Source organism: Oreochromis aureus, linkage group 17 (assembly GCF_013358895.1).
Source record: "Oreochromis aureus strain Israel breed Guangdong linkage group 17, ZZ_aureus, whole genome shotgun sequence".
In the NCBI taxonomy this organism is placed as follows: Eukaryota; Metazoa; Chordata; class Actinopteri; order Cichliformes; family Cichlidae; genus Oreochromis; species Oreochromis aureus.
The window spans coordinates 35,621,728-35,734,016 of NC_052958.1; the positions used below are offsets into that span (position 1 = coordinate 35,621,728).

At 39.2% G+C, this 112,289-nt stretch overlaps 2 protein-coding genes and 1 long non-coding RNA gene across 8 annotated transcripts; 2 read left to right on the forward strand and 1 right to left on the reverse strand.

Moving 5' to 3' along the window:
• Positions 1-3,034: 3,034 nt before the first annotated feature.
• Positions 3,035-66,807, forward strand: ano2b (anoctamin 2b). 6 transcript variants are annotated; one of them, XM_039601615.1, is made up of 25 exons: positions 3,035-3,163; positions 8,289-8,699; positions 20,289-20,387; positions 20,758-20,909; positions 21,327-21,381; positions 21,474-21,525; positions 25,212-25,267; positions 27,011-27,058; positions 27,659-27,723; positions 29,608-29,742; positions 30,368-30,528; positions 33,955-34,037; positions 34,359-34,448; positions 35,877-35,960; positions 43,075-43,149; positions 44,751-44,952; positions 46,223-46,334; positions 46,468-46,525; positions 46,636-46,736; positions 48,580-48,722; positions 53,989-54,141; positions 54,769-54,821; positions 56,226-56,404; positions 63,717-63,822; positions 65,801-66,807. In XM_039601615.1, the coding sequence occupies exons 1-25, from the start codon at positions 3,065-3,067 to the stop codon at positions 66,173-66,175; spliced, it is 3,147 nt and encodes a 1,048-aa protein (XP_039457549.1). In that variant the 5' UTR covers positions 3,035-3,064; the 3' UTR covers positions 66,176-66,807. The 6 variants fall into 6 exon arrangements, with proteins under 6 accessions (XP_039457549.1, XP_031609269.1, XP_039457551.1 ...); XM_031753409.2 differs by lacking the exon at positions 3,035-3,163 and adding an exon at positions 4,431-4,739; XM_039601617.1 differs by lacking the exon at positions 3,035-3,163 and adding an exon at positions 5,263-5,342.
• LOC120434098 lies at positions 40,054-41,447 on the forward strand. Its single transcript, XR_005608949.1, has 3 exons — positions 40,054-40,499; positions 40,888-41,000; positions 41,329-41,447. It is a non-coding gene; the product is annotated as an uncharacterized LOC120434098 (long non-coding RNA).
• Positions 66,808-87,286: 20,479 nt separating the features above from the next.
• Positions 87,287-97,899, reverse strand: LOC120433837 (eukaryotic translation initiation factor 3 subunit A). Its single transcript, XM_039600785.1, has 6 exons — positions 97,745-97,899; positions 97,546-97,601; positions 96,605-96,715; positions 96,414-96,482; positions 88,175-88,270; positions 87,287-87,635 (listed from the first exon to the last, which is right to left on the reverse strand). The coding sequence occupies exons 2-6, from the start codon at positions 97,585-97,587 to the stop codon at positions 87,546-87,548; spliced, it is 408 nt and encodes a 135-aa protein (XP_039456719.1). The 5' UTR covers positions 97,588-97,601; positions 97,745-97,899; the 3' UTR covers positions 87,287-87,545.
• Positions 97,900-112,289: the final 14,390 nt, after the last annotated feature.

A 112,289-nucleotide genomic window follows, 5' to 3' on the forward strand; every position in this document is an offset into this window, starting at 1 on the left:
CCCTTAGTGCAGGATAAAAATGAAGTCTACACATTTACAGTATTTTTTTTGTTTCTTGTAATTTTTTTTGTTTTCTTTGTGTTACAATGTGTCCTTTGTGCTCTGAGGCAAATTGAGAAGTTGGCACTTTGTAGGCTTGTCCTTTGTAAAGTGCTTTGAGATGAAGTTTGTGATTGACTGACACATGCATCAATTTGCACAGTGGGAAACAAAGCTCCACCGGGCCACTTTGCATATTTGTAGCTCCAAATACAGAGAAAACTGACTGCAAATGTTGAACGCAAGACTGCCAAACCTGTGTAACACACTGACCTGTCCATTTTCAAAAGGACAGATGGCAGCACGTTTGTTGGTGGGTCACCTTACTTTTTAAAGCTGGGTATATATTATGTTGCATTATGGAGAAGAAATGCAGTAAACAAAAGCTTAAGATAGTGAAGAATGGCGGAACAAAACTGTTCTGGGATATAAATGACCTTACTGAGAGTTAGAGATGATTCCATCCATTCTCTTCTGCTTACCCAATTCAGTGTCACGGGAGTGCTGGAGCCTATCCCAGCTGTCACAGGGTGAGAAGGCAGGGTACAACTTGGACAGGATGCTAGTATTTCACAGGAAAAAATACTAGATTTATTCATGTATTTATTATACACCAAGCAAATGTTTAGAATGTTTTAAACTTTTTAAACAGATACAGTCCATCCAGAAAGTATTCACAGCACTTCACTTGTTCCACATTTTGTCATGTTCCAGCCTCATTCCAAAATGAATTAATTCATTTTCTAGACACAGTACCCCAAAATGACAAAATGAAATAAGTTTGCTTGGAATTCTTGCAAATTTATCAAAAACAAAAAACAGAAATATAACATGTAAGTATTCACATCCTTTGCTCAGCACCTTGTTGAAGCACCTCTGGCAGTAACTACAGAGTCTTTTTCATTATGATGCTACAAGCTTGGCACACCTATTTTAGGAATTCTCTCCCATTCTTTTTTTGCAGAACCTCTCAAGCTCATCAGGTAGGATGGGAAGTGTCCGTGCCATTTCTCAAAGAGAGTTTCAAGTCTCAGCTCTGGCTTGACTGGTCAAGGACATTCACAGAATGATTTTAAAGTCACTCCTTTATCTTGGCTGTCCAGAGTGCTCAGGAGAGGGTTATCATCTCTGTACATTGCTGCATTCATCTTTGCCCAACTCTAACCAGCCTCCCAGCTGCTGAAAAACATCCCCACAGCAATATACTGCCACCACCATGCTTCACTCTAGGGATAATATCGGCTGGGTGATGAGTGGTGCTGGTTTCCTCCTGACATGATGCTTGGTATTCTTTCGTTTTTTTTTTTTTTTTTTTTATCAGATCAGAGAATTTTGTTTCCCATGGTCTAAGAGTCCTTCGGGTGCCTTTGGCAAACTCCTGGCATACTGTCATTTACCTTTATCAAAGAAGTGGCTTTCTTCTGGCCACTCTACCATACAGGTCTGATTGGTGGAGTGCTGGAGAAATGATTGTCCTTTCGGGAGATTCTCCTTTCTCCACAGAGTAAAACTAGAACTCTGGATCACTCACTTCTTCCCTTTATGGATGTTGGAGCCCACTGTACTCATTGGGACCTTAAATACTGGAGAATTTTTCTTCACCCTTGCCCTGATCTGTGCCTCGATACAATCCTATCTAGAGGTCTACAGACAATTTCTTGGATTTTATGGCTTTGTTTGTGCTTTAACATGAACTGTACATGATGGAATCTTGTATAGACAGGTGTGTGCCTTTCCAAGCCATGTCCAATCAACTTAACACAAGTGGACTCAAGTTGTAGAAACATCAGAGAGATGATCAGTGGAAACAGGATGCACCTATGCTCAGTTTTGAGTGTACATGTTATATTTTTGTATTTGCTTTTTTAATACATTTTCAAGAATTTCTCTTTGTCATTATGGGGGATTTTGTGTAGAATTTTGAGGTGAAAAATGAATGAAATCCATACGAGAATAAGGCTGTAACATGACAAAATGTTGAAGAAAAGAAGCGCTGTGAATACTGTATCTGTATGTAAATGTGGAAAATATGTAGACAAAGGAAAAGCTTTCAGGCACTGGAAACTTTCTAGTTTCTGTTTGTAGTACACCTGTAGTCCCAGTTTTAATGACCGGGCTTGTTTGAGCAGTCTTTGGTTACATGCAGGTAAACAGTCCAGGTGGAGAGTAAAAGAGCGATTCCATTTCAAAAACATCTGCTGTCATGTGATGCTAGACACTAACTTTAAAAACTGTACAAACAATTAGTCTTGAACTGGATAGCCATTATCTGCTATCCACAGATCCTGGCTAAGTGAACAGACCAGCAGATGTGTCCCACAATAGTCTGCAGCTTAGCATTAAAACACAAGTCCGACAGAAACAATTGGACAATGGTTACACAGCCTGACTGGCGACCTGTCCAGGTTGTACCCCGCCTCTCACCCTAAGACAGCTAGAATTGGCTCCACCCCCTGCGACCCTGAAAAGGATAAGTAGAAGAGAATGGATGGATGGAAACAATTGGTCTAGTTTGCTTCAAATGTAACTAAATTTGTTGTTAAGTTCTTAGGAAGTTTGCCGGTTAACATATTTAATCTTAATTGTGGTCAGTTTGGGGTTTTACGGAGAAATTATGTGTTGAACTATGTCTTGAAGGGGAAATAGAAATTTCCTGAGACCTGGAAGCCAGTAACTTCAGAAACTCACTGCACCCGGTTACTCAAGTCACACCGTGAGTGTGACTTCACATGAAATCACACCAAATGAGACTTGTGTTTCGTTATAGACAGATTTTTCTACATATACATATACATATACATTGCTGTTTCTTCAGTAATTGTATTAAATAAAGCTAACTGATATGTGAACAATATCAGTTCACACACTGTTAGAATTAATTGAATAATCTGCAGCTGTGTTTAATTTCCAAAATGAATGTTTTGCAGAGTCATGGCCTAATGGTGCAGGCTTCAAGCGAGTGGCCACAGTACTCAGCGAATCTTCTTCAATCCATAGTGATGCGCTGTGGTACCTGAACAAGGACATGTCCGGGATTGGACTGGAACCCATGTCCTACAGCACCCTGGAGCCTGGACCTTATAAAGAAGAACCATGGGCTGAGGAATCGCAAAGTCTGCTACAGGTGACTACAGGACCAGAGAAAATGTGCATGTGTGGGGAACTATAATAATATTTAATATACATATCACATAATATTTCCTGTGAGCTAATGTGTTTCATTGCATTGCATCATTGTATGATTTATCATGTCTCATTAAAATGACCCCAGATAAGACTGTGATAATAATCACAGTCTTATCTGAGGCCAGTCTCTGAGGTTTAATGATGTTTGTTCCTGTACTCTTTCAAAATAAAAGTTGCACCTGAGATATTTGAACAGCCTAGAATCCTAGAATCACCTCGGACTGACTTTGAGAAGAAGTTTAAAATGAATGTAAGATTAAGGAAAAGACTTGAGCTGAATAAGAAGGCTGACAGTGGAAATTGGTTAATGGCAAAAGCTGGGGTTATGTGCCATCTGTGTGTGTGTGTGTGTGTGTGTGTGTGTGTGTGTGTGTGTGTGTGTGTGTGTGTGGTGTTCTACAATACACCCTTTATAATGCTTCAAAACACAGTGCACAGAACATGTATATACTGCTGCAACACAAAAATGTGCTCACTTCTCTTTCTTTTTTTTGCATACCATTTCCTTACACTTGTACGTTAGTCCGTCCATCACATGAACACAAACGCACAAAAAGAAAGAAAAATCTTTCAAATTTAAAATAGAAAAACTGACATGCTGTGAAAAGCACAGATATGCTGCTGGGGCACAAAAGCACTGTTTCAAAAACATTTTGCTGCTTTAATGATGTGAAAACACAGGTCTCCCTGCAAGTTACATCACCGAAGTGTGGAAGCAGCCAATGCTGCTCCCTCTCTCCACGCTGCAAAAAGTGTCCATCCTAACCACCTTACCTAAAACTAAAAATGAAAAATAACAAACACTTTGGGGAGTCCTATGTTTTACTGTAAATAAATTTGGTCTTTTTTTTCCGGTGATTGAATGTCATATACAAAAAAAAAAGAAAAAAAAGAAAAAAATCTACCCAAAATGATGATTTTAGCTAATAATGTAAAATGTCCACGTAATTTTGTTACATAAATACAATGTAAAATGTAATTTTACAATTTACATCTTTGAATATAGCGACATGTATATTCAAAATAGAAAAAAAAATCAAATTCAAAATTTTAAATTAACTGAGGGTGATTTTTTTTCCCTTTTTTAAGTATACAAGTCGCTATGAGCAGTAAGACCAAAACAACATATTGGAGATGGGCATTTTTTACAGCGTGGGACGCTCCGTGCCAAAAGCGCAGGCAGCGCGCAGGCAGCCTCCAGATCACACAGTTGGCTAGATGGGTATCACCAGCATGTGATCAGGCTGCCGATTGCATACGCACTGCCTCATACATCTGACAGACAAAGAAAATAATGAAACCTGAGACACGCGATCCGTCGCTCCACCTGGACTGTCTAACTGGAGTGACTTCATGAATCTGATGGGAGGGATGGGAGGGATGATGAATCCGGAGGTATTTTTCTGCCTAAACCGCCAACTTTCACTCCTGCTCTTCTTCTTCTCCCACTACTCCTCTGTGTGTCTTTAAAGCGCAACAGCATGCAGGTCTCCCCGAGTGAAGACAAGATCCCAGTAAGTACAACGGCAGCCTCTCCGCACGCCGCCTCTCTTGGTCTTCTGGTCGTAGTCTGGAGTTAGTTTTTACTACACCTCAGTGTTCGTGACATATTTAGGACTCTCTGTGGTAGTTTTCATATTCGTTTTACATTTGGTGACATTGCCGGAAACTCGGCTTTAATTTTTGATTTGAAGTGTTCCTCCAACTACTATATCTACTTGGAACCTATAATTAGTTAATTTGTCCTGGGGGCTGCAAGAAACGTAAGACGACGCTTTCGATTATACATGTGAGAACATCATAATTGGCTATCTTATTCCACTTTATGATAAGCAGACAGGTGAGGCTCAGTAAAAGGTTTGGCAACCTCCAGGGAAGGTCTTCCCAGGAGTTTTCATTAAGCTCTTAACAGAACAACAACTACCGGGGGATTCTGGGTACTGGTTAAACTAAAGCAACTAAAAATCCCTGCACACCTGTCTCTCTCGCTCTCTGTTATGTGTGAGCAAACATAAGCACTATAGTGAAGCTCCAGGAGCGTGACTGTAGCAGCGTTTGTGTGTCCTGTAGAGCAGTACAGACAGTATTGTTATGCAGTCAAAATAATTAGAAATTTCGTAAGTAATTTGAGTAATAGTCTATAGACTTTGTACACATGCAGCAAACAGTTTTTGTAATAGCAAGTGTAGCTGAAGCACAAGAACACCCGAGACATTAGGAACAATGCGCTGGAGTAATTTACACCTTTACACAGGTGTCTGTTGATTAGACCCAAGTCGGTCGGCGCTATACTAACTCCGCTTTTCTTGGGAGTCCGCTCAGCAGCGACTTTTAAAGTTCACACGGAGTTTTGTGAACGAAGGTGGTGGAATCTGAGAGTGAAGATACGGCTCAAAGGGGAAATAGGGTCTTTCATCCAACAGGTGCAGCTAATTAGCTTGATAGAAAGAAACACCTTGAATAAACTACACCGATGAGCTAATCTGGTGAGACTTGGCAAAACATGCTTCAGGAACATCTAAACTTGTTTTGACTTGCCTGAGCCATGAAATAAGTCGGTAATGCACACCTTCCTGAATTTACACTCATTGGGTTTGTTCTACCGGGGTTTAAATTTATTCAGTACTTGGCGAGATAGACAGGAATTTAAATGTCTAAAAAAAAGGCCTAGCTGTTTGGTGTGGTGTCTGTTTGGTTAACAATGGGCAAGCTGAAGGTAGCTAAGGGAATTATTATTATTAATTATTGTTTTGGTCATTTTTTGTTAGAATTGCTTCAGTCATTTGCTGCAATGTGTTTGCCAGGGGCATGGGGTGGCACTGCTTCTCCCAAAAAAGAAATATTTCTGTCATGCTTGTTTCTTTGCTTCTACTCTACTATATATTGCATTAAAACATTATTTTTTATTTAGCTTCTAATCACATTGTTTTAAATCATGCTACTCAGGAATATATAGGAAATTAAGACCATCAGCTGCATCATTAAAGTGATATAGAGTACACATTAGTGAACTGGTAATCATGACATCCTGTTCTTAAGTAGAAGCACAGATACTAGTGTTTAAAAAATGCACCAGTAAAAGTTCAAGAACTGGTTCATCTTATTTACTCCAGTAAACGTGGAAAAAGTGCAGGTTCTGAAATGTACTGTAAAAAAAGTAAAAAGTAGCTCTTTGGAGGATGTTTCTACTACCTATTTAATGCTAGTATCTATTTTTATGAAAAGGAAACTGAATTTTGTGCTATATTAATGTCACATAAAAATATTAGTAGACAGGAGTACAAACTTGATTTCTGTCTAAATTTTAATTCTAATGAAGGTACTCAACTTGAATCAGGTAGACAAAAGGAATTTTTTTTTTTTTTTTTTTTTTTTTTTTTTAAAGAGCTCCATTTTCTGTCGCCTGCATTGTAGAGGGTGACTTTCCCTCTAAAGAAGAAAATGAGTAGGGTAGAGGTTAAAGTGGGATTCAGCAGGTGGGGGAACCCTAAAATCAGTTGAAATGGCCCAAAGTAGGAGCAAGAATCACAACTCACAATTATTTTTATTGAGAGATCAAGTAAATTTTCTTAATATACCTGCTGTGATCAGTTGATTGGGGATACTGCTGCTCTGAGGTATAGTGATCTTTGTGGATTTACACTGCATTTGACAAGATGTCAGTAGGTGTTTCATGAGTTGTCCTGACTAATCTCCATCCTCTACACTGACAGTATGCTGTTTATGCTGTCTTTATACTCTGGGGTATAAAGTTGGCATGAAAGGTGGAATTAAGTGAATGAATCTAAGCATCATCATCATTTAACTAAATTAAGCTCTGGTACCCTTTAAATCATGCCTCATTTTGTTTTGCTGCATGTTTCACAATATGAAAAAACCCATAATGCCACAAAAACATGAGGACTTGCATGCAAGCTTTAAATTTCCATTCATCAAACACCACTGAGCAGTTCTTACCTTTAAATCTAACTTCTCTTCTTCCTCTTCTGTCCTGTCTGTCTTATCTTTCTCCATTTCTGAGTGAAGTTCGCTCTTTCTTTTCTCTCCCTGTGGAAAAAAAAAAAAAAAAAAGGATTAGGCCTATACTGTTGTCTTAAAGTTGCTCTTGTAATGTAGTTTTCAATCAGCTTTAGTGATATTAAGTATTGGCAAATTCAACAAAATGACTTTTAATAGTGATGCTAACTTTTTCAGCTATATCATATCAGATATTTCTAAAACCAAGCTGTTAAACTTAGCACGTTTTTCTTTCTTTTCTTTTTTTAGCGTATTAGTCTATTTCATGTGCAAATAGTTTAAAGCACTATGTAAGCACTTTGTGATTGTTCATGTGGTACATCTCTCTCCCTTGGTCTCTGTTTTGTCCTGTTTTTGGTCACAGCAGATGGTTGACCCCTCCCTGAGCCTGAATCTACTGGAGGTTTCTTCCTGTTAAAAGCAGTTTTTCCTTCCCACTCTCACCAAGTTTTTGCTCATGAGGGATTGTTTGACTGTTGGGGTTTTCTCCAGAATACTCTGGTCTTTACCTTACAGTATAAAGATGACACTCGCTTTGATTTGGCGTTATGTGAAAAAACCTGATGTGTATTCAACCGAAACACAGTGTGTGTTTAGGTTAAAGCGTAACAGAGTAATACAACAACATACATTGCATTGCTATACTGCTGTCTGGTAAGAAATCTCCCATCATGCTCAGTCTATAGAGCTTTGCCTCTTGTGTCATCCATGTTTAGTCTCGCTCTCTGCTTTCCCTCTGTCTAAATAAAGAATAAAACAGCCAAAGGTGAGCTGACTGCCCACTCTGCTGCTGAAGGTTCTCACTTCAGTGTTTTTGAGAACCTGCCAAAAGCCACTTGTGCTTGTGTGCACTAACACTGCAGTAATGTTTAAGTTCATTCAAACACTTATTACATAACTCCACTGCTGCTTAAAGGTGTTGTATGCTCTCTATAACCAGTTTGTATTTGACTGGGATACACTACTATAATTATTCTAAATCTTTTAGTTTTTTTTAATATATAGTGCACCAGTATTGATGTTTGCTTGATATTTATGTTTTACAGGTCATGGGATCAACTTCAGGTCCTCATGCCATCGGAGAAGGCCTTTACTTCAGTGACGGCCGACGGAAAGTCGACTATGTTCTGGTCTTTCATCAGCGACGGCACACCTCCATACGATCTCCTGCTAGTGCCTCCGTTTCACAAGACCGGTTATCTATTGTTTCTAATGGCAACTTTCCTTCAATGGCGGCCTCAGATGTGGCACCTGGTGGAGGTGGTGGTGGTGGAGGCGGTGGCGGTGGCGGCATTCCAGGAGGGGAGGGTGCAGGCGCCAGTGAGGTGTTCATGGAGCTTGGAGGAGCAGGAGATGGCGAGCCAATGGAGCCCGGTGACCATGAGATGCGTCTAATCAGGCAGGAGTTTGAGGCTAACCTAATAGAGGCTGGTTTGGAGATTGAGAGAGACAGAGAGGTGAGTGTGTGTATGGCCATGTTAAGCTTCTGCTTTTATTCTCATCTGCACAACACTGACTAGATTTAATGCAGCTGACAGGTAGCCTTTAACAGACACTTTCCCCTCTATGTACTCTCTGTGTACACAGGAACAAGTAGTAAAGCATGTAACATAAGGATTTTATGAATGTATGTTCTAGTGCAGTACGGCTTCGATATCAGTTTCAGAATTTTTGTGTGGGTTCTCTCCAGGCACTGCGGCTTCCGCCCACAGGCCAAAGACATGTAATTAGTGGGATCAGGTTAATTGGTCATTCTAAATAGTGTCAGTTGGTGACCTGTCCAGGGGGTACCCCACCTCTCGTCCTATGGTAGTTGGGATAGGCCCCAGCCCCCCTGCGACTCTGATGAGGATAAGGGGAAGTGGAACTGAAAGTGGTATTTTAACAAAGTGGAAGGAAGCAATTGGGAACAACAGCAACTAAGGCATTAAGTGGTAGAACACGTAAAATCGCAGAGCTAGGTCATCCAATGCTGAGGTGAATAATGCACAGAGGTTGCCACTTTGTGCCAGAAACCTCCAAACTTCATGTAGCCTTCAAATTAGCTGAAGAACAGTAGGCATAGAGCTTCATGGAAGGGGTTTCCATGACCGATCAGCTGCATCCAAGCCTTACATCATCAAATGGAATAAACACAAAGCAAAGGTCCATAATGACATGGATCAGCGAATTTGATGTGGAAAACGTAACTGGCATACACAGTTTCCTGACCTCATCCCAATAGAACACCTTTGGGATGAGTTGGAGCAGAGACTGTGAGCAAGGCCTACTCGTCAGACATCGGTGTTTGACCGTTCTACCAAAGCTGCAAAGGGTGGGTCAACATCAAATTAAATACCATGGATTAAGAATCTGTGTCACTCGTGATTGATTTAAAATCATACAATCAAGATGTGATTGAAGTACAGACTCTCAGCTGTAGTTCAAGGGTTAAGAAAAGTATTTCTTTATCCGTTTGGGAATTAGAGCAATTTTTATATGTAGTCCTCATTTTCAGAGATACAAAATGCTGTGAGCATGAATATGATACAAATCCTATACCAACCACCAGTCCTCAGACCAGATAAACACCTTATCAAATCACCAAATGAGGGAAGATCTTTTACAACTATGTACCAGAGAAAATCCATGAATCCAAGCTAGAAGCTTTTATGGTTGCACAAGGTTGTAGATGCTTTTTAAACATGTGTAATCCATCTGGTGGTAGGAGTGAAAAATGTGCTACTTACTACCAGTGGGTTCTTTAGTAGTCCAGACGTAGATCTAGTGTTCAGGTATATGTAAACACCATTAGCTTTTATTAAGGCTTGGAAAAAAAAACAAAAGCTTTGTGTTTTTTATCCCAAATCCTTGAGAAATAAACGGGATTATAATTTGACACACTAAACTCTAATGTGTTTTTGAACACAGGCTAAATTCTATAGCTTCACTGACTTCACAGGCTTTTTGAAGATGAACCTCTACACAGGATCTGACGTAACACTATCTTGAGCTATTTAAGGTGAGCGCCTACATAGGAGCCTGGCTCAGATAGTAGAAGGAGGTGGGAGAGACTGTGTGTAACAATAGCAGTTGTACTTTGCTCCAGCAAAATGCTTGTCTTGAGGTTTCTGCTGATTGTACCAAAGTGTTCAACCTTCTTTAATCATCTTGCTGCTGTGGAACAAAATCACAGGAAAAACTACATGAGTAGGTCCCAATTTAGGGCAGCTGCAAAGTAGGTTTATCTTTAGGGGCTTTAAGTTGGTGATTATATTTTAGTCAAAACAATATTACGATATCGCCAGTTTCTGTCTACTTATGTGAAATTCTGAAACTTTATTCCTCTACATAAAATAAATATTTTCATAGGTACTGGTTTAGACACCCCATGACTCTATGGGCTCCTGAGGTGTGGGGAGGGTAAAAAAAAAAAGGGAGGGGGGGATACAAGGAATTTGCCACTTGAATAAACACGCATCAAAATGGAGATGCTTTACAAATTGGAAAGTCAAGATAAATGTCAGCATTGTGGGGAACATGGACAAAATTCATCACTGAAGTTCACCAATAAAAGCAAACAAAAACCTCTACAACTAATAACAGTTTCACGGAAACTTCAGTAACATTGTGGTTGTAGAGAATGGCAGCTTTCTGTGTCAGAAATGGCTTGTATCCAAGGGCAACCCACTGATGCATAACTTGGTGCAAGCTGCACCGAACCTGCAAACCTGAGTGATGGGAGAAAAAAGTCAAGCCTGAGTCATTCAGCCTTCTGCCTTCATCCGTAAATGCCTGCAGAAAGGAAACCTTTAACTGTCAGTGTTTTCTACCATTATGGATGGATCTGTGTCTACTAAAAACACAGAGATTGCTCACTGTTGAATATAGCTAAATTATCAGCTCAACAAGTTGAATTTAGTGTGTGCACATTCTACAGCGTCCCCGTACACTGGGCTATGTCTATTTACCACAAGTGATTTCATCACGTCAGATGTTTTGCGACGCACCTTTTGCCGCAAGACTTTTGCAAAAGTCTTACCTTGTGGCTTACCTTTGCTGCTGTTTTCTGGTTACTGGCAGTCTAAATTTTAATTTATTGTAGTTTAACATATCAGCAACTTGATGCACAAAGGCAGGTCGAGATGACCTGTAGAAGTTCAAACTGAGCATGGGGAAGAAGTGACTTTGAGCATGGCATGGTTGTTGGAAATGGTTGTTCGTGTTGTTGGACCTCTTGCTAAAACCCAGGTATGCAGAATCTGTGAATGCACAACATGTCAAACTTTGGAAACTGATGGGCTGAAGGAGTAGAAAGCAGCATTGGCTGCCACTTCTGTCTAAGAACAGGAAACGGTACCTGTTCTACAACCTGGTGTGATGAGTTTCAATTACTCCTGTGACATTTTGATCTGAATTTGGCACAAATAAAATGAGGTGTGGATCCATCCTGGCTTGTATGAACTGTTTGGGCTAACGGTGGTGGTGTTTTGATATTGGGGGGGGGGGGGTTGTAGTTTCTTGGCAGACCTTTAGTACCAGCTGAGCATCAAAGCTCAAATAATCTCAAACTAGTTTCTTGAACATGACAATGAATTCATTGTACTTAAATGGCTTCCAGAGTCACAGCTCTCAATCCCACGGAGCACCTTTAGGAAATGGTGGATTATGGATATGCAGCGGACAAATCTGCAGCAACTGTGTGATTCCTATATGTCACTATGAAGCAAAAGGAATATTTAAAGCACCTTGTTGAACCATGAAAATGAAGAAAGTTCTGATGGCAAAAGGGTGTCCAAGCTAGGTAAAAGCAAGGTGTACCTAATAAAATGTCCAGTTAGTGCAGATCCTGTTTATTTTGGAGTCAGCATCCACAGTCGCCTTGATGTTTCATTGGTGCTAACAGCCTTTAATTCTGGTCACTTTAGCTGACACAGCTGCTGCTCTGACCTTTGCATCGATTTCCTATTTTGGCCTAAAATGGCTAATTTTGTTTTGACACGTACAAATCACTTTCGCTGTCATTGTGTGTTACTGGTGCTAGCTTGTGTGGCTCTGTCCTGCTTTTGTTATTTGTGCGAGTATGTGTGTGCGCATGCATGCGTGTGCGTGGCACTTGGCACAACACATGGCCTATGTGCTCTGCCTGCTTGTGGTAATGATGCTCCAAGCCCACTGCCACAAAGTTGTACAAATGTAGTTATTGCTAAACTTCCGTTTGTCAGTTAATGAGCTTCTGCTGCACTTTGGATTCAACAAGAGAATTCAGTTGGTAAATTTAAGGGATGCTTACTTGTTTCGCTCGTAAAGTAAAAAAAAAAAATAGAATTTTTTTTTTTTTTTTTTTTTTTTACACAGTACAAGGCAAAAACAGAATAAATGTCTCATGTACTCTAAAATGTTTGAGACATAATAGTGTACTGTAGTGTCTAACTTACCAATGCAGGGCTTGTCGTGTGTATGATACCCATTTTTGTGTGTGTGTGTGTGTGTGTGTGTGTGTGTGTGTGTGTGTGTGTGTGTGTGTGTGTGTGTGTGTGTTGGCTGGCAGCCAGCCAGTTGGCAGTGTGTGGAGTCTGCAGGCTAGTATTAATCAGATTGTTGACAGTGTGGCAATGGGCCTAAGCCAGGATGAGATTAGCTGACTGACTAATAGCTCTTTATCTCGTCTCACGGATCTAGGGGTAAAATCTGCCACTGAGAGAAAGAAACATCCCAATATCCTTAATTTGAACAAAGTGGCAAGCACTCTGACAAACATAACTGCTCTCCTTCCATCATTTTATAGGCCTCACTGGGTGAGAAGCAGCCTTACAGATACATGTATTATAAGTAATGTACCAAAAATCAATTTTCCACTGTAGTCTGTGTGCACATAATAAAATTGGGTGAAGCTGTTCAACATTAATCATAGTAATCAAGTGCATACAACAGAAGCACAAAAGTACATACTGGACCTCTAACTTAAAATAAAGCAGGTAATTAACAGATGGCCTACGTTGGTAGTTAAATGTGTTCCAAAGGCTTTGGAAGACACTTTTACACTAACCCTAATCCCTCAAAATAAGTGTCTCACTCGAGACTGCTTGGGTCATGATAAATATCAAATGTCATTTTGCTTGAAATGTTTTAGCATTTTGAAGTTGGTAACATTAGTCTTTTTCCCCCAGTCAGAATCGTATGTGTTTTAAAATGTTCCTTCCCATATGGAAAAGAAATAGTAAAAACTTATAAAAGACTTGCATAAGATGTGGCCTACTTCATATAGTGAATCATATAAGGCTTATATGATTTACTCATGAAAGTGGCCACTTTCTCATTACTGTCATATATTGTTTTAGTAAGTATCCAAAACATACAAGTTTCATTTATATAATTTTTTCAAGGGATTTTATCGGTTTTCACTCTTGTATGCTTTTCATACACGTTTCACACAAGACGGATACAAACTTTATATATATCTATCTATCTCTTTTCCATATGGGTTTATTTACATCTAAAAGCTTTCGATCAAACATTTGAACACATTCACACTCTGATTAACGCATCGGGAGCAACTCACGGCTTAGTATCTTACCCAAGGGTACTTTGGCATGCAGACTGGAGCAATCAGGGATTGAACCACCAACTCTGAGATGGTAGATGGCCTACGTACCTGAGCTACAGCTATTCTTGGGTGAGTTAGTAGGAATAGTTTTTGCTGTTCTGTTTTAAAGTTATTATATATACATTGAGCATCACCAGTGGCAAAGTATACTTATATAAAATTAAAAAGATGACCCTAATTGTGCCCAACCTGTTTGACTTCAGATTAATTGGATGCTGGTAAAGAAGAATGACTAAAATGTCAAACTTGTTGATTGTGTCTCAGGATTATTGCGCTGACTTAGGGACATCCTCTTAGAGAACACACTTAATTAAATCAGAGCGAGATTTTAATTGAAGAAGTAGAGCTGGGACTTGTGAAGATTTCAGTCCATGGGGTTTTTAGAAACAGACTAGGGTTAAGTTTTCTTTTTAAACATTTTAAACACTTAAATGTAATGTTAGTATTTGAGATGAAGGCATGGGAACATTAATAATTGGAAAAAATAAGTATGTTCCATTCATCTTATAAAGCATATTTGTGTTGCAGTGGACTCCATGCTAGGATTCATCCGGCATCTTGCCTTAGTTTTAATTAACCAAATGAATAACAGCTCTATACTTGTGCTATACATGCAAACTGCAACCCATACAGTATTTTTATACATGAAACTATTTTTCTGCCATTTTACACCAATACAGTGACTGTGTATTTGGCAGTAAGTGCTGCGAGAATGCAGCACTATGTAGATAAAAATGCAGAGCCGAAACTGGTGCTCTGCTAATATTTTTGTGCTGTTCTGCCCACGTAGACACTTTTTCAGCAAAGTAATTGCTGCTTCAGTCCATCACCTGTCTGTAACAGAGTATATGCATGCACAGTATCAAGTGTAGGTTACCTGCATTTTGACTGCACTCTCCATCTAATACACAAGCACTTTTTTTTTTTTTTTTTTTTTTTTTTTTTAAATTAAATTAAATAAAAATAGTTTTCAGTATAAAATGGAATAGGGTCAAAAATCCAACAACACTTGTGTGTGTAGAACACCTTGCTAGTCTAGACCAGTGTGTTTCAGAAGTAGGCTAAGGTGTATGAAAACCTCCTACTCTGCTGTATATTTGACTGGGTGAATTGCCATGAAAAACATGCTGCACATTACAAAATCCATAATAAATCAGTCTACCTGGAAATATAACAATACATATTTTACTAAGATGTGGAGTATTTTACTGCTATTGTATGATTTTCAATACCACAAAGAAAAAACAAACAAGGTCTCTGGCTTGTGTGACGTAATACTGTGCTTGTGGTTACTTGGTATCATATTTCATGAGTGATTAGAGCTGGTAAAATGGCTTTGCTACTGTTTCTGCCTAGTTATTGGTAGGCTTTTCTATATTTTAAAATCTGGGACTTAACATTTTCTGAACCAAAATAACTGTTAAATCAACTCTGTTAATATTACAGATGGGCCACACTGATGACCGTTAAAGCTTAGCCTCGACTTTAACAGTTATGTTATTGTTAGCCTTATCAGCTAGCCAAAACCGTCATGATAATAGACCGCTAATGTGGCTAACGGGTAACTGCTAATAGTTATATGGGTAACATGAAAGTGTATGACGGGCAGGTTAATATTACTGAAAAGTGTTTAATACTTAACTGTTCTCAAATGGGACCTTTACTCACCTCTCAAAATTTCTCAGTGTTATTTAGTGTTGTCAGCTACGGTTAGTGGGAAGTGAGTTGTGTGTAGGGCTGCCAAATGTCCCGTTTTAGCCGGGACATCCTGTATAATGAGCGAAATTTGTTCGTCCCTTATTCCAACTTAAATGTCTCATACATTGACCGTTACTTGGAATGTCACTTTCTGACCAACAGATTTGCACTCTTACAAATACCAAATCTGATTTGACCACAATTATATCAGGCGATTGCTTGTGTCCAGGACGTGAGTGACTCGAAAAATACGGTGCTGTTTGGTCTGCGCAGCATATTAACCTGGGCAGTTGAAGCCTGTATTTACAGTATTTATTTGAATTTTTTTCTTTTTTGCTTATTTTTCAGGATTTCTGTCATCATTTAATTTATTTTTCTTTATTGTTTTAGATGAGGTATTGATTAAACTGAATACTAATATTTTACTGGATTTTTATTGTAAGAATATGAACATACATATTTACACTATACACATCTGTCTGTGCATTGTGCTTCTGGCACACCAGAGTATCGCTTATTTGATAAGAGGTGCATTGCATTTAGTTTGAATGCAATGCACCTCCTGCGTTTAGTTTATTTATTTTTGATGCTTGGAATGACTTCTTGCTGGGGGCTTCGTGATAGGCAAGGTACACCCTGAACAGGTCTCCAGTCCATCACAGTGCTAACACAGTTGAGTTTTTTGCTAATTGATTTTAACAACAAAGAGAAATTCTAGCTACTTACAGGTATCATCCGACCACCTAGAGATCTGTAGAAAGTTACAGATGATGTCAGCTATAGATGCTGTAAAAGATTGATGTACCTTGTGGATTGGAAAATGAAAGTGCCTCAAACATGCATCTATCTTAAGGCCACCAGATAGCGATAGCTGTGGTTGTAAAAGGACTTCTGGTCCTATAGAAATCTGACTTGACCTCTGTAGACACTTTCTTTGTCTTCTTTTGGCTGCTCCCTGTAGGGGTTACCACAGCAGATCATTTGCCCACGTCTCACCCTCTACTATCCTCCTCTGTCACACCAACCCTCTGCATGCCCTGCTTCATGACATCCATTAACCTCCTCTGAAGTCTTACTCTTTTCCTCCTCTCTGGCAGCTCCATATTCAACATCCTTTGTTCAGGGTATCCACTATATCCCTCCTCTACACCTGTCCAACTATCTCAGCTTTGCCTCTCTAACATTTTCTCTCAAACACTCAACCTGAGTTCTCCCTTTGAAATACTAATTTTTAATCTTGTCCATACTGTCACTCCTGATGAAAATGTTAACATCTTTAACTCTGGGATTTGGAGGCGATGCTGGAGGTGGCAATCTTGGAATTTTGCCTATGCCCATGTTTCCCATTTTTCAGTTTGTTGCTTTCTTTTTTATAATCTTCGTTTATCTCACTCACCCAGTCCCCCTCATCTCTCTTGATTTCTCTCCACTTCCTGCTATACTTTTCTGCCCAGCCATCCCATCACCCACCTGATCACCCTCTCATAACCCACCACCCTCCTACCCAAAGACGCCCCCGGCTGCGGCCTAGTTACGCCCCCAACAGAGATAAAGAGCTAATTGGAAATCCCTTTACTAATTAACCTTCTCCAGGCTAAAAGGTATTTATATCCTCTGCTTTTTGATGGAGCGATAGCGATGGGAAGAGAGGTTGAGGAAGAGGGAGGAAAGGATAGAGAAAAAGATGATAAACATTGATTAAGCAGGTGAAACAGAATATTGGTGCAAGGGGCTACAAAAAAGGCAAAGGAGCAAGTCGAGATGGAGTGCATCGGCAATTCATTGCTTATTTCTCAGTTTTGTGGCAGATGGTCAGTCCATTGTAAGGTTGCAAAATTTTCAGCCATCAGTTTACTGCTTGACAAACACAGAAAAACCAGGTCAGTGCGGAGTGACACCTGCTGGATTGTTTTGTCCTAAATTGACTGAAGTGTCTGCGTTTTTGATGATGGCAGATGGGGAAAGGGGTGAGGGTAAACCCTTGGGGGTGTGGAGGGACCTCGGGGGGGAAATGTAGTCTCTGGATACGTGTACTCAAATTTTGTAAAAACTTTATCTAACAATAACACAGGAAGTAAAGTTCAACAGTTCTATTAACGGTACTTATGACAAGGAATACAGTTGATAATGAATTGTGGGAGTATCAAAGGAGGTTGAAAAGGAACTGAAATATAAATCAATAAATGCCCACAAATATAGGCCAGGCACTGCAGATTGTATAACATGTGTCTCTTGGGATATTAACCTAATATTCAGGGGTTTCTTGAAAATCTGTGAGGTCTATAGTATTTTCAGTGTTGCACGGATGTGGTCTACACACACGCAGAGTATCTGATTAAAGAAAGGAGACAAAAAATCCAAGTATGATATGACTTTGTGGTTTTGTTTTTGAGGAAAAGGATCTAATATCTGCTAGAAGAAAAAACTGTCTGGTGTCAAATATTTTTAGTTGCTGTTTCCCCCTCAACTAAAGATTTCTGGGAATTGCTAAATGCTAATATTTCAAATATCTATTTCATTATATAACTTATACAAAAGAGCTGAAAACCATGAGACCATGTTTGACAGGTGTGATAACACTGTTGTCCTGCAGTGGAGTAGCTCCCTTTATCTGAACATAAAACTTATCAGTAAAACAAAAACTTCTATTTTGGTCTTATTCATCCCAATAACAGTCATTGTTTAAGCAACCATCTGGCTCATCCATGTGATCTTTAGCAAACTGCAGATGGGCAGCAATGTCCTTTTTTTGTTTTAATCCTGCCATGCACACCACACATTCAGCGATCTCCTGGTGGTGGACTCATAAACCTAAGACAGTAGACCAGTTTTAGTTGCAGACTTTTGCTTGATTTGACGATGCTCTGGGTTAAACCCTTAGACTTTAACACCTCTTACTCGTGGAATGATCTTTGTTGATCGACCACTCGTGAGGAGAGTGGTAGTGGTCTTCAATTTCCTTGATTTTTACAGTATCTGTCTGTTTGGGATGAATTATGTAACCCTTTTATAGCCTGATGAGCATAAACAACCTCTCAAGTCCTCAGAAAGATAAGCTTTTTTCCATGACACATAAACATACTGTGATGTGACAGATCATGGTGATTGTTTAACAGGACAACAACAAGGTGAAAGCACTTCAATTTCACATTCAACTCAGTCTCCTCTTACTTTAGTGAGATAATTTACTTGAGTGTTTCTTTTAGTTATTTTTCTTGTATTTTTGGTCATCTGTAAAGGGTAAAAGTGTGTGTGTGTGTGTGTGTGTGTGTGTGTGTGTGTGTGTGTGTGTGTGTGTGTGTGTGTGTGTGTGTGTGTGTGTGTGTGTGTGTGTGTGTGTGTGTGTGTGTGTGTGTGTGTGTGTGTGTGTGTACACGTACATATGGATTATTTATAACAAATACATCTTATTAAAGTGAGGTGAATCTCAGGTGCCTTCACATTCAGCTGTATGCGATGTGTGGGACTAAAGTCTGTGTGGATGTGACAGAGGGAGAGAGATGATAATGAAATAAGAGCAGTAAGAGTGACAGTGAGGCAGTCAATCAGTCAGTGAAACAGTGTCTAGCGGGCAGCACAAGCTACAGTAATATATGTGAGGAGGGGAGGGTGGTGAGGGGGGAGTGAAAGATCTCAGGAGAGTAGGAGTCGAGAGGAGAAAGGGAATAGTTTCAGGTTTCTGTCATTTGCCATACCACCTTTCTCTTTTCACTCCCCCCCTCTTACAGAACCTAATGGTGGGGTCTAAGGAGGGTAAGGTTACCTGGCTGTCATCCCCCACTGGCTCCGCTTTCATTTCATTTACACTCTCACTCACACTAAAAACCAGCTCCATCAGGCCTGCTGCAAACTTTTTTTTTTTTTTTGGCAAAGTTCTTGGAAATGTGTTGCTTCACTTATACTTTCTATTTATATTGAGCCACAGGAATCCAGAAGAAGTTTTGTCATTGTGCTCATATTTAGGAATTCAATCATGGATCTCTTGGTGCTATTTGAAGCAACCAATTATCAAATTTTGCTAATGCATATTAATATTAATATACTAATTACCGTGTGGGCACTGGAACATGATTCATTAGCAGCCAGATGAGTCAGAATTTCATCTTGCATACAATTAATGCGTTACATTTGAAGTTGGGGGTAAAAACACAAAAAACAAAACCTCCAATGTGTTAGGAACATTCTGCACCAACAAACGGCAAACGACTCCAGGCTTTGCTGTAGGAGCAAAGGACACATCTATTTTTTATAGATATCAGAGGAATGCTGCTGGCTAAACAGGCTAGCCAAAGCTTTTCAGTAGGTCAGAATGATGGCAAGGATTGGTTGCACCTGGCTTGATTTCAAAGAAAATTCAGTGTTGAACCAAAATGTTGAGTTGGCCCTTGCAGATGTCAACTGTAAGGCCTCGAGGGGAAAAAGCACTGAGAAGCAAAAATATCAAGTGAAGAGCAGCATGTATTTAGGTGTCTCCTGCTAAAACAAAGTCTGCTGTATTGGATTGCAAAGCAGTATTGGCAGATGGTCTGGTAAGCCATTTTTAAACAGCAGGTACTGTCAGCCAAGCAGTCTGCCAATACATTTCCCCAAGCATAAAAAGTTGAGGGCAATACAGCATTATTGGTAGAAAACAAGCTCAGTCATGGTAAGTGCTTGTAAACACTGAATCATGGGCAATCAAAACTGTGTTTGGATCTGATTAGCATGTTTAATTTCCCATACTGCTTACATAAACATACCTTAATTCTTTTTGTTTTTTCAGTTAAAGAGCCATGGCCCCAGCTTTACCAGAGTCCACGCACCATGGCCAGTATTATGTCGAGAGGCCGAGTTTCTCAAGATTAGAGTCCCCACCAAGACGGTAAGATCAGAGTACTTCACTGTAGCAGTTTTTTGTTAGGTTAGAAAACAGTTGAAGTTGATACTGTGTCTCTGTAACTCTTTTTTTCCCCACCAAGTATAATGGCTAAAAGAGAATAATGTGGAACCAGTACAATAAACTTAAGGGTTTTGGAAATTTAAGAAATTAAATCTAAGACTTTGGTGTGCCAGTTTTTTCAAATTCAGTTAAAAGTACAGAGACAGTCATTCCCATAATTATATTTACACATGGGATTATTACTGCAGTACCACTCAGTGCTCGTTCGTTGATTCTCAGACATTAAGTTCTTTGGATGTGTGTATCTAACAGGTAGTAACATGGTTAACTCTGTATGTTTTGGTTACCCCAGAGTTATGAGCTCAAAGAGGAAACTGGTTTCGGCTCCAGTATGAGCACAGTGTGGAGAACGCTGACCAAGCCTTTCCAGCCTAAAGTACCACATCAAGATCATGGACGCACCAAATTTCTTTCACACTGCTTCTCCAGGGACAAGCTACACTTGTGAGATGAATACGAACACAGATTTTTTTTTTTTCTATAGAGCCTTATTTTATGGTTTCTAAGAGCATGAGCTTATGTTCAATATAAAATAAGACTAAGTAATGATAAGAAAAAGTCAGTTGGTCTGATCCTTAGTTTGATCTGACTATAGATGCTATAGTCACAGCCTTTCATTAACCTAAACAACAAATGATGTCAAATCATTTATTGTAAGGAAAAAAAAGAAAAGTCACTACACCTTTTGTGGGGGTTTTTTTTAACTAACAAAAAAAAAAAAAAACATTGGAACACACAGCCACCTGTTTGGTGTTGTTCCAAGTGTATTTTGTGTTTAAAGTTGAAAAGACTATGTTTTGCAAAAACCTTAGCAGCCCTGCCATAGTATACCATAGTGTTCACTGGTTGTGTTTCCTTCAGGTACAACATCACATCTAAAGACACTTTCTTTGACAATGCTACAAGGGGCAGAATAGTAAGTCTCTATGTTTACATCGCTCCCTCATGTATCATATTTTTCCAAGATTAGTCCATGTTTCCAGTCTAAAAAGCTGAAATGTTCCACAGGTTTATGAGATCCTGAGACGGACGGTGTGTGCACGAACCTGTCAAACCATAGGTGAGGATACAAAGCATTTAATTAGAAGTTTGCTGTGCCTCTGCTTTATCAGTGTTTAAATGTACATTCAATAGCAGATCTAATGTGGCTTGCTGAAGGCATTGGTGCCTAATAGAAGTCACTAAGTTATTCACTCATCTTTTAAATTTTTTTATTGTCATGTTGCTAGTCTAAAATGGTTTGCAGTATAACTGATCTCATTCACCTCTGCTGGAGAGCAGCAACACTCCTCCAAGCATATCCTTCCCAGCCTCCTGAAATTTGGTCAGTCATTGGTTACTCCCAGAACACACTCATTTTAGGTTATTTCTACACCAGTGCTTCTTCCCAGATAGTGTGGAGAGACACTTGAGGAAAGTTCATGTGTGCCTTGTGATTTTTGACAACCAAACATTGCTATTATAGCTGCATAAAAATTATCAATAAAATTAAAATATACAATATCAGTATAAATCTGAGGCCCCGATTGAAAGTGTGGAGTAAAAAAACTGACCTTGCTGTGTGGAGAAAACCACCTAAAGGGGAAAAAAAGGCTGCAAAAGCTACCTGTCTTTTTTTTTTTTTCTCTTCAGCTGCTGTGGAGATGTCCACAGCCTTCAGCCTGAATTTATCATTTGTTTGGAGGAGTTGAGTAATGCTAGCATAGTGCCAAGTGAGCTAAAGATGCACTTGGAAAGCAAATATTTTATTTTTTTGTGCCAAAGGATCTGGTGTTCCAGATGACATAAAGGCTATCTTCTGCACATATATAAATATGGGTGTCACTTAAAATTTTGCTTTGCTCTTTGGTGTGCCATAAAAACTTTTAAACCACTGGTCTACATCAGAGCCTATGACAGTAAAACCCTGCTTCAAAATCGGTTTGCATACAATATGGATGTGTAGGTTCTCAGTAATCCAGGTCATGGTAATCTAAGGGACTCGGAAAGAAAAGTGACTGGACTTTCAGTAGGCTTCCACTGCTGCAGATATGTGGATGATACCTGGGTCAAAATCAAAACTCAAGATATAGAAGCCTTCACTGTTCACCTCAACTCAGTGGATAAAAACATAAAGTTCACCAGGGAAGACACAAAGGATAATAGTTTGTTATTTCTGGACTGTGCTGTGCACATTGAGGAGAAAGGAAACCTCAACATTGGAAGTTTACCAGAAGCCCACACACACATGGATCAGTACCTACTCTTTGACTCCACCGCCACCCTCTGGAACATAAACTTGGAGTAATCAGGATCCTACAACACCGGGCAGAAAACATTCCCTCTAAGCCAGAAAGGAAAGAAAAGGAACACACATGTGTAAAGAACGCTCTTTAAACAGGTGGTTATCCTAATTGGGCTTTCATCAAATCAGCAAAGATGCACAGGAAAAAAGGTCAGACTTGAACTAGGAAGAAACAGAATGACAAATGGAACAACATTGTCTTGTCATTGTCCACTTTGGGTTGGCTTACCACAGCAACCGTATGCTAACTACGAGCCAGTTTTCAGATGCCTTCCCAGATGCCTCGACGCCCACTCACATCTTGAGCTCTGAGACTTGATCTCAATAGGTCACATGATAGGGTGAGGCAAGGTCTCACAATGGTTTCACCCGAAACCTCTGCTGATAATGACCCACACCCTTTTTAATACCTTGGCTCATGCGATGAGGCACATAATCGATCGTGGGTCAACAGCCTTCTTAAGGGACACTCCCACTAGGGATTAAATACCTGGGTCTCTCCACCATTTGGTCTTAGAAATGAAGAGGCTTCTCTGATGAAGGTGAAACGTCTTCAAGAAACTTAAAGAAATCTGGTGACTTTTCTTTTCCAGCTACTTACATCTGTATACAATACTGAGCATTTTATGACCTTTGGTATAACAGCAGATTGACTACAACCACTGGTTTATAGCACCCTTCAAACAGGGTGAAGCAATCAGGCAGCATTTATTTGAATCGATGATGATAAACTAAATAACACCCCAGCATCTCATATTGTCTTATGCTCTGTTGTAAAGCAGTAAAGGTAAAACTATACATTTGTAGTTAAATTTTACACAGCAATAATTTTTAATTTAGGAAGAAGTTGTTTCTAGAAGGTTGCGGAGCCATGCAAGCTGTTTGTGCTCTAGAGAGATAAAGTGACGTTCAACTGGTTGTCTAAACAATGAGTGCTGTGCTGCATAGTTGGATGACACAGAGATCGTTTTCCCAACAACCTATTCCCACCAGGCCGTTCCTAGAAAGGCTGCTCAATAACATTTCCTTTAACCATAGACACCCATAGGGACATTCAGCAGTAAAGTCAATATGTAAGTTCAGCCGCACTCTTTGTTTGTGCAATTGTGCGTGACCCATAATTTGTTGAGGTAATCTAGAAAATAAACATGCAAGGCACGCAGATGACGGCTGTCTTAAAGGCTTCATTGTATTTTCATTGGAATTTCCATTGAAATATATCCACCACTGTTTGTCTGTATGAGACATGAAAAAGCTGCATGGTATCAGGTATCCCTTGATTCCTTGTTAATACAGCTCTTTCCTGTTTATATAACTGTAGCATTTAATTAGACGCAGATTATGGTTGCGTCTGCCCATTGCAGTTATAATGCCCATCAGTTCCATATAATATGCTGGTCCCCGTTTCATTTCTAGTGTCCACCATATGTTTGGTTGGCTTGCCCATCACAGCAGAAGGTCTCAGCCAGCGGGTACTGATGAAGCTGTAGGGCAAGAAGGGACATGAAAAACAGAGTTGCATCTTTTTAACCTCTATTTTCTCTCTTTTTTTTTTTTTTCCCCTAGGCACACACAATCCCCCACACACAACACACACACTCTCCCTCTCTGTCTCTGTTGTTCTACTCCATCTCTTCTACAAGTGGGTCATACTTCCTGGGTCAGGCTGAGATTGAAGCAGGGGCCACTGGGAGTTGTGGTTGTTTCTGGCTGGTTGAGTGAGCATTCATGCGTAGGTGTATGTGTGTTGGTCGTGATGTTCATTAATAGCACAGATAATCGCTGCATAGGTCCGTGTCCCCTTTGAGGCACTGATAATTGATTACCGTAGTTAGTTTGATGGAAGAGAGAGTTGTGTATGCCGTGTCATGCATCAGCGTCCACCCCTGACATTGACAGGTAACGGGCAGGTCGCGATTTAACGCATAAACTTTCAAGGGCAAAAGACAGAACCAGTCTGTCTGATACTGAAAATAAGACTTTATAAAATGGTACAGGCTACAGGCCATCATCAATCCCAGTAATACATGTAGGGAAAGAACCATTTTTCTTCTTTTTTATCCTTTTGGGATTGATGAATTTCCTTCAAATCAAATCCTTCAAAAATCGAATTCAGGTATGGAGCACTGGATGTTGGATAAATAACAGGAGGTGCTCTTTTACATTGTCTAAAAATTAATTTGCCCCTCAGCCTGAAGCAGTTATTTTAACCTCAATCCTTAATTCTGTTTCAATAAAAAATGTGCTTACACCTTTCTTTGTAAGTGGCTCAAACACTTTTTTAAAAACACTGCCAGCTGTTTGAGTTTCTGGTTGAAACCTCACTTGCTGTTTCAATGCAAATAAAAGCTGTCGTCTTTTCAGAGGATGCAGTTCACGATGCTTAGCAGGAGAAGAAAACCCCTCATAAATGACACTCAAACTCTCTTGGGGTTATCTCACGTCTCTGCTCTCTCTTTCAGGCATCAGCACATTGATAGCTAAAGGCGTGTATGACGCTGCCTTCCCTCTTCACGATGTAAGTGCAAAGTCCCCTGAGACACTGGTGGTTTTAATGTGTTTTATTAGATTTCAATTTTCAGTGAGTGGAAAGATTCTTGGAGTAGAAATCTTACTCTGACAAATGACGTAGCAAAATACTGACTAGTGCAGGGATTCCTCAAGTTAATATATAAGGAAGAATTACCTGTTCTGTGTTAATTTTTGATGATCTAATTATACTTTGTGTGTGATAATATAATTCAGTTTTATTTATACAGCACCAAATCACAACAACCGTTACCTCAAGGCAATTGGTATTGTAAAGACCCTACATGTGACAGTGAAAAGCCCAATAAACATATGACACACTTTAAGCTGGTACTTGGCGACAGTGGGAAGGAAGAACTCCCTTTTAACAGGAAGAAACCTCCAGCAGAACCAGGCTCAGGGAGGGGCAGCTATCTGCTGTGACTGGTTGAGGGTGAGTGGAGGGAAGTTGGACAAAACCCACACTAAGGAAGAGAGCCAGAAATTAATAACTGATAATTAAATGCAGAGAAGAAAAGACGTGAGTGAAAAAGAAATGCTTGGTGCATCATGCAAAGCCCCAGCAACGCATCTCTATTGTAGTGTAACTAAGAGACAATTCAGGATCACCTGATCCAGCCCCAGCTAAGCTTTAAGAAGAAGGTAAGTTTGAAGCCTGAACTTAAAAGCAGGGAGAGTGTCTTCTGAGTTCAAACTGGGAGCTACTTCCACAGGTCCGGAATGCTGAAGACTCTGCCTCCCATTCCTTTTCAAATACCTTAGGAACCACAAGGAATCCAGCAGGCTTATTTAAGATCTTGTATGTGAGGACAAATGATTTTAAATATAATCCTGGCTTTAACAGTGATCGAAGAGGAGCCAGTATGGGAAAAATAAGCTCTCTGTTTGTAGTGCCTGTCCGTACTCTTGCTGCAGCATTTTGGATCAACTTTCCTAGAACAAATAAACGCATGTAATAGTTTTTCAGCATCACTCTTAGACAGGATATTTCTAATTTTAAAGACATTGCACAAATGGAAGAAAGAAGTCCTAAGTATTTGTTTAATATAATAGATTCCTTACGGTGTTACTGGAAGCCAATGTAATGAGGCCAAGAAGCCACCAGATTTCTACGATTGTTAGGAGTGAGTCGAATAACCTCAATTTGATCTGATTTTAGAAGCAGTAAATTAGAGGTTATCCAGTATTTTTCTTTAAGACATTCCTGCAGCTTATCTAATTGGTGTGTATCATTTGCTTTCATAGATGGAGAACCCTGAGTATCATCTGCATAGAAATTAAAATGTATGTCTAATTACGCTGCCTAAGGGAAGCATGTGTAATAGAATTGGTCCAGCATAGAACCCTGTGGATCTCCATATTTAACCTTAGTGTGTAGAAAACTCTCCACTTAAATGAACAAATTGGAGTCTATTATATGCCTTGCCTGACCTAAAATGATCATTTCAATTTCTGAAAAGTCTTTGGCTCTAAATTAAAGATATACACTGGTATGGCCCTGTGGTTTAACCAGCTATAAAATGGACAATAATTCTGACATCTAACTTGATTGATATTAACAGTTCAGACAACCTCCTCTTACCACATTATCTGCTCTTAACAACTTTGAATACTGTATTTCGAGTGTTTTTAATTTCTATATTCCTACATGTTTTCCACGAGTGCACTGTGCTGCCTGTTGTCATGCGCCTGTGTGCACTCATGCTTTTCATCCTCTCTTCTCGCTGCTCAGGGTGACTACAAGGTCATCGGACACCTGGAGGAGAGGAACGACAGACAGGTGCACTGACTCAGCCTTTCATTCCTGTCACCCCCTTTGTTCCTTTAAGTGATGTGTTACAGCTATGAAAACTGAATTATCTCAATCAAGTCAGCTGTCCAAAACATGTTAACTCCCAGCAACTCAAAAAGGGACCTCCACTTTTCTGAACTACTGAGCTTTAGTTTGCGTTGTGTTTACTCCAGTTTTTGTAACATGTTCTAGTTCAACCACATACCTTGTTAGATTTTTATCTTTTAAGCATGAGGAGCACCAGGCTTCATAATGCGGTCTTCCTCCTCTCTTACTGCATTTCACTTGGCTGCAGGATAATGTTACTTATACTGCAGCTTGTTGGCTTCATCCACTGAGGTTTAATTCGGCCAATCAGAGTGTTACTGCCTACAGATGAGCTCTACCTCTGAGAATCATTTTCAACTTACAACATGACAAAATACACCCACACTGACTCTCGCTCTCTCTCTCCCCCTCTCTCGCTCGCTCTCTCTCTCTCTCTCGCTCGCTCTCTCTCTCGCTCTCTCTCGCTCTCTCTCTCTCGCTCTCTCTCGCTCTCTCTCGCTCTCTCTCCCTCCCTCCCTCTTGCTTTGTCTTGTCTGTCAGGTTCTGCATGAAGAGTGGGCTAGATACTCAGCCTTTTACAAGTACCAACCCATTGATCTAGTCAGGTAAAGTAACCACAGCATCAACATAAAGACTTCAGTTTTTCTTTTAATTTAATTTGACTCTTTCACCTGATTAGTGAAAGATGTAGTACAACTTTACTGCATAGTTGTGATGTATTTCAGTGTATTATGGTTAATGTTGCTTGCTGATAGTTACTGAACTGAATTTCAATATACTTTGATTACTCACCTACTCTGAATCATACATGTTAACCTAAATTTTGAAGCACATTGACATGGAAGTATGAATTGGAGATAAATTATCAGGAGCGGGACCACGCCTCCAAAACGTGGCCCTTCTGGTTTTTATCTATATATGACACCCCCAGTTCTACAAGCTGTTTGTTCTCATTTTCATGCACCACCCGCCCTCCCCTTTTTTCAATTCTTTTACTTCTTCACTTCTCATTAGTACATGGGGATCTGCCAGGCCCGGGAGCCGCTGCCAGTCCCCTCCGAGGCCTTCCCCAAACCGCAGCTCAACTCATGTTTAAGCCATTCGCCTTTATCTACTAAAAAATGCTGTCAAACCTAAAATGAGGACGTGGGCCCAGCTAGTGAAATGGTTCTTAAGATATTTACATGTCCATGTGTTCTTTGGCGCTACTAGTCACCATGTGTATACTGGTCATGAATGTTTCCTTATTAGCCAAACTACCTTGTAAGGCTGACAAATCCAGAATTTATATTTGTTACAACTACAACTCTTATATCTCAGCCTGACCCAATATTGACAGACTCAAGAACATAGAGGAGATTCTAGGAGCACAGAAGTTACCCTAGTACCCTTGGATCCATTAGCAGGAGCGGCATGTGTTCCTTTGTGCAAGGAGGAACAGGATGAGCACTGCAGGAGCTACAAAATGACCTTCAGCAGACTTTATATGGGTGACCTGAAGGCCCGATTTCCCCCTACCACTACTTGGTACTGTGGAGCCCATTTGGCATTTACCATAGAACCAGAGCATCAGTCATGGCAGGTCCACCACTTGTGCCCTGTGCTTTTCACAGATGAGAGCAGGTTCACCCTGAGCACACGTGACAGTCATGGGTCTGGAGAAGCTGTGGAGAATGTAATGCTGCATGTAAGCTCATTTTGTATGCCCAGTTTGGTGGTGGGTCGGTGATGGTCTGGGGAGGCATATATCCACAGATGGCACCCTGACTGCCAGTAGATATGGAGATGAAATCCTTGGGCTTGCCGTCAGACCCTACACTGATGGGTTTCATGTAGTACTCGGCTTCATATGGTGAGAATATGCAGACAGTTGCTGGAATATGAAGGAATTGATACCAAAGAGTGGCCCCTGTGCTCGCCTGACCGAAATCCAATAGAACACCCAATAGCATAGGCTGTGTGAGGGCTAAAATACTATGTACTGACACAATTATGACATATTGACTCAGTAAATTACACAGAATGAAGAACTTTGCTTATGCTCATTACATGTGGACACATTTGCTTTGTGGTAATAAACCTCTGACAATTATGAAAACTTGATACTGCTATTTACTATACATTCTATTGATTTGTACTTCTAAATTGTGTAACTAAATAGTGTAACTACTAATACTATTTTGATTACTGTCTGCAGTAAGTAGTACAGATTTATCCATTGATTTATCCATTGTTAAGGTTCATTAAGTCCATGTTGGAGTCTTTAGATCTTGCTCAGGCAGAATTTGTACACCAGTCTGTAAGAAGGTACTGTTTAGAGGCTCTGCAGAGTGAGGGAACGCCCCAAATAATAAGAGCATTAGCAATCTTAATCTATTTTGGGGTCAAACACAGCATCAGGATCCTCACACCTGTTTAACATGCTGCCTAATTCAGTCTACTGTGCCCTAACCATGAACTGCACTATTCCTTTCACCTCTGACCCACAGGAAGTACTTTGGCGAGAAGATCGGCCTTTACTTTGCATGGCTCGGCGTGTACACCCAGCTGCTTGTACCAGCTTCCATAGTGGGTATCATTGTGTTTGGCTATGGAGTGGCAACAATGGACACTAATATACCAAGGTACATTACAAATCCACTGCAAAAATCTCTAGTTTTACTGTTGCAGTTTCATTTGAGAGAGAAAATCATTGTACAATCCCACACTGTAAAAAGTGGCTATGGAATGAGATGTTCCATAAAATACTGATTCTAGCATAATGCAGAAAATAAGGATTTGTTCCTACCGTTGCATGCACATATGCCCATACACACATTTACTAGACAGGGATTGCCCAGATACCTGCTGTATCTGGCTTTAGTCAGGGTTGTGTGGGTGGCACACAAAAGGCTCAGCTGGCTCTGTGTGTGCGTGCGTGTGTGTGTGTGTGTGTGTGTGTGTGTGTGTGTGTGTGTGTGTGTGTGTGTGTGATGAAGTGGAAGACTGATAATTCAGCCTACACCAAGTATGAATAGGGTCACAGTAGAAAAGCTTGTGTTGTGGTTATGTGTTAAAAGTTCCATTCATTTATTATGGTTAAATGTAACAGACCCAAAGATCCATGCGCCTTTTTAGCTGAGAGTGAATCCACAGACAGAAATATAGAGCCTCATTTAATCTTATAGTCATAAACATTAACACTAAACCACGTGTTATATAATGGTGGGCACTCTAGACTTGATTTTTTTTTTTCCCCCTCTTCTTCAGTCTGGAGATGTGTGACCAGCGTCTCAATTTCACCATGTGTCCTCTGTGTGACCAAGCATGTGACTTCTGGCATCTCAGCACTGCCTGTGGAACCGCCAAAGCTTCACACCTCTTCGATAACCCTGCTACTGTCTTCTTTGCCATCTTCATGTCTCTATGGGGTAAGGTTATGTGTCTTTGCATATGCATACCGAGATGGCAGGTGGGCTGGTTATGAAAATGCTCAGAGATACAGTCCCGATCAAAAGTTTAAGACCACTTGAAAAATGGCGAAAAATCATATTTGGCATGGTTGGATCTTAACAAGGTTCCAAGTAGAGCTTCAACATGCAACAAGAAGAAATGGGAGTGAGACAAAACATTTTTTTTTGAGCAAGCAATTTATTGAAAACAATGCTTGAACTGAAACAGGCTGTTTTACAACTGATCAAAAGTTAAGGACCACATGCCTTTAAAAGGCCACATGTGTGCAAAAATGTAATTTTCTGTCCGGTAGTCACACTGTCATGGTGTTCTGATGGCAAAGGCAAAATGTTCCCTTTTTGAATGTGGTCAGGTTGTTTAACTGCATAAGCAGGGTCTCGCACAATCGCTGTGGAGGTGGATGCAGTAAGACAGTCATTTCGAATTTCTTAAATGATCCTGAGGGTTATGGAACAAAAAAGTCAAGTTGGAGACCCAAAAAATTTCCCCAGCACTGAGCCGGAGGATACAGTTGGCCTAGATTAAGGCCGTTACTGGTGCCGACTGCAGCCCCATAACCATCAGATGGCATCTGAGAGTGAAGGGCTTCAAAAACAAATGTCTTCAAAGGCCTTGTCTCCTTGAACGCCACAGAACTGAACGTTTGGACTTTGCAAGAGAGCACCAAAGTATGGGACACTGAAAGGTCCTGATAGTTTCCAGAGTCACTGGCATGACAAAGCAGATCCCACCTGAGATGCTGTCTACGTGCCACAGTGGAGGGGGCGCCATAATAGTCTGGGGTGCTTTTTCCTTCAGTGGAATAATGGAGCTTCAGGAGGTGCAGGGGTGTCAAACAGCCACTGGCTATGTCCAGATGTTGCAGAGAGCGTCTCTCGTGACTGAGGGCCCTTGTCTGTATGGTAACTACTGGGTTTTTCAACAGGACAACGCTACAGTACACAATGCCCGCAGGACAAGGAATTTCTTCCAGGAGAATAACATCACACTTTTGGACCATCCTGCATGTTCTCCTGATCTAAATCCACTTGAGAACCTTTGGGGATGGATGGCAAGGGAAGTTTACAAAAATGGACAACAGTTCCAGACAGTAGAATCCCTTCGTGTGGCTGTCTGCACCCTTTGGAGAAATGTTCCCACTCACCTCATGGAAACGCTTACATCAAGCATGCTGCAATGAATTTTTGAAGTGATCAGCAATAACGGTGGAGCTACTCATGGAAATCATGGAATTTTGATTTCTGTTTTGGGGGTGTTTATGGGTTTGTTTGTTTTGTTTTTTTTTGTTTTTTTTTTTTGCAGGTGCTGTCCTAAACCTTTGATCAGCTTAAAACAGTTGAAGTGTTTTTTTGTTTGTTTGTTTTTTTTTTTTTCCAATAAATTGCTTGCTCAAAAAAAATTTTGTCTCACTCCCATTTCTTCTTGTTGCCTGTTGAAGCTCTACTTGGAACCTTGTTAAGGTTCAGGTCATAAGGTTGTTGGAACCTTATGACCTGAATATTAAGTCCCTAGAGAATCTGTATAAAATTACATGAGGCTGAACACTAAGGAAGGAGCAGCAGGTTAGAGTGGTTAAGGATAGAGATGGAATTCTACTAAACACTGAATAGAAGTATGCTGAGAAGATGGAAGGAGTACTTTGGGGAGCTCATGAATGGGGGAAAAAACATGACAGAGGAGGATAAATGGTGTATAAAGAAGTGCAGAAGATTGGTAAGGAGGAAGTGAGGACCGCTATGAAGAGGATGAAGATTAGAAAGGTGGATGGTTCAGGTGGGATACCTGTGGCGGTATAAAGATGTGTAGGAGAGAGGGCAGTGGGCTTTTTAACCAGACACAATCTTGGAGAGTGAGAGCATGACTCAGGAATGGAGAAAAACTGGCTGATGTGCAGAGCTGTAGTACAGCGATCCCCAACATTTTTTGCGCCATGCACCGGTTTAATGCCCGACATTATTTTCACAGACTGGCCTTTAAGGTGTTGCAGATAAATACAACAAAATAAACCAGTAACGGTACCCAAAAAAAGATTTATGCATAACACATGGGAAAAGACCCAGGGAAACGGAGTTAATGATAAAAACAATAAAAAATAACGATAAAAAAATGATAAACCCTGAAAACCATACATTTCACACCCGGGCCCCAACTCTCGCAGCCCGATACCAAACGACTCATGGACCGGTACTGGTCCGTGGCCCGGGGGTTGGGGACCTCTGCCGTAGTAGATACAGAGGGATAAGGTTAATGAGCCACACCATGAAGCTGTGGGAAAGAGTTGCTGAAGCTAGGTTAAGAAGAGAGGTGACAATCAATGAGCAGCAGTATGGCTTCATGCTGAAAAAGAGAACTACAGATGTGATGTTTGGGTGTTGATGGAAAAGTATAGAGACCATCAGAAGGAGCTGCACTGTGTCTTTGATGGTCTAGACTCTAGACAAAGCATATGAGAGGGTGCCAAGAGCGGAACTGTGGTACTGTATGAGGGAAGTCAGGAGTGACAGAGGGAGAGTGTTGGTAGATGACATGTATGAAGATGGTAAGACAGCGGTGAGGTATGTGGTAGGATTGACATATGTTTGAGCTTTGAGTGGGATTAATCAGGGATCGGCTTCTTGTTTGCAGTAGTAATGGACAGGCTGAATAATGAGGTCAGGCAGGAGTCTCTGTGGGGTATCATTTTCACAGATGACATTAAGATCTGTAGTGAGAGTAGGAAACAATTGGAAGAGATCTAGGAGAGGTGGAGGTATGCAATGGAGAGAAAAGGACAAGTCCCTAGAAACAAGAAAGAATAAGTGTGTGTGTGAAAGAGGGCGACGGGTGTAAGAGTGATGCTGCATGTAGCAGATGTTTTGAAGAGGAGTTAAACATCTGTTGGCAGCTATCCAAAGCAACATACAGCACATGAGAGAGGTGAAGAGGTGATTTTGTTGATAGCAGGATTAGCAGCAAGTGTGAAAGCAAAGGTTTGCAGGACAGTAGTGAGACCTGCTATGATGTCTGGTTTGGAGACTGGTACAAAGGCAGGATGGGAGATGGAAGATGTTAAATCCTTCATTGGGAATGACCATTAGAAATGAGTATATATGTTAGAAATAAGTCAAAGGAACAGCTCAGGTTGGGCAGCTGTAAATTTAAATTACACCAAGTCACTGTCAAATTAAGAGGAATTAATGCATTATTTCTCTCTTGCTTTGCTTGCCCTCTGTTGTTGAATCAATTGAAAAAGGAGTTTAGTCAACTCTAATATAAAAACTTGGGGTCAACTTTTAAGTCATATGATGCAGTTGGAAACTTGCAATTGGAGATTTTTTTCAGATGACAGAAACCCGGCGATACGGTAACCTTTATTAAAGTTCCTCGTTTGTGTGATCGTGCAGCGGTGCTATTTCTGGAACAGTGGAAGCGACGTCAGATCAGTCTGAGCTTCAGCTGGGACTTGACAGGCATTGAGGAGGACGAGGTAAATGCTATCTAAAGTGCAAACATAAACACATCAAACCTACAAAATTAGCAGAAAATTTTCTGAACATTCAGATTGCCAGAGTTTTTTTCCTTTTTTCTTAACCAGTTTCACTCCTACAATCTGCATGTGGCCACACTACCTTCTCCTGCAGTGACACTTAACATTGGCACTAAATGCATTATCATCTAATGTTATTCCCACACTAGCCTGGAGTGTACACATATGGCATACACACAGATGCCCACATGAGAGTTGGATAGAATGTCCAGAACTTAACTCCTTCTCCTGTGTTTTTTTTTTTTTTTTTTTTTTTTTTAGGAACACCCCAGGCCAAGATACGAGACCATCCTGCTGCAGAAAAGACAGAAGAAGCAGAACAATAAGAAAAAGAAGAAGAAAAAGAATGAGGTAGGAAGGCAAAGAAAACAAAGCTATACTATTAAAGTGCTTACGATAGGAACGTGTTATGGTAACGAGTCATGTTTTTCAAATTCAGTGATCTGTATACATAATCAAATATGAAGGAAATGTATTTCCTTTCACCCAGCTGGACTCGGGTGTCAGTAATGCTAACGGAAAGGTATTGCACAGTAATGCTCATGCCTCATTAATTTACACTGGAAAATACTGTAGTGCATGTTGGTGATGGTTACTGATGATTCTAATGGTTTGGTTTTCAACATGTCCAAGATTATCTCATGACTGTGAGTGATCTAGATTCTTGGTGTAAACCGGGTCAATCACACTGAGTCCTGTTGGCCCACATACTTTTGCAGTGGCAACAGATGGCTGCCTGCTGCTGCCAGAGGGAAGCAGGGAACTGGTTCACATGACACAGGATCACCGTTACACCATCCCAAAATTGATTTGGGAAGAAAAGTAGAAAAACTTGAAAGATCTTCCTGGGAGCTGATCATATATAGTTGCAACTCAGAATTTAGTATCTTGCCCACAGATAATTTGGCATGCAGGCTGGAGCAGCCAGGGACCCACCCAACCTTCTGATTAGTAGATGAACCGCTCTACCCCCTGACCCACAACCACGCTGAAGAAATTGATAGAGCTGTTAGTGTGCCACTTAAAGATTCCTCACCATCAATGGGTTCAACTTGTTATACGTTGGCAACAGACTTGCTAAAGTTAGCTGCCGATCCTTTGGTGTCTTTCAGCCAATCAAATATGGGACACTCTTCAGAGCCAACGCACTTGTGTTTGACCAGGTGTTTCCTCAGATTTGATGTGTTACCATTTTTTTTTCTTCATTTTGCACAGCAAATGTTACAGAGAACAATCTTTGCGCAATTTTTTTGAAAGCGTAACCACACATGAGAGATCTTTTGGTTAACTTAAGTGATAGTTAGTAATAGTCATGCTCTTTCTTCCGCTTACCTAAAATTTGGCACCGAATGATTTAGTGTGAATTGGTTCTCATTAGATAATTCAGTCAGTACCCTAAAAAGTACTGAGTTTGGTACCCAACCCTGACTTTATCAGTTTCTTTGTCCTTCATGGTTTTCATGGTTGGTTTTTTTTATTTTTTTTATTTTTTATTTTTTTTAGACTTTTAACAAACTTGTATTAGGTAATATAATGTGGAAGACAGGAATGCTTGTTGCTGAAAGTGTGCCTCTGTACACATACACAGATGGTCCATTAAAAATGAGGTGTGATTCATAATTAATAGAACTGTTGTAAATCGATGCAACTTAAATACATATGTTATATTTTATATAAACAATATGCTTTATGTGTAAAGAGAAAAACATTCCCCAAGCTTTTGAGTGATAGTGGGTGTGTCTGTCTGTGTGTCTGTAACTTGTCCCCCCTGTCTTTCAGCCAGCAAAGCAGGAGGACGGGACAGTGACAGGGAAGGACAGATGGAGACAAAAACTACTGTCAGCCATGTCTGCAGGAATACCGGTAACCCCTCCTCTCCTTCCCCTGTCCTCTTCTTCCACCTGTCCTTTTCTTTTCCCTCCTGCTCCCACCTTGCTTTGCCTATCCTTTCTTTCCCCTCTCCTTTCTTTCCCCTCCTGCAGGCTGCTGTCTGTTCTTCTCTTCCTGTCCCATCCTCTGGGTGCTACAGTTTCCACTTTGCAGGTATTTCTTTGTATGTTTTCTAGCATGCCCCTTATATATCAATCCAGGTATGTGATGGCCACAGCAGGAGTTAAAATTGCCCACATATTTGGGCTAGTTGATGAACCCAAAAGCAGAGCACAGATATGAACAGGAATGCAAGATTGTGTATTAAAAAACATGCTCATTGTTGGTGGGAGAGAGTTGGGTTTGAATGGAGGTCACGATGAGGTTGAAGCAATAGGCAGGGCCAGGGCACTAATGCAGCTAAGGACTGCCGTATGAGAAGTTCAGAGACAGAGAGCTCAGAACTGAGAAAGAAAAGAAGGGGCTTAGGCAGATGAATGCTGCAGACAGAGAAGAACAGGTGTTGGTAAATGCGAATACATGAGTGGGCAATAAACTAACAGAAACTGCATGATCTGGCAGTTGTGTATACACTGTTTTCACAGTCAAAGTGTTGGATCGAGGTATTTATTGCAGAGCAGGATGATGACAAGCAGCTGGCAGTCTGACTTCCCCCGCACATCACATCCTGCAATCAAGCATGCAGAAAACAGAAACACAGAAAGTAGGGAAGGAAAAGAGTGCGCCTGCCAGCTTGGTGGGAACGATGGCACAAGTGAAGGGCATGACACACAAAATTACCCTGCATTCCACTGCCCACATCACCCTGTAGTACATGTGCTCTGGGAAAAATTCAGATAGTAGTGTATGATTTTTGCTTTTTTCTCAGAATGGAATGAAATCTGGCTCAACTTGGGTGCTGGTAGGTGACCCATGTGCTGCAAGGCCCTGGTTCTGTTCTTCCCTGGATCAGTTCGTGCATGTCTTTCCTGTCCATCTCAAACTACCTTGTCATTAAACAGGCTAAAAGAAAAATGCCATTGCACTAATTCAGAAGAATGTTAATTGCTTGTTCTCTGAACTTTCAGTAGTAACAGTTTCATAAACTTTGTTACAAATATTTGTTTTCAGAGTTGGAGGAAAATTTGATCAGCAAAATGTATAATTTCGACAGACATTGCTTTTGCTTGTGACATTATTTACATAGAACAATTGTAAAAATATCATTTCAACATATTAGGACAGTAAAAATTAAAGTTATGTATTATTTCTTGATTTATGGCAAGTAAATGTTCCATTTTGTTTTTGTTTTTTTTGTTTGTTTTTTTAACCATGATTTTCATGAAGTGTCTAGAGTAAAGCACTGTAGGAATGTATTATAAAATGTGACTTGTATTCTAAAGCCTTTTGTGTGGACAGTCAAGGCAAGAAAATATATATATGGTATTTACTGTCAACAAATCTTGTGAAAAGACTGAAACCAATAGGTAAAAATGTCCTTCTTTTACTATGAACAGGGACTCTTCAACCTGTTTTGACTCAGTGTCACATACTGTACACCATCCAGCTGCTGTACACACTTCTTAAGAACCAAAGGAGTATCAATCCAGGTCTGAAAATAGTTCTCAACCAAAGCACTTTAGTACTGTTTTCCCAGATAGTTAAGCTAATTAATGTTACGAAATCCATCTAATGTAGTCTTTAAAAAAAGAAACATTCTTTATAATACAGCAAAGGTAAAATGAATTGTTGGGTCTAAAGGATTTATTTTCCACAAACTTTGTCGCTGGACAGTTAACAGGACCCCCTTATGAATTGGGTGAGCTACTATCCTTCTTTGCCACCTTTATCTCTGTGGGCTTTTTCCTTATCGCAGGTGTACCAAATGACATTAATGGATTCAGTGTATGGTGACATACTGTTTGTTACAGCTTTGCCTGTATGACAAGTTGTGGTTGGGGCTACTGTCAAAAAACAAACAAACAAACAAACAGCTACAAGTACCCGGGGATCCCACAGGGAACCATGAAGAGGCCACTAGGAAAGCTGCAACCACAAAGTACCTGCAGAGATTCAGGCAAGTCCTGAGGAGTCAGCTGAATGGCAAGATCTGGGCTATCAACACCTATGCTCTGATCAGGTACCCTGCTGGGATAATAAGCTGGCCGAAGGAGGAGATTGAAGCCACTGACATCAAGATCAAGACGAGGATGGACCCCCCCCCCCCAGGGTGTTGGAGAATAACTGAGCTAAGATCCTGTCGGACTTCCAGATACAGACGGACAAACTGGTGATGGCTAACCAACTGGACATGGTAGTGGTGGGCAAGCAGAGGAAGACGGCTGTAGTGATAGACGTAGCAATACAGCAACATCAGGAAGAAGAAACAGAAGCTGAAGAAAGACCAAGGGCTCAGAGAAGAACTTGAGAAGATGTGGAGGGTGAAGGTAACAGTGGTCCCAGTGGTAATCAGAGCACTTGGTGCAGTGACCCCCCAGGTGAGTGTCTCCAGCAGATCCCAGGAACAACGCCTAGAGATACAGAAGAGCACAGTCCTACGAACAGCTAAGATACTGCGCCTACCATCAAGCTCCCAGGCTTCTGGTTTAGGACCCGAGCTTGACCCGCTCACAGGGGCGAAAAGGGAATTTGTTATTTTTTTCTTTTTATAAAATAAAAACTAAAGAAGATTAAATTGCTAATTAAATGAAATTACTATTCGATAATATTCACTACTTTGCTAATATTCTTTCTAATTGCATCTTTCCAAAAACTGCCTGTGAATGCAGAAATGACAAAGTGTGAGACTTAAAACACAAATTACTATGACAAAGAGATGCACAACAGAAATAAGCTGACTTGGAGAAGTAGAGGGATGGAAAGAAACTGAGGGAGGGCGGGCTGAGTGGGAGTGATGCATGCTGGGCAGGAAGCCAGGGGTAAGATTAGTGACCGTCACTATGGCGACACACAACTCCCTCTCACACACTTGAACCATTGTTACCTGACTGTGCTGTAGGATCAAATCAAGAGATTATATGAACATATACGTGAGTAAAATGGGTCTTTGGTTTGAGTCTTCTGTGTTGGTCCTGTTATTTTAAAGCAATATACATTCGGCATACTAAGCACTTATAAATGTTGGGTAAATCAAGTTGAGCATTCATTTTGGCTACTTTAAGTACAGAGCTCAGGCTGCATGCTTACATTTGCAAACTGACAGTAAAAGTGCCGTAACTACATCAGTGGGTAATCTTCAGTGACGGACAAATCACTGTCACAATGTTTCAAATCAGATTTTGAACTACAGGGCATGTTAGTGCTAATAATACAAGACAAACTAAAAAAAGAGAGAGGGTCACATGTTTTAAAGCCCAGAATCCTAAAGGGAAGCCAGCACAAGCATTCGGTCTAAGACACTTACATTGCATTAGATGTGCCTGAAAAGGGGGAAATGGTACTTTATGTATAACATCATTCTTAACATTTAAGCAAATGTAAACATTTATTTGCTAAAACAGCCATGTAGTATACCAGAACAGTTCCCCACTGCTTATGTTCCCCAATGCTGTATGTTTAAAAATACAGTGTTTTTCTGCATCTGCTTACATTTTGCAGAAATCAAGCCAGCGTGGTTTTTAGTGATTCTGGTCCACAATATTCTGGAGCAACTCAAATATTCAAGCACAATAAAGTAGCATTTTGCAGTTTATCCATAGTGAGTGCAGCAATACATACTTTACAAGGGCAACTGGAGTACAAACTGAAAGTGAAATTTTAAAAAAGAAAAAAGAAGCAATTTAAGAGCCAGGGTTAGTCTGTCACAATTACGAAGGCTTTGTTGGTCTTTCCTCAGTGGGCATTGCAAGCTAAATATAAAGTCTGACCTACCTTTTTCTTTCTCTTGGTCAGGATGGCCATCACACTCTGAAGGCCTTTTTGTATACACTTTGTATGTAGAGCCCTCAGGGTGAGAGTGAGAGAAGGCAAGAGGGAGAAAGAAAAGCATTTATTATGTTTGAAATGAAAGCTCATGTCCAAAAGGCATGGTTATCAAAATTATGATAAATGTACAAATTAAAAACAAGTTGCTGATTTAGTTTCTGCTCTTTTATCGAAAATTTTTTCATGTTATACGCTGCTCACTGCATCATAAGTGAGACTGCATAAATCTGAATATTGGACTTTTGCAGGAAAGCACATTGTGTTCCATGTAACACTTTCATTTCCATTAAAGTTTTAGATTTAATATGTGCATGTTCCGATAAGACAAAAGGCCCTCCATTTGAAAGGCTAACGACTGTGTTCGAACAGAATAATGAGAAAGAAAAATGTTGCAAAATGCAAAATTGTGTATTTTTACGGAGCCCTTATTTTCACAATCAAAATGTATTTCGTCAGTTGTAATCAGGATAAAACCTGTTTTTTATTTCTCATCATCGTCCTCTGAGCGCAAACAGACACACTTTCTAGCGTTCACAAGTTTAAAAGACTCAACGAGGATGTTTTCAAGAAACTTGCCAAAGCCATCCGGTAAGTTAATTAAATGTGTTGGTTTGTTATCAGAACACGGTGTAGATGTCTGCTGCTGGTTACCGTATAAAAACAAAGTAGAATGCACAAGTTGATTTACACACATGGATCTAATCTGATCTAAACTGACAAGTATGCACATAGTGACAATGTCACATTCAAGTGCTAACACATTTTATTATTCTAAAAATAGTGTTTTAAAAAATGTTAATATGAAGAATTTATACTTGGTAGCAGTAATAGTAGTGCATGTATAGTACTATTTAATAATAGAAGGGGTGGTGGTAGTGTCTGTGAAAAGTATAAACTATTGATAATAACTTGTTGCAGTTTAACGTAGCCTTATTTTACGTTTCATTTAAATCTTGTTTTGCTCTTCTGTCTCTAGCCGATTGGAAATTTGTCACGAGTCCCGGTGTGATCAAATTTTCCTTTAGCACTTGAATCAGGCTAAGAGAGAGTCTGGAAAAGGGGGAGAAGTGAGACCCTTAAGAGAAGATGGTATGGCTTTATTTTGTTTGTTTTTTGTTTTTGCTGAAATATTGTGCCTTTAAATATTTTTAATGTTAATGGTTTTTTTTTGGATTTGTGACATGAATTGTCCTTTTGTAGGTCATTATTTAACAAATTAGTAGCTGAACTTTTGAAACACAGCAATGGAGAACCAGTCAGGTGGAGTCTAATCCAGAATGCCAGAGAGATATAAAAAGTCGCACAGTCTCTGTTTTAACTTTTAATCTTACTTATTACTTAGCAAATTCTCATTTTTAAATAAAACTTTATTGGAATTGGGTTTTTAAAATTACTTTGGTGTCTTTTTTTTTTATAGGTCTTCAATCAGCACTGAACAACCTACAACCTGACCCCAAGTGAAAGGCTTCTGGGCTCACTGTGTCTCTGGGAATACTTGCCAAAAGCTGCAAAGTGAACAATGTTGTAGAACTGAAGTGACAATAAAAACTTTGCATTTAAGAGATTTGTTTGTAATCCATTAATTTACATGGCTAACACCTCAAAATTAATTTGTCTCTTAAAGTTTGTAGTGGGCTTGAAAGACACATTATTAATTTTATAAAAACATAACTTGAATGTAGCATACACACCCTAGATCTGCAGTGCAAATGTTGGAGCAACCAATGGACTACCTAATGATGTATGCAGGAAACATGCTTTAATGGTTAAGGCTGTCTAAATGTGCATTTACTATTTAGTGAAAAGCCGAGAGGTCCTCAGATGACGAAAGGGTGGAACTCTAAGTGGTTGAAGCAATTAGACCAGTATTAATGTAGTTCTAATAAATGTCAAAATGTGTCCTTGCATGCAGAAATGTGTACTTTAATTTTTCATTTCAATTCTAAAGGGTTCAAAATCCTTATTTTGAACCTTGCGTCCCCATATTTTAAACTGATGCTACTCCTAGAGATGGTGTCTTACTCTAAATCTCAGACTAAATGTCTCTTCTTTCAGCCCAGTGTATAAGCTTATTCGTGATGGTTCATATGTATATTTGCCTGTTTCTGTTTTTAAAAAAGCTTGTATAACAGGGTGTACAATGCCATCATATTCACTAGATGGTGCCATTGCACTGCCAGGCTGCATAATACCTCTTCAGAGTATACAGGGTTTTGATCCTTCACTCAGTTCTGTGTGTGCAAACTGACTTCCTACCACTGTATGAGGATGTTCATGTATGCATTATTTCCATATGCCTGTAAGCACCAGCTGGGGGTGGAATATTTGAAACAGTTTGACAGCGGTTTTGTTCCACTGTAAACTGTAACTGTACAGGTTACATTCCATTATTAAAATTTCTGACATTCCGGGTGAGACTTTTGTTTGCACAGGGTTTAGTAGCTGGGCAAAACCAGCTCCTTCTATCATCTCCTAGCACTGTAAATTATGCATTGTGACTGTTTCCTGGTTGTAACCTGGTTTTCGATGTTGTAGAAATCAATCTTCCTATCTGAATCTTGGCAAGAAAACAGATACTTGTGTTTTCTCACACTTGAAATCGCTCCAAAGTAGAAGCCAGTTAATTTGTAAAACATGACTATACAGTTGTCGAAAAACCTAACTTGGGGGGGGGGGGTTAAATGGTGCTAAATCACTTGCTACAATGCCCATACCCTGTAGTAATGCAATAATAATGATAATCTCATTCTCATTTCATTTCAGTACTAAAGCAATATTTGTTTCCATATTGGTGCCTGGGAGAATGGATGAATCAGCTGGGAGTCATCTGGATGTTAGTCTGGAATAAAACTATCTCTATTTCCCCAAGCTAGTGTCTGAATTTAGGCTGCGTACAGTAAAACTGATTTTTATGTCTGTGCTGAGATGTAGTAATGTTCCCCGTGGTTGTGTGAAATTCACTGGCTGCTCGTTTCGCTCCAAACTCAGTTTTTACAAACCATTTGAAAAGAGGAAACTGCTTTGTTTTTGTCTCTTTTTAAGACGTCTCTGTAGGCTCCGTGTTCTGGATAACAGATTTAAAAATAAACTTAAAGATCCACAGATTCCTGTATGAGTGATTTGGAATTTTCCTTCTTTTGTCCTCCTCTGTTCTTTCTGTCAGTCTCCTATAGAGAAGCTGACCTGGAAAGATCGCCTTCCTGGATACTTGATCAATGTATCCTCTATCCTCTTCATGGTAAGTATTTAAAAATGTGTTTTAGGGCCAGTGTAGGATGAGAAAAATATATATGCAGAGCTGGGAATAAAAGGGATTCCTTTTTCCTTTTTTTCTTAAGATCCATTTGACTTTATAAGGTTGGATTGACCTCATCAAGCAACAGCGGATAACGGAATACAGTTAAATCCTTCTTTGCAGTTGGATTTAGCAGTAAAGAAATACTTGTGATTTTTAGCTCAAACTCACTATTACCAAAGCACGTATTTTTTCCTTCTAAGTTACCACTTTAAGAATGAGTTTCTCAACATTACTGAGATATGTGTGATTTTAAAATAAGGTTTAGTTACATCCTCTCAAGGATACTTGAGGGTGCATGGGAGTTTGCCCAACCAGTCTACATGTGTTTTGTGGACTTGGAGAAGGCATTCGACCGTGTCCCTCGGGGTGTCCTGTGGGAGGTGTTGCGGGAGTATGGGGTGTCTGGCCCATTGCTACGGGCCATTCGATCCCTATACAACCGTTGCAAGAGTTTGGTTCGCATTGCCGGCAATAAGTCGGACTCGTTCCCGGTGGGTGATGGGCTCTGCCAGGGCTGCCCTTTGTCACCGGTTCTGTTCATAATTTTTATGGACAGGATTTCTAGGCGCAGCCAAGTGGCGGAGGGCTTTCGCTTCGGTGGCCTCAGAATCTCATCTCTGCTTTTTGCGGATGATGTGGTTCTGTTGGCTTCATCAGGTGAAGGCCTCCAGCTCGCACTGGAACGGTTCACAGCCGAGTGTGAAGCAGCGGGAATGAGGATCAGCACCTCCAAATCTGAGGCCATGGTTCTCAGCCGGAAAATGGTGGAGTGCCCACTCCGGGTCGGGGATGAGTTCCTGCCCCAAGTGGAGGAGTTCAAGTATCTCGGGGTCTTGTTCGCGAGTGATGGGAGAAGGGAGCCGGAGATCGACAGACGGATTGGTGCTGCGGCTGCAGTGATGCGGACGCTGCACCGGTCCGTCGTGGTGAAGAGGGAGCTGAGTGTAAAAGCGAAAGCTCTCAATTTACCGGGTCGATCTACGTCCCTACCTCACCTATGGCCACGAGCTGTGGGCAGTGACCGAAAGAACGAGATCGCGGATACAAGTGGCAGAAATGAGCTTCCTCAAGGGTGGCTGGCCTCTCCCTTAGAGATAGGGTGAGAAGTTCGCCATCCGGGAGGGGCTCAGAGTAGAGCCGCTGCTCCTCCACATCGAAAGGAGCCAGTTGAGGTGGTTCGGGCATCTGACAAGGATGCCTCCTGGGTGAGTGTTCGGGCATGTCCCACGGGGGAGGAGGCCCAGGGCAGACCCAGGACACGCTGGAGAGATTATATCTCTCGGCTGGCCTTGGTGTTCCCCCGGATAAGCTGGAGGAGGTGACTGGGGAGAGGGAGGTCTGGGCTTCTCTGCTTAGGCTGCTGCCCCCGCGACCTGGCCTCGGATAAAGCGGATGAAGATGGATGGATGGATGGATGGATGATCTAGTCTAGCAGTTTCATTTTCTCAGAATTGAAGTGTGAGAGCATAAAAAGTCTAGCCATTGCACTAAAAGGATTTGAGTAATAACTACTCTTCCTTTCCTTGTGTTTTTGCTCCCAGTTTGCGCTGACATTTTCTGCAGTTTTCGGCGTCATCATTTACCGCATCACAGTCTCTGCGATCATGGCGATGAGCCCTGACCCGGAGATCAGGCACAATGTTCGGGTGACAGTCACTGCCACTGCAGTCATCATCAACCTCGTGGTTATCTTGATTCTGGATGAAATCTACGGTGCTGTGGCAGTGTGGTTAACTGAGCTAGGTACAGACACACACAAAGGTCATTTTACTTTATTCTAGTACAAAAACTTTGGCTTCAGGTACCAGAGAGAATGGGGGGAAAACTGGATCCACTGGTGAACACTGCTAAAAACCTTGATTGGTTTTCTTTCCTGCCAAGAGTTAAGTAAAAAGATCATTAACATTTGAATATCTTTAATCATGAAGCTGTAACTGCACAAGATGTTAGCTTAGCTTAACAGTCACCATGCTGGTCACCATGCATGATATCAAGTCTCAAAGTCATTAAAGTCTGATTAACTTTAGAAATGTATTTTTTGAATTGCTATAAGTATAACATATAGTTTTAAAAAGATATTGCAAGTGGGTCATAAAGTTACTCCCAAAACTGGACTTTTCTGTAATTTATATATATGATTATTTATTATATACAACCTCTTCATACATCCTGTTGACCACAGTTTATTGACCAATATAAACAAAAAAAAGAAAAACACATACTGGCATGACAGTTGCAGTAGACTGATATTTCCAACATTAGGGCTAGGCCTGTAGATTGCCCCGGTTTTGTTTCTAAGCTAAGGTAACCATATCCTGCTAGTAATTTACTGTTTGAATCTAATCTAACCCTGATTTCCGGAAATCAGGGAGTTGTTTTAAATATCCAGAATGACACATTTACAAATGCTAGGAGTAAAATAATGCCTAGGTCTCTTGATAAAACATGTAATAATCATCTTCATTTTCTGTGTCTGAGAAAGAGTCCTTCTGCCTCATGGTGGACAGCTTGATAAAACTTTGATGTTTTCATGCTCCAGCCATCCCATCAGTCATCCCAGGAGGGTTTTCCTACATTTATATTCATATTCAAAACCTCTGAAATGGAAAAAATTAGATGGAGAAATGTGAGGGACGAGGGAGTGTGTGTGTGTGTGTGTGTGTGTGTGCTCGTGAGTGTGTGAGAGAGAGATGATGTGCAATGTGAAAAGTTCTGGTATTTTAACCTACTTCCAGCACAGTGATCATATTAAAAACTCTTTCCACTTGCAGAGTTCTCACTTTCCGCTGAACAGATGCCATTCTTGTGCAGTCATAACAGTCTAGAGGCACACTGTAGAAAAAATAATGTGGACACCTTAGAAATACAGGCCTAATAAAGCTGTGCATGCGTTTGCTTCGTGTGTCTTTTTCATAGGCCCCATTTCATTTCTATTAGCGTGCCACTTTTTCTGTAGCCCTCATGAAATCCTGTGCTAACTCTTTCTCACTGTTTCACATCAACTATTTTTCAGAGATTCCTAAAACAGAAACCAACTTTGAAGAACGGCTCATCCTGAAAGCCTTCTTACTCAAGTTTATGAACGCATATGCTCCCATCTTTTACGTGGCTTTCTTCAAGGGACGGTAAGCCCTCTGTGTTTGTGTTCACCATTGTATCATGAACACCACATCTGAAATGTCAGCTATAAAATGACACCCACTTCTTTTTAGTGTCACTGCTAGGACCTAATGTTTTTTTTTGTGTGTTTTTCTTCAGGTTTGCAGGACGCCCGGGAAATTATGTGTATGTGTTTAATGATTTTCGGATGGAGGAGGTTTGTCATTTATCTTTAAACATAAGTTTGTTTTTGTTTTTCATTTGGATTAGCAAAATTGGATTCAAAAGTTACAGTGGTAATGTGTAAAAATTATGTGTATCCCTCAGTGTGCTCCAGGAGGGTGCCTCATTGAGTTGTGCATTCAGCTCAGCATCATCATGTTGGGGAAGCAACTAATCCAGAACAACATCTTTGAGATTGGCATCCCGTAAGTCCATCAATTTGTGTGAAGATGAGAATAAAAAGAAGCAGTCAGACCCCTGCATGTGTGTTGCTAGTGTTTGATCTCATTTGGACATTGATATAATGCTAGCCGCTTACCCTAACCCTGAAAATCAAAAATGAATGCCTAACCCTAACCCTAAACCTATGCCAGTGCACTGAACCTATAATTAATGGCTAAAGAAAAGCGATTCTCTTTATACCTAACCATAACCCAATTATAAACCTGACACTAAAACCACATTTTGAGCCTCAAAAATGTCTTCAAACTCGTGGGGACGAGCGTTTTGTGTCTATTGGTCCCCGCAAGTATAGTAGCATGCCAATTTTCTATTCCCACAAAGATATCTAAACATGTGTACACACACACACACACACACACACACACACACACACACACACACACACACACACACACACACACACTCTCACTTGCTGATAATTTCTTGGAACATCTGCTCTTCCCTTTCTTGTTCTAGTAACATTCCTTCCATGTCTGGACCGTGGTTTTGTGTAATAGCTTAGCATTAACATGCAAATCTGAAAGCTCAAAGGTTACGTTTATAACAAAAGTCAACCTGACGCCCTTTCTAGCTTCAGGCTACACTTTTATTGTTGCTTTACTCCCTCGCTCATTAGGTGAGCTTCATCAAAAGCTAGTCATCTTGATGGATCTGCAAGTCGCAGCACATGCAATCATATCTGCATGCTATCCATTCCACTGCTACACATTCATCTCCTTAAAAGGTTTCACACCTGGTAGAATCGCTGTGTGCAATTTCCAATCTTTGTTTTTCTTTTAATGATGTACCTGATCTTAACAGTACCTGTCTGTATATCTAAGAGACTGATAAAGCCAACTCAGAGTGTGTGAACATTATCAGTTTGTGCTAGTTATTGAACTAAAATCAGGAGATAAAATAAAACAAATGCTGGGTTAATCACAAGTATCAAGTCTTGAATTGTGTATTTGAAGGTTGTTACTGGACATCCCCTCTATCTGCAAAGCACAGAATGCATCAAAATACACCTACCCAAGTGCAACATTAATAACTCATTGTAGCAGTTGTTCCTGTGATTTTTATTTTTTTTTAAACAGCAGCTCCTTAAAATATTTAGGCGTGTGGCTCGTCACATGTGCCCTGTTGCTCCACGTGTGTTTATGCAAACAAAACATAAAAAGTATTCAGGTTGTATTGTATATCCCTTCACCAAACTGCAAACACACATGTATTTGTATGGTTGTATTACTCATGTAAGAGTGCATTCTTAGAGAAACACCCATGCTCTCACTTTCCTTCACTGTCTCTTCAGTTCTCTGTTGGCTGTTTCACTTGCATAAAACCCCCAAAACATTCAGCCCCTGGCTATTAGTTCACTGGGTTTTCAACAAGCATTAGCATTTCAGCACCTCTGTAAATATTTATTTTGGTATTATGTTTCACAAGCAGTCTGCAACTCTTTTATTGTTCCAGCTAAGGTCTAGAGAGTTTTAATGTACTCTGTGCCGTGCTAGAAACTCCAAATGCAAACGTTTTGTTAGAGTCATTGCACTCATTCAACTGCATCGGTGCCACCTATTTTAGCTTCCAGCTTTGATATCTTTTACTGAAAGTAAACAAGACAGCAGGAATTGTGAGTGGAAGGTATTCATGCCCTGCCTGTGACAACTTTAGAATGGATTTTTGCAGTAGGGATTAATCACAGCTATAACCCAGCAGTCAGCTGGAGCCTTACACATATACTGCATGTTAATTTCAGTACAGTTGCAGTAAAGGTTTAAGTCTTTTATTATCTTTGCGCTTTCACCTTCCTTTTTTTTTTAACAGGAAATTGAAGAAATTGGTTCGTACATTAAAGGAAAAAGAAACGACAACAAAGGTGAGGGAGGAAGAGAAGCCACCTCAGCAGTGGAACCTGGACTATGCCCTGGCTCCCTTTGAAGGCCTCACTCCAGAATACATGGAGATGAGTGAGTATGCATGCACACAGAGAAAAATGGCCTCACAGTCTGTAGCCTGAAAACTGATATAAGACATATAAGACGTTTACATTATGCTGCTTTCCAACAGATGTCACTGCAAAACTGTGCAGAGTTGATGAACTCTGCATACTACAGTGGAATGCAGTGACATTTACAGGAAGGCAAGCAGAGACTAAAGACAGAAAATATTAAAAGCAGGAGGTATTAGTTTTTAAAATAAGAACAATGGTATTTATAATATTTATTTATAATAATGGCAAGGATTCCAATAAACCACTGTAAGCTGGAGCTGCCCAACTTATCACTGCCTCACACCACTCCATGCTATTTACACCGTTTTGAATGTATGGGCTTCCCATCAGTGTGGACTGTTTAAAAGCACCTTGGATAAGCAACAACTTCTCAGTTCTTTGTATGCCATCTTAGACAGGTAAGATGCCATACTCCTCAGACACAGGAGGAACAATGCGTCCTGGTCGTGGAACACTGGACCAGCTCTTTACCCTCTCGAGGATACTTGAGCAGGTGTGGGAGTTTGCCCAACAAGTTTATGTGTTTTTTGGACTTGGACTTGGCATTCGACCCTGTCCCTGGGGTGTCAGCCGTTACAGGAGCTTAGTCCGCATTGCTGGCAATAAGTCGGACTCGTTTCCGGTGTGTGATGGACTCCGCCAGAGCTGCCCTTTGTCACCGATTCTGTTCATAATTTTTATGGACAGAATTTCTAGTTGTAGCCAAGTGGCAGACGGCTTCCACTTAGATGGTCTCAGAATCTCGTCTCTGTCTTTTTGCAGATGATGTAGCTCTGTTGGCTTCATCAGGTGACGGCATCCAGCTCGCACTAGGTGATGTGTTAGATATCAGTGAGGTTGCTGACTGGCAGCTTTGAACTCAGTGAAACCTTGTAAATGTTGTTTTTCACAATACGGCTGAATGCTATGCTTTACTGTAAACCCAGAGACAACAGACTGCTTGTTTTATTGGATTTTAAATCATTTTGAGCATGTTTTTAACTCTATGGTACTGACGTGTTTTTGGTACCTGGTGGCGCGGTGATTAGCACTGTTGCCTCACAGCAAGAACCCCAGGACCTTTCTGTGTGGGGTTTGCTTGTTTACTCTGTGTCAGCGTGGCTTCTTTTCGGGTACTCCGGCTTCCTCCTGCAGCCCAAAGAAATGCAGTTTATAGGGATAGGTTAACTGGTGATTCAAAATTGTTCATAGGCGTGAATGTGAGTGTGAATGGTTGTGTGTCTCTCTGTGTTAGCCCTGCAACAAGCTGACAATTTGTCTAGCATGTACCCCTCACCTCTAGCCCAGCCTGCCATAGGGCGAGTTGGATGAGAGAAAGATGATGGATGGATAGAGGAGCATTTGGATGCAGAAATTGTTATTTGCTTCAGACTTAAGAAGCAGATTTTTACCATTTTTGAAGCTCATTAGAAACAAAACAAAGCATCTTGTACCACTCATCCAAAGGCACCACTGAAACACGACAGCCAATACAGTGAGGATAACTTATGATAGGGGAGAGTAAATTCCATGCATTCATGCCTGTTTTGCAAACAATGAAGCTAGTGATTTTTTGACCTGAATTTCATTTAAGCCCCAACATTTTTCTTTGATTGGTTGATTACATCTTTTTTTGAGTCAATCTAATTCAGAGTGAGCTTGTGAAACTGCCTTTTTAAAAAGGTTTTACTGAATAGATAAATGAACATACATTTGAACCACAATTTTGTACAGAGAATAAAAGAAAACAAGAAACTGAGATACAATCAACAAATACGTGCACTGTTTGAAGGAGACATGCAGCGCTGGCCTCCATGCTGCACAGCTTGAGGTATCTGATCATTTCCCCACTGCTGATGGAAGTCTAAGTGCTGCAGCAGTTTCACAAACATGCAGCAACAAGCTTGACCTGTAAAAAAATTTGCGTTGATCTTTGTGAACTCGTAAAATGGACCGTGTTTTCCTTGGATGTCAGTGCCATATAAAACTTGTGTAACTGTTCTGAAAGTGAAGTTTTCTTGGCAGAATTTGATGTTTGTGGGAACCTTATACTTGGTTTCTATTAAGGACATCAAAATGATGGTAGTTTTATACTGCTGTAAAGTAATCCAGGTCAAACTGGAGGAAAACCTGGTGATTTTTATATTTTTGGTGGTTTTTAGTCTTTTAGTCATGCTTGAAATTATTTCATGTGACATGAATAGAGTGAGGACAGGCGGAAGTGGGAGAGACAAACAAGAAGACTGGGTGATGTAGCTGTAGGGCACACAGAGGAATGTCAGAAATGTCTGACACACACACTATAGTGAGTGTGTGAATGCATAGTCTGGATTTGTGTTAACTCATTTTTTTTAATTTAATGTATGCACGTCTTTCTTTGTGTGACTGGGTCGAACCCGTTAACCTCGGCTCAGGTAGATGTTGGGTTATTCTAAGCTTGCCCTTTAGCACTCGCTGTGCCTCGGCCGTATTTTCTTCCTTTCCACTCATTGTCTCAGCGTAGTGTCTTGAGGTGAAGCCATCAGTCTCCCGCTCGCTGGAAATCCCTGTTCCCACACTGCTAAAGTTCCACTGCTCTGACAGAAGTCCTGCATCGGCTGCAGTCAGGAATACTGCCTTGTGTTTCTCAGGTTTCCTTTCAGCATTCTTCACAAGCGGCTGAACTGATCATGAGACGACTTGTTAGACAATTTATTGCTGCAAACCCAGCCCCATTTTGCTTTGTCAAACCAATCAGACTGTAAGCCCACCTTGAGGTTATTGATGCTAATATCATATGAGAGCTTTTACAATACTAAGTGGGGAAAAATTTGTATCACAGCACAAGATTTTAGTTGATGTCACAGCACATTTGCTCTTACAGATACCAGTCCAGTTCTACCCAGTGTCCAAACAAACTGCCTAACTGGCTTTATGGTCCTCAGCCAAAAATCCAGACTTCGTACTACTTTCTAGATTACTGCTTCCACTTTGTGTGGTTAAAAAAGAATTTATTCATCCATCTAAACCTATTGTTTTTCACTGACATCTATGGTTATACAAAGCCTACATGAATATATTGATTATGATGTTTAACAAATTCAGATTAAATCCACCTGATTAAATATCTCAGTCACACAGCACACAGTGTAGATGCACTACCCCATTAAACACTGCTTAATCATAAAAATGTCTCAGTTTGGCTGCTGCAGCAGAGGGTTTAACCATAAAAGGCATCTTCTGAACCACCAAAAAGCCCAGACAGACAGTGTGACTCCTGACCAGACAAATGACTGTTCACAAATGTCAATCCGAGGGTGTATTAGTGGCTACTGAAAAAATGTGCTTCCTATGTTGTGGGTTTGATTCCTTTCTCACATCGCGTGAGATGTGGAAGAGCAGAAATACAGTTGGATGCCAAAGTATTTGAACAGTGGCACTTCTTTGGTAGCCTGCCTACGTACACCACTATAGCGGATTTTAAACAATCAATATGTGATTGAATTGCAGACTTTCAGTTTTAATTCCAGGGGTTTAACAAAAGTATAGCATTATTACTTTAGGAGTTCACAGTCCCACGTTTTCAGGGCTTAAGGCTTGTTTCTAATACTTAGATGCAAATTTTTTGAATTTTTTGTCTTCTAGGCCTGAAGTCTAGAAGACATCAGCATAACCAAATTTAATAGTTTTCATCCCTGAGATACTCTTTAAGGACCTTTACTGCAGCTGCTTTCAGTTGCTGCTTGTTTGTGGGTCTCTCTGCCTTCAGTTTTACCTTCAGTCACCGAAGCTTGTAGCTATCTTGGGTTGAGATCAGGTGACTGACTTGGCCGTTGAAGAATATCCTGTGTCTTTGCCTTGACAAACTCGTGGGTTTCTTTTGCAGTATGCTTTGGGTCATTATCCATGTGCACTGGGAAACACTATCTGATCCGTTTTGCAGCATTTTTGTGAATCTAAGCAGAGGGTACAGCTCTGTGCTCTTCATAATTTATCCTGATACTTCTGTCAGCAGTCACATCATTCTTTAACTCTATTGATGTGGTTCCAGTGGCTGCCATACGTGCCCATCACATAACACTGCCTCCTCCATGTTTGACAGATGATGTTATGCACTTCAGAGCCGATTCTGTGCTTCTCTTAACATCATTTTGGTACAAGTTAATCATGTTTTCATCTGTCTGTTTTCTTCCCCAGACCTGTGCAGGCTCTTTTAGATGTTTTTTTTGGTCTAATCTGGGCTTCTTCTTTGTAAATGTGTCTAGTGGTTTGTACCTTGTAGTAATTCATCTGTATTTTCATTCATACTGGCAATTGTAGACGTTGGTCTGCTGAGCTGCTCCAGTGCATTCATTCTTTTTATAAAGGTACCAGATTGTAGAAACTGGATTGAAAGATGAAAACTGCTGGTCAGTCAGTTGTACTTATGAAAATGGGGAACTGTGTATAAAAGCTTATGCAAACAGTTATTCTAATGCTTGTGTTGAACCCTTTGAATTAAAGCTGAAAGTCTGGACTTGAATTTGATCATTTGATTTAAAACTGTGGTGGTGTATAGAGACAAAACTGCAAAAAACAAGCACCATCATTTAAAAACCTGTCGACATAACTGCAGCTTCACAAGGGTTAACTTGAAAACAATTTTGAGGCAGATCCAGAGATTTTCTGAAATTAAACAACTTTTCCCTCTAAAGCAAAATATGCTGAACCCTGGGGCTTATGTTAGCATGTGACATAAACTTGAATGTTGTAAACATCTGATTTGTTTTACTGCAAAGTTTTCAATGGTTCAATGTTCTTTGTGCCCTTGAGACACAAAGAACATTGAGACATCATAAATTAAGTAATGTAAATTCAAGCAATGAAACTTTCATGAGTCCCGTTTTGTTTTGCATGAGGCTCTGGGAGCAGATGTATTGTTCATCTTTATACTTAGAAGATGTTGATGATGATGATGATGATGATGATGATGATGATGACGACGGCGACGTTGATCATCATCATCATCTACATGTAGAATGGCCATGAATATCATCAGCAAAATTATAATAGGATGGCAATAGGAAGTGTGGGATTTATCAAGAATTAACATGTCAGCAGTGTGATTTTTTTTTTTTTTTTTTTTTTTTTTAATTTTTTATTGTAAGTATTGGTTTAAATATAGAACTTCTGTTTATCTGAATAAATGTAGACAAATTACAAAAAGAAATTAATGTCCTATATTGTACATCCGATAAATGTAATAACTGTTTCTCTTTCTGCAGTCATCCAGTTTGGTTTCGTCTCTCTGTTCGTGGCTTCTTTCCCGCTGGCTCCTCTCTTTGCTCTGCTGAACAATATCATTGAGATCAGATTGGATGCCAAGAAGTTTGTTACAGAGCTGCGCAGGCCAGTCGCAGCACGAGCTAAAGACATTGGTAAGCTGATCTGACACTGAGTTTATGAATCGCCATTCTAAGAATCAACAGGATGCTAAAACTCATCTTAAACCAGTCTGATTTGATTCTTTGAGTTAGCAGTGGCTTCAGGCAGTTTGTCTGATCTCACTGATAAGGTTACAAACTAGAAGTTCACATTAGCCACACAGACTGAAACCTCTGAGGCATTTTTCACTTTAGATGCATTTAAAGAGTTTTATTAAGCCCAAAAGTCACACTGTAAGGTAACTGATTCAGTAACATTTTCTAGGTAACTGATATCATCCGAGTGATGGTTGGCCAGTCAAATAATTCAATTTGGATTTTTAAAATAAGTACATAAATTCATGATCATCAGATGGATTATTTTGTCTGTGTAGCTAAGCTCTGGTCTATATGGAGATCACTTACAAATTGGCAAACGTTTGCATCACACTCAGTTGTAAATAAATTCAGAAAGAAAACATCGTCCTGCATTTTTCTGTAGTTAGAAGACCTTTATAGGTAAATTTTAACTGACTGTCTCAGTCCCTTTACAGTTTCATTACTGTGCTTAATACAGCCTTTCCTCTTCCTGTTTATTCCCTTCAACTTGTCCTTCTGTCTTTTTTGCTCCTCACCTTATAGGCATTTGGTACAATGTACTAAGCGGAATGGGCAAGTTCTCAGTCATTATAAATGTAAGTATAAACAAAATGTTCCACTCTTCCAGGTTTCTACATTAGTAAATGAGGCAGATGCATGCAAAATAAACACATGAGGATGATTACTTTACTAATATTGTCGATAATGTGTGTTTGAATTACTTCACAAAACACCTGAACACTTAAACATTTATCACTATTGGTGATCAATTTTATCAATTTAAAGTCCTATACAGCTCAGTTTATCTTGGAGAAAATGGTTGTATAGTATATATGTTGCATATACTGCATGGATCTTCCACTTCTTCATGTCTTTATAAGATTAAATGTTACCTTTTTTTAGAGACCGGAGACAGAAATGCAGTAACAAAGTTGGCATAATGGTGGATTTCCACACTACTCACAGATTTCTCTGCTGCTATAAGATAGGTGAAATTCAAAGTGCCTTAGACGTGATTAAATGACAGAACAGAGAACAAACGTAAAGTGCAAACAGGTCCAAACAGATCTCCTTTGAGCAGCACTTGGTGAGGAAATCCTCCTTTTAAAAGGAAGAAACCTTCCACAGAACTATTCTCTGGATGGGCGGCCATATTTGTTGACTGATTAGTTAATAACTAATTAAATAATTGTTTTTTATAGTTTTAAAAGATATTTGCAATTTTTGGGCAAACTTTACATAGGCATGGATAATTATATGTGAAACACACTTTCGGGTCTGTTGATTAGACCTTTTTCCCCCGCTAGATGTCAATTTCATAACCTCATGAGATCCCAGAGTTGTATCTGAAATACATAACTATGCAATGTTTCTTGAGGGGAGGGGAGGGGAGGGGGAAGGGGGGTCAGGAAGGTTCTGCTTTGTGTTCGTCTCTGGCCAGTGAGCTAAAGCCCATCTAGTTTACTTTTAATACTAAACAGATTTGTGGCAGATCCAAAAACAAGCAGCAGGAGTTTTTAATGTAATCTAGATCTGAGGGATTGGACACACACTGTGGACCAGGAGCTTCACAACAATGGAAAATGGGGCAGATGTGTATCTATCAGTACTATTGACTTTAATGTTCCTTAAACTCAAATGAATATTAAAAAAAATGCACAGTTTACCAGATTTTTGCTCTCTGTAACCCGTCCCTCCTCTCACTGAAAAGAACAAGGATCAGTCTGAGGTTTTCTGTCTTTTACAGCTACAGATAGTTTGGCTTTGAGTAATAGCTGATAGTGTTCTGATTTGATTCTGGTCTTACAGTAGCTTAATAAGCTATATTCTTCACTATGATAATTCGATTTTTAAGGAATCATTATTTGCAGGTATAAAAAGTGAAGGAAGAAATGTGAACAGCATAAAACATGATTCAGTTTTTATACTTTTATATATCACTGGTCCTGACAGACTGTTTCACTCTTTCTGTTTTGGTCTCTTTGTCTTTCTGTCTGCAGGCCTTTGTGATCTCCTTTACGTCAGACTTCATCCCTAGGCTCGTCTACGAGTACATGTACAGTCCGACGGGCACCATGCACGGCTTCATTGACCACACGCTGTCCTACTTCAACGTGTCTGATTTAAAACCTGGCACAGCACCACAGAACTCTGAGCTTGGAAACATAACTTTATGCCGGTAAAACACACGCGCATGCTCACGAAGTATATTTGTAGCAATTACATTTTGCTCACTTTTCTTTGGGATGAGCCATTCTGCATTCAGCAAATAGCCAGTCAAAATGGAAATACATATTCAACTTGTTTATTCACTTGTCATACATGGACAAATGCTGCGCATTTGGCCTTGTTGCTTTTGTTCCCTCTGCTGCCAGTGCAGTATTTGGTGAGCATTCCAGAAAACATTCAGGCCAATTCATCTATTTTTACATCTGAGGAATTTAATTTGGGGAAGGATAAAACAGCATTACTGTGTTTTGTCATAACTTATTATTTTGGCCTTTGCAGAAACATGCAAATAGTCTCTGTATTAACAATGATTCACTTAAATTATTATGTATAAATTAAGGTTAATGGCCCTTTAATCTTGACTAAAGGATGCTTGTTTCATGGAGTTGAAATATTCTCTTTATGCCAGAACTTTAGGAACTTTACATAGTGCTTTGAACATTTATCACTGGTCTCCAAAATGCTTATGTGATCAATTTAGTTAATCGTTGCTAATTTTGAAATGCATTACAATTTTGGATTTCTTAAGAGTGTTTTGTCTGGGGTACACTAACTTACTTCTTTCGCCTTCATGTTAAACGCAGCCAGACAGGCTTCACTGAGTAAAGAACATGTTTAGTGTTAATCTTTTAAAACCACAACTTTTTAATGCTCAACCTTGAAGGCCTTTTCTGCATCTAATGATTAAACTTTACCAATCTGAGGGAGGGACAGTTGATTTATTGATGTTTTTCACTTGATTTTCTTGACTTGGCTTGTGCTACAGGGCTGAGGGCTGCAGTTGAATGAACCCAAACCCTTTTTTTTCTCCCAGTGTGGTCGTCACTATCATACCAGATATTGATGTATTAATGTGGTATCTACAAATGTGAAACACTTAATTAAACAGCGAGAAACTAGGTTCTTCATTAAGACTCGCCATCATGCAAACTGTAATGCCACTTTGAATGTGGAAACGACAAGAATGGATCGGAAAGGCATTATCGCAAAATGCACAATTGTATCTTTTATGCATTTTCACTCATTCCACTGGTAAGCATCTCTTTCAGAATATCAATATAAAGCTTTGCAGAGGAAAAGGTCATGGATGCCGGCGCCCACAGACAGCTGAGGCCGACCTGCTGTTACATAAGATGGCAAAGAATTACCATGCGAGAATGCAGTCTTTGTACCACTGTAGGCTGATATGTCACATCGCAAGAATGACCAGATAGTGTTCGCCTTGAACGTTTCATAGGCGTGAAATTGGCTGCAGGATGTTCCAGGAAGATTTTGTGTGTCTGCAGTGAGCAGAGCTGTGTAGTCATGTATAGACTGTATCTAGACAGTGCTGCTGATGTGGGCAGTGCCTCTGGGCTCAGGGCAAATGATTCAGCTCTGAATTACAGATGCTCCAGACAATGGTTGCCTCTTTTTTTCTTCTTCCTCTTTCTGGCCCAGTGAATTTGGGGTTCTGGACATATGGATGAATACATGCAATAGTCAAGATGAATGAATGGATAGTTATGTCGGAAGATGCAGAGATGAGGGGAGATATCATTGAACTGATGATCAGATAACAATACAAAGGAATGCTTTTTAAGACAGTAAGGAAACTGTTGAAATGGAAAGATATAGAAATACCAGTGAGGAAATGAATAGGGAGGAAGAGGTGCTACATACGGATGGATGGTGTGACAGAAGCTACCCACCAAGGTTTTAAATTTTTAATCAAATTTTAAAAACAGCAGTGTGAGGAAGTTGACGATTCTGCATCAGTGAGCAGAGCATGACTGTACATCTCTGCAGTCCTTTTTGTCCTACTATATCATCAGTGCTGTCAGTGTCATCAAAACTCTGAATTCTGAATGTGAAACAAAGAGTTAAACATTTTAAGACTATCAAGAAAAGGATACAGATTTTCTATTTTCCATTTGTGATGATGTTGTGATGCTGATGTTAGCTGTTTTGTGTAAATTTATATGAAAATAGCAGTAACAGTCTATCTGGTTAAAAGATTAAACAAAGAATTTTAATATTATATTTTTTTTAGCGTACAGCTATTTCAAAACTGTTCATTTACGGAGATGAAAGTTGAAGTGTGGGGTGTTGAATAGCCCCTGACATCGAATAAAAGCTCACTTTTAAAACAAGCAAAAAAAAAATCAGTTTTAAAACACAGATTTGGAGTGGCTGTACCTCCTCTTTGATCGCATCTTTGACCTTTGACTTCCATGTGGGGCAACTCAACCTCTTTTCTATATTACTGACATCTATTGATATCAGTTGGTTATAATAAAATTATATTTATCTTGAAAGTGTAGATTTAGAGTGATTTACAGAAAACAAGGAACCTACCATTATAGATGGAAATGTATTGAAAATCATAATCTTAGAGGAAGACTGTTGAAATTGCCATTTAGGTGTATACCTGCTTTATATCAAGATATTACTCACTCCTGAGCTGACAGGAAGTTGGCTTTGCTTAACAGGCTTATAAGCAGGAAGTCAAGTGAGGGTTAAGTGGTTATGCAATGGATTATCAAATAATTTGTAAGAAGGGGTTTCCTCTCAGCATTAGGAGAAAATATTCTTTATTTTCAGTGCTTGGTTTAGTAAAAAGCCAATAAGAATAAATGTTCAAGTAGAAACATCTGTTAAACGTGTTGAGAGCACTAAACATGAGACATTGTGTTTCCAGTATCGACTAATAGTACAACAGTAAGTGATATGACAAAGCCATGTACTAACACTATGAGTCGACTCTAACTAGTGTAACCCTGTTAGTCATATTAGCAACAAAAGACAAATTACTTTCAAATTGTCTTTCCTTTTTATATAACTACATTTATCCTGTGTTTCAGTCCATTACATTCCACAGATAGGATGTTTTTTGTTACAAGCTTCTGGTTAGTACTATATATAAAACAAATATGTTTTAAATACATATAAAAATTTGTAAACATTTCTGTAGTCCTGAATATTTGTCACATTTATCATACAATATACACCCAAAAGTAATGAATTCCTTTAACCTTGTGTAATCCTGTGACTCTGACACTGTTATAATGTAATTTTTAATCAATTAATCATAAATGGTTTAAAAAAAAACCATGAAATTTCAGTATGTAGGAAACTGGTCAGGAGAGAGGTACAGTAGTGAGTGTCTACAGTAATCTGTAAAACATAGTGGAACACTGTCATGGATTGGCCTCCCCAGAGCCCAGACCTACAACATTACTGAAGCAGTGTGGGATAATTTTGACAGAACAGAACAAAAGTCCGTCGAAATCCAAAGAGCTTTGGAATGTCATTCAAGAAGCCTCTTAAAGACTGCTACTAATAGACTGCTACTTTTAGCTACTCCCTTATGTATAAGAAGTCACTACAGCTGCATGTATGATTTGGGAGTTTCATTTTGCCAGTAGTCTTGAAGACTACTTGAAGAAATTACAGGAAAAGAATGACACAAAAATTTGCTTAAAGACTTCAGGCTGTGTTGAAGAATAAAGGTGTTGAAGAACAATGGGTAACTCTGAACATTTGATTTGGTTTTCTGTCAGTTTATTATGTCACAAAGAACATAATACCAGACCGATTTGGCTACATTATGGCAACACCGAAGGTGGTCATATATAATATTGACTTTAAAGGTTTTTTTTTTTTACGATTGTACAACTGTGGTTTTGCCTTATATTTTGTATTTCCATGTATGTTTGCACATTTCACTGAATCACATTTTTCTAGCAAAATATAAAGAGATGGGGACTGGCTCAAGACTTTTGCATATTACTGTATGCTGATTGCATTGATCCATATATGTGTAAAGTTTAATATACTGTATACTGCCATTTGCCAAAATTAAATTATCCTCCATGTTGTTAGTTTGAAATGAAACGTGACCTCATTGGAAAAACAACATAAAATTTTATGCCCCCAAAGTCTCCCCTCCCAAAGATTGCATTTGGCTGCTGTCCACCACTCCACTTTCCTGCCTAGAGTTATCTAAAGACCATAAATAAACTGTACAAGAATTAAAGAGGTTTGGGGCAAATGTGGGGGGATGCCAAACCTGCCAAAAAGATCCAATATGAAGCTCACATGTTCATACAACAGACAGGATGATGATAGCTGACAGCAACCATGTTGTGTAACACAGGTTTACTGTGTATTTATTTATTTATAGATGGGAATGACCTGACCCTTGTCTGGTCTGACCCCTTGGTCCCAGACAAACATGCTCGTCTCACGTAGTAACCATTATCTTATTGAGAGGTCTTCTGAAAGAATATTGAGTTAAATGCTTCAGTTGCTGCAGAGCTCCACTATTTTAACCAAACATGGAGTTTTGAGAAAACGCACGCACGCATGCGTGCACACACACGAGAACAGAGAGAAAAATCATCTTTGATAGCACAACTGCATTTGTGATTCCACCTAAGGAGGGTTAAGTGAATTAAACTGACAGAGATTGGTCTTATTTTACTTTTATATTTTTTTAATATTTCAAGATGATGTAAAACAAAATGTTGCAAAATATTACTGAGAGACTGAGAGAAAGATGACTAGATCAAAGGGAAAAGAAAGGGAGAGAAGACTGACTCTCACGGACAGCATTCCTCACTCATGACTGTATAAGGAGAAGGAGTCAGGCATCATAAGACCATGTTAACACACACACACTGGCCCTCCCCTCCCTCTCTGTTATTTCTATACTGTTAGTCAAGTGCTTAGTGAGGCAGCTCATTCTATCCCTTTAATTTATTTGGACTTCAGAGGAATTTTTTCATGTCAGTGTGTGGAATTGAAAGACTTTTGTTGTGTCAGTCATTTTAATGTAAAACTTTGATGTGAGACATCCTATTTGCGTGACGTGTTAAACTGCCCTGCAGTTCGAGCTTCCTGCATTTCTTTTCTGTTATGCTTTTTGTTTTGTTTCTTGGGGTTTGCAGTTTTAAGTAAATCTATGTAATATATAAGTTATATAGATTTCAGGTTCAAGCTCTGTCATGGTTTGCGGGTTTATCTGAGCCAGTGTTGTTGGGGATCTTCCAGAACTGATCGAGTTATAAATACAGGAAAGAAATGACTTTCTGACTTTCATGCTCAAAAGAATATTACAATCTCTGTAATCATGTTTCCATAAATTCCTGCAGAAATGAGAGAGGACTTTTGCACCACACTTGATCCAAGCATAGTGCAGTGTATTTTTTTTAACAACCGGTCAGAGTTTGAGTAGTTGATTGAAAATCGTTCTTTGGTTGTGCTTTTCATTTATTTATTTATTTATTTATTTTTTTCATTTTAAGTCTCCAGTAAAGCACATTTTTAAGTAAGGAGTAAATGTTGCTTTTTAACCGGATTTTGACTGTCTTCATGTCTTAAATGTGCACTGATTCGACCTAATGTTGAATAGATGACTACTGTCTATAGCTACAGCTCAACATAAAGCCAGTCTTTGTCTCCACACTCTTCTGTACATTTAGTGGTTTTGGACGACGCGTTTTCTGCCTAAAGATGTGCTTGAGGTTAACAATAAGAGGGACTGTCTCCTAGTTCTTGGCTTCAAAGGAATGCTCTATGTTGTACTTTGCATCCCACAGGAAAATGCACCCTCTTTTACAATAGCTGTGAAAACGGAGGCTAAAAGCAGTGTAACATAAAGCCAAGTGTCATTCTCTACATAATTGTAGAAGGGTGGTCGATGGTCAGATTAATAACCTGCTGCTGAACTTTGGTGAGCTTAAAAGTTTCAGATGTTTATAGTTAAAGGCTGTTCAATACTTTTACTGGCATTTTACTGATATTTCATAAAAGACTTCGTTCGCAAAACAATCTCATAATGCTGCAGGTCGCAAAGTTCTGTCAGTCAATACCATAACATGCAAAGTAGTAACTGTAATTTGGAGTATCAATACCCACATTTTTACTAAATGTGTTTAGATGGAGGTATTTTAACCCACAGTTATTGCTTATTGCATTTCTTTTGAAAATGTTTTTTTTATTATTCCTAAAGGAGGATGTAAGGAGGGTTCAACGTTCATTAAGGAGCGAGTGAATTTAAGGAACTTGATCAGAAATCTAAATAATCTTGGTTGTGCTGAAGTTGGATCATCTAGACTGTTAGTTTATGTATACAGTGGCTCAAATCAGACGCCTGTCCACAAAGCTTTTATTTTCTTGGCAATTTTTTTTTTTGTCAGTTTCACTCATTTTATTTTAAGAGACAGTGGGTGGAAAATTGCCAACAAACCACTGAGGTTTTCTCCAACATGCTGACTCAGCAGGGTCTCTTTGATTTCATAATACTGCTGAATCTCAAACAGTCCAGCTGCAACTTGACATTTGTTTTCTAATCCTCTCTGGTTGCACTTTAGCCAACAGATAGAGAAGCAGCAGCAGCTCTGGTACCTGAATGTACCAACTGTACCAACTATATTATTCATGACTTTCCTCCAGCAGCAAATAACTCACATTTTTTCTCCAGTGATAACAAACTGCTTTTTTAAAAAAGTTAAAGAAATAATGAACCAACTGTGCTTTAAGAACATTTTTTTTTTAACTTTCATATGTTCACTCCTCATCTCCCTTTAACCTTGAACTGAATTTGGACATCATCTTTCTGTGATGATTAAAACAGACTGACACAGTTTCTGTATCACATCTGGTATTGCTGATCCTGTGGGGACCGCAATCTAATTACTCAAAATTTGGGGAACGACAAATCCCCGTAATCTCAGTTTGTTCTTTTTAGTATGATTGGTAAGGGTTTGGGTGAGGATAGTAGTAGTTATGGTTAAGTGAAGTTTCCAGGTATAACATCAAAGAGTGAAGTGGTGGTAAAATGGCTCTGTTTATGTGAGGGTTGACATCGTCAACCTACCCAGTCCACCTTTTTGTTGTGCACTTGCCTGTTATTCTTCGTCCTTGTTCTCTTATTCTACCTCTATCCTTATTTGGAGCATGTAGACAGTTTGTATAACATGTGGTTTGAGTTTCCACATGTTTGTTTTGAAGGTACAATAAAGAGTGTTTACTAAAAAGACAACAAATGAAAGGAATCCTGATAAAGTTTATTGCTCTTTAAGTTTCCCGACTGAGTCAAGGAGCTGTATGTTTTAATTAGGCAAGGTCTCAGCTACATAAAGATGCTGTAAATCAGTTTAATCTTAGGTTTGCCTCATATTCTCAAACTCTGGACTGCTAGATATTCTTGTCTCCATGGGTGTTTTATTTATTTATTTATTTATTTATTTATTTATTTATTTATTTATTTGTTCTAGGTATAAAGACTACAGGGAACCCCCATGGTCTCCAGACGCGTACCAGTTCTCCAAACAGTACTGGTGTGTCCTGGCTGCAAGGCTTGCCTTCGTCATTCTGTTCCAGGTGCAATTTCAGTGTATTACTCAGTTTTGTTTCTTGTTTCTTTTTTTTAAAATCCTGACTGCATTTGCAGTGATGCATATAAAAGAAAAGCATGCCTGTGTGTGTGTGTGTGTGTGTGTGTGTGTGTGTGTGTGTGTGTGTGTGTGTGTGTGTGTGTGTGTGTGTGTGTGTGTGTGTGTGTGTGTGTGTGTGTGTGTGTGTGTGTGTGTGTGTGTGTGTGTGTGTGTGTGTGTGTGTGTGTGTGTGTGTGTGTGTGTGTGGCCAGTCATTCCAAACTGAGTGGATCACACTCTGCTCTCATTATGGTCAGGAAAATAACCAGATGCTTCAAGTCTCACTAACATATGTCTCTCAAATGTCCTTGGACAAGTTGTTAAAGTTTCATTCTTTATTTCTGTTAAGAAGTAATCACGACCAGAATTCAGGCACTATACAGTTGCTCTTAAACTTTTGGTTCAATAGTTTTTTTGTGATGTGAACAAAACAGTGAGAAATCACTTTTAGTTATAGCCACTTACGTCTTTATCCGTGATTGCTGCAATTTCCACTAAAAATCCTACTCCTATAAATTGTAACTGAGTCAGAATATGTTTTGATTAACATAGATTGAGGTTATTCAATAGAAAAAAAGGATATTGTCCTCATAAATATACAGTTATTCCTGCGTAATTATGACTTTTGACAAAAAAATGCGTTTCCATAAACTTAGAGTTAAATTATTAAAAATATTTAGGAGCAGGAGCTGCTTTGTGAAATCCATGTTCCTCAACTGTTTTTGAATATGGTGACCAAGAAGGACATCTCTTTTCCGACCAATGATGTATACATATATGGCCTATGTATACATACGTCATATATGTAGTATGTCAAAGGCAGAGGAGATGAGGAGTCGTAGGCATTCACTTGCTGTGGGGGGACATTAATATTCGTGCCTGCACCTAGACTCAAGATATGAAGCATTATACCTATGGCTTATCAATGGAGAACGCAACACAAAGGAAACAGACAACGCATCTGGCATCTTAATAAAATGTTATTGTCTTCCTCCTCACTTTAAGCCTCATTTCTTGAACTGAAGTTGAGGCTCTAACAGACGAAAATGTGCTGACTAAACATGTGACCCTTCTTTTTCCAGACATCAGACATGAGCCGGCTAAACAACGTCATCTGGCTATAGGCCAACATCATGCCAGCTAATACTAGCTGCTGTTGGCCGGCATTAGTAAAACTATCTGAAATGGATGTAACATTGTTGGCCTGAATAAACTCTCATACGGCATCAGAATGTAACCAAACTCTTTGTCAGAGGGAAATCGTAAATTTTACGACCCTTAAGCCTAACAGCAGCAGTGCTTACAGACTGAAAAGTTCGGGAAATCCTCAACAACTCACTTCAGTATTGCTGTCATTGGTCAGAATTGAGCTTCTCTCACTCATTGGCCCATGTTGGACTCTTTTCAGAATGTTTCACCTAGCACTGACAGCTCAGGTAAACAATAGACTGATGGCCTGCCCAGACAGGAAAAAGGCCAGAGTCACTTTGGTATTTGAGTACACTCACTACAGATGAATGCAATCTGCAATCTACTGACGTCTTGCGGTGAAAATTTTACACACTGTAACTTCCTGTTCTGATCACTTGCACTGGTTTGTCTTTGATTTGACAAAAGACTTCTAAGTTGCACAAAGGCAAACCTCAGCTTCTGCGTTAAACTGATCCAAATTGCTTTCAGGAGTCATCACTGGTCAGCTGGTTCTCAGGTTTAACCCAGTGTCCAATTGTAATAGTGCCAGAATCCATTATTTCAACTTTGGCGAGTTACTCTAGCTGCATATATATTTTTGACATAATGGCTCAGTGACATTGATATGGTTGATATACAGTATGTCACTGTCACAGTTATCATCAATCTCATTTGTTTCCACATGCATCAATCTTTCTATCACTTATATTCCCACTTTTCTCCTACTCTTCAAGAACCTGGTGATGTTCCTCAGCCTCGTGGTTGCCTGGGTGATTCCTGATGTTCCCAAAACCATCGTGGAGCAGCTCAAAAGGGAAAAGAAGCTCCTGGTTGATGTCTTTTTACAGGAGGAGAAGGAGAAATTACAACTCATCCAGAGCCTGTTTGCAAAGGATGCCACCCTCCACCCCAGCGGCAACACGCTCCCCCCAGGGCAGGATCTGCCGATCCCGGGCCGCTACAGTACTTTACCATCGGGGCCCACAGCTGGAGATGGAGGAGGAGGGCCGAGGGCAAGATGCAGGGCAGCCAGTTTCAGCCAGTTCAACAGGAATATTGCCTCCTCGCCCATGAAGGAAAACGAGAATTCAAAACACACAGCGGTGTGAGATGAAACACACATTACGGGGGTGCTTCAGCTGGTTCTATGGATTGTCACTCGGGTGACTGAGTCCATGTATGTCTTTTCTGTGTCTTTTGTGTCCCGGTATGTGTGGCTTACCTTTTGAACATAAAGTTTAAATTCTCTGATATGTGAGTGGTTGACTCTGCAATGTTCACATTGATTGACTACGTGGGTGTGAGCGTGTGTGTGTGTATGTATGTGTTGTTCCTACTCTCACTGACTGTTCACCTGAAAGAGTTGTCGTTTTTACTTTTTGGTCAAAATAGTGAGGCATACTAGCTTCATAGCGTAGAGAAGCAATAATCATCATGTTAGGTTAAACAACTAAATGTTGCAGGAACCTGGAAGAGACTGGAGATGAAGAGAGGACTATGAACTAATGGGTAGTCTTAATAAGCATTTAACCAACATGATTAAACTGACGGACATTGTGGCTCCTCATTAGGGCTGTCAATAGTTTCCTGCTTTATGTGCTTATGCTATTCATGTATTTTTGTTTACAGAATTTGTAGCAGTTGAAAAATACCACATTTTCTGTACTCTTCTCTTTAGAATTCAGGAATACACTTTGAACCCTTTTTTTCATAATTCACTAAAATTGCCACTAAAGACTCAGCTGCTGGTCATTGTTTCTCTTTACCGTACCCTGAGTTTAAAATGATGGAAAAATGCTAATGTGACAAACCATTTGTATGGCACTCATTTCAGTTGAAGCTGTCGTGACAACTTTCAGCTGACTGTTGAATGACTTTAATAACTTGTGAATGCAAAGGAAAAGCCATCTCTTTTATAGACTGAGTCAGGTGAAAAGGATCACATTGTGTCTTATTGACAGCGAATCAAAAAGGCATTAGCTGTCCTTTATTATAAAATACCTGACAGTGTACCTTGACATTCCTTAAGGTAAGTAATCAATCTGAGCCCCTTCTGCTTAAACTGAAGACCTTAACGTGGACCTAACATGCCCATTTAATGGAAATCTTCAGCTTGACACACAAACAGATTTCTTTGATTGCGGTTAAATCACGTTTTGTTTTTTAATTAGCTTGTTAGCTAGCTAATATGTAAAATGTTAACCCTAAGGTCCCTTTATTATGAAGGCAGTTCCATTCTCACAGTTACATGCAATGGTAACTTATGTTGTAACTTATGCAGCAGACCTAATCTGCTGCGGCGCAGATTATACTCAAGATTAAATATGAACTGCCTGCTGACCAATCAGTTCTCTGGAAAATAATATCCCTCTGACTTTGGCAGGAAACTGTTTTACAACAAATTACTCTACTTCTTTTAAAACAGGGCACCCATTCGTGTTTGTAGACCTAATATCAAATTGGCGTGTACCTTTGAATTTTGTTTTTATATTTATTCTATTTACTCATTCAAATAGCAACATGACTGCAACTGAAATAATGAAAACTGAAATTTTCTGATGCACTTTCAGACCAATAGAGCGGTGATATTGGTAAGCCTGTTAACTTATTCCATACAATAAGCATTTTTGCTAGCTTTCCTTATTGACTTTAAATATGCCCAATTTTATTAACATAAAAGGTATTCACAGATTTTACTGACCAAAGCAATTCAAAAAGAGACACATTTATACGGCGGTTTTCCCCTCTGTCATTCTCTCACTGTTGTATTATTCTAATATGATAGTTATGTCTTCCAGATGCTCTGCTGCCAGTAGAATTTTCCATGTTTGTGATTGGTCAGATGATGCCAGCACCAACCTTTTCATGTGAATGTGCTCTTAGCCAGATTGATGAACCCTGGGTTAAAATATCCTGACATCCCAGGTACATCAAACTTGCTTTGTAGTAAAGACCCCAGGTCTGTTGGTGTGTAGTTAAATGACATACAGATTAAAACAGCTTTTGCATGTTATTCGAAAATTAAGTTCTAAGAAATGTAAGCTGTGATCATATTGTAGCTAATGTACATGAAATGGCATAAAACAGCTTCTCAGCAGGCAGTTCCTTGGCAGTCATTGATCGTCTCTTGGAAGTCGATGTTCATCGATGTACCTACTGAAACAGTCCATAGCTATGTAGCCTACAAATGTTAATTTAACAGATGGTCTCCAAACAAGCCCACTTGTTGATGGTGTAGAATTTGTGATTTTAGAAAATGTGTCCCTTTATAACATCCAGTATCTGGCAAGACCTTAAGCTGTTAAGCTACTTTCTTTTATTCAGACAATGTTAATGTGATGTGCATATCATACTGGAGTAAATAAGTTCCCATCATGAATTAGTGCTCAGTCATAACCAAATCTGAGAAGGCTGAATTTGCAAAGAGGTGTTAAAATTAAAGGTACACTGAACACAACATTTTTAAACATCACACATCCATATCAGCATTATTGCTATCTGATATTACAACAGTTAATACTGTTGTCAGCAAACAATTTGAGTGTGCAAAAAATGCAGCTAAGATTAGTTTTTATTTGGATTTCTTCATGTTTAGCCTTTAGGACCCTAATGGATGACAAGCCAGCTGTTATCCAATAAAGGCAAGTATCAGTGAGAGAGGCTGATTACGTGACAGACCTACAAAAGTCCTGTGCCCTATAGATGAAAAATGTAAAGGCTATGGTTAGTGGAGTTTTTTTGTTTTGTTTGTTTTGTTTTTTTAAACATGTTTTTTTTTTTTTAAAGGGTGAATGCATCATGTACTGTAGTCTGAATACTTTCAGTATTGATGAATCCCCGCAAGACTGCATCTTCTTTTTAAATTCTTGAATTGATGAAGCTTATTAGCTTAGCTTGGTAACTTATTTGTTACCACCTATGAAATTCAGCTCCTGTACACTTGGTGCTGTGTTCATCCTACATTACAGAAGGTCTGTCATGAGGTATGTTAAATATCTATTTTGTCACAGTAATTGTGATCAGTCTGTGTTTCATAAAATGAAATAGACTTGGTATTTCCAGTAGGAGTAGACCCACAAGCTACTATAAACTATTTGTAGGTGTCACAAGATATTAGACTGCTCAATTAACCAAAACTGCTTCAATTCATGCCCTCTTGGAAAAAAATAATACGGAGGGAAAGTGTTGTTAATTTTAATCTTCACATATTTAACAGTGTGGAAGAATCACTCCTGCTGCTAATGTGTATTGCTGGCCAACTGCATATTGTATACTTTTCAAGGATGTGTGATGGGACAGCGAATCTTCACTGGAATGAAAGGGCACTTTCTTGACACTCGATATCTATTTCTTGTAATAATGTTAATATGCCGACATGCTGTAAACCTTCAGTGCTGTTTCAGAGGCCTTGTAACTGCTCTTTACTTTGCATTTGTCACATCATCTGCCCATCTAATACTCAGTGACAGACTGTTAACTTTATTTGTATCGAATTTAGGAAGTTGTAATTAAGATCTATTTGTTAAACGACTTTCTGTTGTTCAAAAATGTTGGTCCTACCTTAAGATGGTGTACAAATTCCTAAATACAGAATTGTTAGATGGATTGGTTCTTCACATTGTGTGATGTGTGCTTTTATCCCATAGTTCTGTGTATTTATTGGTCTTTTTTGGACCAGGTAGTCTTAGTGTGATTACTTGGTCAAAAGAAAAATACAACATGACGAATACATGAGGCTGTTAGAGCGTGGCATTATCAGTAATGTCTTCTGGTAAATCCACATGTACAGACACTGGATGTGATTTTTATTGACCGGTAAAAATCAGATGCACCAAAACTGCAACCGATGAAGGGAATAATCCTCAAAAGGGAGTTTCTTCCTGCCGATGTCTAATGAAATACCAAATTAACTTAAAGATGGTTGGCTTCAAAGTCCGTCTCATTCTGCCAAACACTGTCATAAAATCTGACATCTCTTTGGACTCCAACAAAAGTTGTATTTCTACATTAAATTTATGAAACACAACTCTATTGGATTGCTTATACTGCCCTGTATATTTGTCCATAAACACCTTGATACAAAAATTGTAGCAACTGTTGTTTTAGGGTTGTTTCTGATTATTTCTGCCACCTGGTGGACAAAAGATGCCCCGATACAGCTTTAAATGTCTATCTTGCATTTTGACCATTGGTTTATGGTGATTCTCTGCAAATGCAAATTGATGCAGAAAATTTTTCTAGTGATGTAATACGTTAAATCTTACTGAGTGAAATCACTCCTTTGCTGAACCGAAATATGAATTAATGGTTGAGTAGATGCAAAAATAAACACTGCACATTAGTAGCATCTGAGCTTTAACTAGATAAACAGTACTGTTTTGTAATTCAGTTTAATATAGCAGCCAACCAAAACCTGTAAAACACAGTCTTTGCAATCAAAATTCATACATTATAACCAAAAAGTAGTGAAATAAACCTTTTAGGTGTGATTAACATAGGTTTGGCTGTAGCTCATAAGGTAGAGAAAGCCATCTGCTAGTTGGTGGTTTGATCCCTGGGGGCTCTCATACAGTCTGTAGGCCTAAGTATCCTTGGGCAAGATACAGTAACCCAGGTTGCTCTCTGATGCATTCATTGGAGTATGAATAGGAATACAATAGAAAGCACTTGGGTGTAGTAAAAAAAAAAAAAAAAAAGTACTTATATGATTGTCTGTGAATGGACATGTTATGTAAAACACTTGTTCTTGCTTAAGAAGTAGCAAAGCGCTGTATAAAAACCAGTCCATTTACCTTTACGTGTTAATCAGAACAACCAGCCCCCAACTACTTCATCACAGTATATGTGTTATAAAACCTTTTATTGAGGAGGAAACTATCCATAGAGACTAAAACCATCTTTTATACCAGAATAAGCTCAAGATAAAACTCTGTATTTTTATCATGATTTTTGGAGGCTGCCTTACGTACCTGCAGTAGTAGCTCTTACACTTTGGCCACAATGTGCCTAGTGGCAAAATTAAAATATCTTGAAAGGCCCTGATAAGTCACTGTGGATATTTCGTCTGTTAAACCTTATAGGTATATTGTAAAAATTAATATCATGCATGAAATTAGCACTGATATCCACCCATATCTTTTTCTACATTCAAATATTTTTGTCAAGGGAACTTTGACAACTTTTTTGCCAGCTTTAGTTGATATCAGTTGATATCAACTTAAGTTGTTACAAGATGTCCTCATGAAGATACGGATTAGTTTGTGTGACTTAAAGTTTATGTTGCTAACTGATAATTCAATATCTGAATGGACAGCTTTGTTGCCAAGATACTTTCTACAACATAACAGCTAGAGAAAAGAGATGATGTGACACTTGGTAATATTTTTTATTGATCATTACTCTCTGACAGTATCCAGCTGCAAGTGTGAGCAAAGCTGCAGCTGCTCTTCCTTCTATCACTGGACATGTGGTTACTGTTCATACTTTATCTGCTACAGCTGCTCATTCTATAGTGCTGTTGCCCAGCTATAGTGAGTCAACGCATCTTTCACAGATTGAAATGTCTTCACCAGCCATCACAACTGTCATTTCATGTCCACACCGTTTCATCCATTTAAATCAAACAGCCTTAATCATAGCAAACATAAAAACAATCATTGCTAGCTGTGTCATCCAAAGTCTGAAATTTTAGTCATAGATTTGTCTTGGCAGGGCTCTTTGGGAGAGGCAGTCAATCTCTATTTTTCTTTCTAAATGCTGTGACACGAACAGGTGCCTAACCGCGCAGCTGCAGCTGACGGTGCACAGACTCTTACCATAGTCACAACAAGCAGTGCATGATACTGCATCATAAAACAGCACTACTTCATTGGTTAGGTGAAATGCAAATGGTATTGCAATGCAAAGTAAATATTACAAGCATATTGTTCTTAAATTTTTAACAATTTATGTACAAAGATGGTTCGCAATGTTAGAACGACACTAACCGAGGCTAATGGGTTTTTGCCTCTCTCTCCCTGTGTGATGGGCTGTTGTCACAGCAAACAAAGTGGAAAGTAATCAGATGACAGCTGTGTGAACCAATGTTGACAGACAGCACTGTGAGGCAGAAAACGAAAGGTTGTAATGCAGGCTGTTCTCAGGTGTGTAGATGCCAGCCTGCAGAGATGGAAGGCTACTGGTGCTAGCACTGTTAACGTATACGGTGCAAGGTTCCATACATTTCAGCGTCATTTAAAGCTTTTTAACCAAGACTTTGACAGTCCCATATATCTTGTATATACACCCCTATTATTTTTATTGCCAATGTTTATTACAAATATCATTAATTGGATTTGATTTTTCTCTTGATTAATCCACTACAAATTAGTCACCAAAAACATTTGTAGTAGTCACTCTAAAAATAAGAAACTACACCCGTAGATGATATTTAACAAAATGTGTAAATGTGTTAGATTATGGCCTCATTAATAAGGATTATGCTTTGAATAAAATAACATTTTTCAGTCTAACTGATGCTAGTGCAGAATGTACTACAGTAAAGTAGTAATGTACTACAGTACTGTTTTTGCAAGCAATGTTAAATTTGACCATCAGCTAATGCTGAATATGGAAAATCCATTTGTTTACTGAAGAAGCTTTGAAAAAAAAAAGTTGTCTTTTTTGTGTAAGATATTTTAAGTGTTGTCAGAATTCTGATCAGATACAATATTACACATGTTTAACTGACTTATTAATTACAATATGTTGTTATTTGCATTGAGTAACTGGCTATATAATAATCTGGCCCAACCCTGCAAACATGATTGCAACATATGGCACACTCAGTAATTTCTGGAAATCAGACATCAACACCAAGTAATATGCACTACTGTTTGTGGCATTGCGCTTTCAAGTGTGTTGCAATGAAACACTATGAAAACATAGTTTTCCTTTTTGTACCGTGAGGCCAAATAGGCATCCAACAACAACATAGCTAAGGAAAACTAAACTTCACCACAGAAAAATGAGCTGTGGTTACATCAGATGACTGATGGTGGAAATGAACATGCATGGGCACAAGTCTAGCAACCTCTTTTCTCTGCCAACTTGTCCCCAAAGCCAAAATGTGTGCCCTACCATGTGCTGTGCGACCAGTCCACAGGAAACACTAGAGCTAAACTAAGTGGACCTTCGTTCACCATTTGTCAGCAGGTTGAAACAGAAGAGAGCAACAACTCACAGAAATATGTGAATTATTCATGACCTCTTAATAATTAATCATGTGGTGGTAAGTGATGTGTTAAAATTACATAGCTTCAACAAAGAAACGATGCCACTGGATAGTTAATTGGGAGTTGTGTTCTTGTGGGAACATAGTTTCCCTTGTGCTTAGAGACTGACAAAAACAGTCTGGTTTAAAGCGGTAGTTACTTATTGAATATAAGACTCTCACCTTGGAGACTTGGGTTCAACTCCCTTGTTGGACCATTACTTTAAAACATGATGTTTTTGTTTATTTTCAGCTACTGTGTGGTTAGGTTTACACCCAAAAGGCTGGCTTCCAGCGGCATTCTGTTTTATACATCTACAAACAAAAACAGCCATATCTGCCTGTGTAAGAGTGCAGTTAGGTTTGCTTGGCTTGCTAAGCAGAAAGACAATTAGCAACGCTAACTAGCACAGTTTTGGTTATGTTTAGGTTAAAGAATCTTTGGTTTTTTTTGTTGTTTTTTTTCAGTTCCTCCTCCCATTTGATTACCAAATGTTTCTAATTAGCCATTTCAGTTTAGTATAGGTAGTCAACATCTTCTGCCAGCCGCCAGGTTGTCTTTGCGCTTCATGAGCACAAAGAAATGTCCAGAAGACTATGGTCTTCTGGACATTTCTTTGTTTCTTTAGTGGATTCATTGTGTACGTTTTGTCCTCTTCACATTTAGTTTCCAGATTCAGTATTCTCCATGTATGGACTTACCCCAGAAATACACTGGACGTGACTGCCAGAGCTGATTGCTCCCAATTAAGACTTTGTGCTTGGATGTCTTCCAGTGTGTTCAGTCCCAGCATTGGCTTTCCACTCCATGTTGTTCAAAATAGGTCTATTTTTATGGGAACTACATTATGCTGTACAGGAAAGAGAAAAAAGGCAGTTAGACACAGAAATGGGTGTCTACTGAAATATTGGGTTGTTGTGAGAGACTCCACTCATTTCTAGGCTATTTTGAACATTACCTGACGCAGGTAATAATACAAATGTCTGATTTAAAAAATCTTCAGTCTGCCACCTCCCTAGTACAAAGCCAGATGGAAGTAACCGCATGTGGTCAATTTTACAGAAAGGTAAGGACGTACACCGGGTGATGCACACACAAACAAAAGCATCTGCTTCCACTATTTAGGAATTCAAGATAAACTGGATCAGTTAAAAACAGACTTGCTGTCTGCAATCTACATGGACATGTTTCTGCACTCCTTCCTGGTTGAGTAATTGGAAACTTTTAATACTGCTATATTTAAAAAACCAGCTACTATACTCCAAAGATTATTTACTATTACCGGTAGTTGACAACAACAAGTCGTGGAGGATTTATATTACTGCTGCCAATATTTAAGGTTGAATTTGAATTATAGATGATGTATTTGAATTTCAGGAGTGGGACCACACCTCCATACACACATCTTCCAGGCCAGTGTATATGTGACCCCCCCCCGCACTACAAGCTGGTCGTTCTTGTTTACATGCCCCACCCTCCCTGCATTTTCCAATTCATTCACTTCGCATTACTACATGGGGATCTGCCTGGCTCAAGAGCCACAGCCAGGCCCCTGAGGCCTTCCCTAAACCGCAGCCTCGATTCATGCTCAAGCCATCTGCCATTATCTACTAGAAATGCTGTCAAACCTAAATGAGGATGTGGTCCCAGCTAGTGTAATACTTTATATTCTGTTTAATTACCATCATCATATTCTATAAATCATATGTTTGTAGTGGCTGTCCTGTGTGGACCACCTATTCATTAAATAAAAAAAAACAGGTCTGCTTCTTTATATGCAAATAAAGTAATATTAAAATTTGTTATCAAAAAGAAAATCAGCTGAATTAAAAAGCTTGAGCGGGGTGTAATATGATTAATGCAGAGGTTCCCAAAGTGTGGGGCCCATGAATTTAAAAAAAAGAACACTTGGACACTGCTAGCATAATGAACAGGTTTTTGATGGGGCTCCCACACAAACGCAAAGCAGGAGATGAAGCATCGCCAAATATGTTTCCAAACCAACTTCCTTCCAAGCGAAAGACTAGAAAATATGATGAAGCATATCTTGCCTTTGGCTTCACCTGCACAAATGCCAAGGTAGGTCTCCCCAACAGAATTTGTTTCCCCTGCGTCGGGAGCATGCGCTGGACTGTCCAAATCACGGACAAACAGTATCCCACATTCTTGATTTCTTGTAATGACTAACTACTCCTGAAACTTTGGAGATGTTAGCTCCTTATACAGTAAAGTTACAGCAGGATACAAATAATATCAGGTTGATCCTACTGTAATTTGTTCCCTCTGTCCAAGTCACGGACAAACAGTATCCCACACCTGTTTGTTTTTTAACCCATTTTGCACAGAGAGGCATTTTTTGAAAAATGTATTGATAGCAATGTTGAATATTATTACACAGGGAAAAAAGCAACTACATGTAAAATAATTACACCATGACGCCTCTGCCTTTCTAAATGGAGGGACAGTAACTGCATGTGTATATGTAAGCGTGTAAAAACTGCAGATAGTCAGATTAACAGTATTTTGTATCTATCCGCCATTGTAGAAATTCATCTCATGTAAACAATAATGTGGTGCACAGCGTGACGTGAAAAAAAGGCACAAACCTTTGGCGTTGCGTGACGAACTCCGTATTCCTCGTCCATACCTAAACGAAAAAACTGAGTTTTAAGGAATCTCAGTTTTTGGTGATTCGAAACGCCGTTTACGTGTGAACGAAAGGCCCAAACGCATAGAAACAGCTGCGTTTTCAAAAATACCCGTGTAGGTGTGGACGTAGCGTAAAAGAGTTAGTGTATTTTATTACTACCTGTAATTTATTGCAGTTTACTTCTATTTGTTTAATTGTTTACTAAATGTTTGAGGTTTGAGGTGTGAAATAAACTGCATGGGAGTTTGAAAGCAAAATGTTTGTGTGTGTGGTTGGAGGATGTGTTTGTGCTGGGGGGGCTGGCAAAAAAAGTTTGGGAACCACTGGGTTAATGGTCCATACCAATGAAGGATGGATGTAGAGTGTTGACAAAGCAGCTGTTTAAACATATTAGATTGAGACAATCTCGTAGATGCTAACCTGAAAGCGCTGTGAGCCTTCATCTTGCCTGTTTCATTAGACCAGATATGGTCAGCTTGCCCAGTTCCACTCACCTCAACAACAGATGGCCACACCCATACAAAGAGAGAAACAGAGACAGCTACAGTTTCCTATGTGCACCAAACAAGCCCAACTTTCAGTGGCAGTACCTGACTGTCTCACAAGGTGGCAGTAACGTGTGGATTGATGGAAAAAGGTGAGAAGCTTTATGACAGCGATGTCAAAGATGAAAGTTGAGAGACATTGTTTAATTTATATCTATTTTTAGATTTGACAAGGCCTTGTCCTGACAAAACACCACTGGGTGATTGTCCATGAATTCACTGAGGCAATGGCTGTCCTGTTGGCTTCCCGCTCTACCCAGGCAGCTCTCTTTGCCTAAGCCAAAGACGGTATTTTCAATAGTCATAGCAATCTAGCGTGGACTATCTCCTGCTGAGTGCAATGGGTTGCTTATTCATCTGTGAAAGTAGCTTAAGTTAATTTAGAGAGAGAGAAAAAATTAGATAGCAAACAACCTTGTGGCTTTCTGTGGGCCAGACACAGAATGTAGCATAAACAGGTGGTTGTTCAAATATTTGTGTAAAACTAGGCTGAAGGATGTGCGCACACTACTTTAGACATGGCCAAAATCTATAGAATTGGCCACAACTGTGTCTAATCACAATCCGCTTACATGATCCTGACATTGAGATTAAATTCAACACCAGCTGCCGAGTTGTGGGTGGTGGCAAACACATTCCTACAAACCGACATCCTGAGTGTGGCATTATGGGATTCACATTCCTCACATGGGCTAGGGTAAGGTTTAGTTGTTGCTAAAATGTGTTTTCTGGTCTGTCAAGCAAACTTTTGCCTGACTTTTGTAAGCGGGCTGAACGATCCAAAATTTGGTTATCTGCTCTCTAAAAAAGAGAGCAGCAGTTGCAGGCTAATGATGATGTAATAACACCGGAAATGTTCAAATTTCCTGTTAACTCAGCTAAAGCCGGATATGCAACAGATTTTTAACCTTATGTATTTGTCAGTCTGATTTGACTGTCTGATCTCCTGAGTATATGTGTGCTTTCAGGATTACATTGGCTTAACAGGCAATGTATATTAAAGCCTGTAGCTGGTTCATTTGAAAAAAAGAAAAAACCCCAAAACAAACAAACGAAAAAACCCTGCTCTCGGGGACCAGAGGCACATAAATATTTGGATTTATTGACCTAGTTTTAGCATGACACACAGTCTGAGCATAAGCTGATAGCTGACCACGAAATCATACGAACCTGTTGCACTCTCTCTGTCCTCATGACCGAAGGAGGTAAATGAGGTAGGGATATGCAAAGACACAGAGCTGAATAAATGCAAGTCTGGTTTGAAGCTATTTGATTGCAGAATATCGCATGAATAATGTCATGTAAGATAATGAAAACCTTAAAGTGAAAACGTAAATATAAGGGAAGGATACCAAATGTTTTGGGCTGTTAAGCTCTACAAAGAAAAGAAAGATCAGCAGACAAAGAGTCGGAGAGAAATAAAAATGTAAATCCTCCTTTATTTAATAAAAGATGTCTGGCTTGTCTCTTAATCATTTGCTGTGATAATATTTAATTCATACTACAAACTGATTTATACTCTAAGCATGTGACATTTAGTTGCTCTTGTGGTGATTACCTCGTTAGTCTGCAAACACCATAAATTAATCAGATCTTCGCAATGCAAAACGTGAAATTAGACTGTTCTCACCTAAATAGCTTGTGCAGCATATTTTCCTGGTATGAAAGTGAATGCTGGCACACAGAGAACTTTGGTAATTGTACATGGTTTTTTAAAAGTGATCCACCAGACACTAAAAGTTGTTGACACTAGATGACATACACGTGGTGTGCGTTTCATCAGTTGTGTTTCATAAAAGTGTGTGTGTGCGTGTGTGTGTGTGTGTGTGTGTGTGTGTCAGTCACCTGCCTCTGGCTAATTCCTCACCTGCCCAGATTTGTCTCAAGTCTCCAATAGTGTTCATGCTTCTGCTTATGGTTCTCTGCACACGCAGTTTGAGAACTAAATGTTTAACTAGCTCATCCTCCTTTATTACATTTCTATCATGAATTCTATTTGTAAGAAAATAAAGTACCTTCATAGCCATAATACTGTTTACTTTTCTGAAAAGTGCTCCTTTTCTCTCTAGGTGTGTCTCTTTAGATGACAAAACTGTATTTCCTCACACGATGCATCAGCTAGGTGCAGTTAACTTGTCTTGTTTTGGGTGTAATAACATGTTCAGGGCTGCAAACTGTGGCATGTAACAGAGTTTCACTGTCAGACTTATGTTGGTCACACAACTCTTACACTGAATAATTGCAAGACTCATAGCCAGGCCTTTTAAAAATACAGTTCTTTTAAACAGGCCTCTGGAGCCTGTTCCAGCTGCCGTGGGTGAGAGGCAGGATAAATCCATCAAAGCTGTTTGAGTGTATTTTAATTTTACTATCAATGAGGTCTGATCCTTTTCTTAAAGTGTATTTATTTATTAATCAGACTTTTGCGGTTGTGTTTTTAATATTTTCTGCGTGTCAGACCTGACACAATGCTGTGTCACACACACTTTTAGTGATAGAAATCAGTATTTCCAAGGAGTCTTACAAACTTTTTTGTGGACTATGCAAAAGAAGCCAGCCAAGTGCAAAACAACGCCACAGGTTAGTTTTCAACCACTGCTGTTCTCTCTGTTCTAGCGTAACGGGAAAGGTTGTCTTAAGAGCTTGTAAAGAAGGCAGCTAGATTTTTTTTAGGTATGTGAAGATGTTTCACCTGTCATCCGAGAGGCTTCTTCAGTTCTAAACACAAAAGGTGGAGACTCACAGTTTCATCCCTGTGTGGGTTTTTCCCCTGAAGGTCATTGAACTACTATTGAGCATGTGAGTTGTCAAATGAGCCAAAGTGTAAAAACATGGGTGGGTTGTTACGATCACCAATGGGGTTAAGGGTGAAACCACTGTGAGACCTTGTCCCACCCCATCATGTGACCGGTGGAAGGCACCTGAGGCAGTGAGTGGGGGTTGAAGCACCTGGTAAGGCATTTCAAGACTCCATTGTAGGTGGCAGACAGCTGGTGTCATTATGGTCGTTCACAGTGGACGTAGATGTCCTCTTTTCCCTCTCTTTCAAAACATCTCAGTCCAGAATGTGAACATTGGAATCCTTGAAAGGGTGTGTTTTTCTTCTTTAAGTGAAGGTTTATGTTCTACAAGGTTCGAGGTCCGAGCACTCCACACTGGACCGCACAACATACATTGTGCTGTGTAGCTTATGTTTGGGAGCTTGTCCTTGGGTTGAACCAGTTTTTGTTTAAGTGTTGCTGAGTTTAAAGTGCACCTTGGCCTATGTGACGACATGATCAGTAGTAGGCCAACTACCCTGAGGAGCACATCTAAAGGGGACAACACCCACTAGAAGAACAGAATCAACTTTCTGGGAATTTCCTACCTGGATGATTGAGCATGCACCAAGACAACCCCCACAAGGGGTTAAATACCTGGGACTCTCCACCATTTGTTTTTAGAACCAAAGAGGCCTCTTGGATGAGAGGTGAAATGTCTTCAGAAAACTTAAAGAAGTCTAATTGCCTTCTTTTCTTAAGCACTCAAGATTACTGTGACCTGGATGACTGACCCTACACAGACAATAAAAAAGGTCCTACATGCTAATGTGAGTTTGCAATTCTCCAGGAAGATATTTGAGAACTGAGAAGTCCATTTTGCTGGATATTTGGGAGAGGAATGTTGCATTCTTGTGCACTCATGTACCCCTATACAATCAGAGATGCAGGCTTTTGAAGTGAGAGCTGATAACCTCTTAACCTTGGTTCAAAGGATGTGGGGTCCATGTTTTCCAAAAAGAATTTCGATTCCTAAGACAAGGAATTTTCTAATTTTTCCACTTAGCCTCAGGGTAAGAGTTGTTGTTGTTTAGCTGTTTTAGAACACTGGTCAATTAAAGTGGCATCATCCTAAATTTATGCCTTAACAGGATCCAAATGGATGTTTTTTTTTTTTTTTTAATTCGTCCAGTGAAATGAAATGAAAAGGGAAACCTGAAATGGAAACAAAACCCTTTTTTACGCCAGTATGGTGGTGTGGTGGTTAGCACTGTTGCCTTAAAGTAAGAAGGTCCTGCACGTGTTACTCTCCAGGTACCTCAGCTTCCTTCCATGGCCCAAAGATATGCAGTTAGTGGGGTTAAGTTACTTGGTGTTTCTAAATTGCCCACAGATGTGAATGGCCATCCCTCAGTGTTAGCCTTCACTGTAAAATCTAATATTGCGTTTAATTAAAAATATTAAGTAGGCTGAACTCAATTTTTATCAATTTGTTATTAGAACTCAATTTAAGTAAGTTACCAGCACTTTTTATGCAAAAACGCTGATCAACCCAATTTATTTGAGTTGTCTTAACTTAGAAAAACTAAGTAAGCTGGAAGTTTTGCTTCTCAGTGCGGAAGAACGATGTGTTTTGAAAATGCCACGTCACTACCGTCCTCCTCCCTCGCACGGATCAGTCCACATGTTCATGGTGCCAGCATTTTTTTCTGGAATATGTTAAGCAAACCACGAGAAGCTTCAGCTCAAGATATTATTGTTGTCATTGCTGTGGGTCTTTACCTGATACACTGACTTGGTGAGTAAATGTTTACTCTTATTCAAACTGATTTTGTGGCTTCTCTTAGTTTAGCACCAGGTTTATAATCTTGCTAGGTAGTTAGTGTTAGCCTAGTGTTGCTGCTGCCGCTGGGCTCATGTTACTTAAAAATTAACACCACAGTTTTAAAAACCTTATATAAAAATATGTCTGTGAAATTTTCTGTTGATTGTTTGAAATAAAAAAGTGAGATAAGAGCCCAGACAAAATTTTTTGGGAGGTGCAGCCGTTAGGGGTAGGGTGGGGTGTGGGGGGTATTTTCAATCCATAGCCATAACTAACTAACTATATATATCATGTTTAACCTGAGTAGCAAAAGACCGCAGGGGGGTTGAAAACAATACGCCAGGAGTTAGCTGTGCTCACCGGCTCTATGAGCCTTGACCTCCCGGTCAGCTATCGCGCTGGTGGATAACAGAGCTCTCCGATAACTTTGAAGCACTTTTGCAAATATGTGATATTTTGATAAATTAAGTAGATATTTGAGCATTACACAGCTACATTCTCGCCTGAAAATATCTTAAAAGGTTATTTTGTGACCCAGAAAGGGTAGTCTGGGGAAAAGGAGGATCGCATTTGTCCGCTGCGGTTGTCGGAGCCTGTGCGTACTTGTAAGCACGGCAATGGGGGAGGAGAGCGGCTAAAAAACTTTTAAATATTACTTTTTCAGGGTCACAAAATAAACTTTTAAGATATTTTCAGGCGAGAATGTAGCTGTGTAAAGTTCAAATATCTGCTCGATTTATCAAGGCATCACATATTTGCATAAATGCTCCGACGTTTTCGGAGACGTCTATTTTTTTTAATGCTTTCTGGCAACTTATGAACATATGTGGCATCTATTAATGTAAATCTAGCCTTTATTTAACAACATAAGCAAACTGCTTTTATTTTTAACCGACTTTTCTGTTTAATTACATTTTAAATAATAATAATAATAACAATAGTATTTATTTTGTTAAAAAATGTGTTTAAAAACAAGTTTTGTTGTGAAAGCTATAATCCAGATTAGTGGCCTGTTAAATGGTTAAAGTCTAGGTTGGCTTTATACTTGAGAATAAAGTAAAATAGCTTGTCCTTCTAAAGAATTAAGTTAAATTCCACAGTTGAATCATAAGAAACATTATGTTACATATAAACCCTGCCATATGTTAGATCTGGTCATTTTGCTTATTAGAAACTTTATATATTGGAAGTTAACTTTTAACAAGCATGTAATGATTATACTTAAATTATGTGGTCTTTTTTTAAACACATATCTCTTTAGGCCTAAACTGACAGTGCCAATACCACACATTCAGACACAGTAGTAGATGGTGTTTTTAATACTATATGTGTTAGTCTAATTTGGTCGTATGGGGTCTACATTGACCCTCTGTGCTGTAAGTTATAATGATTGCACAGCCATTAAAGATCAAATCAGCTTCTAAAAAATGTTCTGTTTTTTCTCCCTCTGCTTGCTTCTTACTGTCTTTGAGGCTCGGGACCAGCACTCCTGCTGTTGGACAGAAAGATATCAACTCAGTGGTAAGTATTTTGTTTTTCCAATATATTAGCAATTGTCAGTAACATTTATATTAATTAGGCTGAACTTTCATCATACTTTAGATCAACCTGTTTTACTTATTGTTTTATTTGTGCTTTGGTTTGGAGAAGTTGTTTCTTTACTGATCTTTCCCTGTCTTCTGTTATTAGACTTGAGATATGACTGCACTATGCTGTTGCTGTTGACTCCAGTTAATTCTACAAGACGTGCTGTGTAAGTGAACGAACAACAACAGTTTGGTCTGCATTTCTTGAAAGATCACATCCCCCAAACTTAGTTTAGAGGGTCTACACTGTATATAGTGAAGTCTGCAAGTTTTCTAACAGCAAAATTTGTTTTGTGCCCAAATCATTTTGCACATCATTAGAATGAAAGTTATTGGCCAGGTTTGCATAGCCCTTTATAAAATGATGCTTTCATGACATTATTGTGTGTCGGGTGGTGGTCACGGCTATCCAGACTGACAAGTGGGACATTGAATGTCACCTCTCCGGTGGGGAGGGAGCCTGAGATTGTCTAAATTGGAGTCTGTTCTATACCAAATGCAGAAAAAAATGTTTTAGGAAAGCAATTAAGTTCATGTTCCAAAAAATATGATTGTTTGCTTGCAGGACACCAGGAGAGATGAGTCCTCCGTCACAGATGGTGTGGTCAGTGAAGATGGTCGTCTGCAGGTTCGAGCTCATTGCATCTCCAACCCACATCCACTGCCGCTGCACTTAAGGGAAGTTAAAGACTTTCTTCTGGACTTACATTTGGATCACCCTGATCCATGATAGTCATTCAGGCAGTAATGCCTGGACTGGAAACAAGCATCCTTAAAATATTACAACATTCCAGCTCCTGTGTTGGAATGAAAAACAAATGTGTTGTTTAAATTAGAGGCTGCACTTGTGACAGAACAATAAATATTTTATTTTGATTATATAAGGAAGTACAAAACAAACTTGTGGTAGGCCTAAACTTATTTTCAGAATAATTAAATCTGAGACTTTGTTTCATTGTAAGTTGTTGGCAACTTACAATGTTGGCAATATAATTGTTTGTTGTTCAAGAGAACAGTGTCCAGTATGTTGGCTGTTATACTTTTTTGCATTTGAAAATAAAAGTTGGGCTGATTTTAACATCATTACAAAAAGTGTTGTTATTTTTAATCATATTCAGGTTACCACAAATTATTTTTTCATTTAGTTGAACTTGAAATGTTTGTCAGTAGGTAAACAATTAGTATTGTACAGTCAGAAATATCAAGTTATTCTTAATACTGCAGACTTGCAATGAATAAGTTGTCCTAACAGTCATCTTAAGTAAGCTTTACTTAGTTTTTTTGAGGCAACGAGTTTGCATATTTTTTTTGAGTTCTGGAAACTAAATAGGTTTTTACACTGTACTCAAAGTAAATGGTAAATGGACTGATTCTTATATAGCGCTTTTCTACTCTCCCGGAGTACTCAAAGCGCTCTATACAACACGCCACATTCACCCAGTCACACCCATTCTCACAAGCACTACCTCTATACTGAGTGCTTTCTAACTACACTCACACACATTCATACTCCGATGGATGCATCGGAGAGCAACTTGGGGTTAGTATCTTGCCCAAGGACACTTAGCATGCAGACTGGAGGAGCCTGGGATCGAACCTCCAACCTTCCGATCAGTAGGTGACCTGCTCTACCTCCTGAGCTACAGCCACAAAGTGAATAAGTTGCCTTAACTTAGTCATCTTAAGGGGCGATCGTGGCTCAAAGAGTTGGCAGTTCGTCTTTTAACCGGAAGGTTGTCTCGGTCGTTGTGTCGTTGGGCAAGACATTTCACCTACCGCCTACTGGTGATGGCCAGAGGGGCCGATGGCGCGATATGGCAGCCTCGCTTCTGTCAGCCTGCCCCAGGGCAGCTGTGGCTACAACTGTAGCTGCCTGTGTGAGAGTGAATGAATAGTGGAATTGTACAGCTATATAAATGCAATTCATTATTATTATTAAGTAAACTTTACTCAATGTTTTTGAGGCAACGAGTTTTCATAGGTTTTTTGAGTTCTGGGAACTAATTAGATTTTACAGTGTTGTGGCAGGCTGGTGACCTGATAAGGATAAGTGGAAGAGGATGGATGTTTTTTTTTTTTTTTGAGCTGGTTGTAAACATGCTTTTAGGTTGGCATTTTAACATGTGGGGTTTTATAACTAAATTTTGCAATTCACTTTTGAAATCAGCCTCAAGTGGCCACACTGGGAACTACAGTTTTTGGCCTTTGCATGTTGGCTTCATTTTTCAGCCCTGCAGGTTGCTTCTTGGGTTACAGAAGACTGTTTCACTGGTTTGCAGAAACATTTGACACACACTGTCTCTTAACCTGTTCTCTCTACCCGGCTTTCCAGTCTTCTCTTCACTGTCAATAAACAATAAAAGCCCCAATATAAAATACACTTAAAAATAAACTGTTTTTCTGTTCTGATTTTATATGTAGCAACTAGTAGATTTCAAATTATCTGGAAAACTGACACATGCTGATAAATCAGCTAATACTAAAACTCCCATAATTTTTTAAGGGAGCAGATTCTGACTGTGCTGTATCACAGACTTCTTCTGCTCCCTTTATTGTTCATCACAGCAAATCAAATGCCTTCATCTCATCTTGTCCTTACCATCCTCCTCTGTCACACCAACCCTCTGCATGTCCATCTTTGTTATATCCCTGAACATCCTCTGAAGTCTTCCTCTTTCCTCCTGCCTGCCTGTTCTTTATTCAACATCCTCTGTACAGTATATTCACTATCCCTCCTCTGCACATGTCCAGACCATCCCAGCCTTGTCTCTCCCACTTTGTCTCCAAACTGCTAAACCAAAGCTCTTCCTTTTAAATAACAAAAATCTTATCATCTACAATTCTTCCACATCAAGCTCTACCACATCGTCCATCATCTCACAGCACTACTGTCTCGTAAACCTTCCCTTTCAGCCTTGCTGCTATCCTTCTGTCATCTCAACCCACTCCACCCTGTCTGCACTCTCTTCTACACCTCTCTTGTGCACTGTGTGTTGCTTTGGGTGTAACAGTTGAAAATGCAAAAATGAATAGTTAACTCCACAGAGCATTTGCTCTGCATATAGTGGGAGCTTTTTCTTCGTTAGAATTTTGTCTGTTTTAATTGTACAATAAAACAAGCAATTAGAATAATAAAGCCTCTTTAATGTGGGAAACCTGTCCACAGTTTTAATAAATAAATATATAATATAAAATATAATAAATAATTATAAACATGGAGAAGGCTCACACTGTGGTATACTATTGAAGAGACACTGTGGGAGGGAGGGAAAGGGTTCATGTTCCTGTATGTCTGTGTCCTCAGGCAATACTATACTTTGCATTGTAGGACATATTCTCCTCTTTTCTTTTCCTGATCTGCTGTTACACGCTGGAAACTCCTGTTCCTCCACGTCTCACCTTCGCTCACTCCATCTCTTTCGACATGTTTTGTCCTTTTTTGCCCTTCGGTGCACTGATGAAAGAGTTCTATAGGACTCTGATGTAAATTCTTTCATGTGTCACTCTGAAATACGCCCCAGCCCGCACCTTAAATTCACACACACACACACACACACACACACACACACACACACACACACACACACACACACACACACACACAACCGGTGGGTTAATGCACTGTATAAAATGTCCCCACACATGTGCAGACAAATAAGTAAAAGTACTTTATTGCGCATGTGCAAAATGCACATGCTTGCATGTGAGGATGTGAACGCACAAAGCAGGAACTTTTAACTCCACACACACATTCACGCATAGAGGGATCACAGCTGAGACGCCAATAACAACTCTGACTAAGTTAGGCCTGTTATTTGTTTCCTCTATGACCCTAAAACTGCAGTAGACTTTGAATATATAAAGGACTATTTTCTATCTTTTCCATTTAATCCCTCTAACCAGGCTTTCTTGACTGTCCTGAATGCACACACCATATTAGTTACATAGTGTAGCTGGAAGCCTAAATCTAGAGACCACAATCAGAGCCAACATACACTGAAACATTTTGAAAAATGTGTGCATTTTAACATGCTGAAGATTTACGTATGGGTATAATACCTCACTTAAGAAGCTGACCTGTGGACCATAAGACATTGTTAGGTCTCTCTGGATACGAAAAAGTGAATTTAATTTCAGGTTCATAGTAGTTTTAAGGGGCCTGTCTTTTTGAATGTTCTTTTGGGCTTTTTTCCTCCCTTTAATCCAAACTAGGCTATCTTCTCCTGATAACACATGAGGAAGCCTCAGTAGCCCTTTGGACAACTGCGGTTTAATATAAGAATTTAACAAAAGAAAAGAAACAGAAGCGGTACAGCGGGATGAAAATGTATTAGGAACAGTCAAATATTATGTGAGCACAAGTTGCTGTACAGGCTCCCAAACTTGCCTTTCCTTAATCAGCCTTCGGTCGTGTCTACTGTATTAAAATAAGACGTTTAACATTTCCATCACGTCTGGTTGCCTGATGGCTGGTTTGAACTTTCTGAAGAGAAACAAAAGTCAATGCTCTGTGAAGAATTCTAGAGACATTTTGACTGTTAGTGCAACCCCCCCACACACACACACACAAAAACCCAAAACAAAACAAAAACAATCTCAGTTACACCAGACAAACAGCCAGTTGATTTGCAACAGCAAGGAGAATGCATGCTTCATTTAGGCAAGATTACACTGTAACCACAAGTCAGCAATCTCTGGTATAATCCCCAAAAAGAAGCACTGCCAGATACAATAACTAACTTTAAAAGATTTAAAGCAGTTCATTCAGTATGTGACTGTTAAATTTATATTTGCATTAGAATGCTATGTTCTGGCCACTAAAGTAGCGGTCCAGCCTTCTTCTTGATTATCCTTTAATGCATCTACATCCTGGTGAGGAGTTGATTGACTGCCTGGCTGCTTGGTGCACCCTCCTCTCCAGACTCCTCTTCCATCACCTTCTTCTGGAACTCCTGCACGAAAAAAAAAAAAGACTCAGAGTGTTTGAACATTAAACACTTACACATTTGGTGATTGCTAGGTGAACAATATGTGTGTAGACAGCAATGGCATAAACCTGACCAGCATAGGGAAAAAAATCCCTGAATGATATTTGACTGAAAAACAGATCAATCATCTTTTGGCACCAGAATGAATAACATAATGACAAACTCATGAATATCGCTTCAAAGCTACTCACTAGTCTCTTTATCCAGAACCTGATCAATGACCCTAAATTGCAACTGCTCTGTAACTTGATGACTTCGTCCATGACCGCTCAGTGTCTCATAAACACCATGTCTTTTATCTTTAAAAAAAAAGCTTTTCTGTGCTGCTGGAGCAGTGAAACTCTAGAAGCTTTGTGGCTGCTTAAGCTGTCGCTTTGTGGTGTTGAATCTCGTATGGTTAACGTGAATTTCAGCACAGCAACCACATCAAACAACAGCAGGTGCATGATTTTCACATCAGCAGTTGGTAATGAGATCTTGATGTGTTTGCCTGTCATCTTCACCCTGAATCTGCGCAGCCTTGCCAGTCTGTCTTGCAGAGTCTTCTCCTGGCTGGAGGTCAGCTCTGCTACATGAGTGCGCCACTGCTGCTCTTTCTCCTGAAAGACCAAAATGCAGTTTTAAGATAGACTGTATATAAAAGATGGACACATTTGTCTTAGCTGCTGCTTTTGTGAAATCGCTTCATTCCTTTTGAAATCAGATGTTAAGAACAGGAGGTGGTTCTTACTGGGGAAACCAAGGACATGGAATAATACTGCATAGTAAGGAATTGTCAAACTCATTTTACACTGTGGGCCACATACAGGCTGCTTTGATCTTAAGTGTAACTCTCCATTCTGTCAGTGTAAAGAATCTGAACTGTACCCTGCTTACAAGCAATATTCCATCTAGAGTAGTCCAGCAGCAGGCACTGCCTTTTTATACTCCATTTGTCTTAATCAGTCTGCCATTAATTTCTATGTGGCTGCTGTTTATGAAAAATGAGGTTAACTACATCCGTAGTTTTCAGAATTACAACAGTAACACGTCTGCTGATGGTTAATGTTTCAACCCAAAGCCCCTCTGACTGATCCTCACAATGACACTCCACAATAACCAAAACCTGCCAGATGGCAAATTGCTCCCACGAAGTTGTCAGTGGAGTTGAGCTGGAAAATAATCAACTCAATTTGTCAACTTGTCAGTGATCGCCAGTCTGAGCAAATTTGCACCAAGAGTGCTACCCCATATCCCCATCCGTAATCATTTAAAGGCCTTTAAGGAAAGAATGTCTTGGTGTTTGTCTGGAAGTGTGTGTGTGTGTGTGTGTGTTCACATTCACTGTGTAACTGCTTTCACCTTCACTCCACATGTGTAAGCGAGTCTTCCGCTTGAAACTGACTGACATTAGAGCAAATGACTCCCTCGCTCACATCAACTTCCTCTAAACATTACAGCTCCCTAGACCCACACACAGCATGATGGGAATGTTAATTAATGACAGGCGCTGTTCATTGAGCCCAACTCGCATCGGCCTTCTCATATATATATATCCCACGTCATATCTTTCATACACTAGCCTAAAAGGGCTCTCAGTTTCTCTCACACACACATGTGTGTAAATTCTACTTAAAAATACACACAAACACACTGCAGGAAACTGGATCCAAAAGATTCAACAAGAGATTCCAATTCGAGGTCAGGAACACACCCGCCAGCAGACCCAGAACTTTTCATCACACACATACAAACACGCCTACTTAAGGCTCTGAGGTGCAAGCCCAGCAGAATGTATGTACTGTTATATCACTGTACCAGGGGAACTCTAGCCATCAAAATAATCCTACAGAGCCTCAAAATATTATGGAGGATTAAGTGAGAATGATTGTGTGGTTTTTTTTCTGTGCTTAGATTTATTTCCTCTCTGGATGTACTTGCATATATGGAGAATTACAGGCGGACACATGGATGTAACCTCCAGGTCTGAAAAGTAAAACTTCCATGGCCCTGCTGCTCACAGGCTTTATGACCTCTTACATACTTTGAGTTTATGGTCTCAATGTCTTGTCTTAAGTCTTATTTAATACAGAATAACTTTTAAAGTGTCATTCCAATTAAAGTGAAACATGATAACAGAGCAGGGGTGTTAAACATAAGGGGCAGAATCAGCCTGGCAAACACTCCAATTTGTTCCACTGGATGGCTTTGGAAAATGTAAAGGCAGGTCTAGATTTTGGACGTTCAACCCTGTAATGACAACTATATCGCATTTGATACATACATAACAAAACAGGAAAAACACAGTTTTTCAGACCTCTACTAAATACATTCACCCTGAAAAAATGAAATAAATTGCAATATACATGTTTAAGCAATAAATTCCTTAAATTGCCGGCTGTAGCACAAATGACACAAATTTAAACTTAAAACTTAATTTTAAAAATTTACATTTTTATTTGTCAGAAGGTTCAATAAACACTCCAATGTAAAAAACGAAAAGAATTTTCTCTCAATTATTTTATGGTTCAAACTCACAGAGTTTCACTCAAAACTTAAGCACAATATAAAAGTGCTAAACATGGTTACTATAGACTACTAAACTACTACATTTTTAAAAATAATTTTAGTAGTCTGGTAGACTGCTAAAAATAGTACTAGTAGTATTAGTAGTAGTGCTACTAGTTTTTAGTTGAATTGACCTTTTAAAGTCTGAACTATGAAATAATTGCCAGAAAATTCCAATTTTTGGAAAAAGGAATATTTGGTAAACCTTCTAATAATTGCTTTAATTTAAACGAACTTGCATATATAAGTTTAAATGTGTACCAAATTTGTAACATTGGGCATTATTTTTCAATTAATTCCTTAAAAAATGTATTTTGCAATTTATTTATTTTTATACACTTGGCTTTAAAGGGTTAACACATAATGGAGTATTTACATAAAGTGCAATTAGCAGCTAAATTCTTCTGATTATAGAACTGAATGCTGATGCCAAAATCAGAAAACACAATGTTCCTTAATAAGTATTTGACATTTGAAAAATTTAGCTAAGGCCCCAATTTCAGGATTCTAGTTGCTCAATGGTCCCGGTGCTTCAGTGCTGTGTTTTCTGCTCCATGATGCATCAGATGTTTTAAGCTGGTGAAAGGTCTGGACTGCAGACAGGCCAGTTCAGCGCCTGGACTCTACCTCAAAGCCGTACGTTAATAGCTGGAGTGTGTGGTTTAGTGTTGTCTTGCTGAAATACGAAAGGCCTTCCCTGAAGAAAAAACATCAACTGGATGGGAGCATGTGTTTGTTCTAAAAACTGTATATTGCTGTTGCTGTTCCAAATGTGCAAGCTGACAGATCTATATGTACTAATACACCCATATACAATCAGAGATGAAGGCTTTTTAAACTGAAGCTCCTCTGAAATTTGAATTTCAAATCATCTAACTACAGAACAGTTTTCTCACTTTGCCTCTGTCCATTTTAAATGAGCTTTAACCTGCATTTGTGGATGGTGCAGTGAACTGTGTTCACAAACAATGATTTCTGGAAGTGTTCCTGGGCCCATGCTGTGATTTCCAAGACAGAAAAAATGCAGTGCTGCCTGAGAGCTTGAAGACCACAGGCATCCAAAATCAACTGCTGGCCTCTTATGCACAGAGATTTCTCCAGATTCGTACAAGTTTCTTCTTCTTCTTTGTTTGGCTGCTACCTTTAGGGGTTGCCACAGCTGATCATCTGCCTTCATGTCACCCTTTCTCTTCTGTCACACCAATGAATCTCCTCTGAGGTCATCTTCTTTTCCTCCTGCCTGACAGCTACATATTGAACACCCTTTGCCCAATCCATACTCGTCACTGACAATGAAAATCTTAGCATCTTCACCTCTGCCACCCCCAGCCTCATGTCTTTTTGTCAGTGCCACTGTCTCCAAACCACATCACAGCAGGTCCACCATCTTCTAAATCTGCCCATTTACTCTCGCTCCTTCTGTCACAGCTATCCAGATTCTCAGAATATTTTAATGACACCATGTACTGTAGATGATGAAAATTTTATGTTGGGGGACATTATCCTGAAATCGCCCATCTTTACCTCTGAGAAACCCTGTCTCTCGAAGAGGCTCTTTTTATACTCAGTCATGTTACTGACCTGTTGCCAATTAACTTTTATTTCCCCCAACTTTTTTGATATGTATTATTGCTATCAGATTCAAAATTTAATATTTTTTTTCAAAAATTTAATATTTTTTTAGTTTAAACATTTAATATTTTTTCTTTTGTACTGAGAATAAAGAAATGCATCTAGATTTGAAAATCATTTCATTTTTTCTTTATTTTTCTTTTTTTTAATTTAATTAAATTTTGTTTTACACAGTGTGCCAACATTTTGTCAATTGAGGTCATAGTTCCTAATTAACCTTAATCTTGGCTCTAGTAAAATGTTTCCTGAAAGCAGTCACAGTGCAGCTAATGCACACATAGTACAAAGATGTACGGAGTGTGAAATTTAAGGTAGCTAACTGCAATTCAAAGGCTGGAATCAAGTTTTGATCGCTGCGCAGGCGATATGTTTTCTGTGTAAATGTAATGTTCACTCATGACTGAGTCACAGCATCTTTTGTTAGTAATCGCTAATATTTTGGAAAAAGTTACACAAATATGTAAACACATGTGTGTTCCCTCTCTTTATGTTTTTAGCAGTTTACATCCCCCCCCCCTCTCTAAGTGTGCTGATGACACTAGATGACAGAAGGTCATACTTATTGTATTTCACAAGAAAGTTATATAAGCATTTTCATCTGCACTTCATGTGTGAAACACGTCAAAGTTTGGACGTCAACTATAAAAGAACAAACCAAGTGTGAGGAAGGTCACACTTGGTTAACGTTGGTCTGTCGTCAAGCAGAAGACTGGAGCTGCTATCAGCCATTAAAGAAACTAACGACATAAACACATACTCCCACAGGATGCTGCGGGAACTGAAAGGTGAAGAAAGGTGAACTCCATCACTAACAGAACTAAGGTGCAGACATTATTTGTATAAAAAAACCCAAAGGAATGGCTTTCAACACATATTGGGGGAGTTAACCGTAAATATGAGCTAATAGACTGCATACAGCTATCATTAGTTAATTACTAAGTACTGAGAGTGAGACCCTCACCACACGAAAATCTCCTCTTTTCAAATCAATTCAATTTTATTTAGACAGCGCCAAATAAGGTGCCTCAAGGTGCTTTATATTGTAAGGTAGACCCTACACTAATACATACAGAGAAAAGCCCAACAATCATATGACCCCCGATGAGCAAGCACAACTCTCAAGCTTGGGGTAAGGTTTGTGTTCAGATAAACTTCAGGATGACATTTTCAGCAATGAACAAAACACCACTTTTGACAAAGGCTCTCAGGAATTTCCATTGGTTCCAGGAGTTTTCATTGCATCTCATTGCTAATTAATATTTTAGCTACTCAATCTTAAAACTAGGAAACTGAAGAATTCAGAAGTCTGTCTATCCAGTTTGCTGCAAGAAGGAAGGATGCCGGACACATGCTGACATGTCTTTGAAGGTCAGCTCTGTGTTGTCCGTTAAAATTAAAGATATAAAAGAAGGATGTTGCAGCTGACCTGTTTTTATGCTGCACCCTATGACTTTTTCAGGTTGTCAAAGGAATGGGGGGAACGGGGAAAATGCACATTCCTCAATAGATGGTTCTGAAGATCAATGTGATAATAATGCTATACAGAACTATAAAATAAGTAAGTTAAAGTGCTGAAGCCTGTTGTACTTTATAAAGCTGAATGCTTTTTCTGTGAGATTTCAGTTGCTTGTTCGGTTTTTTGGACAGCAGAATGCCTCTTAACCATTAAGGATTCTGGCATTTGAAGTGTGACCTGGTAGCAATCAGGATGGTACCTGTCCTATTTAATATGAAGGACAAGATGTTGATGATTTCCATTTTGCCTCATCTCATCAGAGAAAACAGCAGCTTTCCTGGGTCTGGTTATTTACGCATGATCTGTAACATGAAAAATATGCATGCAGCAATGAACTGTGCTGATAAAGGTTTTCAGAATTTTCACTACAGATTTATAATTTGTATGTCGATTTTTAATGCAGCGCCAAAGTTGAGCAGTACAAAAGAATCTAATGTAGCCAGTAGCACAGTACTACCACGGTATCTGCCTCCATGTCTCTGAACCAAAGGCCTTTGATTTAGGTGATGTCAGATGCTTATGTAAGACTTAAAAAATGTTGCTTGTTCTTGCAATCACTATTCAGTGAGTTTGCCTATAATAGTACATAATTTAGCAAAAACAGGCTCAAAACCAAGAACTCTTTGTCCCAAAGAACTAATTTGGAAATACACAATATTGCCAAAGTATTCACTTGTTTGCCTTCACACGCATTTGAACTTGAGTGTCATCCCATTCTTAATGCATAGGGTTTAATACCATGTTGACCCACACTTTGCAGCTATAACAGCTTCAACTCTTCTGGGAAGGCTTTCCACAAGGTTTAGGACTGTGTTTATGGGAATTTTTGACCACTCTTCAGACCTGGTTTGCAGTCTCTAATTCATCCTAAAGGTGTTGTGTCTGGTTGAGGTCAGGACTTTCTGCAGGCCAGTCAAGTTCTTCTTCACCAAAGGCAATCATCCATGGACTTTGCTTTGTGCACAGTCATGTTGGAACAGGAAGGGGCCATCAACAAAACTGCTCCCATGAAGCTGTGAGTCTGGAACTGTCTAAAATGTCTTGGTATGCTGAAGAACTGAGGGGCAGAGCCCAGCTCCTGAAAATAACCTTACAACATAATCCCTCCTTCACCAAACATTACACTTGGCACAATACAGTCAGTAAAAGTACCGTTTTCCTTGTAACCACCAAACCCAGACTCCGTCTTTGGATTCCCAGGAAAGCATGATTCATCACTCCAGAGAAATGCTTTACACCACTACATCCAATGCTTTGCATTGTGCTTGGTGATGGAAGTCCTTTTTCAAGGACTTTCACTTGTCTGAGACCAGGCTATAAAAATCAATAAGTCCTGGATGCAGCTGAATTAAGTTCAATTTGTGAGGAAATTACAACTGGACTTGTAATCCTATCACAATACCACTCTGGAATTCACTGAGCTCCTGAGCGCGCCCCATTTTTTCCACAGATGTTTGTAGAAGCAGTTTGCATGCCCAGATGCTTGATTTTATCCACCTGTGGCCATGGAAGCATTTACCTGAATTCAATGGCGTGGATGGGTGAGTGAACACTTTTGGCAATATAGCTTATGTTTAAAAGACACCCATCTATTAAGTTTTTTTTTTGTTTGGTTATTTTGGTTGAATTCATTGTAATGCACTCAGTTAAATCTCCATGTTCTGGTATTCATATGGGTCGATTAAGGCATTCCAGTGGTGAGCACGTGTCACATTTTAACCAGATTAACCCTTGTTTAATGAAGACTGGGGGTCTGTTTGGGTTCAGGTTGCTTTTCTGCATCGGCTGCATGTTTATCTGTGTTCTCTGTGCATGTGTCAGAGGTCATAAGTCACTGAGTCCATGCACATTTGTGTGTACTTTTGATGTGTGGGTCTGGGGTTAAGTAAGGGTTCAGCAGAAAGTACATTCCATACTGCTGTGAGAGTGACTGTCTACTCTATCAGGGTAAATGTTGTCATCAGCTTCCTGTCTTTTTATTTTTTCTGCAGAGAAGCAGAAACACTGACAGCAACAGCAAGCCCTTGTCCCCTGTTGACCTTAACACGCTCTTGTCAAAAATTGGGGAACTGCTCAAAGCGTCCACAGCTGTTTAGTGTATGCGTGCATTCCAAGTCCATGAGGGTGTCCATCTGTTTTGGCAACTGTTTATGTGTTGTGCTGTGTTTTGAATAAACCCGCACTATCAATGCAAAACCACTTTCTTTTGTTTCATACTGCCAAATGTCTATTTCTTTCTTCTACTACGTGTGTGTCTACATGGTTTCCCAAAGCGACTGATAAACCGTGGCAGTCTTGACAGAGGGCCAGAATTGTGTTACCTAGACTGTTAATTCCATGGAAGTCGATCTGATTTTGCCCTGAGCAACAAAGTGAACCTCAACGGTAGATTAATGCTCATTGATTTGGCGTCACACCACGGCCCGTCTACTTGATAGTTCAGCTCTCTGTTTCCATCAGGCTGATTATTACAACCCGGTCTCACGAAAAGCTAAGCTCGCTGTCTTAGAATGTGAATAAATGAGTCATCTTCACAGCAGAGATTAAGTGGAGGAAATAAAAAAACAAACAAAAAACACTGAGTTCACGTTTGGTAATTGCTAATAACTTAATAAGGAAGATCATTTTCACACAAAACCTTTGGCCGACGGCTTGAAAAAACTGTTTAAAAAGTGTTATGGAAAGCATCCTCCCAATGAAAGAACATTCAATCATTAAACTCTTTGAAAGACTAAAACCATTCAGTGCCTGGTTTCCAATAAATAGTGCTGATAGCCGGCTTGATCTATCACCACACTGGTCACATTCAGTTACTACTGCTTGGCTACTGGGTCCAACCTGTGTGTGCATGTGTATGTGTATGTAACAGGCATGAAGTTTCTAAGAAGAAACAAGTACAAGCTGTTGAGCCTAAGCTGTTGTCAGTTAGTGCAACCCTTCATGCTGTGCCAAAGGTTGGAAGTGAAGACTCTGTTTGTTTTGCAGATGTATGGACTTGTAGAGTGTGAACCATCCAGTCATGTGTCTGTGTGCACGCGTCAGCTCACCTTCTTGCTCTCCTCTATTTCCCTGAGTCGTTTTTTTTCCTGCTGCTCCTGCTCTAATCGCCTGCGGACCTAAATCACACAGACACACATACATGCACACGCACACAACACACACACACAAACATAAATATACATGAAATTTGCGCATCATAAGTGGGGTTTAATATTTGATTCTGTAACACTTGCCATACCCTCTCCTCCTTCCTGTCTCTCCAGTCGTCCCCTAAAGCCACCGCTCCTTCTGTCCTTTCCGACGTTCCCAGAAACACATAGTCCTCCTCTTTACACAAACCTCTCATTGACTAGAATCAGAAAAGCGGCTTTTGTGAGTGTCATGAAACAGCGTCAATACTGGAACACAGGGAATATGATGAAGTGCTCTATAGAAACACAAGTGAAAAAGTATTCCCTTGGTGGTGTCTGGATATTTTCAGTACTTCAGTGAAACGGCTTACTAGAGAATCAAGAGTCAAGTTATATTTATATGTGGCATTCATCCTTACACACACCACACTTTATGATACACATTAAGCTTCTGTTCATAGTTTTATGCCACATATGTTACTATTAGTGCAACACCCGTGACTAGATGCTAATGTCCAGTGATGCAGGCCAACAAGGCTAAATGTTTTTTGTCTAGAGAACTGGCAAGTATGTATTTGGGTAAAATTAAACGAAAATACATGTATAAATTTTTTTTTAATGTTTAAAATTCATTTATTTTTGTGTATTTTAAATCACTTTAAGAAGTCATCAGATTTCAGTACATAAGGGTTAACTTACTTGTTTGTTAACTTGCTTGTTTGCTGCTACATAACTAGGTCACCCTTTTACTGGGATCACTGAAAGGTCTCGTGAATATAAAAATGACACTAAATGACATCTGCTATGACCTCAGCTGCCTCACAAGATCTCAACCCAAATGACAAATACACATGTGGAACAAATGCACCGGGAAAATGGAAATTGTTTAGTTGATTTTACTGGATTTTTTTTCTTGGCTTTTCTCAGAATTGTTCTACTTTATGTTATCTGAGGATAATTATCTGTCTGGTTGGTGAAGAATAAATATATGAAAAAAACTTTTAACCCTACACCCACGAGTCTTCAATCCCAGCAGCATGTAACTTACCTTTGACATGGGAATTCCTTGAAACCTCTTCTCGTGCGCCATCTTAAACAACAGATCTGCAGCTCAAGATAAACAGATGTTCACATTTTATTAAGTCTCAGTGATGCTTTTATGTTGCACATTTAATTTTCTTTCAAAAGCTGTGAAAACTTTGTAGCATTTAGAGTTAAATAGCTAATAAAAAATTAGCTCAACTCACCTGTAGGTTAAGAAGAACGGTGTCCTCTCTTTTTACACACTCTTTAGGGTTCAATGTGTTTTGAGATCTTTCTCACCTCGCTCTGATTGCCTCCTCTTCTGCTCAATCTTTTATAATACCCACAGACTTGTCCTACTCAGCTCGAAGTCCCAACAGAAAGATCACGATCAGAGTCATGGAGGTTTTTGTACAGTAACAGCGCAACACTTAAATGCAGGTCATTTCCACAGTGCAGTGATAGAATTGCCACTGTCCTGCTAATAAAAAGTCAGGAAGCCAAAAAGAGCATAATGAATAGTTGACACTTTTTAAAAATTAAAGTTCGTGGGTCACTGTATCTTAACCACGATCACATACAGTAAGAATTAAGGCGGGTTTGTCAAAGAAATTTTTTTTTACCCTTATTTTAAAAAAAAAGGTACAGGCACATTTCAGTCTGTATGCTAATCGAAACAAACCATCAGGAGACATCATTTAATTTAACTATGTAATAAAAAAGATGAATCTTTGTATCCTCAGGCATAGAGAAGTACCATTTTAGTATGCTCACATTGGTAAAAAATAATTGTCAGCATAGTGAATATAGAGCTTTATTTGTCTGGCTGGCATTCTCCTGTTGTGTTACCCTCCCCCTTTTGGGCTGGGATGAGTAAAGTTCATGATACTCTGTTATTTTAATTAATAGCATTTTCACCAGGCTGCTAAAAAGGAGCCTGACAGCCACATTAGCTGCTCTTGTGATGGATATGCAGTACTGAGGCTCTGACTGTTTCCACTGAACACGTTCTACCACAGTGTTGTTACATTGTTGCTGTTCATATCAGGAGACGTAACCAAGAGAAGTCAAAGCGGAGTGAAACTTTTTACAGCAGGGATCGCTTCCTTTCCGACTCATTCAGATTCAACACCATGTTTCTGCACATTCAGAATAAAAAGCAGACCTAAACTATAAAACTGGATTCTGTCTATAAAACTAGATAAAGGCATGAATTTCAGTGTAGGTATTTTGCATGAAACCGATTGCAGTAGTTTCCTGGACTGAAGAATGAACCCAACACTGATGTGCCTAAAACTGCATCTCCTCAAACGACCACTTGAGGCTTTGAGCTTTCTCTTTACCTCCACTGGTAAGGCTGATGGTCGTTCTCTCTGATGCTCGTTCTGCCATAGTTTATGTTCTCTGTCCTCCCCCCATTGCTGTTTTATTTCGTTGTTACAAGGTACAACAAATATAACTGTAGCTATAAAAAGGTTTGAACAAGTTATTAACTCCATGAACAAAGTCACAGAGAAAAATCACATAGTAAAAGACCTCCTTTTGTTTTAGCATGCCTGCATGTGAGTCTGAAACCTGCACAGCCTAAATGAAAGCATGCTTTGTCCTGTTTAAAACATTTGGTTATAATCAACGATAATTGAAAGGCGATGATCCTTCAGCACTGCAACAGCCTAACAGTGACATGCTAACTGCATTAGTCCTGATCATAATATTGGATGGAATGAGTAAGAAATAACTATGATGACAATAATGTCATGGTACGGCTTAGAAACAAGAAACATCTTGAAATCAAACACCACAAATACAATGATACACAAACAGGAACACAAACACACACCCTGGTCCTCTATCCCAGCGGTCCCCAACCCCTGGGCCGTCATTTGGTACTGGGCCGCAAGAGTTGAGACTGGGGTGTGAAATGTATGGTTTTCAGGGTTTTTATATCGGTTTTTAGCGTTATTTTGTTATCGTTTTTTTCGTTTTTCCTGTGTCTTTTCTTTTCTTGTGTTATGAATAAATCTTCTTTTTTTCGGTACCGGTACTAGTTTTATTTTGTTGTATTTATCCGCGACACCTTAAAGGCCGGTCCATGAAAATATTGTCGGGCACAAACCGGTCCGTGGCGCAAAAAAAGGTTGGGGACCGCTGCTCTATCCCACTTCACGTTAGAATGCAAAACCTCTGAATATTCATCAACTTTCTCCACTGAAATACAGCACAGGGAAATGTGATCCAAAGTATCAGAGGTGGCTATGCAAATGTCTTTCACACAATCAATATACAGATCACTTGCAATGATTTTTGAGCATTTTGTTTGTGCTCCATCTCCCCCCAGACTCACAACAGATGTTTCTCCATACATGGATTCAGTCACTGTTATTACTGCCCTCTTGGACTCTTTCATGCCACTGTAATCCATTTTTATTAGAACAAGTCTTCACATTGTCTTTTATGGGCATGTTGGGAAAACACACCGAACCAAACTTCTGTTGTGGCATCTCCTCAAACTTAATAACTATAAGATACAGAACAGAGTGGGTTACAAAGTGTACTTACTTACCATTTGCATAGGCTAGGTGTATATATCATTTAAGGAAGACTGCTAAGGTCCCACTGGGCCCTTAGCATTCTTCCTTGTCGCCTATTCTAGTTCCCTACATTCTAGTTCCCATCCTTTTTTGACCAGTGGCATCAGGCTAACCAAGGTAGCCCAGATGTCTTTCTACTCAGTCACATCCTACAGCTTCTCCCTGGAGGCTCCCAAAATGTCTGAGAATGTCCTTCCAAAAAAATGAGTCAGTTGTCTGGCAAGTGCCTATTTTTAATTCCAGCTGATGAGTTTGCTAATGTGAACACAGACAATGTTCTTAATGAAATGAAATGTGTTTCATTAAATAATTTTTTATATTTGCCTAATTTAATAACTTCTACATGATAAAAAAAATCAGTAAGGAAATGTTCTACACTGCCAAGTACAAAACTAGCCAAAATTTTGATCTCATATCTTTAATTTTGTTGTGTTGTTATTCACAAATCCATCTTGCTAGCCAAATTTAGCTAGCCAAGGGCTCCTATAGAGAGACTCCTGGGTGTTCAGGATTATTGTTATTGGCCATTAAGCAGGGTCAGAGATATGGCTGTGTACAAGTACTTCTAATGCTCATCAAAAAAATAAAGCTAGGCTTTCTATCACATAAAAAAAAGCACATTGAGTGCATTTAAAGTTAATATGAGCTCACTTACACTATGTTTTTATGAAACTCAAGCTTTACATTCAAAATTAACAAGTCATTCCAGCTTTCCAGTTCAAAGGAGATCTGTTAGCCCAATTTCAGCTATTTATATTTGTGAATTCTACTGATTGGCTTTGCACGATCCACAGTTCAACATATTTCTTATTTATTTTATGCTGGGGCTTAGTTCAGGTTTGCGGTTTATCCTCTGAAATAAGATTTTTGCTCCTTCCCCCCTCAGTTTATGACAACTTCCCCACTGAAAGAGAAAGAACAACAGATTTTGGCTGCCTGTCCGAAATGACCAAATCAGGCATATATGAAGTCTGAGCTATCGATCTGTGATTGGATTGTGTTAGAAGTTGCTTCCTGTTAAAAGGGATTTTTTTCCTTTTCCTTTTTGCCAAGTGCTTGCTCAGAGAAGGTCGTCTGTTTTTTGGGGTTTTCTCCCTGTTATTTTAGGGTCATAACTTTACAATATACTGTTGTTGTGATTTGGTGCTATAAAAAATAAATAAATAAAGTTGAACTGAATTGATGCTCCTTATGATTCCTTCATTAAGTTTTTTTTTCTAAAGCATTAAGTTTGCATTTTATTTATTTTTTTATTATTTTTTTGTGAAGACCAAGTATTTTATAGTACTACATGGTGCAGTAATTAAAAAGTCCAGTTCTTTGGGTGAAAAATGGGAAACCTGCATAGGTGACAAAACCCAGCTGTATGATCTTTGGCTTCTTTAAACTAACTTGTAATAGGCTTGCAATACCTTGAGCAATAAAATCTGATCGAACCTCAATACTTATATTGTCACATAAGATAAACAGTTTTCCACTCTGTCTTGTAATGGTTGTTTTTTGTAAAGGCACAGATTGCTATTTGACTCTACTAATTGTATCCTAATTTTCAAGGGCATTATACAAAGCTGATGACTGCAGCTGAGTGTTGGAACTTTGGCAGATTGGCAGGTAAGTTGAAGCTTAACTATCTCTTTACCACAACATTAGTATAACACCTGATGCAGCAATCAATCTGTCAGTCTCTGTCAGCACATGTTACCCTAACTTTTGAACACAAGCCTGAGACACTTTGACTCCTCTTCAAGAAGTATTGTAGTTTTTATCCACTTTATACTCTTAGTTTACGTCACTGGATGAGGGACGTGCTTGGAAAGAAAAATGCAATAGGATGAATGAGAATAGACTTTGTTCAGTAGTTTAGTTAGAACTATCAACTTATAACCCTACAAAGGCACACAAACAAAAATAAAATAAAAATCCCCTGAGCTTTACGTAATGTAAAATATGGTCCCATTAGACTCTAATCCTACAACTTCCTCCAAAATTCTCATGAGATTTTAATGTCCTCTTGGTTCTTCAGTGATAGCCATCCATCCACAGCTGCAGATAAATACTGTTTTATTAAGCACAGGTTAATTGAAATAACCTTCAAGTAATCAAGTCATCAAATTTCTTTACATTAGAAATATCTTAATGCTTGAGTGAACTTAGATGTGAGTGTGTTGCTGACCTGGAGTGACTCTTCTTAAAAGCTCTTGTCATGAACAATCCTAACATGCTTTATGTCTTAACGCCTGATCCCTCTGTCACTAAGTCGTGCTTTGCAAGAGGCTTAACTTCCTATCTGTATACGTTTGTCCAGCATAGCTCCAGGCCCCAGCGGACTGCGTCTCACCCACAAGATAGTCACTACAGTGCAAGTGAAAGTATGTGCTTGTGTGTGTGAGCCCACAGATGGTGATCACGGGGATTTGAAAATCCCCTTTTTGCCTTTTTACTCATGTACATCAATGTGTGGATATAAACTGACCAGTTGAAACAATGTGTGGCTCACGATGCAATTCATAGGACGCAAGGATCTTCTTAAGTTTCCTGGTGCCAGACACCACAGGGCACCCCCAGAGGTCACATGTCCATGCCTCCTGTGTTTCCCATGCCAATGCTAGATTAATTTTGTGGCTATGTATTTACTATGTTTGTATATTTCTGATTTCAGATCCTGTTATCTTATCCCAGGCAGAATAGTGTTTTGACTGTATGAGATTGTTGTTAGCGTGGCACTGTTTGGACAATCCCCTGACCTCAATCTCTTTCAGGGCAGGATGTGTATGTGGGTGATTTTCTTTGGATGTTGCGTGAACAAGGCTGTGTTGAACATCAACCCAATCCCAGCAGAAAAAAAGTGAACATGCATATATCTGGGCTTATTTTTCCTGCATAAGACATCTCATTACATTCAGTCCAATGGCTCCAATATCTCCACATCATCAACTTCATCTATTTAAAGTATGCAATTCAACACAAGACTGAGCACACCTGAACATGTTAAATTTGTTTGCCAGCTCAGTGTTTCTTCAGGTTATGATCTTTAGATGTTCAAGGCAACCTTTGATAGGCTTTTCCCGTAAACACCTCCGGCTACAATAAACCAAGTATAATTTAGCTAAAAGGAATTTGGTTTGTGTTGCTAACATGGAGACGCTGCAGATAAATATAGCTTAGAGCTGTCAGGTTATTTGGCAAAACAGTGCTTTGGGCTAATTCATGATCATGCTAACATACTCATACTGATGAATCTGTAGTATACCAGAATCCAACAAGGATTTTTGGAAAACCTGCATTAAAAATTCCTTACCCTGTTAAGCAGAATTTTAAAAATACTCTTTGAAGATTTCATTTTTACAGGGAGAATTCTCTGCTTATCTCTAACTATGGTAAGTATAATATCTCCGAAATCCAGTTGCTGTCATCCTCAAGGCGGTGCCACAAGTCAACAAAGACAACTACAGCGTCATCTGGGACCCAGTTTAAATTCTAGGGTTTGTTTTTAATTATTTTCTGTTTTATTTTGACATCTTTGTGTGATATAGAGGTCTAATTTCAGTTTTGTGTCCTTCTCTTTTTGGGCAACACCTGAGTTTAATTACATAATCAGTCGAGCCTATATATACCTCCTGTCTAGCACTCCCTAGTTGCCAGTTTGTCTTTCTATCCCAAGCTTTCCTGTGTCACCTGTGTTTTTTCCCATTCCTCACTTGGTTTATTTGGCACAATAACAGTATAACCTGTTGTCTGTTTGGGAATATACACAGATTTGATTTGTACTATTTCCCATTATCCTGTGTTCTACATTTTGATCCTTTCTCCTGTGAAACCATTATGAAGAGGATTTCATTATGAAATTTCAACACAATACACCAAATAGATATTGAGAAAGTTTCAACAAACGTGTCGGTCCAAGCCACATTGCTATTTAGAGCCAGCGTTGACTACTTAAAACTTCAGCTGTGGCTAAAACCTCGAAATGTAAACTGGTTGCTCTGGATGATCTATGAGTCGTTTAATAAAAACAGTTTATATTTGAACTACTTTGGACCTCCAAATTTTTCATATTGTCTCTAAAAATGACCCCAACCATCCAGACTAGAGCGTTATAGAGACCTACAGGTCAACGTGTAATTAATGTATTTGTGGTTTTCAGAAAAAATGTTTGATCAAAATATTAATCTTCCATTCAGTGCTGTAAGATGAATGTATATGAATATACATATTAGTCAAGTTTGTCTGGTAGCAAGACTCAGTGATTAATGACACCATCTCTGCGTGAACTGCAGAATAATTTATGATATTTTTATAGTGATCAATCTGCCCAAAGGAGTGATGTTTCCATTTTTTTGTTACTAAGAAATATAAACATGAGTATTTTATGACCGAAACTAGGCCACTCAGAGAGTGAGAAAATGCTACGAGGTATCATTTAGAGTTCCTAGGTCACAACTTTTCTCGAACAGGAACTAAAATAAGATTATGTCAGTGAGTTATGGGAACAGGAGTACTGTGGAGAAGATATCCGTCTCTTCGCTGAAGCTCAGGGTTCATGTTTCCATCCCTGTCTTCCGTGAGGCTTTGATGTGGCATGGGAAAAGACTAATTTTGTAGGACTTGACACACTGCAAAGTTTTTAAAATAACAAGTACAAAAAGCACTGATTCCACAGAGAGTAAAAAGAAACATAAACCATTTATAACCAAAAATGAGAAAAGACCCCAATAAAAGCAATTTAGTGTATGTAATGGTATGTAATGTCATTTTCCAACACCGTTTGAAATGTCAAAGGATTCAGTTCCATGGCCTTGAGAGATTTTATGAAAACAGGAGTGATAGACCTTGAATCCGTTGGGGACATGAAGCAGCATGTGTTACGGAAGTGCCTCTTGATCTATTAGCATGCACTGAACTTCATTAGTGCTGTCAGACACTTTAGTCTGTCGTGTTTTTTTGGAGATTTTCTATTTAGAAAGTTGAGGTTTTTTAATCTGGTCATTGTGTGTAGACTCTATTGCTTTATTTTTCTATTTACAGAGATCAGCCAAATGACCTGCACTCTTAACAACTGGGAATAAAAGAATCGGTATTGGAGACAAGTGCTTGACAACTTTTTCATTTTATTTCATTTATTTAAATTCTTATTAGTGAATGAAATGTGGACATTTAAAAGACTTCATCACTTCTGTGGAGCTTTAATCAGTGATTTTCAAAAGCTCTTGTAGATCTACACATACTTGATCAGGCATGGATCATTTTATATTTTCAAATGCAGCTTCAACCACTTCATATCACAAGTAAGGCCCAGCTGTATAAACTTGAGCTTCCTACCAGAGGAAAACAAAAGAGCACAATCTGTATTCTCGGTGGATTTCCAACCAAAATATTCACGCAATAACACATACAAAGATTTTGATGGGTGTGAATCATCCACCAGTGGAAAACAGAAACACACACGGGTTAGGTTTGCTTAACAAAAGACGCCACACAGGCAAAAATCCTGTGGGATTAATTTCCTTCTCTGAAAAATGTATAGGCTCATGAGAGGAAAGAGTGGGTGGAGGAGGGGAGACCACATTTTTTAAAATTAATTTCTTTTCTTGTCTTACCTCTTAGTGTGAACATATTGGTGGTTTAAAAAAATGTTTTGCAACAAGGACTGTAGACATTAATTTCTCACACTGGAGTCAGCTTGGGTGGTGCGACTAATCCCTGGTTTTTAGGAGCAAGAGGGTTTTGAATTAGATTTGCATTAAAAACTGTAACTGTGATGCAAGTTTTGTATCCTGCTTTAACTTTCAGTCTAAATTTACAGAGAGAAACGATAAAAAGGAAGAACCGGTTTGTTTTTTTAATTGGGGTTAACGCTGGACGGAGGGTTGACTGCCTGACCACCAGTTTGTTACTGTATATAACAATGAAAGAAATATAATCTTTGCCAAACGTGGTCTAATTGTTAATATGTAAACTTGTTTTGATTTTGTTTGTTTGTTTTGACTTTGTTATTTGATACTTCATAGGAACATTGTACACTGACTGACAACTGCTCTGAATAAAGTGATCGTGTGGGTGTTGCAGACCTCTTTTTACAATAAAGGTTATCAAAGAACCGTTCTTTTCTTTAACACGTGATGTATTGTTTTAAAGTGTGCAGCAGGGTTGCCAAACTTCACCTAATATTTTGAGCAGGAGCCTGTGGGTTGTAGAAGTATGAAAGTGATATCTTTGGAACAAAATACTGAAGCCAATGCTTACAGTAAGTATGGCGGCCCAGAGAGTTCAATTGCACTGCAGCTTAAGAAACATCTGCAAATAGAAAAATGCTTCAAAGACGTACTAAATGAGCAAGCTAAGAACAAGATAAAATGCAAATTAAAAAAAAATCTCTGAATGAAAGTGTTTTTGGGAAGACGGAAAAGCTGCAAACGTGACAGAAACTAAAACTTGGAAAGGATTGCACTGAGACATAAAAGAACCACAGAATCCATTGGTGTGAGCAAAGTTAGCTGTTGCTTATCGGCCAGGTCAGATTGCAGGACTGCCTGACTGTTAGTCCCAGTTTTGTGTTTCTGCTCATGTTACGGTAGCATGCAACATGCTATTTGCATTTGTCTACAGACATCTGATGGAGCTTAAATACATAATAATGTAACAGATAGTCACTTAGTCAACACAATCATCCTTCAGCTCAAGAGTCATAATAGTAAAAATCATCATATTCTCATTGCTATTAATAGAAATTACAAAACAGGAAAATCACTTTGCACTTTGCTTTCTCATGCTGCCAAATACAGATCATGTTTGTCCTGCTGTAGTTTTTAAGATTTTGGTTTCCACATTTCTAGTACGAAAAAAAAGTGTTCATAGTTCACTCATGTTGTTTTAGTGTCAAGCTGTTGATTGTAGCTCTAATTTGACATGGCAGTTGAGAATTGCAACACATTGGCAGATTTCGTAAAGACCAAATGGATTTTATTTATGCGTGTCTGCACCTCCAACATTGTCACTTTTCATCCCCCATTTGTTCTGTCTGCTCACACACACACACACACTGACCCAGTGGGTGGTCAGTTCTGCATTTAACTCCAGATGTTCACACCACAGATCAGCTACCCCCATATCGCAGGAAATTTTACCTGCCAATCATCTCAGTGAACTGTGCCTTCTCATTTCCTCTCTTTCCTCTTTTCTTATCCCCTGAAGTGTATGTACACACCAATGTGCACTCACCTATTGCCATGTACACAGGCCTCCCATTGTCACCCAATTAAATGCCTACATGTGGGGTGGCTTCTATCAACTGCTGCCAGTGTCAACACTTGATATTCTGTGGTTTAGAATCCTTTAAGACTTTTGATCAAGCCTTTGGCATCACTTCTGTTTTTCTTTTGGTTTCCAGTGTCAAAGACTGTCAGCACCACTATCATCTTTGTGGTGTGCTAAAAGAGAGGAAAACAGATTATGGGTAAAGTATTGTCTATACTTCCACTTCATAAAATGCTTCTGTCTTTGTTCAGGGTGATGGCATCAGTTTTACAGATTTTATGATGCCTTCGTCTTCTAACCATTACTTTTTAGGTAAACAAGTCAAAGAGCTACACTTTTAACAGTATCTTTTGCAGGATCTGTGAGTGAATTGTTTGCTTTACAATTTTGCTAAATTCACTGGATCCCTACCTGCAACCCAAATTCCAGCACATTGAGTGGCATATTATACCATTAATATGCAGTTCAAGAATGACTCACATTTAAATGATACTGTAGAACATACCTATTTTTGGTGATAATGTGAGTGGGCCTCCTTGAGGACCATATTAGGCCATTTGTCTTGAAATGCAAGGAGTTCAAAAACCTGGTATTAGTAGATCCCTCAAAGCCGTTTTATGGAATGCCTGACGTTGAACGAAAAACTAGCTTTAGCTATGATCTGCTGCTCTGAAGTACTCTTTAATCCCGAGGTCAAATGGACTGCAACTTAATAAAACCCCACAAAAGCTCATTTAAAATAAAATAACAAATCATAATAATAATAATAATAATAATAATAATAATAATAATAATAATAATAATAATAATAATAATAATAATAAAAATCTAAATCCTGGCTGTGTATCCTGTGCATGATTCATTTAGTATTGTAGATAATATTAACTTGTCACTTCTGTTCATTCATATTACTGTTTCCATAAAAACACTTCTGTTTTGTGATATATATAATTCAGCCTTTCCAATTTCCGTTGTGTTTTGCGTGCTTTTACAGAGTTTCTCTTGACTACCCCAGTGAGAAAAACACCAACACTGTTTGCATTTTTTTAATGACTGCCAAAAAGAAAAATATTTATTGTGCACATGCTGGTAATCATCAGATCTACAGGCCTCGGGCCATGCTGCAGATTCCAGCTAAACCACCTTTGAAAATGTTCCGTTTCATTTTGTTTGTTTTAAAATGTTTCAGAAGTTGTCAACATTCAAAACTGTTCTTGGCTCTGAAGCAATTTACTACTATCTAGCTGTAATGTGTGAGCTCCAGTTGGAATTACAGTAGCAACAATGAGCTTGACTGACAGTTACCAGATCTTGTTGCCACCATGAAAACCCCTGAGTAGCTTTTCAGTGCCTAAGTTCAGAATTTTAATTTCACACACCAATCAGTGTGGAGAGCTTCACCTTGAACACCCCTTCCTGCAAATCCTCATCACCCAACACACACAGGAGTATCAATTCAGGACAGAGAAGAGAAAACCTCTTGTAGTTCAGTAAACCAGCTTTACACCCACGCCTGTCAAGTCTGTGTAAAAGAATCCTATTTCCTGCTATAATCCACTGCTTTTCTTGTTGGTCAAGCAAGTAAGGAGGATATAAGTTAAAACCCTTACACCCAAGCCAAGTAGGTACAATACTACATTACTTGCTTTTCTCCAATTGTTCCACTGGAGAAAAATATAAGTGTGGCAATCGCCTGAAATGCTAGTTTTCTTTCTGTGAGAAAAAGATAACAGCTTGCAGGGTGGGAAATGCCTGTAAATTTTTATTTATCCTCAGTAGACACAGGTGTTACGACTTGCAACAGATACTGCTTAGCGGTTCCTTAGTACTTCCAAATACGTAATCATCTTGGCTGCTCTTACAGCTACCTTTGCCAAGTTCTCCTACTAATACTATCCTGAGATGTGCGTTGTTGTGACATCACAGATTAGACAAGTTGGTGATGTACTTATAGCTCTGACTCTAAGGCAAGGAACAAAAGCACCAATGGGAGTCTGGAGATGATTACCCTGTAGGAAGGCATATATGTTTTAAGAGGACCTGTCAGTTATAATGAACAGCTAAAGAACCATATGGATAGGTTGTATTTGTGAACAAATGCAAAAGGAATAATTACGTTTTCTGGTGAGCTTCAGTGCTTTCTTTAACCATTGTATTGCCATTATAGGAGCTTCTGCACAGTTAAGAGGTTTATGTTTTGTTTTTCTAGATACTCAAATGAGTCCCTTTGCAGTGCAGTGTACCCAAAGCATTAAAAAAAATTAGCACACACAGTCGGCACTCTGAAGGTGTTGCTGATCGGCTCTACTATGCAGCCTGACAAGTGGTAAGCTGCTCTTAGAATAGGAGATTACAGCCTCAGATCTCAGCTCTGCATGCATGTACATCTCCTTAAGTCAGCTTTACCTCTCAGTAAAACCCAGTGTCATTAGAAGTGACACATTCTGGCGCTCCTCTTTCCACTTATTTCACCTGCTACATATTAATAACAAATTACTGAAGTGTGATGGGTAACCGTTGGCAGTCTAACTGCTGGGACTTTTAATGAACACTTTTAGAGAGAAATGATTTGCAGTGGATGACCTTATGACTTTATTTGGACTAGGTTCACCTGATTAATTCACCAGCGGGCAGCTGAGTGGGCGGAGTCTGCACACCATTTAAAGGTTTTTGAGCTTCTTTGACAGAAGCCCCACACTGTTCAGGGGTTGTACAAACCTTCCTTGACTGTATTGCTAATGCAAAAACAACAGTGCAATACTACAGTGTTTACAAATGTAATGACTCAGCAAATTGATTTGCCAGATTTTTTTCCTAGTTTTTACACAGTTTTTTGTTTTGTTGTTTTTTAGCTCTGTCACTTTTTGGTTTGTTGACTTTTTTTAAGGATACACTTCTTTCCATGCTAAATATACCAAGTTTTCTTTTTGTATTTTTAATATATTCAGCTAAAAAAATTAGAACAAATGATATGTTTTTAAAAGGCTGCTAGTAACAGCATCTCTGTTACTAGAGATGCCCAAAGATACCATTTAAAATAAGTTTTTTTGTCTTTGTTGTCTTTTGTAATCTATACACAACACTGGTTCATCCCTTGAGTTTAGTAATAACAAAAAATAAATTGGTAATAATAAAAAATACAGACTAGACAGAAAATGAGTGAAAAAAAAAAAAAACAGTCAAAGTGTCCAAAGAAAAATGATCAAAAACCTTCAGAAAACCTGGAGAACTATTACTGAACAGCACTTTAAAAAAAGTACACAAAATTCTTTGGAAAATTTGCAAAATTTTTGAAGCAACATACAACACAGTACTGTATTTGTGTTAAGAGTATGGTTGGGTTTAAGCAACCACATGCTTTGATTTGATGGGATGAAATAATGATATAGGAAGTAAATTTTCTCAATACTCTGATCTCATTACCCTTTCTTTTCCTTTACATAAAGCCACTGCACACCCAGTGTCACCAGAAGTAAACAGTCACACCACCAGTGCTGGAGTTGGCTGCAGAAAACATCTGATAATGACTCACACAGTTTCAATTTATAACACCAGAGGCCCTTTAGAACCAAATAAAGTTGAGCTGAATGAATAATATTCAGTTGCAGACCACACATGAAATTAATGGATACCATGGCAGTCAGGACTTTCTGAATTTCTGTGCCTTTTGGACAAAAATCAAGGTCAGTCAAGGTAATTGATAGTAGTGTTTCTTATGTTATCTGTGACTTTTAAAAACCTACCAGTACCAAGTCATTTATTTCAATTTGACCCCATTATGTATAATTAGTTCAAGTAATGATATTAGTCTGTCATTCAATTATTTTTGACGAATGTTCAGCATCAGCACTAGCTCAGTATGACCTATCAATACTTGGAACAAATATCAAATGATGGAAAAGTTTTGTAGATTCACTGTGAAATTCGAAGGGCAGCATTAGTGGGTATTATGTGTATCGTAATCTGTCGTTTGCCAGTTATGACAACAGTGACAACAAGTGCAATATTAACACACTTATATAATATATATATTTACTTCAGTTAACTTTAGACAACACCAGAACTTGATCCAATCACACTGCAAATTTTATGTTTAGTTAAAGAGCACATCTATCATGGTGCCAGGGTTTGGTTTTTTGGTGATATATTAATTGTCTTTCTAATGTTCTTATGTTTCCAGTAAGTGTTTTTTCTGTCTTTGCCCCTCTCTGTCTTGTCTCTGTGTTAGTGCTTGTGGGCTCCTGTGTCTCTTTTATCATTTTATTTATCATGTTTATAGTGCTGGTCTTCATGTCTTGCTGTTTGGTTGTCTTTTGACTGTCTCCTGTTTTATTTTGATATCTGTTTTTCTCAGGTGACTTGTTTTTGTTTTTATTTTTATTTCCTGTCTTTGTCTTCACGCCCAGTTGATTTTCTGCCCTGCTTTCTTTTGGAGTTTTGTTATTTTCCCAGAGTCCATTTGGAATACACTGTGCACTATATATGCAGCAGCATCAGTTACCACCCTTATTGTTTTGTATCACAGAGTCTGCTTAATAATTTTATCTATCACAACATTAAAAGAAATGTTGCTTATCGTCTTTGTGTTTCTTTCTTTCTGCTTGTGGGCATGTTTTCATATTGGTATCTCTTACATTTTTGTGCCACTCATTTCTCTTTTCTTACCATTAATGTACAATTGCATCTTCAGCAAAAGGCTCTTACACTTTAATTATGTTTCAAACATCAGATTATAATATTAAATGTCCCATAGGAAGACCTTTAAAAACAAAATGTATGCAGCATCTAGTTTTTAGCCTAGCAGCAACCGCTGTGACCCTTTGGCTGTTGGATTGCTTCATTACAGAATTTTCACTCTAGAAAATGAGTCCAAGCCACAGGCCATGTACTCTTATTCTCACAGTGTATGCAGCCTAAGGTGGAA

Excerpts from the sequence above, each read along its gene's own strand:
- LOC120433837 (XM_039600785.1), bottom strand. The coding sequence starts at position 97,587 with ATGGCGCACGAGAAGAGGTTTCAAGGAATTCCCATGTCAAAG. Across the intron at positions 96,716-97,545 it reads AAGGAATTCCCATGTCAAAG|TCAATGAGAGGTTTGTGTAA; the intron begins GTAAGTTACATG and ends TTCTGATTCTAG. Across the intron at positions 87,636-88,174 it reads CAAGGCTGCGCAGATTCAGG|GAGTTCCAGAAGAAGGTGAT; the intron begins GTGAAGATGACA and ends TTTTTCGTGCAG.
- ano2b (XM_039601615.1), top strand. The coding sequence starts at position 3,065 with ATGTCCGGGATTGGACTGGAACCCATGTCCTACAGCACCCTGGAGCCT. Across the intron at positions 43,150-44,750 it reads TATCCTCTATCCTCTTCATG|TTTGCGCTGACATTTTCTGC; the intron begins GTAAGTATTTAA and ends TTTTGCTCCCAG. Across the intron at positions 46,335-46,467 it reads GTGGCTTTCTTCAAGGGACG|GTTTGCAGGACGCCCGGGAA; the intron begins GTAAGCCCTCTG and ends GTTTTTCTTCAG.